A 144,179-nucleotide genomic window follows, 5' to 3' on the forward strand; every position below is an offset into this window, starting at 1 on the left:
GCAACTGATGCCCAAACCCTTGTCTAATGTGTCACAAACAAGGTTCCTCTAAGTGTCTCTCTCTCCAGTGCTTATTCTGATTCTAAAATTAGAGACATCCATACCCCTGCCACCTTCTCAACGCCTCTAGGGTCTCCCAGCCTTTTCACTCTCATTCTGTCCCATTCTGGTGGAAAAGGAGCTCTGCCCTGTGATCCATGACTTTTTTTCTGCATCACATGTAGGAAGCATTTCCTAATTCTGGCCCAGGCAGTTGAGTTCCACACCCAAAGGCAAAAATCCAGCATGGATACAATAAACTGGGCATCTATGTGCTTTAAAAGCTCAGTACTGGATATTTCTAAAGAGGGCATAGTGCACGTACAGGGGGACACACCTAAGTATCATTTTGATATGAAGCTTAAAATACACAGCCCTCCCTGACTTATGTCTGGATTTGCCTGGGAAATTGGTGATATTCTTCATAAAAAATGAGCCACTGAAAGAATTCTGGAAGTGTTTAAAAGGACAGTAACAGAGAAGACAAAACTGATTCAGACTATAGCACAGCACCGCAGTGAGACAAGGAATGAGGATGATTATATCTGAGGTGTTGTAATTGAAGACAAACTGTAGCAGAACTGCTACGGCAGCTTGCTAATTCTATTACTAATCCTTACATCACACTTTCCAGTCTCCTTATGGATTTCCCTCTTAACATCCTCTGCTTTATCAGCATTTTTTTGGCAAAGGGAATTACAGTAACTTCTGCTACGAGGGAATAATTGTGTAGGGGGCTGGTGAGGAATATTCCTTGCATTTCCAGACTGGAGCATCACTCTGCTTACTGTGCTCTTTACAACACCTAATTGGAACAACCCTCATCCTGCCCTCAGGGCCAAGGAAGTTGAATTAGGTTTCCATTTAAGGTGAGGATAATGTGTATCCTGTGTGGATGTGACAAGATAGGCTAAACCAGCTAAAATAACTGTAATAAAAATGCAAGCTGCACTGTACTGCACAGTAAAATACCATACAGGTCTATAAAACAATGCAGACTCAAAGCAAGAAGTCAGAAGTCTGACAGACCACAAGAATATAGGTGACAAAACTGTGAGAACTCATTTTAAGTTGTATAATTAAGTCTACACCACAAATACTTCTTTTTCTTCTCCTTAAATACAACAGCCCTCACTTCATGTGTCAATATTATTAATACATTGCTTTGTACCACTGCCCAGGGGTACAAACCTCTTTCTTTAAACACCCCAGTCCTAGATATCTTCAGATGCAAAGGAATGGAGGGCAAGGATTGGCTACAATGCCCCAGTCAAACTTGTATTTTTTTTTCTTCCGAAATCCGTAGTTCTGTATCCTAGAAGACAAATGCTGAGCATATCTGCTGCATCACTTCCCTGAATCCCTGCCAGCTCTATCTGCTCTCTGAAATCCCCTGCGGAGATTTCCAACACACCGTGAGCCCTGCAGAGCTCCGCCTCCGACCCTTCCTGTTGGGGACTCCTGAGCAATGGGTTTTATCTCATTAATTCAGTGTTTTTTAGGAAATTACTTTTCCCTGCCAGTTTTTAAACCCAGAGGAATTTTCTAGATGTGCAGTGACAGCGCATGAGTAATAGCTCCCTCATTAAACTACCAGGGAGTCATAAAACAAAACAAATTGTTCAGCTTCCCAGTGTTTTTCCGATTTGCTTTCCCTTTCCAAGTCCTGTAGTGCTCACAAACATCTGAACTATCTAAGTGACGTCATTTCTAGTCAGAATTCTTAAAGGAAACAACATGTCCTTTGCCTGTTGCTCAACCCTCTGGTATTCTTGCCATCATTTATTTGTGCCCGTGAGTAGTTTCAAGTAATTTTATTTTTTTAAAATCAAGAGTTAGTTGTGCCCATGTGAAACATGCACTTCCAAAACACACCATGAAATGCTTGTCTGGTATCGGAGAGGAGCTGTATTGTGTTTACTCCTGCTGGAAACAGGTTCTTTATCCCATTTTGAAACCTGGGAGTCACGACTATACAGAGCAGCGATTCAAGGAATATTTTGAAAGGCCACAATTTCTGCATTGTTTTGTGAGAATGAGACAAGATAAGATCTCTGTCTCCTGTGTTTCTGCTCAGGATGAAGAACAAGATACCAGAACATGATACCAAAACAATTCTGGGAGGTGAAAAAGCTTAAAAATATTTGCATTTAGTATTTATTTTGGCAGGCTTACAGAAGTGGTAACTACCATAGTTGTCAGAACAATCCTTTAAGGTGCTCTTTGCAATCCTCACCTTAAGACAGCAAAGGAAGGACTGAGTAGAGTCAGTCTGAGGTGACCTGAATTCAGTGTTCAGTGTTTTTACTGAGAAATGAGGTTTGCTTCAGGAACACTTCAGTTCCTTTCACCTGAACAAAATGTGAAAGCCACAGAAGGAAAATCATTTCTGACAGCCTGAACATCTCACACTACTGAGATTTTAATTCTTTTTAGATCTTCTAATGAACAGCAGAAAGCAAAGGAATGAGATAAACTGGGAGCTCCAGACCACAGTCCCTAACATGTTTGGCAGCCGTAAAGAGACCCATTACACTCGCCAGGCTCACTGACCTTGCAGATTTCTCCAGGATTAGAAAACAAACCAGCTGTAAGCTTATTCCCTTTTATAGGGAACTGTGCTCTCTATCTACAAATAAATGTTTTGATGCTGCTGAATAATTAGCAGCTTTAAATACACATCTGAGTCAGGCAATGAAATGATGAACGTCAGGGAAAGACTACTTGAATAAAAGGTGAGTGGAGACCTCAGCCCAAAGCCTCAGGGATGCTCAAGAGCCTCACTGCTGGTAACTTCACTACAAATTAGGTATTCAAACACCTCTAAGGACACAGGCTGTCAGAATTTGTGCCTTTACACTGCTTTATAATTGGCAACAAAGGTGGGAACAACTTGCCAGCTTCGCTTGTCACATCATCCTTAGGACAGCACAGGGAGGTACCGCTGAGGAAGGGGGATTTCGTCAGGACTGAAATACATCGCAGACACCGTGGCAGATGGCACTGGGTGAACTGAAATGGAATTGAAAAGTTCAGGGTATTTTAGAGAAGGTTCATTTAAGATGAAACAAGGTAACAGCTTAAGAAATACAGAACAGTGAAGGGAGACAAAAACATATCCTCTTCATCCTTCTTCTGACATACGGAGATGCTCAATGAACTAAACTGATTGTAAATATTTTGGCATTTACATCACGGCCACAACTGAATGCTGACTTGTCCTGATACCCTGGAACCTCCCCAGACGTACAGTCTCCACTGCCCTGCACATTTTGCAGTCCAAAGCGTGAGGAAATCTCTCTTGTCATCTGTTTAAATGCAAAGCACAAGTGAAGTGGGGACCTCACAAGAATATGCCAAGGCCAAGACTGGAGAAGGGTTAAGAAATTAAACCTTTGAGTAGATACTGGAAGCACCCAAGATTATTAGATTAGTATGAAAGAGCAGAAATAACCCTTTGAATCTTTAGTAACTGTCCTCTACAAGGACTCCCTCACCTCTCCCTGAAGTCTCTTTTACTGGCTGCTGGCAGAGATGTTAATGGAATGGGCACATCACAGGTCTGAGACTCTGCTGATGCACTAAGATACAACTCAGTTTAACACTTCAGGAACAAGCCTGCTACTGAGGCAGAGTTTGGACAGCATTCCCAAAGCCACAGAGCCCATCAGGCCTGTGGATAGCTCCTCATTAAAAGAAGCAACAAGGAACAAACCCCCAACCTCTTTTCCAGGCAGTGAATGACACCAGCATGAGACTGATAACTTTCAGGATGAGGTCACCTCCGTTTCCCTTCAGAAATGAAGCTGGCAAGTACAATTAACAATAATTAAAAACTCCTTTCACAAAGGGACACTACACTTTTATTATCTCTGCTGAAGCCTAATCAAAAGCATCACAATGGGCTTGTTGATTTTTTTTAAAAAAACCAAGACACGATAAAAGAACGAAAACTGGCAATTAAGAACAGAAACTCTATTTTCTTAGGTGCCATAGTATTTTGGCTCAAAATACATACTGTCCCCCTGCTTCCCTAAAAGAAACCCAGTACTTACTAGATAGCCATCGGAAAAAGTAACCAAAAATTTCAATTTGCCAAAAAAAGAAGCTTTATGGATAAATGAAAGTGCTTGTGACACTGAAAGTTATATGGGAAGTACAAGCAACAAGCTGTAATCAGTCATGAGAAGTTCCTGGCGCTGGATCCCATGATTTTCTTCAGCATAGAGTTCCAGCTGCAGTAAGTTCCTTTGTATCCCAATTTACTATGAAAAAAATACAATTACATGAGAGCCAAACCCCATGCATGCATTCTGCTGCACATCTACAGTGCAATAACAACTTTATAAACCCTTTAAAATGCTTTTATTTTTGCTGTAGACACTGAAGGTCTCACTCTTCTTTACCAGGGAAGGTATTTGCTATCGGTGTCTCCCCTCATACGCAACAGAACTGCCAGATCAGATTTACCAGCAGAGCTTTAGGGTGCAGATTAAACCCTAGCAACTGGCTTTCACCCAGAAACTTGAGTGCTTAAATCACTTATAGAAGTGTGATTACTTCTGAAAGATTTAGTGTTACAACCCCAAAATGACCCCGCTGCTGCGCAGAACATGCTGTGCTCCTGAGCGATCCAAGTGGCATCGGGAACACAGGTCCCCCTCTCCCAGAAGCGTGGGTGGATGATTTTCCCAAGATGGAGCCAATTTTAGGACAGAAGGGTAAGCCCAGGGAGTGAGGAATGCGAGGGTTAAGCTAGAAGCAGGCAGAATGGAGGGTGAGCCACACAGCAGGAAGCCCACCTGCCCCCAGAGCGATGCCCGCCAGACGACGAGCGGTGCCAGCCCACAGCCTGGAATAGCACCAGGGCTGGCGGAAGGGAAGGAAATGTACTGTCTTAGGCAAGAGGTCACCCCAGTCTGAACACATCAGCAGCACATCAACTATGGTTTTGCAAGGGCCTGACTCCACAAATCCCCGCTGGTGCCAAAGGTCATGACTCGGGAGGCCAAGGACCAAGGATGCTGTGACATGATCTGGTCACTCTGTCACTTCACAGACAAGGGCTGAGTGTAAACAAGGAAACCACGTGGCATCCGTAGTGTCATGCAGCGACTTCCTGAGTGCCACCCAGGCTCAGATCATCGCCTGCAACATCTTTTAGCCCACACAGAGTCTGCAAAAATGGGAACCTTTAAGCACCTCCTATTAGCGACACCCATGCCCGCCATCCTCCGTGACTCAGGAATCCGTTTCTGGATGCTCGCGTGCATTTCCCACTTCCTTTCCCTGCAGTGCACAGAACAGAACATGGAGCTGAGTGCTGACACAGTAAGTAGATTGATTGCAGTATTTTGCTTTTTGGACCGAGTCCCAATTTCATTCTGATCTGGTTCTCAGATAGGAGGCTGTACATTGTCACAGCGTTTGTAAGAGCGGTTGCTACACTGATTCCACAAGACAGGCGAGGCTGTGCATCTGCATATCAGAAAACCAGATCGTGCACGCTTGCAGATGCATCGAATTTTCTCAGAATAATAAAGTGGAGAAAGACACTGAAAAGAGCATGGAAATCATTTGATGGGCTTCTTCCAAACATGCTGGTATAAATAACAGGTCAAATCTGCAGGGAGTGATCAAATTTGCATCATTACGTTTTTAAAGCCTTTTGAAAATCAAGGATTTTTTAACAGCTGAGACAACAAGCCTGGGAGACAGTAGATTTGGACTGGTTTGTCCCATTACTACAACACTGACTGTGGATCATGCAACAGAAAAACTCAGCTTTCGACCAACTACTCAAAGAACAGGTGAAATTTTCTCTGTGCTCAGCATCCAGAAGATGTCACCAGACACTGGAATTAAGCACACAGGTGCTTCCTGCTGCCTGGCACACTAAAACTCACACCTCTCAAAGGATGGTTATACACTTAAAATGGAGATGTATTAACCACTCCATATCACTACATGTATCTGAAGTACACAAGCAGCTCAGAAGCTTCTTTCCTACATACTATAATCCCAACAGATCCCTGCACCTTCTCTTTGACACTATTTTATTAAGTTTACTCAAGAAAGAATGTAGCCTTGCTAATCCACATGGCATGACCGTTATCTTTTAACAGCTGTAGGATTTTTAAACAATTTCTGACAGGAATTCACCTGCTATGATACCACTAGGATTTGATCTACACATATTTTAGACCAAAACCTTAAACTTCCAGGCATCTCCTGAAGGACTGGAGGAAGAAGGTCTTCATATCCCTCACTTTGTGTTAGTTGCTCAGCATTTCTTCTGGTAAACGAACCATAACATTTTAAGCAGACGAACTGCATCTCACCAGTGTATTGGTTCTACCAGACTGAGTAAGACAGACAAATAGTGAAAACTTATTTCTGGCAATAAATAACAAGCTTCTTTGAACTATTTTTCAGCCCAGAAGTGCAAATTAACAAGTCCATGCAGAGTCTCCATCACAAAGCACTGTAATATGTTAAAAAGGTGCTATGAATTTTAATGCAAAGGTGTGTGATGTATCTTCCAGATGGGAAGCATTAAAAAAATGTTATTACGCACACATATTTTTAACGTTAGGCAAATGAGACATCTTGTATGCAGCCACATTCTTGGGGCAGCTATCACAACTGAAGTGTGTGGTTGATCGTAAGGAATTAAAAAAAAAATATTCAGACAAAACCACAAAATCACAAGGGATGGGTGATGTATTTTTTTACCACCCTCCTTGCCCTACCCCTCTGCAGCAATTTAAATGGTTTCAACATGTTAAAATTTTTTTTAAAAAAAATCTTACTTTTTGAAGATGTCTGGTTGTTTTCCTACAGACATTACGCAGCCACTACAGCCATGAACTGCTGTTTTCTGGTTTGCTGAGATCAAATGAGTGGTTCCCTTCACTTTCTCTTGCGCAACAAACAGAAAAGCTCTGGGTAATGAAAGCATTAAAAGACAGAACCTCCAGTAATAAAATCTATTTTACAACAGCAGGAAACAAATTTAAGATAATATGTAGGGATTTCAGGGAGACCTTGAAACAGCCTTCTCCCACCTAAAGGAGCTCTAAGAGAGCTGGAGAGTGACTTTAGACAAGGACATGGAGTGGCAGGACACAGGGAATCCCTTCCCACTGGCAGAAGGCAGGGTTAGATTTGGTATTAGGGAGAAATTCTTCACTGTAAGGGTAGTGAGGCACTGGAACAGGCCGCTCTGCCAGATAAGATGCCCCATCACTGAAGTGTTCAAGGACAGGCTGGATGGGGCTTGGAGCAAGCTGGGATAGTGGAAGGTGTCCTTGCCCATGGCAGGGGGCTGGAACAAGACAATCTTTGAGATCCCTTCCAATCCAAGCCATCCTGTGATCCTGTAACTTCATGTCAGTGTGATGGTTAAAATATGAGCTGAAAGGCTCAGAACTCTCTGGGAATAAAGTGAAACAAGCCAAGACAAAAGATTTTATTTCTCATCAATGCACACTTGATCACGTTGTTCACAACTTTCACTGCAGCACCTACAACATACTGACTCGTTACGTAACCCAAGCCTTGGAAAAGTCAGTAACCTCCACTCCTGTAGCAGCTTCCTGCACCTGCCCCTACAGGTAATAAAGGATTACAGGGATCAGAACTGAAGTGTTTATGAAGCTTTGTTTTTTTTCTGCTCAGCAAGCAGCTCGTTTTTTTCTTAAAATAGAAGGAGTGGCTGTGTTAGGGAAGGAAAAAAAAAAAAGAAAAAAAAGAAAAGAAAAACAACATAATGAAAAGGAAGACCACACCCATATGGAAAAAAATGGCCAAAGACAAAGCAGGCTTATTGCAAATGCTGTGCAACCCTGTCACTGACAGAAACAAACTATTAATCAGCCAGAGGGGAAACTTAAAGGTTCTCATTCCTGTGCGCACTCAGAATCTGTCCACACATCCACAGAGGTCTCACACTGCTCTTATGATCCTCATGGTAAGTTTTAATATCAAGAAGAACAATAAACAAACTTCTAGTTAGTCCCGCCGTTGTAAATATTTTAACTGTGTCCCTGCAGACCCACAGGTGGCAACTGGGAGCAGAGTTATCTGACAAAGCAGTTCTGTTCCTGCAGTTCCCAAAGCATGGGTAAACACCACCAGGATCTCTGCTTATGTAAGGAATGCAAATTTGAGGGTTTGACAGATCTACAACCCAACAGGCTTGTATTAAACATACCCTCAACGTTCCTCTGGATTTTATTCTGCACAGTTACTACACCACTTGAACATCAGCAAGAGATTTGGGCTGTTCTAATGGTAAGAAACATCTGCTTAAGTACAGCAAATTGTTTCTGGATTTGTCTAGGATTAAAAAAATGAGTAAACACTGACTACTGTACAAGCTGTCTTGGCTGCAGTTTCAAGCTTTATATGAAATTTACTTTGCAACAGGTGACCATGTTCAAGATGGGGAAGATTTCACTGAAATGGTCCAAAAAGTCTGGAGCACATCTGTCATAAGGAAAGGCCAGAGAACTGGGGGTGATCAGCCTGGAGAAGGCTCCAGGGAGACCCTAGAGCTCCTTCCAGTGCCTCAAGGGGCTTCAAGAACGCTGGAGACGGACTGGGGACAAGGGCCTGGAGTGACTGGACAAGAGGGAATGACTTCACACTGCCAGAGGGCAGGATTAGATTTGGTATTAGGGAGAAATTCTTTATTTTGAGGATGGTGAGGCATCTTATCTGGCTACCAATGAAAACCTGCAGGGACTGGTGTTTTCAGAACACTGCATATTAAGTTATTCCTTAGTAAATACCTTTTTGGCAGCTAAGAGAAGACCTGTCACTTCCTGCAGTCACTCACCTCTATTTGGGCTTCAAAAGGACTTGCTCTATTACAGTAAATATTGAGAATATACTGTGTACAACATAATACAACTTAACAGGGCAGCAGAGAGCTTACCTTGGACAACAGCCTGACTGCACCCGACTACAGAAAGGTCACAGCTGGGGCTGAAACTCTGACATAGTAACTAATAAATACAGGTACAGATTAGTCACAGCGAGCTACATCCAACCTTACAGCACTTAACAGCTAAATATCCTAATAAAAGCCTTGTCAGACAGGGTCTGGTAATGATTTAAAGTTACTTTACTTTCCCATCTCCTTCAGTAAAATTAAAGGAATTTAAAGTTTGGAAGCAGTCTTTATGTACTGCAGGTTTGTAATTCCAGCATATCCTTCACCTTCACACCTTTTATTAATCAGGTAATTCCTTCCCCCCTGCAGCTCTGGGGTCGTTTCAGCTCCTGGGAATGCCCACTACAAGCTGCAATAAATCACGTGGACTAAAAGTCTGTCTGTGACTTTGTTAGAGCAAAAAAACCCTGCAAATGCATCATTATGGTCAGACATCTTTCTGCAGGAACAGTAGCAGCATGCAACTAGCTGACCAGGGTGCGGACTACTGTTTACTTCATGCCCAGACACAGTGAAGCTCAGGCACAGTACATCACACGCCCTCCAAACCAGCTGGGAAGTGGCAGAGGCCAGCGGGGTCTGTGTGCTGGCCTACACACCTCACACCCCCTATGGCAGCTCTCCATGCCCTCTGACTGTCTCCAGGAGGGTGGCTGTTCCCAGTCTTTCAGGTATCCTCACAGAGCCAGCCCACAAAGCTACTCCAACTTTTTCTGCCTCCCTCCCCAAGCACTCACCCCCTCCCACCTCCTCTCCCACTTGCCAGTCTCGTTACCTGCCCACTCACACTTTCCCTTACTCACTCCGTAATCCACCCATTTTCACGTTCCTCATTCATCTCCCCATTCAGTTACACAACCTGAGCCTCAAAACACCTCCAGGACACTCAGGGAGAGGAACTTTTCCTCCCAAGACCCACCTGTAGGCACCTCTATCATCAGCATCCTCATGCCATGCATCCAATCCAGCTTCCCAGAGTTTGAGGGAAGGTAGCTTACTGTTCCCTGCTTCCCCCGTCCATGAGTCTCCAAAATCAATCTCCTCCCATATAACTGCTAATCTTTCCTGCCACCCCTTCTGTATGAGCCACATGCTCTCTTTGGACAGAGTGAGGATGGATGGAGTAAGGGCTGGGCAGGGCTGGGCAGTGCTGGCCGTGCCTCTGCCACACCCACACGTGCTGTGCCTCCAGCAGGCACGCAACATCCCTCCACCCTGCCAAAACCCCGTTTCTGGAGACTTCAACCCAACCCTCCCAACCTCTGGGATACTCTGGAAAGTAAAACAGAGGTAATGCTTCAGGAACGTGCAGAGGACTGGGGTAAAGGTGCTGGACCATGACCAGAGGGCAGCTCTGAAGGGACTAGCTCAGGCCAGTGTGGCCATGTGCCAGCTCACACCAACCAGCCCGTCTTTCTCTCATGGGGTGACTGCAAAAAAACCCAGTCCAGCTGTCCTTTTTATAGCCAATGAATGTTTTGGGTTGGGTTTTTTGTTTGTTTGTTTTTGTGGGTTTTTTTGTTTTGTTTTTGGGGGTTTTTTTTTGGTTTTTTTTTAGGAGAGGATACTGATCTAGCTCTAAGTGGTCAAGACAAAGGAAAACTTTTGAGACAACCCTCCCTGGGCATCCGAAGCTTCTGGTAGTGAAGAGCAAGCCCTGAGGAAGAAACAACAAACAGGCAAACCCCAAATCCCACAGAAACAAGTAAAACTATAAAAAGAACAATAGTTATGAAGAACTTGAATGGAAAGCTGGGATGGGGGTTTGAGGGAGACTCCAGTAACTAGACTGCAACTTCCACAATTCTGTCACTAACAGAAAACTAGTTTTTTCGGTTTCCCTGCTATGCCCTCTGCAGACTTGCCTGCACACATAGCTTCCTCACAGCTTAAATGCCACAGTGGAGTTTAAAATCACTTAAAATTTATCTCCTCCCTACAAAAACATTTTCATTTCCAATTCAAATTGGCCTTTTCAGGTAATTTTCAACAATTTCTCAAATGATACCAGAAGAGACCACTCTTCTATTACAATAAAATATGCGTCTGAGAAATTATACTATTAGCAGTTCAATTTAAAACCTATCTTCAACCAGTAGAATTTTCCCAAATCCTGAAAAACGAACATGCAGCACTTAAGGTAAGTGATACATTTAATATTCAAGAGCACATAATACTATTCCACTCATATTTACAGGCTGTTAACACCAGAGAGAATTACTGAAAGATGAGAACGTAGACTTGAAATAATATGAAATATTATGAAATAAAGAAATGGAAAAATTTAGGACACCTATTAGGCAAAGAAGTATCTTGCCATCAAACATTGTGGGAAAAATTCCAGAGGATCAAAGTGCAAGGCCCAGTTCTTAGAGTATCTCCAGCCATAAAATACAGGGGGAAAAAAAAAAACCCAAATCCTACAAACCCACAACCACCCAAAAACACGCAGCAGGAAACATGTACCGGCAAGACGATGGCCTGGATGATCTAATGCACTTTCCATCTCTAACATCTCTGATTCTGTAATTCCATGGAAGCTCCTAGCACAAGGCTGGCCAACTTCTGCAGCAACTCAATCATCTGATTGGTGCGTGATAATCACAGTGCTCAATTAAAAGGAGGAGGCCCTTGTAGCTGGGTGTTGTAGCTACTCCCTATCAAAGCCGTGCCAGTAGGGATGTGACTGGCGGGGGCTCAGTAATGACAGGGTTGTGGGGAACTCTCCTAAACAGGCACAACAGAATTTATGTCATTAAAGAAACAACCATCATCTTCCTTGCAAAACGCCCGGGGTCAGCTTTTGACAGTGGGATTTGATAAGGCAGAGCTCAACTGTGTCAACATTTATGTATGCAAATAACTTCGCTCCTACGTGTGAGAGAGCCTTAGAGCTGCTGGATCTGTACTGCACAGCTTTTAATATTTTTAACTATTTAATTCTTGACTTGTGCGCTGAGAAAATCTCCCCTTAGGGCAAAACACCAGCTTGTTTCTCAGATCATGTGCTTTGTTTGCTATTTTCAAGTTGTTAGGTAAGCACACATGCAGGAAGAAGACAGCGCAGAAGGACGCATGGCACAAGCACACCTCTGGTGTTTTAAAGAAGGTTGTATGAGAAAAATGGATTATAGCAACAGCAGTGAGAATCAATCACAAAAACTGAGTGAAAAACGCAAAAGAGAAAAAACTCCAAAGCAACAGAGTAGAAAGCAGAGGCATGTAGAAAGATAATCCTTCCCAACTGTGCTGTGCCTGCTGCAAACCAACTGCCTGAACCATTGCTGCCCTGAAACCTCCTGCAGAGAAAGATTTAGGGGTACTTTAGCCTTTTTTATTTTTTCCCCTGGCCAATGGAAAGTCTATCCTGACTCTGATTACGACAGGATGTGATTCGTGGAATAACAGATAAAGGGAAGTTCTGCGAAAAGTATGAACAGAAGAGCAATTTGAGACACTGAAGAAATGCCAGTTTGATAAATACCAGGAGACTATCAGGCTCTATAAAGTTTATTCCTATACATTTATATATAACAGTAAGATTTAAGGTTGAGGCTGGATATTGGTAAGAAATTCTTGGCTGTGAGGCTGGGGAGGCCCTGGCACAGGCTGCCCAGAGATATGGCTGTCCCATCCGTGTAAATGTCCAAAGCCAGGTTGGATGGGGCCTGGAGCAACCCAGGGTAGCAGAAGGTGTCCCTCCCCATGGCAGGGGGGTTGGAATTAGATATCTTTAAGGTTCGTCCTAATCCAACCAAATCCTTTGATTCTATGATCAATAACCAACAATTTTAGCAAGGGATGGACTCTTCTTTGGCACTACACAGCATTATCTTAGGTACTTTTCTTTTTTGTAGGCACTTCTGCACTGAACAGATGCTTAAGTTAAATACAGACACCTAAAATCCAGATGCTAAAGGAACACAGCAAAGAGTGTTCAACGAATTGCTTGTTTAGGAGAAAAAGGTTAACTTGGCTCTTCCTTGAGCTCCACTGTGATGAACAGACAGGGAAGGTGAGGTTTCCTGAACATGCTGATGAATTTCATCCAGCTGTCACTGTAAGTGACAGTGTCAGCTTCTCCTTTGCTTCTGGCCATGAATTCCTCCCACCTTTCCATCAGCACCAGCAGCCCCATAGTCATGAAATGGGATGGAGCACCTTTACTTTCCCAAGAGAAAAGAAATGAAGAAGAGAAATCACTTCTTCAAACCAGCTCAGCAAATTGAGCTGTTCAGTTTGGATCACCCCAAGGCCACTTGGTCATCAGGGATGCCAGGGAAGAAGCTGACCTTGAAACCACGTATGAAACCTGCAGAGCAGGTACCCTCTGCTCGCACTGCAACACCAACCACAAAACAACCTTCAACAACCACTGCAACCCAAAGCCATGTCCACAGAAGACAATATTGTCACCTTGAAACAATATCCTACTGTCACCTGAGAGGCCGGGCACTTCTCCCAGGGCTGGGGATTTTCCCTCCTGCAGACACCACCTCCTACAAGTCCGTGAACCAGCAGGCTTCAAGCAGAGCTTGGGCTGAGGCTGCTTTCTGCCCTGTCGCTGGAGCTGGGCCAGCTCACAGAGGAATTCAAAACTCACAAAGCCATAAAGAGAAAGCCCTGGAGGGCAAGTATGACTCCATGAGAAAGAGACTCCCAGGAGAAGGGGCAGAGCCCTATATTCTGATCTCTTCTCCAGGAACTGCCTACATGCCTACTGCACTGAAGATTACATAAAATGTATACATAGCTCCTTTTAGGCTAAAGCTTCAAAAATACATCCTATGAGCCATATAAACACACCTAAGAGCCAGTGAGAGCTCTGCCCTAACAGGAGAACAGCATATTCCTACCTGTACTCTTGGAAATATTTTTATACTTGCTGGATAAAAGTAAATCAAAGACCAAAGCTGAGATCTTCCCAGGTATGACTCACTTCTGCCAACCTCATGTTTTGGCAATAAAACTGCATGCAACACTCTCACCTGAGCCTGTAGTAACAGGTCATGTGGGGAATTTCTGTAGCCACTTGGGTTCTTAAAGGTACAATTCAGGTGCCCAAACTTGGGTGAGAAGTGAAAACTGCCTGTTAGTGTACATTTGCTGCACCAGGGAACACCTGCAGTCCCAGCAGGACATGGCAGCACACAGGTGTCCCAGTCTGGCAGCAAAAAGAAATCCAATTCTAGATGCTCAATCCCTGGAAATGTTCCAGGGCAGACTGGACAGGGCCTGCAGCAATCTGGTCCAGTGGGAAGCATCCCTGCCCATGGCATGGTGTTGGATGTTCTCTAAGATCCCTTTCCACCCAAACCATTCTGTGATTTTATGATGTGAAAAGGAAGCAAAAAGATGAGACATCAGAGACCATCACACACAACTTTACCCTCAAAATGCAGTGATAAAAGCGGCTTCCATTCATACCTCATGCTTTTTATTCGTCTCAATTACCTCTTCTTTTTTAGATGTTGGTGTTACCATTCCAGTAGAGTGACGGAAGAGGAAGACTCCTCTTTTTCCAGGTCCAATTTTGAGCTCACCACTTCCTATGCAAACTTTAGCTGCAAACTCTGGATAGCTATGGGCCATAAAAAAACCCTTGAAAATTTACAAAACAAACAACAGCCTGTGAACTTCCTCATGGGAATCCCTCAGATAACAGTATAAATCAACACTATCAGAACACTAAACCAAACCTAAAACATCAAGCTTGGCAAAAGACATCACACTTACACACTTTTTGCATCCAGTTTTGGACTGTTCAGTGTTTTCCTTACATGCATTTTATGGCTTGTGTTTCAAAAGCTGCTATTTATGATTAAGGCAGGGGTTTTTTTGTTAATTTTTGTTAGTTTGCCTGGTATTTTTTCTTTTTTTAATCCAGACTTTTATTAACTATTGCAATGAACAATACTTTGCTTCAGAGACAGAGTGCTGTTCCACTTGCCTCCATGTGCTACCTTTTTTTTGGCCTAAGGTAACAACCAAAGGCATGGGAAAACATGACCTTTGCAACATACAATTTAGATCCTTTCAGTCATATTAGGTGACATTGTCAAAGCCGCCACTAAAAAGAGATACTGCATGCATAACCAACTCAGCATATTCTATGATTCTATATTAAAAAAAAAATTTAGGTTTCAAAATATGTTTTATTGAGTTTTTTGGGTGTAAACCATCCCTGTGAACTGCATCAATGGTAAAAGCCTGTTTCCCAAAACAGGTGATTTTCAAGAGCAGCACTTTCCCTGTCCCGCAGGTGGATACACAGCAGTCAACTCAAGATCTAAGACTCTTTCTCCTCAAACAAGACCTGCTTGGGATTCTTCAGTAAATGGAACTGCTCCACTGTGATCCTGAGGAAATCTGATCTGCTACTTCAGTACAGGTTTAACAGTTAACAATTCAGAGGCAATAAAAATCTGCAACTTCCTTTCTTTTCATCTGAAGTGATAAGAAAACAATGATTTTTTTTTTCTTTTGGAAAAAAAAAATCCCTCCTGAGAACATTCTGATAAGGTTACAGTTAAATAAATGATTTTCAGGAGATATGCAGTTAATTCACAAAAATACTTGGCAAAAATCTATCTCTGAATATCTAATTCATATAACGTTCTCCTTTATTTGTTTAATTCAAGTAAAATATTTTCCTCCACCCTTTCCTTTTCATAGGCTTTTCACACCCACATAACAACCAAGTGACTCTTCCCTGACCCGGCCTCCCACGCCTTTTGGTACAACTGCTCCCTGCTCTTGAGCTCTTCTCCCAAGATCCAGAGGAAGCACTTAAGGAAGGGAAAGGAAACCCAGTACAATGCTGAACCTTCCTTTTTCTTTTTTTTTTCATTAAACCATTGGGTTTATTTGCTGTTCCGCAGGGATGTGTGGTGCATGGAGAGCCTCCTCCGCAGCTGTTTTGGAAAAAAGGGAAAAAATATCCCTGAGTGCTCTCTTTAAGTGCCAAGACAAGTGGGTTTGGGAAGGGAAGGTGTCCTGGTGTCACCATCCAGGGAAATAACAGCAGCAGTGGATCTCTCCCTGCGTGAAGAACCTGCAATTCCTACAGCTGCTGTTTGGAGAAGACACGTCAACAGAGCAAGATGAATTCAATAATCACTATCCTGTTTTTCCCATTTTCTAATAATCTCAGCAGTCCAAATGATGGTCTGGAAACGCAAGAGCTACAGTATCCCGTATCAGCATCCTCACTAAATGGAAAACACAGTCTTAATGCTGGTAAAGCACCAAAGGAAAAGTTAAATATCACTGCCCTCATTTCATCAACAGCTAAAAATAAACTACTTGCCCAAGAAGCTCCCCCCTCCAAAGAATTCCTCCCAGATACAGCGACAGAGTCGAGAGCAAATCCAGGGAGCACAACTTCCAGACCCAGCTCTGTCAGCCAACGTGATTCTTTCCAGCCAATAGTATGTTAATGATTTGGGGTTTTTTTGGGAAACCACTAATTGATATCTTTTTTCTTGGCATTGTACAGATCCACTTAAAAATAACATCGTTTCTATTCTAGGCATATTTTAGGGAAAGTATCATTAGATTTAATTCCAGGGATGAACATCTGATTTTCATGTGAAATTCCAGGAGACCAGAGCCTCGTTCATTCAGTGTAACAGGGAAATTACAGCTTAGCCATGACTGGGAGGATGCGATCCCAAAGCTGGAGCTCTGGCCCATCCCCTTTGCTCAGTACCAATGTCAGCAGAGGTTTGTAGGTGAAAGGTGGGAGGGAAAAGCAGTTTCAAACTCTTTCTGTTACCCTGATCAAGAAAGTTTCCCCCTCATTCACAGACTCCTAACCTGTGGCAGGGCAGCCAGTGCTTTCTGCAAAAGCTCCAGTGGGGAAAAAAAAAAAAATGAAAGCACCTCTTCCAAGAGCTGCTGAAGGGCTTTCTCTCAATCACATTTAGCAAGATACCATCTCAGCACTGAAAATAAGCACATAAACTTACCAGTGCACTATCGGGAGAAGCATCAGAAATAAAGTTCAGGTGTTACTCAGCCGTCAGCACCTCAGCTCCTCCCTGGCACCAAGTAAATCCCACAGCAGCAGGTACCAGAACTGCCTCTCCTCTGCTGCTCACGCCCGAATGCTCACAGCCGGGCTCTGAATCTGCCACCAACAAAAGAAACCACAGGAAGACTGCTTCCCTAATGCTTCAGAACTGAGTCAGTGGGTCAACAATTCCTTCGGTTTAGGAGCCAGACCAATTCCCTTAAACACCCCTTCATTTCTTTTTTTTTTTTTTTTTTCTTTTTTTCTGATGGAGAAGCCAACTGTCTCCTGCCAGTGGCAGCCCATCTGCTTCCAGAACAGAACCAAACCACTCCAAACCACCACCTCGTTTTGGCACAGGCATCCGTCCTGACGCAACTCCATTTTGTCTCCCACGTCTGGGAAAAGCCATGAGAAAATACTTACAATTGAAAAGGCAGCCAGGAAAACTGCTCCGTGTGCACCTTGCACAGGCTGTGCCGGCTCACAGCCCACGCTCCCTTCTCCCATGCCCGGGACGGAGTGGCACAAAGGAGAGCACTCCATGTGATGACCCCACACCTGTCCCCCAGCGTGCCTCGTTCCGTGCAGGCACAAGAATATCCCGGGTGTGCATTTCAGGAGCAGTGTCTGAACAAAGAGAGAGCTCCGGAGCTGCTATCCCTCTTCCCCATCCATGACTCAAAACGTCTGGTTGAAAATTGGTTTCGTAATAACCCTTTAGTTCCACCTACTCACATCACAGAGCGATTCTTGCAGCAAATGCACAGGAAATCACCAACGAGTGCCAATGGAGCTACTATTCCAAGAACCAGCTCTTTCGGTTATTCCTTCATCACTTGGAAACCGAGATGCTTTTACTTTCCCTATTGCACCGTGTGCAATTTTTTTTTAAGATGAGCCCTTAACTATGATCCTGTAAAATACTTTGTTGATAAATCACCAGCTGAAAACTTGCCCACTGTATTTAAAAAAAAAAAAAAAAAAAAGAGAGAGAGAGAGAGAGAAAGAGAAAGAATTTCACAACGCTCATTCCAGAAAATACAGTAACTCCTTTCTGGAAATAACTCACTGGACAAATCAAGCGGGGAGAATTAATTTTTGGAGACAGTCTGCATCCTGCAGAGCACACAAAGACGGTGTCGTCAGCCACGTGCCTTTGTGACCACCAACAGCAGACCCCTGACTCACCCAACCACGAGATGAGTCGCTATGAATGGTTTCCTCTTCTTTCACGCTCCCCTGGGGTGCTCTGTGCCACTGGCATATCCTGAGCCTAATCCCGACTTTGATGGGAATTCCAAAACTCATCTGGGAAGGCTGTGGCCACCAGCTAACGACGTGGCCATCTGCTCCCTCCTGCTTTGAGTCACCTGTCAGCAATACAAAAGGAAATTACTCAGCAGCGAGCACGTGGAAGCCTCTGCTACAGCCTCTGGCGTACCCCTTGCGGGAATGCAACATTCTGGAGCACTCAGATCACCCTGAAAGGAAAGTGTTATGCCTTGTAGCACTCCCATTCAAAAAAACAGTGAAATTTGGTTTAAAATAAAGATGAAAATGAATGCCAGGAGTGCGGGGAGAGCGTTTCAGCTGGGTTCTCAGTGCCAGCATCACTGAGGCTGCCATGGAAGGGGGGACAAAAATAAAAGAAGACATTTCACAAACACGAGACCTTCACTGTGCGTGACAAGAAAAATAATTAAAACAACTGAGAGAACTAATCTGTGGCTGCTTCGGAAGTTAACTCTTCGAAGGAAGTGATTAAGAGAACAAAAGCAAAGTGTTATGTTTATCAAACATGTGAACTTAACCCTCAGAGAGGGCTTACTCCTGTAAGTGAAGGTGGAATACTGTCACAGCCCTCCCTGCAGGCATCAGTTCACAGTGGGCTGAGATCTTAGTGAATATTAATGAATTATTATTTCAAAGAAATAAGTCTGATCAGAAATACGAAGCACAGCTTTGCCAAAACACCAAATACTAGCAGAAAGGCATCCACAATGTCCTGTGCCTCTTTACAAAATCCCCTTGATCTAACGCCTATCCAGGACAAAATTCACAAGTATTTTCCTGAGAAGACCTGATTAATGACTAAGAACATGCACAAATTCAGTCCCAGCAACAGACAGTTTTTGTTTCATCACGCATTACGCAGCACACAAATTCAGCCCTCTGAAACAAGGCTCCCAACTTCTCCCCCAAAAAACCACCGACAAATACAAGACAGCTACTACAAACCCTGCTTTGAATGTTCAGGATTTTCACAAAAATTAATTAATACTAAAGATCTAATTGTCTAACCTGCTTCTGCATGCAGAAAGAGCCAGACCTGGTGCCTCTATGGGGGGGGGGGGAGGGAAGCGTTTCTTGTTCCTGTTTCATACTTGACTTTTTTCCTGCGCAGGAGATGATCTAATTATCCAACATGTCAGTATATTGCTTCACCCTTCCTCATGTGTCTCCTTACATTAACATATTTTAACAATTCAGCTCATTAGGAAGGAGGCGAGGAACAAAACGGCAAATTATCCTTAAAAATCAATCACAAAGGCAGAAGTCTTTCCATGTTTTGTCCTGTACCTCTCCAAAACTCTAGCGGAGCACATTCAACGATGCTGAATGTAAACGGGTCACAAATCTCCCCAAATCTCACATCCTCACGCTGCTCAGATGGAAATGTACCTGTTGAAGACAGGAGCCTGATGGGTGAGCTGTGCAAGGGAGTAATTTTGGGTCCTGCCCAATTAGAAGAGAAAGAAAATCCCAAATGCCAGCCCCTTATTGTTCCCAACCGTGCTGATGCTCAGCTGCAGGCACTGTGGCTTCGAGGGGGCTGGTGGATCTCATGTATAATAATTGAGGATGGGTGATGAAAGCCAGCCATCAAACTACATAAGGCTGCTACCCATCGCCTTGAAATGGATCTGAAAAACCCTGAAATCCAAATATAACATGGACAGCACCTGCATTTGCATATGTAGGATGCCAGCCGAAGTTTCCGAGCCTTTTTAGCAAATGCCTTTTTTTACAGCAAAGAGCCATTCAACACCCAGCCCTGCCAGCAGACACAGATTTGAGAAATGATCTTGTGTTTTAAATCTTCCCCCAAATTCCTACAACAGGTTTAGCCTGAGCAGAGTCCCCACGGCACACAGTAAATCCACGGGATCTCAAGAAACGTTTCTTCAGCAAGTTTTGTGTATAATAGCAGTGCCTATATATAAATGTGTTTACGGCTATTCCCAAAGAAGAGCCTGTTCTGAAGCAGCTCCTTTATTGTGATCGAACACGCTGGATTCATTCCCAGTTTTAAGCCTTATATAAGGCCTTCAAGGAAACAGAAACTTATTTTGTACAAAATCATGCCAGTATAGTAGTAGGTGCAACGGAATTATTCTGTTACACATTAAAGTTTTACTAATAAAAGACCTGCACTGCCGTCATAAAGTCAAATGCTGCTTCCCACTAGTACAAACAAATATTTCCTGCCAGGTATGTCCACTCTGACTAATAAATAACACAGCTTTTTGAACCGTGGGCTGCAGTATAAACATGCTAGAATATTATTTAATCCCCATGGCCTGTTAGGAGGGAGCACAGTCCAGCGTGCTTGCAGAGATGGCTCAAAAACCCTCAAGGATGCAGCACAGGTCCAGCCATCTCAGGTCTGGTTCCCTCCCCACGCAGGCTTCTGCCACTGCTCCAGCAGAATCTACACTTCCCAGGACCACCAAGGAGTCAAATCACTCCAAATTCAAATTAACACCAGGACCAAAAAGCTGGGTATGTGACCAGGTCTCAAAACTCAAGCTCTTGTACTCATAATAAAACCACTAAATTGGTAATAAGCATCAGAAGCTTTAAAATGAAAGATACCACCAAAACCCAACAAACCACCAAAAATCCCCACTTGACAGAAATGACAGGTTGTGATTAACATCTTACGGTGGTCTTCACACTGTGTTTCTGCAGAGAATCTGCTTGGGCAGAACACATCTATGCCTGACGTAGGCTGGGAGAACAACGCAGCTCCCCGAGTGGTAGGTAGCACAGACACGGCCAGGGAGACAGGAACACCCACTCCAGTGCCATTTACGTGTCTACATCCAGATAAATAAATAAATCAGTCTCCACTGGATTAAGCACATGCACTTTGCACAGCACTTCACTGATAGCACCAAGGCTTTTTCCCTGCGGCCACGTCCCATTTTGCGTTACCATGCAGAAGCAGCTCAAGGACTAAACCAGATCAAAACTAAACCTCCTCTTGCTTAAGATTAAATTATTACAGGACTGACCTTGCAGATACCTTGGCCCAACTTTTCACAGGGGTTCACAACCCAGCACTGAGGTTCAGCACCAGCACAACACTAACATTTTCTTTGGGAAAGAGATCCTCCCATTGCAAAGTCCCCTCCCTGGGAAGTGGGAGACTTGTATTGTTTTCTCCTCCTATGCCCACAGCCTGGCACTGTGCTGTAATTTTGACACTACACATTTATGACCAGAGTAGTGACCTCTCACCCCTCCTTCTGAAACACACCACTGCTCCCAAGTCACGTAAAAGATTCAAAATGAGATGATACGTGAGCACAGCTTGACCCTTACCCTACAGAGAAAAGGACTTCTCAGGGCATTTGGAAGTCTACATTTTAATTTCTTCTCTTAATTCTCTTTCTGTGTTTTATCCAAGCTGCTTAAGCAGATCCCAAGAGTCAGGACACTATTTAATACTGACATACCTCTTTCTTCCCACTTCACTTGCTAGCAATTCAGAGATGCTTAACTCTTCTTATTCATCCTACAGGTGTCTGCTGTATAATTTTACGTCTTCAGTTCCAGGGTTGGCACTTTTTTAGATTTCATTTCATGGGCCTGCACACAAGCCATGTTCACAAATACATTCTGGAGCTGTAGAAGCTGAGAGGAATGGCTGAATTCTGACCCTGGCATGGAAAGGATGACGTGAGGGGCAGGCGAGGCAGGATGGAATTGCTCTCCTGACTTACTCTGGTAGCTACAACAGATGGATCACATAATCCAATGCAAACAGCGAGCAAGTTCCTTGGTAATGAGAGAAAAGGACACGATGACCTCTAGGTAAAAATCCTGGGAACAGCAAGCACACATAAACATCAACCTGAGCAACTTTAATTCTGTGCCAGAGCCTGAACTGCAGATAACAGCAAAGACAAACACCCAAGACAGATTTAATTCAAGCTGTAATTCACTGCATGAACATGCCAAAATTGTGGTACAAACCTCATGCCTTTTAACACTCCTCACTGTAAGCCTATTCTTATCTTGGTGATGAATGTAGGATTTTAGAGTGGTTTTTGTTTGTTTTTTTTTTTTCAAGCCTGTTGCAATTTTGGTGCTCTGTTCTTTAGCAGGGAGGAAGCTGGAAGTACTTCAGGTTATGAGCTGGGGTGGAATATGTCCTAGTACTGATCCACAAACACAGGGCATCTCATGACAGGGCACTGATAATGAATTGTTGCATGGATACAGACAAGCACATTACTGTAATCCTCCCCTCCTCCCTAATAAAGGGTATTTTAATTTAAGATTTATTTTGTTTGCGAAGTTGATTCAGCCCTTTCAGTGGGAAGCAACAGCACATGAACTGTGTTTTCTTGGTATGAAGGTACAGATCTTTTAGCATATGCTTTAAATAACAGGCTAAAAAACTCCCTGTTCCTTCTTCTGATTAAGAAATCCTTGAACAGCTCAGTTCCCCAGCGCTCAGAAACCCCGACAGGGTAGCAGGGCCCATAAACACTCATTTTCTGCCCCAAACACAGGAACACTTCAGAAATAATGAGCATTTGGAGGAGGGTGGATTTTTGGGGGGATTTCCTCTATTTTGAGTGCTCCGAGCTCATACCACTAGATGGCATGTTTGAAACTCTTGGCATCTCAGTGAAATCACAAGTCTGCTCGGCATCACATCATGCTTATCCTCTTCTGGGATGGAAAACTACAGGTAAAATGATATCTCAGGAGTCAAAGAACCAGGACAGGCAGACAATGGCATGGAAAAATGCGCCTGCATGGGAAGGCAATGTCTGCCAGCGAGCTGAGGGAGAGACTGCCACGGAGAGCTGAGCTCCAAAGCACTTCTAGCTCTCATCCTGGTGTGGCCTTGGTAAATCTCTTCATGCCTTGGGAGAGCATCTGCATGCCAGAGGGAGCTGAGACAGGAGGAAAGTGTCAAAGGAGGGTGAGAGTTGAGCCTTTGGATACACAACACCACACTGAACCACAAGCTGAGCAATGCCCTGCTCTCTGCACAGTCCCAAGAGCTCAACAGACCAAAAATCATCCACAGCCTCTCCAACACATCACTGGCTGAACTGATGGGAGGGAGGCATCCAGGGCATCACCAAACAACAGGGGAAAATGTAGCCAACCCACAGCATCCCATGCGAGATGTGACTTTTCCAGAAGTGTTGAGCACTTCCCACCCCACAGACCTCCACGACAGATAAGCAAACACACAGCAGCCCATGACACTGAGTCACAGCCTCAGAGCAAGTCACCTCTTGTGCAGGACATGTTCTGGAGTGCACCTAGATGTGCCCTGGTGCACTGGCCTTGGCAGGGATGCCAGAGCCTGGTAGAGCCACTTCCTTAAGGCTTCTGGCTTGCTCTTGCTGCCAGTTCCTTAATTTAATTCAACCCACTTAGAAAGTGCATTAGCACAAGCATGTACCAACATTCCAACCAAGCAAGTAACATTCCCTCAAAGAAGAACAAGTCGGTTCAGCGCCGCTGTAACGATTGCGGGCGCTCGGAGCTGGTACTTGTCATGGCATCGCACCCCACATTCCCTCCGTGGGCAGCTTCAATAGACAGGGATTAACAATTTACTATGAGCACTTCAGCATCTGACTCAGTCCTTGGAAGGGGTACTCGTGTCAATGGGAGGGGGGAAAAAAAAAAAACTCACCATAAAACCAAACAAAAAACTCTGTCAGTTTGAGCTGGAGGAGGAGAGGGATGCTGTTGATAGACCCCCAAGGGCAATGGTACAGAGTGCTTCTTGTCTGGGCGGAAGGAAAACATACCACTTTCCTTCTTTCAAACAAGAACAGCTCAGCCCCAGAAATGCAGCAAAAATACCCCCTCCATGTTCTCCTTCTGTAGGATTTAGTGCTGAAGTGACCAAAGTGCCCTCACCATTACCCTCAGTGAAGGACCAAAATACACTCCCGAGGCAGCACAAGAAAGCTTTGTTTGCCACAGCACCATCCATCCTACACTCTTCAGGAATTCTGCTCTTCCCTGGTCCATCAGTCTGGCACTATTTTGTGTATTTACATGCTCCTGTTTACACAGTATGGACCTGCTGGGAAAATACTCCCCAAAACATGCCAGAGTACATTTCTGTGTCGATGTCTGCAGGCTCTGCCAGCAGGTCTGTAGACATCAACACAGGGCTGTAACATTCTGCTGAAATATTCCAGCAAAGGCTTTAATTTCAATGGACAAACAACTCGAGAGAATTCAATTTCAAACATAAGGAAGCAATAATCTCATCTGAATCTTTCCCGCCCCCTTTAGATGCAGCTCACTCTAATCATCCTTCTCTCTAGTGGTGGATGATGCTGAACCTCTTGCAAACAGGAATACACCATGGTGTCTTGATTCCTTTTAAATGAAAGCCACAAGTACTCCAACAGACAGGTAAATTGCAATTTGTAGCGTAACTACAAACCCCATTGCAAAACTTTGTGAGGGGAAAAATGGTGGATCATCTATAAATGAAAATCCTTCAATTTCTGGTTCAGATTTTCCTCTTAATGAACCACTCAATACACAGCATCCCAACAGAAAGCACGGAAAATACTTAATGAACGGGATTATTCTCACTTCTATTTATATACCTGCAGCACAGATGTTGATATCTGGGTTAGTCACAGGGAACTCCTTTAAAGTCAGTGCAAAGAAACTGTCACTTGCATGACATGATTCATCTACTTATTCCAGGCAGTTATTTGGGATGTTTTCCCTCATAGAAGGGAAGCCAGGAACATCACAGCCCTGTCAGATGAGTTACAGTGATACCAAATTTTCAAATGCTGCTTTAAGCTACTGAAAAAAAAACCAAAAAGAAAAGAAAAAAAAAAAAAAAGAAACTTTCAGATAATGATTTGTGGCATAAAATTTTATATACTTATTTTCATGGAAAACCCTAAGTAAGAATGTTGCCCCTTACAGTTTTTGTTCCAAGAATTTTCATCCTCAATTTGTAAACTGAATTTTGCAGCACTGGCCCAGAACAGAGATGGACAAAGAACTCTGGCCAATGTGAAAGCAACTGATCCATTTCCCTCTTAAAAGAATTAATTTGAAAGCAAACATAGTAACCTGAAGAGTAGACTGTGGATTTCATCACGCAATACCCTTTTACATTAATAAAAGGATTTTTATGAGGAAGGAGGAATGATCTTGTGGTTAAGGGCAAGACGTTCAAAGTGCACTGCTAGCTCTGGACTGTGTTTTTCATGGCAAAGTCTCCACCTCAATGTCACACACATTATGCTTACTGCCTCAGATTAACATTTTTGGAGAGGACATAGACTGGGAAGGAAGTATTGGGAGGAAGATGAGGCTGTTTTTCTCTAGCACAGCATCAAGAGCTGAGGCCCCTTTCATGGAAAAGCTGACAGTGAAGAGGACAGATTTCATGGACAGTCACAAGGACATGGCTATTCATGAGTACAGCTGAAACTCATGACATTGCTCTGGCCTCTGCAGCCAGGGAAACTCCTGGGCCACTCAGCCTTGTTCTCAGGCTAAGGAGAATGAGCACCAGCGTTTCCTCAACCTCACTGCCTTTGCTGCTCTCCTCCTCAGCAGACAACCACAAGTATATAAACGGCTTTCTGAAGAAACTGGGGAGACAGAGATCACCTCCTGTGGAAGCGATGCAAGCCCTCAACAGTGGAGCAAATGTCCCAGGGCAGCAGCACCAGCCTGGCCGTGCCCTCTGCAGTCTGTCCATGCCCCCCATGCCAGGACTGGCCTCTGAGGCACCCCACTCACTGGGAACACAGCAGAGAATTCTGTCATTTCTGAGCTCTCTCCTGCTGGTCCAGAATCAGCAATGTAGAAGTAACTCAGATGATCACAGAATGGTTCGGGTTGGAAGGGACCTTAAAGATCACCTCATTCCAACCCCTTGCCATGGACAGGGACACCTTCCACTATCCCAGGAAGCTCCAAGCCCTGTCCAGACTTACTTGGAACACTTCAGGGATCCAGGGGCAGCCACAGCTTCTCTAGGCAACCTGTGGCAGGGCCTCACCAGCCTGAGAGTAAAGAATTTCTTCGCAATAGCTAATCTAACCCTGCCCTGTCAGTTTAAAGCCATCCCCCCCTTTCAATACATGCCCTTGTCAAAAGTCCCTCTCCAGCTTTTCAGTTCTCTTTTTATTTATCTCCCATCTACAAAAACAGACCCACTCCACTCTAACCAACGCTCGTAACTGAATTACTATATTATGGTAGATTAGGAGCGTCTTCTGAAAAACCTGCCTGGATGCCAGAGAGAGTCAACATCCTCGGTCAAAGAGCATCCAACAATTAATAAACTTCATTTAGCTGCCACCAAATGATGTCACCAAGAGCAAAGTACAACAACAGAAGTGACAGCCAGGCGGGACACGAGCCTTTCCCAAGTGTTGTTCAGGCGACAAGCGAACAAACCCCTCATTGTTGGTGTGCCCGTGGAAGCGGATGGCACACACACAGCTACCTACGTGTCTCCCAACACATCCTGGGAGATGCTCGGGCAAATTTATCACTGGGAGAGAACATCACCTCCAACAGACTGCAAGCTGAATCATGTAAATCTGGGAAAAGAGAATCCCATTAAAGAAGCAAAATTAACAGTAAGTATATCAGATGAAAGACTTCGCTTCTAAAGCCAGTGCCTGAGCGCAAATTCAAGCTACTTCGAAGATATTCAGGTCATTCAGACAATTATTTTAAAATGGCAGAGAAAGACAGCCTGATGATCCATGTATGGCAACAGGAGCCAGGAGCTCTGAATCATTCATAACAACACTCAGCAGCTCTATCATCTGCAGATCTCAAAGCCACTCCACAAAATGGATATGAATCGCTGGCACCCAGCTGTGGCTCCTCTGCAGTGGGTTGGCATTGCAGGGCTGCACTGGGAGGCCTGGAGAGCACCAGGGTGCTTTCCAAACAGCAGGCAGTAATTACAGCTTCTGTCCCTGTTTATCCACCTACCTACCTTCAATTCTCATTTAGCATTCCCACGGCTGACAGCTATGGCTGTACCAAATCTCCCTCCACAGGAACTCCTTCATTTAATTCTGTGAATTCTCTGGCAAATCTCACTTTTCAGAATAAAAATAAAATAAAATAAAATAAAAATAATAATAAAAAAAACAACCCTGTGTTTTTTTCCCACTACTCCAAACAGCCACATGAATTCAGTGGATTCCTCAGCACCTGCTGTATCTGAGAGTGACTGTTGATGCTATCCTTGTACTGATGAACAACAGAGGTGACCCAAACCCACCTTTCCCATCCGTACATCCTCGTGTTTTTCCTCACTCAAATTGATAGACTGAAACCTTTAGATTTACTTTGCAAAAATCAGGAGGCTAATGCACAGAGAAAGTAAGTGGTGTGCTGAAATAACAGGATGACTCTCCAAGATAAAAGCAGAGATAAAAGCAGGCTCCACATCGCCTGAGTCCCGGCCTCCCACCTGATCCAGTCAGGGCTGCTACACCCAGTTTGAACATTTACTTGAAGGTTGCATAAGATTCCTATAAACTGTCTGTGCCCCAACACCCCTCTGTTAATGCCAACAGCTGTTTCCCAGGGCAGAAGCAGAGGTATGAAGGGATATTTGCCTTTTAACTGAAGAACATTTTGTTAACAACGCTGCACTGCTATTACCCATCACTGGTTTTGGGGCTGTATTTGTTACAGGTTAGAAACAGGCTCCTGCTTCCACACTGCCTTTATCCACCCCATCCCTGCTGCGCCTGTGTGCCAAAGAACAGTGATATCAGCTGCTGCAATCTCCTGTTCATGGACGATCTGAAGTACAGCATGCTGGAAACCTTAAGCAGATGTAAAGCACATTGTCCTGCAGATAAAACTCCATGTTAGAATACATTTCCCAGAAAAAGAGATGCAACTAAATGGAAAAAGAAAAAAGCTGCTACTAAAACCCTGTCAATTTCTGCTGAGTATGAAAGACCCAAAGTCTCTTTTGCACTGTTCATCCCTCAGTTTTCCTACACAATAGAGGCCCAACTTAAACCAACACCTAAGAATATTATTTAACAAAGCCTTTACTCTGCAGCCCATTTTTACTCACTACCACTACAATTAGTGTAGGATTAAAACCTTACATTCTCTCAGATGCTCCCTTTTAACTCTGTCTGCCCTGAAAACTAATTTGTAATCCAGTTTCGATATTCTCTTTCTTTCCCTTCCCATGATGGGTTGATGGAAAGAGAAGCAAAATTCCTCTGCAGGGTGAGCCTGAATTAGGAGGGACAAAGGTTTTACTAACACTGGGAAATGACCGGTTGCACATGAAAACACAGACTAAATCCATTGGGATAAATGAGATTTTTAACTTGTAAATCCATTTTGGGGCTTAGGGTCCTCCCTTCTATAAAGGTTTTTCTCTCACCTTCAGGGAGTTTTCTATAACATGGAAGTTGCCTTGTAAATGTGTTTGAGATACTTCTCCCAGCACTGCAAACATCATATAATGGAACTACAGGCACTTCAAAGGAAGTGGCTGCTTAGGGCAAAGCTGAAAACATTTATTGTCATCTAGACACACTTTAATCAACTTGCTCAGGCAGAGTCATTTGTGATACACCTTCCCCAGACGTGCCTTCAAAGAGAAGCGAACCTGCTTCCCCTCAACACTAAGCTCCAGAAAAAAATTAATTCCTGGTCAAACCCAGATATTCCTTGGACGAGCTGTAGTGCCAAGCAGTGCCGAGACCTGCAGCTCGAAGCAAGGAGTGATTTTAACAAGCACAGCTTCCTGCTTTTCAAAGAGGCTTATCTGAACTCCTCTTCTTCCAAATGTGCTGGATATTTCTAAGATTTGTCATGTAATTTTTTTCCCTCAGTACATGTACCCATGTCTCTCCACTGGCCTAAGCTGGTACCCAGGAATTAACTCTCTCCTTAGCTCCTTTAGCTACACACACACACATACACACAAAAAAAATCAACCTTCCACTTCTTTCCACATCTAATATTTGTGTCACATTATTTTCACTTCAAGTATCATTTAAATTCAGCAATAATGGTTCCCGGTCTTCACTGAGAATACTGAGACTCTGAAATCAGTCCACTATGTCTAATTATGAAGTCAGGAAACCCCGTTTTTTAGAAGACAAATAATATTTTGATAATTATTTTACTGTTGTTCTTTCAACTCATAGAGGAATTTTAGAAGTAAGCGTTACTAAAAATTAAGGCCTCAGTGCACAAGATCTTAATTTCATGTGAATTACTGTCAGGCATAAAACACTTTGCTAGATAAGGACCTATCAGATCTCCAATTCTGCCAGCAATTCCAATGCAGTCCAGTTGAGTCCAGTACAAAACACAGCTCTGTTGAAACAGAGGAACTCAACATATCCTCTTGCCATTCTCAGTCTCCCAATTCTGCACCAACTCTGCCTCTGTTTGCAGCCATCCCACTGCACAAATCCTGCACCAGAGCAGGGTCCAAACCTGGATTAAGGATAAAGATGGGGCAAAAGGCCCCCATACTTAATGGGTTAGTTAAGCCTATTTCTGGTAATTGATGAAAATCAGTACGTCAGGGATGATCAATTAAAATAAGTTCATTATTTCTGTGTCTGATCTTCCCTTTATCATTGTTGCCCACATCTCCCAAAAACAACTGATTTTTGGAAATGATTTTCTTTCCACAGCATTTACCAGTGGCCTTTATTGTGCCAGGTATTTTTTCATTACAATGACTAAATAATCACAACTACTCCTAAAATTTCATCTGCAGCAACATTACCAGGTAAATGCCAGAGAAAGCTTATCCTGCTCTGAGTAGGAGGTTGGCCTGGAGACCTCATGAAGTCCCTTCCAACTTAAATTATTCTGTGATCCCATGATCATGTTATAAAAATCCAAGCAGGCTTGTTCATGTTTTTTGATTCTCATGGAGAAAAAACCAAAACAAAACAAAACCCTTGTCTGCTGCCTGCTGCCAAAGGGTAGGGAACTGGGTGGCAGAAAAAAAAAAAAAAAGAAAAAAGAAGAAAGGCCTACCAACTTTCACTTCTACTGGTAATGCTTCAAACTTGTCTATACTTCTCCGAAATTATTTTCATCTTGGGCTCCAAAAATTCCCTACACCCGACTTGTTCCATTTCATAACACCATTCATGCTCATGTGTCTATAAGCAAATTCACTCTGGCACAGTCAGTGACACCTTATTTATTTCCCTGTGAGTTCCTCTTTGGAAAGAGCAAGGATGTGGAGCAACCAGACAAGTTTGACTGAAGAAAGGTCACCAAAAGAGACAGTATGTTCTTATTTACTATCCATGGTTGAGGGTTTGAAGGAAAATTTAACCATGTACTTCCATCCAACTGTGCCTGCTCTCAGTACATCGTTCTATTCCCCAGAGCTTGAGTGCAGACTTTAGGTCAGCCCTAATTCTGTTTTCACCTCACTTCAGCTCAGCCTCTCCTTGAGCCTCCCCCAGCCCACGCACGTACATGTAACGTGTTAAAGATCACAGCACTGCACACGAAAACCAATCTGCTTTATGTCTTCTAAAACCTTGAGAACTTAATCCTTTGAGAACCAGTCCCCTTTTCATGTCCTCTTCCACAAGAAATGACATGGATGTGGAGCTCTTGGGTTAAATTCTTCCAGCCAAGCCCAGGGATTTCACTCCCAGTACAGTGAGCGCGCGTTGGCCATCGCATCCCGAACTCTCCACCAGTGCTGTGGTATGTGTTGGCTGCTCTCCATGGCAAGTAAAGGTTAAGGTTACAGAAGGTCTCTCCCAGGTTTCAACATGCAAGCATTCAAGAGCAAAGATTTAGGACTTGGTGTGCAAGTGAAAAGGTGAAGGATCATCAGCAGAATGCTGGAGACAAAAGTACAGCAAAAAGGATGAAATTTCATTCCGAAAAGACTGGCAAGAAAATACATTTTGTATAACGTCTTTCCTTTGCAGAGTCAGTGTAATCCAGATTATTCTGCAGCTGTAACAGGAGATTTGAGAAGTATTCCACACAAGAAACTCCCAACTAGACTCAGGTAGGAGCTTCAGAACTAAAAATTGTCAGTAGGTTTGTCTGCCAGACCATGGAAGTCAAATGTGTAAGTAACTGCAAGATTATACAAATTACCCATCCTAAAAGCCCCCTGAATGCTCTTTTCATTGTAAAAAAGGATTAGCAGCATATAAACAATTTATGTAAGGAGACTTCAATGATTTTATAGTGATGAGCTATTTAGCATTTTCAGAGGCTCCAATTATAAAACTTTTGCTTAATTTTCCACAAGCCACCCAGTGAAATAGCATGCTTTGATTTATTTAACAGCAAGAACCCTTGGTAGGAGACTGTTTTACTAAATGTGGTCATGCAGCCCTATCATCACATTGCTGCTGGATGCAAGTTCTGTACAGAAAAAGGGAATTTTGCTCACTGAACATTAACCAATTGTTCAACCTCAGCCAGCTTTGAAGAAGCTCATACAATGACCACAGTGATACTAAGATTTGTGTCTCAAAACAATGTGGCCATGTTTGGATCACAAGGGACACTGAATAAACAGCTTAATGCTATCTCAAAAGAAAAGCCGAACTTCTGGACCATGAAGCAGGAGAAAGGAACTCTGATACAATACAGCACAGTCAACTCTCAAATATGTCTGATAACAGGAAGCTGGAGTAACCTAGTTAATGAAAAACCATCAATAACAATACTATTCTTTACAAAGCCAGCTCCTGGCAACTTTGGGTGGTTTTACTGCCTTGGCTGTGGTATTTCCAAGAGGCACGGATCCAGCCTGGATCCCAGAGCAACATGGCCCTTGTTCCTCTAAGGCAGCACCTGAGCCTCGAGGGCTTGTACACAGCAGTTTGTGTCTTTGCACAGAGCCTCCACCAGCAGAGCCAACACCACGGCTGCTCTGGTGTTTGGCCACCAGAGTGTCACCACCCCAAGGTCTGCACAGGGATGTCACTGGCCTGAAGGCACACACCAGAGCGCTCCAGCTCCAACAGCAGAGTGTTCCTGGCATCCTGGTTGTTCTTGCAGTGTTAGATCCAGCTTTAGATCTTCTTTAGAGGGACAAACAAGAAGCCACTTTCATCCTCAGGAGAGTGACGCCCTCCTCTATGCGCTGGAGTGCAGGCCCCAGCACACAGAGGTCCACCAGGACAAAATATATAACCACACATGCCCCAGGCAAACTGCAGCCCCAAAACAACCAAAGCACTTGTGCCCACTCCCCCGAAGGCACAATACAGGTGAAATTTATACCTATTTCCATTTTTTCCATGACCAATAACACCAGCAGCAAATCCCAGGCTGCCGAGAAAGGTGGACTATACAACACCGCAGTGGTACTCTGGAGGGTGGAAAGTCGGTAAACAAAACAAAAATAAAATGCAGATGATATGTAGCTAAAGCAAACTCCATGGTTCACTGCATACCTAGCAGGCCAAGAAGGAAGGGAAATTCCTTCTCAGGGTTTATGTGAACAATGAGTTTCCCTGAAAACTCCAGGAGGCCGTTCCCAGCTTCTCCACTGGCACCATTACTAGGAAAAGCAAATGCTGGAAAGGTTGTTTCAGTTCATTACTGACCTCAGCTGAAGTCGGAGGACCAGTGAACTCCAGTGTAGATCAATGTGACCTCTCTTGCTTCAGAGTATTATTGTTGTTGTTACATCGTGTACAGCACAGAGTGCTGCTGTTAAAAGAAAATACAGCTGTGGCTGTGCCACCACACTGAAATCCATGTTCCAGCAGTCACATAGGTCTGATCAAACCCTGCTCCACGTGCTGCTGCTCAGTCCTATTCTTAGGGTACAGACAAATTCTCCTCCATTTTTAGTCAGAGTGTGAAAACAATGTAATGGGTGACTGTAGGTAACGGGTAAACCCTTGAAAACAGCAATCCAAATATTCTACATAAAAATCAGTAAGAGCTGCAGGCATCCTTATGAGAGCTGTGCATAAAATCCACATGGTGGGGTATATATGTCACTCTGTTAGCAAGCACTGGACAACTGAGCACGGAAATACAGATGAATGGGCCTCTAAAAGTCTTCATTAAAATATGCTCAAAAATCCATCAAGATAAATCTCTTTAAATCTTCTCAAAACAGTGAGATGGCATGAATGTATCTAATGGCTATTTTCAAAAGAACAGTGGCTCCTCTGCTGCATTGTTTCTATCGCATGAAAATGTCAGAAATGGTTGAAATGTGAAAAAATAGGAAAGTCTCACCAATTCAGACCAAACCGCAAACCACTTTGTAAGATCATGGAATTCTACAAGTGAAGAGACAAATGAACAAACATGCACACCAATAAAACTGCACAAGAAGAAACATGCCAGTTTCTATTTATTTTCCTTTGCTTCTTTCTGCAGATTAGGAAAAAGACGGCTATAACAGTAAAGCGTTGCTGGTGCTGGACGTAAATTTTGGAAGTTTTCGTTAGAGAATGCAAAATCATTTTCAACATGGCTTTAGTTCAAGGCAGGGATGTGAATGGAAAAAGTTACGAAAGCATTTCAGAACCTCAAAATAAGGAAGACTGGAATAAACATGAAGTCATCTATGGATAATGCTCTTCAAATATTAATTCCTACGCTCAGTTTTTTGGTAATACTTTGATGTGTGCTGTGGTTAAGCAGAGGGTTGAAAGAAAGGACAAGAAATAGGCAGGTTCTTCAGCTGCCATGGAGGTGAAAACTCATTGCAAAGTTTTGGTTCTAAAAGGTAACAGCACTGGCACAAATTATTACACAGGTTTCCATCTCTTGTTTCATAGGGGCTTAAAATCACTGAAGAATTTCTGAACCTGTGAACAACTCCATATATTACCCTAATTTTATGGACAACAGGAATGCCTCAAGTCTATCTCAGGCAGGACCCAGCAAGCCAGGGAGTGGAAAACTCTGCTCCTCTCATGTCCATTTTTCAGCAAAAATGAGGACAACCATTTCTCCTTTAACAACCTTGAAATGGGTGGCAAAACTACAAATACTTTAAAAACACTTCACTAATTTACCATTTTAAATCCCAGCTTAAATAGCGCAAGAAAAGACAGTATCACCTTGCTTACCTACTGTACAGTGCATTTCTATTTAGTCAGCTTCTTACACCCAGTAAATGTATGTTAGCACATTCACAACTTTTGAGGAAAGAGGTTGAAATCCAAATTTCAAAGAGCTGAGTTATTTTCTAAGTCTGGAGAAATACACATTAAAAATAATTTTTAAAAAAACACACACAGCTGATCACTGAACACAACTACCATGCCAGCAAATCTATTTGTGAGAATTCTGTCATCTTGGGTTGGTCAATGAAGGTGTCAGGTTGGCTAGGGACTTTAAGATCACCTAGTTCCAACCCCCACCCCCCCCACGTATTACTGCACAATTTTAATTTAAATAAAAACTTATTTAGCTGATGGTAATGACTACCCTTCATGTAAACTCTTCTTGCTCTTCAACAAACCTAATTTTAGGCTCTAATCAGCCTGCAACTCAACAGAAGCAATCAGAGTACTGGCATGAGCTGCTATAGGAAGAGTTTAACCATTAATTGTAACTTACCATGTCTTGTTTGTCAAGACTTTACGGTCACTTGCAAGAATTCCTGACTGTAACAGTTCTAAATTCTTCCAGATTATGTTGAGACAACAATAGTAATAAATTAATTCCGTTTCCTCCACATAAGGAAATAAATGTAGAATCATTAAGACTGGAAAAGCCCTCTAAGATCATTAAGTCAACCATTAACCCATCACTGTCAGGTCCACCACTATACCATGTCCCCAAGCACCACATCTACCAAGAAGTATTATTAATCCTAATTTTCCAGATTGGAAACTGCAACATGGAAGAATGCAATCACATGCCCAAGAGCACAAGCAGCGAACTCTGATTTTAACCTTTAACTTAAGGGTTCTGATGTACATTTTCCCTGCTCAATACAGTTGACTGCTGTTCTTCCAAGTCCTTGGACTGAAACACAGAGTTCACTGAGCACTTCAGAAAATCTGCATTTTCAGAGACAAACTGACCTATACCTCAACCATGAAAATTAATGCAAACATCAGAAGCCACACTTACATATATCATTAAGCACTTGGAAATATTCTTTTAAAACCAGGGCACGTAACCAGAGGGTCCTTCTTTCTTTAAACTTGTCATCTTGCCATTTCCCATACAGCCACCACTTCCCCTTACAGCACACACACACATTCACAGTCACCACGTTTGTTGGTGGTACACAAGCAATAAGAACCAAGACCTTCCAGGATTAACGCTCCAGGAAACGTTTCATGTGAAGAACACAAAAATGCACCCAGAAAGATTTCTGAAATAGCTCCAGAAGTGGCTATCTAAGGTAGAGTTAGCAAAATCTACAGGATTTCCGTTTGTCCTTCCTTTCCTTCCCCCACGCAAAAACCTTGCAAAGGCGTTAAGGAGAATGAAATTACCCAGCGATATTTAAGAGGCTTTTTTTTTTTGCCAGTGCTGCTTCAGCCACCAGCCAAACCAAACTTTTCTTTGGTTGTTAACATACCTCTGGTCTCAGAACTCTAACAACCTGCACTTGCAGCCAGGGACCAGGAACATTTCCCGTGCCTTGGGAGAGCGATCTTCTTGGAATTTAAATGCTGCCAGTCCCGCCTTTTCAGTTGGAAGCGAATTAACAAAAAAGTATCAGGAAGTTCTACGGCTTCTGAAACGACTTTCTAAAAATATCCTACCCCACCAGAGCAAACAGCAACAAGAACTTGCTCATCAGTTTAATGCAATGTACTTTCCCTAACATTAAAGTGCTGGCAACACCAACAGCACAGAGATGTTCATCACGGCAGACGTGGATGATTAAAACAAAAAACCATTACAGACTAAATTCTGGCTGCTGGTGTCTGATGGAGGCTGCTTTGCAACCTCCAGTGAAGAGAGCTGGGATTTCCACCTGTAAAACACAGATCTGAGTCTAAACTCACCCCCCTCTTTCTTTACTCAAAAAACCCATAAAAGTTACTGGAAAAGGAGCTCGCCCAGATCGACAGAGCATGCCCATCAGGCAGCTCTATGAACATATTTACAGTAGTTAAAATAACAGATAATCATAAAGATATAAATAGTTTTTCTGGCAAAATTAAAGCACGATTAAAAAGGAAAGAGACACACGAAGAATTACCTCTGCTCTTGCTGACAGACACGCAGTCAGAACAAGACAGGCTGCACGCTTCGAGCCATTAATAAAAAGAGGAGCAAGCGAATGAACAGCTTTCGGATGAATCCAAATAGTTTTTGTTTCTCTGCTGCAGTTTCACCACTCCCACAGGGTCTCTACATTTGCCTTGTAACGAAAGCAAAGTACAGGTCAGAATAAGAATGGGAGGAGACCAAAAAACTCCACTTTATTAGTCAAAGTTTGTCATTCTTGCTGTCTTCTTTTCAAATGAGAGGAAAACAGGGCTGATGTGGCCAAACGGGATTCAGAGGGAGTGCTCTGCTTATGCCTTATAAACCAGAAGCTGGGCTCATCTGCATTTTACATGATCTGATTGGCAAAAGCAGGAAGTAAGAAAACCTTCAAGTACATGATTTATGGAAAGATTATCACATGACTAAAAAGCACAGAACAAGAAGGACGAAATTCAGCTTTCACTTGCAGCAATGTGGGTCTGTTCTAACTCTGCTGCCTTTGGCAGATTCATGATGCTCAAAACAAGATAAAATACTTCGTCTTCCTGAGGACGTAAAGTCATTTTAAAGTCAGAATTTAGCCTCTGCTTTTCAAACACAATCATTGTTTCAGGTCTGCTCAGTGAAGAATTTCTGTACTGCACAAGAACCACATGAACTATGTGGAGAGTATTTTCAAATATATTTCTGTCATCTCTACCACTGTGCCTCCAAATAATCCAGCTACTCACTGCTGTGCTACGCACCTGTACACTTGCACACCCCTGTGAATGTTTTAAAATGTATTTCAAAATATTAAATGACAGCCCACAAGTGCACTGGAAATTCTCTCCTGCATTTCACAAAGTAAGTTAAAGTGTTCACTCACTTTATTATTTGGGGAACAAAATAGGAGGATGATTTTATGATGTAACATCCAGCAAGGTATGGAAATTTTTGTCCAAAAGACAGTAAGAAACAGTAATGGTCTGGTTTTTTGCTCTGTTGCCAGCAATTAAGACTACATTTTGATGAAAAGCTGGTAAATTATACGAGCTACAAACACTTTTTTCTCCTCTATCTCACACATGGATTTTGTACTAGAAGAGGAAAGTGTTAGAGGTGAAAGAATAAGAGGAATGTTTACCAGGATGCTACTTGAGTACTGAGGAAAAATAGAGAGTAACAAAGGACTAAGAACTGAAAGCAAACATTGTGAGACAGTGAAACAGAGCTCTCCCAGCAGAGGCATTTTTTTCAGTGATGGCCTCACAGTTCTGCTGTCCCCTGAGCAGCTCACTCAGATGGCAAAAGGTTAAAAGCACTGAGGAAAACCTGAATCATCTGACCCAAAAATGGAAAAGAGGAGAGAGGAAAAAGACACTGTGGTATGAGCTCAGTTTTAATGTGATGCCCTCTTTTTAATACTGAAGGACTCTGCTCCCTTTTGACAAACACTTGGTGAAACACAGACTTTAAATGTACAGACAACAAAATCACAACAGCAATTCATTTTCTTAGGGGTCAGAAACCTCAATTCTATTTCACACACTGTAGCAACAAAATATGAATCACCTGGGTGAATTTTTTACATAGGGTTTGTGATACTTTCCAGTGTTTCAGATCAATGTGATTTTATTCCTGTGTTTAAAAATGACACACATATTCAATGAAGATAGATTTCTCTGTACTGTCTGAGGAGAGATGGCACATGCCTCATGTGAAGAGCTAAGCAATAATATAATGTGGTTGAAAATACAACTGGTACTCCCTAAAGTGGTTTTTCACAGTCTTTAAACACCAGATCCTCAAGCATTTTCCTGTACATCAAAACAGCCAGATCTGTCTTTAGCATGTGGGGCAGCAACCCCAAGAAAGATTCCAAACAAGATAAAAAGATTTCTTTCTTTTCAAGTAACTGTTTATCATACGGTCCAGGAAGTGGTGCAAAATCCTGAATAAAAGTGACTGCTGATTATAAACCTGTCTTCTCTGGAATCACTCCAGCACCCCTAGCCATCTGCAGGGAACAGGGAATAGGATACAGCACTGATGTACACAAAACACCTTCTGGGGGACTCTGCACCCATACAACAGTGACTAGATTATTGGTATGGATCAGGACTGGGTTTATCTTACTCAGCTACAGGTGCCAAAAAATTACAGGCTTACTTTAAACTGTATCCTTTAACAGCTGTCAGAAAGAGGCAATTGACAATGATGAATCTTGTTAAATTCCTTAGAAATAAAAATTTACATGAACATCAGAAAGAGAAACAGCTTTGCAGGTCAGCGTGACAGGGAAGCAGACTTCTAAATTCCCTCAGGCAAAAGATACTTTCTCCACTTGGAACACAGAGTTTCCCAAAACGAAATCTCAGCACGAAAGAATCTAAAACCTGTTGCTGTCAGCTTCTTGCTAATTAACTCAGAAATTACTGGCAGATTGGAGATGAAGGAAGGTAAGGGAGTCACAAACTCACATAAATGGAACAAGTCAGGAATGAGACAGAAAAGGAGTAACAAAAGTACAGAACACCTTTTAAACACTGTGTGTTTCACAAGATTTTGCCAGAATTAAACTAGAGGGAAGAAGAAAAAACCAAAAAAACAACAAGTGACAGGATTGCTGCTGAATTCCACTGAATCCTGAATTCCACTCTTCTACAATCATCATCTTTTAAATCAAAACCATTAGAAAAGATAATGAAGATCCGAATGATCTAAACCAAATAAATTTCAAAAATGACCTTCTTCATTGCGAGTGAAGACAACTCAGTGCTGGTTTGAGTTACAGAAGAATTAAAACCATCCAGAGACCTACAAGGGATTGTGCACATCACATATCTGATGCTGCCAACCTATCTTCATACCACAAGTAAGTAATGGCAGGGATCTTTCAACTGCTACATTTGAATTCCATCACTCACTTCCCCTGGGTCCCCACCAAAAAAACTGTGGAAAAAAAGCAAATTTGAAAAATGCCTTCTAGGCTGATTACACACAGGAATAGGGAAAATAAATGCATGCCTGTCTACCAGTTCATTCAACACAGGAGGCATTAGTCACTTTTCTGAGCACAATATTAGGATGTTTGTTGACTGCGGCCCATCAAAGAGCGACACTTGAGAATGGAGTCATCAAATTCACTTCCCAGTCAAAAAGTCATAATCCAAATAGAGATTTCTCAGAGAAAGGGTTAAACATGGGAACAGAGGAGAAGCAACAGACTTGGAGGGTGCCTGTGGCTCAAGGTTTAATGGCTATGTAGTTCCTTCCGAGGAAAGGGAGTGTTCCTGCATGACACAGCCAGAAAACCATGCAGGAGTCACATCCTGGTGAAGGGTGGCAGCTCCAGACACTTGACCTGGGAGGACGGCTTTATGCACAGGAATGTTGGCATAAGGAATGGAAAGCATGGGGAAAGGCATTTATTTCCAGAAAGGCATTAGGAGAATATTGCTCTGGTTGTGAGAGTGGTGTCTGGAAGCCCAACACGTCTCCCAAGGGATGAGCTGAGTAGGGTTTTGCCAGTTCTTTTCAATGCCCATCCTTGTGTCTGTGGGGCTGTTACAGCTGAGCAGCATCCCCCAGGATGAGCACACTCACATTAACCACCTCTCAGACCCTGAGTGACTCCCACAGGAGCAATGAGCCAAAGGGAACCTGCGTCCACCCTCTGTGCTGCAGGACGATTCCCAGCCCTTTCTGGGCTCCCAGGCAAACCTGAATTGCTGCACTTCCTCATCATCTCTGTCCACCCTTTCCCCCCAGCACTCACAGGGACACTGCAAACTAAATCAGCTTCAGAAGTCATTTCTGTGCACAGTAATAATAATGGTCCTAATTTATACATCCATTAGAGTGTCTTAAACGAATCCGAGGACAGGTTTGACTCATTTAGCAAAATGTGACTCATGCTTCTTTAAGTATGGAAAAAACCATTTTGCAGACTTGACTCCTGCAGGCTCTGAATGCCTGAATCTCAGTGTAGCTTTATTTAACAACAGCCACATTATGAGACCTCAGTTTCCTTGTGCACCAGAGCAGAGTACAGGGAGAAAACAGAAAGCGCCAAGGGAGTTAAAAGAGTCACCTTTTGCTGAGGCTCATGGCACACACTTTTTTGCGGAAGAAGATAAATACATTTTTTGAAAAATGGGCATGTTTCATTTTGGTAGAGATACTTCTCACACCCAAAGCCAGACTAAGAAATAAAGTCAATATTAGATGTTTGCTTAACCAGCTTAGCCTCTGGATAAAAAGGCCACACTTTCCATTATAAAAGTTTTAGAAGATTAAGCTTCCTTTGATTTCTGAGGAACTACTTATCTGTTGTGTACCTGGATGGGATCCTGTGAAGTTACACTCCATGTACACAAGGACCACTAAACTTATTCAAACTAATTGCACAATAGGACAATTTTCCTATTTATTTTTTCACTGGTACTCTTGGTTATCATCCGAGTTCCCTTCCAATAGGATTTGTACACTCAGTTTTCACACAGCGACTGTGCAAATATTGGAACTCCAACAGCCAACAACAAAACCCAAATATATGAAGTCTTCTTGCACTCTCAAATATATCCTTCCCTACTGGATGGCACTGCATTTAACTGTGGCTCAGCAAAATCATTCAGATGATTATTTATGTCTGTGTAAACATCACATCCATTCTAAGGAATACTCAAAGGCCACAACAACATGAGCTGCTTCCAAGAATCCAGGTCACATTCACATTTACTCTAAAAGCAGCAACAATTTAGGCAAAGACTGAATTTTACTTAACATTATTTTTAAGGAACTGCTAATTTGTGATTCATTGTAAATGGAGAGCCTCAAAATGCTTCATAGTCTAAAGAACCTTTCAAGGAGGCAGATTCACATATTGAAGAGAACAAAGAGGGAAAATACACTCAAGATCAGCCTGATGTGTTTTAAGTGCTGGACGATGGTTCTGCTGTGCCAGTGGGTTTGACAGGTTTTACGTCAGATGCTGAAGAAGTCCAGAAAATGCCAACATCATTCAACCTTCAACCTTGGAATGGCTAGAAGGCCAGAGTCCCATGACTCCTGATGGAGCACCAGGCACAGCTGCAGATAGAGGACAGCTAAATACTGTCCTCCAGATCCAAAGGCTTCTGCTGCTTCTCCAGCTTGTGTTTCCCCCACTGGTCTTACTCTGCCCTCCCAAGATCCAGGGCCTACATGGTTTGGATATCCCCCAGGTAAGCCATTCAAAGACAAAACACCGTGCAGCAATTTGATCAGAAAGAGTTGTCATGCGAAAGTTGTGGATGGGGACAATGAGGTCGCTGCCAGCCAACTCACCTACTCCAAAGGCACCCATCAGGGAAACCCTCACACCAGCTGAGAAACATTATTCCAAGAGGATCTTCTTCCATAGAAACACCTCCTCTCTTTCTCACAAAATCATCTCTAGCAATTATCAAAATTATTCAACCATTTCCAAAAGTCACAAGCTGCAGACTAAAACCAGAGACACCCCAAACCCTCCCAAACACAACAATTTTGCACTGCAAAGCACCAACTGCGTGGAAATGTGCTGATTTCACGAAAAAGCTCTATAAAAGGCAACAAGATTGGCCAGCAGGCCAGTCTGTCCAGCTTCCTGCCAGGCTGCCTGCCAGCCTCAGGGTGGGTACTCCCAGCTCCCTAATTCAAAAAATAAAACTCAGCTATGAGGAGGCTTCCAAGGGATGGGAATTTTGCTTCCTGTAGCTCTCTGATTAAAATAAATGTTGCACAGGTGTGTATGTGTGTGCAAGGAAGGCAGGGCCACCTCTACTTTACGCAACAAGAATGGCTTCTCAACAATGGAAAATTTAAGAAAAATTGCACTTTGAAAGACAGATGACATTGCTAACAGCACAGGAGGGAGAGGATGAGACATCCCCTGCACAAATCTGTGAGTGGGAAGACAATGGCAAAGAAATCCAAACAGCAAGACGATAAATCAGAGGTGGGGAATCCCTGTCTTATCCCTTCTGCAGCGTGCATGCAGCTATTGTATTTAATTAAAATAAATTACAGCTCGCTTGTGTACAGCCTGCAGGGCTTTTAACACCCCTGAACGGAAGCACAGGGATGAGCAGCCATCCTTCAGGAGCTCATTCTCTGTGTCTCCAGACGTGGAATGCAGATGCTCTGTCACAGCACAGTCGCAGCAAGGCTGATGGATCGAGGCAGAACAAAAAGCCCAAAGAGTTCTGCTTTTACACCATCCACTTCCTCAGCTCCGTCCCTGGGATCCTTGCCAGGATGCTGGTAACATTTTAAATGGAGAACACAGAGCTGCCCAGCAGTGTGGCAGCAGCTTCTGAGCACGGACATTTCACTGGAGAGGGGTTTCTTCTAACAGCACTGATTTAGCACTCTATAAACTAAATTTCTGGAACACCTGTCTGAGCAGGATCAGTGCACTTTGCTGGTTAACCATTGCATCCACACCCTGTAATTCCTGCTTGAATTTTCTCCACGTATTTGCAGCAGCAGCAGCACCTGAGGACGAGAACATCTCCCTGCACTGAGGTTCACACTGTGCCCCAGTCTGACACAGGAACATCAGTCCTGTACTTCTGAGGACCGGGTGAGGCAGTGCACAGCTGCTGAAGCGCTGTGCCACACTCCTGAGGATGCTGCAGAGAATGCTGGCAGTGTTTTTGGGGCATGCAAACTGAGTTTCCAGCATCACCCAGGTCAGCCACCCACACACAGCGCTCCAGGCGCCGGCTGATTTCTCTGAAGATCAGCCTGTGAAGTTCTGTTGCACCAGGAGGTTTGGAAACTCCAGGCTGCTGATTACAATGAAGGGAACACCACTTGACAGACCGTGTCCCTAAAAGAATTACAGACACAATGTACCCAACAGGACTCTGGATTGGGGGCTCAGTGGATGCTCAGGCAGCAAAAGGGGTCAGTTAAAACTGCCTTAAACAGCTGCAGAGTATCAGTCAATCCACAGCATTTGAGAAAAAAGAAACTTCTATTTATTTTTGTCCTTAGGAAAGCGTAAGTGAGGAGGAAATGGATTTTAAGTAAGCTTAGAGAAGTCCATGATAATACTAATTCAAGATTTTGAAGCGCTTCACCAACAGCAAGTAAAACACACAGATCTCTGACAGGAGAAATGAAGTAGGAAAATGCAAAGCAGCTTGTCCAGGCTTATGCAACAGATGAGAAGCACAAACAACACACAGATCTCCAGGCTCCATCTCTGTGTCCTACCGCTCTTTCATTTTAAAAACCTAAATCCATTTTGCACTCCAACAAGGTTTTCCATGTAGATTTATTTCATAGTGTTAATTCTGGACTGCATACACTTTATTCCTGATGTACTACATCTCACCCATTATCTCCTATATTGTACATACAATATGAAAGAAATTAATATTTCAGAGCCAAGAAAACAGGAAGAAAGAAGGAAGTCCTCAATTTTTATCGAAAGGCAAATTCATTTTCATATGGGCACACTGAATACAGATTTGAAGCAGCACTCCTTCATCTTATGAAGAGAGAAAACATTGCTTGAAAAATATGAAAATTGAAATTGCTGAGATGCTACTAAAAATATATATATTTATGATGCTTCTATTTCCCGCACTAATATAATGTATAATGCATTTTATGTATTATCTGTTCAGATGCGGATACACTTCACTGCAGGCAGAGATGAGGCAATTATCCAAAACACTGACAAACCATCCTTTAGCCCCATGAAGTGCAGCAAGTAACACAAATCACTCCAGCTCACAGCTCATTTGGCACAAGGACTGCTCCTACAAAAGACACATAAAAGGTTCTCAGTGTCCACGGTGGTGCCAGAATTTTCTGTGTGGAGCCACCTCACCACAAAGACAAGGCACAAAAAGGAAATCCAAGAACTCATCTTAGCAAGCTCCTTTTTCTGCAGATCATACATTCAACTTACAGGTACTTTCACATCTGACATAAATTAAAAGCCCTCTTTTAAAACCAAGTTGTGTTTTTATGTTTCTAAGTCATCTAGAAGACAGCACTGTCAAATGGAGAGTTTCTCTTTGAATACCCACTGCCTGTGTGAATGGCTACTCTCCTCACTTCCAACCACACTGACCTCTTCAGGGTTTGTCTCCTTTTATGCCATCCAAGCCTGTAGACCTCCTCAGAAGAAAAAGGGACACCTGAAGAGGAAAATGGGTTTTCTTTACCCTTGCTGTCTGTGATTTTCTTTTCAAACCCTCCTTCTCATTTAGACTAATGGAAAATATGCTCCAAGATACCGACTTGCTCAGAGATGAGTCATTAGTGAGCTCCTCCTGAGGTCAGATATTGGGCTTCTACTGATGAAGAGTTAAAATATTAGTATTTATTGTTCTGTGTGAGATCTAAAGCAGCCCTGGTGCCCTCACTTCACAGGTACAAGTGACAAACATGACCGACAAAGCCACTTTGTGGAAGGTACATGAGTTAGCAGAATGTTTCCTCAGCCAGTGAAGAGCTTCTGATCATCTGGTCCTTTTTAAGACCAGCCTCACACAAACCAACCAACCATTTAAACAAGACCATGACAGAAAATGCTTCTACAACCCTAAATACATCTGTGTGCATGGTACAACTGTTTCTTCTGTAAAACACAAACTGGAATCAATGCAATGCCATGACACAGCATACTCTTGTCAAGATCCTACAGGGCAGATGGAATTTTGGAGTCCATTTTTTAAGTGCAGAGGTTTTTCTCTATCATGACTGTAACAAAAGTTATTTTGGATCATTTCAAAGGACATCATTGAAAAAATGAAGGTTTATGCCTTGCAGTAAAAGCACCTGATCAAAATGCACAGTTAAAATGGAATTATCTCCGTTTGGCACGTGAAGCCTGTAGGAATACAAGGCTCCCTTTTCCAAAACAAATGTAAGAGATTTAATCTAATTTTATACATTAATCTGCTCTAAACCTTGGGGAAGCTGCAAAGCTTTATTTCCTGTTCTGAGGCAGGAAAGAGAATCAAGAATCCCAGATCCTAAAGCCTGATTATTTTAAGGAAATGCTTATGTGAAGAACTAACATCAGAACTTACTGTGTGTCCTCAGAACTGTGTGTCCTCAGCACAAAACCTAAACAACGATTCAAGTATCATAAAAAGGTTTGGATTTGAAAGGACATTAAAGATCATCTTGTTCCAACCCCTGCCAAGGGACACCTTCCACTATCCCAGCTCCAAGCCCCATCCAACCTGGCCTTGGACACTTCCAGGGATGGAGCAGACATCTGGGAGCTTCTCTGGGCAACCATAGTGGTTTGCAACCATATCTGATATTCAACTTGGAAAACATCACAGCAAGAAACTAGCAGCAATTCACAGAGATACATACTTTATATCAAGGGATACCATCCCTCCTTGAATCCTTCTCTAACCTGTTGGTTATTTACCTGGAACTCCAGATGTCCAGAGTTTTGGCCAAAAACACATCTCCTTTTTCTCTGCACACGTGGTGTCCTAGATGAGCTACTTAATACACAGAACTCCTCATGGTCTCTTGGCTGAATTCCCTCCTTGCCTGCTCCCAGTAAGCAATGACCAATTTAAACAGCCTTTTCCAGGTGTCAGAAAGCCACAAGCAGTTACATATTGCACAACTTACCCTGCAGAGATTGACAAATCAGGTATCACAACTTCACCACCCTCACATACCTGACAATTTATTAGATCAACCTCTATGCCAAGGACTGCACCACTCCCACCCTCAGGTGTAAATGGAAGAGGAAATTAAGGAAGTCTTGGGTAATTTCATTGGTATTTTTACATGAATTCTGAGACAGACCTTTTTTAAAAATGGAAAGTTCCATTACACCATGACAAATCTTTGATTCTGAATCTGGCTCAGCATTCCTCAAGTGTGATTTAGTACCTCTACCAGAAAATTCACTGTAAATTAGCAAGAAAAGAGCAGGGAATACTGGAGAACTGCAGCTCACCAGAACAAATACTGGCAACTTGATTATCAGTTCCAGCACTGACCACATGTATTGCAGGGAAAAAGTTGACCTGGTTAAGGACTTTTCCATTTCTATGTATGATCTCTCAGGGAATGTGCTAAGGAAACGATTGTCCTACTGAATCATTTTAAGAATTTTACAGCCAAGATGATTTATTACCATAAAATAGGTCTTGGAAACAAAGGTATTTGAGGAGACTCAATAGCTATTAAATCATTGTGGAAAACATGATGCTGAAGGAATTGCAGATGCCTGACACATGTTCTACCAATTTTTTTTTTTTTTAATATTGAATGTCTATGAAAAGCAACTCTGCAGAATTACTTAAAACTTTTCCAACAGAAAAAATTTAAAAAGAGAGATAAATTAAAATGGCATCTATAAATGTAAAAAAATAATTGTAACTAAAACACCCAACGAAGGCTGTTGGAAAAACTGGAGACACCAATAATTTCAAAACCTATGCATTAAAAATACACTTCTCGCTTGAGATGTATTTTTCAGAGTTATAGATATTTTACAGTTGAGTCAACAATACATTGAAAACCTCACATCATCTTATAATGACACACTTATTAGTTGGTGTGAAACCAGATTCAGAATCACCTTGGGTTTTGTTATTACAACTGCAATGTAGATGTTGTTATCACATAGAACATGCTCTATTCAAGGCAGTTGGAAGCATCTCTCTTTAAAATGTGCCACTGAATACTACAAGTGAATCAGAAAAATGGCCTGTAAGGCTTGCTGTGCAAAATACCACAGAAGAACACGCTGCCCTCTTGACCAAAATGGAAAAACTCTTGTGCTAAACCTTCCATTAGACCAGGCTGCTCCAAGCCCCATCAAACCGTGAACACTTATAGCACCCCCAAGTATACGTTTTAAATGTACTCCAAAATACTCAGCCAAAATACAGCAGCTTCAAAGTAAGGTCCAAGCTTTTTTCACATCAGTCAATATTACAGACAATACTAACAACTTTTAGAGGTCAAAAATCCCTTTCCAGCCCTTCTTGCCTTCAAACCCCTCTTCACATCCCTGGATCACCACAGCTACAACACAAGTAATTAAGACACAACCCAGGCTTGAACTCCTTTGTGCCTTGACACAGTGATGACAAAGGGAAAGAAAGATCCACTTTGTGCCACTCACACTGAGTGGCTCGAGAACATGGAATCCAGACAGTTCCACAAACTACACCCACAAACCAGGAAATGAGGAAAACTAATGTCCTTTATAATTAAGTGGATGTCTTATAGAAAAGCTGACCAATACTCTTATAAAATAGGAAAATTAACATTCCTCTTTGGCTTACATTTTGCGTTGTCCTGGTTCACTTGTGCAGCTCAGCCACCATTTCTTTTTCTGCAACACAACAAAGAAAACAAATTCTGTTATAAAAAAAAGTATTTGCTTGAACTGACATTTCTCATTATACTGTTAAGTAATGCTTCAAGTTTACTGCTTGCTTTTAGTCAACACTGGAAAATATTTCCATCCTTCTTGTCTGGTTCTCTGATTTTGATTGCCAGAGTATTCCTGTTACATGAAACTGCTCTATCAAGATGAGCCTTGGAGACTGCTTAGTGATTTGAGTGTAACACAGACAAACTAGAAATAAATTCCAAAACCTACAGCAGAGTTGACCAAAGACATTCCTTGCAGCCACAGACAACGTGGATAAACATTTTGTTTAAAAGAATCTAATTGCTCAAACATATCTCTGTGGTATCTTGTTACATCTGTTAGTGTTCCTTGTTGGCCTCCAGCACCTAATTCAAAGAGGTAATGACTTGCACTTGGTTTGGGGTCATACCTGGTACCTCTGTGTGCCAGGCACCCTAACACACTTCAGTGGGAACTGAATATTGGAAAAGTTGTTCCTTCTCTGTGATTTGGATTCAAACCTATAGAAACAGAGAAATTATATCCATACCTTGGGGTATTGGATGGGACTGGGAATTGAAGCAAAAGAAGAGCAAGCAACCAGAAAAACAAACAGAAAAATCTAGTAAGTAGAATTATGAGAGTATTGTCCTGAAAAAGAATGCTCTGATGCTACATTCTCTATTTAACCACATAATTAGTAAACTTCCAGCAGAAGTAGAAAAAAATTTTTTTTCATTCCCTTACTAGGCTAAGAAGTGACCTGGAAGAACTACTCCAACCTCCATGAAGAAGAAATGGATTGTTCCAGATAACGGAATAAGTAAATAACTGGGGACAGAGTCGAAAATGAAGCACAGACCCTCTCATCCCTCAAGGTCAACGCAGTTCTTGTTCTGCTGAAAATGGTAATTTGCAAAGAAAAAAAAAAAAAAAAAAAAAAAAAAGAAAAAAAAAAAAAGAAAAAAAAGAAAAAAAAGAAAAAAAAAGAGAGAGAGAGAGAGATGGAAAGAAGAGGACACCAGCCAGAAAGAATCCTGACTCTGGCTACAGTTTGCTGCCAGGAAGGGATAACAAAGCAACAAGTAAATGCCGGTGTGGATTTGTCAAACTGCTTCCCTTCCTCTTCCAACAAGTTAGAAGGTCCCAGGATACAGAAATAGTTCAGTGATCACCAGGGTCACCTGAGCATGGCCGCTTTCATGTCATGTCCCTCTCCCAAAACAATAAAGGATCATGGATTTGGATAAAAATACACATCCAAAGAATAAAACTTAATTGTTCTCAATTAGTTCCTAGATCACCTAGGTTTTCGCACGTGGCATCCTACCTTCAGCACATTCAAAAAGAAGCTGAGTATCTCATTAATTCATCAGACAACTATGCACAGGAAGTGTTTCCCTAATCCTAAATTCTAAAATCTCAGTATGAAATAAATACATGTACCATTAGGGGGTATGAAATCATCAACTCGTTTCTAAGGGGCACAGTAAAACTTCAAGCTATTTAATTTATCAGAACAATAGAGCTTTACAAAGTGTGTTTTTCACTAATGACCTGGACACTGTTTTTGTTATTTCTGCCTCTAAAATGCACAGCCAATATTTGTGGTTTTTTAAATAAAGGCATTTATTTCTCAAAACGCTGTTGTGCAGGAAAAAAAAACAATCAAGAAAAAAACACAGAGTATAATCAAATATACAAAGAAAAACCACATAAGTACAGATTTCATCATACTCCTCCAGATTTTAAATAGATAAACATATTTTGGAGATAGGTGTGATTTTATGCGAGCTGTCCCCTTTAAAACTGGCAACTACATTTAATTCAGTGCCGCCTTATTCCAAGTTCCAAACTCCAGTTGAAAACAGATCTCACAATGGAATCCTACAGCTGAATATACTCTGGGAGAAAATTAATACTTTAATTTATTCCAAATTCATTTGCATGACAGTATATCATTAGTATATACAGAAAAAAAAGTATTATACCAACAGAGGAAAAATTCTGTGCAAACAGTGAAAGAAACTCACATCCCACCAGTGAGATGAGCTTGAAATTGAAGCAACAAAGCTGTTTTATTTCTCTGAAAAACAAACACATTAAAAAAATACCAAGAAGAGCTGTTAATAGTCTAGACTGTCACTTCAAAAAATACCATGTGACCTTAAAAACCCCACAAAGAAAATATGATTTCTTGCATGCCAGGTAGCTCCTAAATAGCTAAACAGAGCCACATGGACAATCAAGTGCAGACTAAAAATAACTGATGTAACACAGCTCACGTACAAAGCAAAGTTTTCCTACCTCACTGATTAACCAGTTGAAGAGGAAAGAAAACACACACTCACAAGGTAACTCCATCAACCTTGTTGTCCTGGAAACAATTCTTCTACAAGAGAAGTACTTCACTGCCAAAACATCTTCTGCTACTACTTTTCAGGTTTTTTCTTCCCCCACTTCCCTCTGCAGCGCACGCAACATTCGGTAAGAAGCCAGTACCAAACCTAACCCATCAAATGGCATAGAAATGGGATCTCCTGCTCTTAAGAGGAAATATATTATTCTATTTGTGTATGCAGCACTTAGGGAACACCAAGTTGGCACAAAGGCTATGGAACCAACTCTGTAATTTTGTTGTTGCTGCTGTTGTTAAATTGTCCTGAATTAACGGAACCTTTCATTTTAGAAAACGGCCTCAAGTTGTGCTAGGGGAGGTTTACATTAGCTATTAGACAGAATTTGTTCATGGGAAGAGTAGTCAAGCACTGGAACAAGCAGCCCAAGGCAGTGGTGGAGGCACTATCCCTGGAAGCCTTAAAAAAAAATGGATATAGTAATTGAGGACATGATTTGATGGTGAACATGATGGGGCTGGTAGCTGATAGTCATATTTAAACAACCTTTAAAGGTCTTTTCCAACTCAAAAAACTCCATAATTCCCTATAAACCAGCAAACCTACAGGGTGAACTCGGTCTTCCTTCTTCACGTGCCCAAGCACCTGGGGTGAGAGTCCTTTTTCGCCACTCAACAGCTCTGTGGGAGTGCAACAAGGTCATAAACCACAAAAAAAATTACCTTTTCTAGGTTTTATGGTTACTGTCTGTGTTTAGAAGGGAACAGAACTTTCAAACCCAGGTCTTGGCAATTTGTGCCACATTGCTGGCCACAAATTTAAAAAACGCTTCCATGTGCCAGTACTGGAAACATTTATGCCTTCCCTTTCTTGGTTTAGAATCCTTTTCTGAAACAGGTCTGTGCTTTTATTAGAAGATAAAACCGAATTTTAACCTTTGTATGAAATAAAAACTGGGTTTAGAAACCAGGTTTATCTAGGAAACAGCAGGTTTGTTTCAGACCACAACTTTACTCTCCACATCTCTCCATACCTCTTTTTGCTATGCAGCCTGTTTGGGTCAGATACAGTAATTTGGCCTTACCTAAATTGGTCCAATCCATTGCAGCAAATATACTTATTCTAAAAACTTGTAAATTCCTAATTTCTAAACTACCAGTGTTTTAAAAAATTTGGCATCCAAGTCTCTCAGTCAGCCTTCCCACACACACTGCCTAGACCTGTTTTCCAGTAAAATGCCAGAGTCTGCACTGGTCTCAAATGGGAAAAATCACAATTCACTGTTTTCAAATGAGACTTGTTAATTACCAAAATTATTCCCACAACGAGTCCAAAGGGATTTTGGTTCCTTCAGAAGATCCATGATTAAACTTAGTTACACTCAGCAGCTTTATTCAGTGTGGTATCTCTGATTTATTGTCTTCACTCTGCTAAGGAGACCTGCGCTTTCCCTTGACTTCCTCCAATTTCCAATGTATTCACGAGGGTTTTTTTCACATTCCTTAGGAATGCTGGTTATCCATCTTTCTGTATCTTAGTCTTTCATATAAACTCTATCTAATTGCTGTCCAGAGAAGCTGTGGCTGTCCCAGACCTGGAAGTGTTGTTCACAGCCAGGCTGGACAAGGCATGGAGGGAGCAAGCTGGGACAGTGGAAGGTGTCCCTGTCCATGGAAGGGGGATGGATCAGGATGTTCTTTAAGGTCTTTTCCGACCCTAATTTAAAACTGTATCCTTGTATCTACTTCTCAAATGACTTATCTTTAATGTATCAGCGTGACACATGGCTTTGTTTTCCCTTTTCTCCTGTGATTTTATTCTAGACATTGCAAACCTCCAAGTCTCTGTGTATCCTCTGTATTTCTTTTAAGCATCTTCTGGAGAGATCACAGATTCATAGAAGGACTGGGTTGTGAGGGACCTTCAAGGTCCTCTAGTTCTTATCCCTGCCATGGGCAGGGACACTTTCCACCAGGCTAGGTCATATGTTTAGCTGGCAAAATTAGCTGAAATCCCAATTAATCAGGATCTAGATTGGCTACCACTAAACAACCTACCACTAGAAGATCCAAAATCTCAACCTCACAGTCTCCAGCTGCCTCTGCAAAATGCCAGTTAGGGATTAAAATTTCTCATCTCTTCCACTGAAGATCCAGTTGCCTCGGCAGCGTTTTACTGCACAGGCTCAATAAACATTCCATGTGTCATCAAGCAGGCAGTGAACATCCATAGAAGTCTGTCTGAACACGCCAAAGATCCAGGGATTTTCAGCATCCCATCCCTCATACCATGCACGACAAAACTCAACAGCAGAGACAGAGAGGAGGAAGGTTATTTGGAAACTTGGTACATACGAGCAAATTTAAGATTATGAAAATTGTGGTGCCTTACAGTAGCAGTGCTGTTACACACGTTACAAACACTGAATTCTGTCAAACTATTTCCAGTAAATGTATTTTTTTTCTCCACCTCAGCACTAGAAATTCCCAATGCATAGTATAAATCGTTATATTCTGCACTTGCTAGCTCAAACGAGGACCAGATTTTATGAGCCAGCTTTTAGAAGGGTTTAGACCCTCCCTCTCTGGTACAGAAGCACACCAATCTCAGGCTGCAAAAAACATTTCTTACACTGCTTTTTTTCCTTCTTCTTTCAGGCAAAAATTCCAAACCATAGCAAAGCTTTTCCCTTCTGTTGCCGTTGAATACCAGTTGCTGCACAAGTAAAACAGAAAAAGGCTGAAGTTATTTTAAAACAGTTACTTTTCTCTACTTAAGTGTTTAGTTTTCTGTAATTGACTATGTTATGGGTGGGAAATTAATGCCCCAAGTGATGCAATCACCAATACTCCTGAGTAGGGCAGTGGGGCAAGAAGCAAAGGAAAAAAACTTGCAGGGTAACGTAAAACATAATATGGAGGAATAGAACAACATTATTAACTGAGGAGAAAAACCCATAAAACAAACACAACAAAACAACACTCTCTGATGATTCTTTTTAGTCTGAGGCAGTATTGCTACAAAATACCTAATAAAGGTGACACGAAGAACTTCTAAACCATGTATTAATTACCTGCGGCTATTTTTCATTTTAGTGCTTCACTGCAATTTCCATTAGCATGGGAAATTGTACCATTTTTTTTCCAAAGAGAGATTTCCAGCGAAGTCAGTGTGGATTCAACAAGACCAGGACCATCATATAAACAGAAATCAGAAAATAGCATTTCCATAAGAAACCACTCCGATTTATTTGATTAACAGGCACTTACTAGTGACTCACGCTGACATAGCCTATAGTAATCCAATCTATCTGAGATAAGAATAAATTCAAAGGAAACCTTAAATTTAGAAAATCACCTCTGTGACTGCACACACAGTTGGCTTTATTACATGAAATCACATTAAGTGTTCTCTCCAAACGGGAGGACAAATAAATTAAAAGCTAAATTCTAGCTTGTTTTTTTTTTTTTTTTTTTTTTCTGTGAGTGCACCATGTCCTTAACAGCAGTAGCTGCCACACTGAGAATAATTAGAGAGGGATAAGAGAGCCCTGTGTGGAAGTGCCTTGTGGAACACAGCAGTTTTCCTGCCCTACAATCCCACAGGAATATGCTGTGCTAAAACGAGTGGGAAGAAGAAAAGCCACCAAGCCACCTCACCTTGTCTCATGAGAATTAAGGCAGATTATTGAACCTACAGTGGCAACCACCATTTCTCCTGCATGTACACTGATTTTCGTTTCCATCCAGGATTTCTTGGGGAACTGACTTATGTCTAGAGGATGTTACTAATCCTAAGAAACACTGAGGTGTTCTGGCTCAGCACACTGAAACATTAATGCTTTCCTGAAACCCTGAAGGACGCATTCACAGCTCTCACATCTCCTTTAAAACATGGCAGCAAGCAGGGAGCTGGGATGGAGCTTATTTCTATAAATACTCCTCCATAGCAATAAAAGAATTTTTACCTCCTGATATTGCCATGAATAGCAACAGTCTGGAAAAAAAAAGTATTAATAAATATTACAGAGTCATAGAATGGCTTGGGTTGGAAAGGACTTTCAACAATATCTAGTTCAGACTCCCTGCCATGGACAAGGACACCTTCCCTTATCCCAGGCTGCTCCAAGCCCTGCCCAACCTGACCTTGGGTTCTTCCAGGGATGGGGCAGCCACAGCTTCTCTGGGCAACCGGTGTCAGGGCCTCACCACCCTCAGAGGGAAGAATTTCTTCCTAACATCCCATCTAAACCTGCCTTCTTTTCATATGAAAAGAAAAAAGCCAATATAAGGAAAGGTACCACTGACCAGAGCAAGGGGTCATGCACTGAAGACTGGACTGATATCTTTATTCTATAGCAATATAATAATTACTATAGTAATATAATATATATAATACTATATATAAAATAACATATAAAATAATATATTAATAGAATATATAATAATTTGTATTATAAAATAAAACATTAATAGAATATAATATGTATTATATAGTATATAATATGTGTGGTACATTTTACATAATATATAAAATATTATTATATAGCATTATTATACATTTTATATAGCTATTATTATCTTATATTATTATTGTATAATATTGCATTATATTTTGTATATATTATATACATATAATAATACTATATTACAATATATAATTAAATACCACCTGTGTGTAAGGATATTTGAAAGCCACGTATCTTCTGCCATCCATAAACAAAGACACTTCTCTGTGCACAAGGATGTAAATCACTGAGAACACAGAAGAAAACTCATTTGTAAGAACCAGCTGCACACTACTGAGGCAAACAAAATCTTATCAAATGTAGACTTCAAGGCTGAAATGACTTATTTAAAGAACTGCTGTGCTGCTCTCACCTGTAGCACCCAGTTAAGTTAGATCAAGGACAACGGCACACACCAACTACATTATAAGCAAGGAGGCTTTAATTTTTTATGCAGACTTTCCTTCAGGCAAACACACCCACTCTCAGCAAACTCCCATTAATGGCCATCCTACAATCCTGAAAAGCAGTATGTTATAGCCTTGGGCTAACTAAATTAGAGTGAGCTGTGCTGAAGCTGTAATCACAGTGAAAACCTGCTGTATGACTTTTACCACAATAAAGATACTCCCTCAGAGAGCCTGTTCACAGTACCATATTTTCAAAAAACCTCACCATAGCTTGTACCTCCTGTGAATTTGGTCATGAAAGCCTGGGGCCTTGCCCAAGGACACTCAGAATAAAGATAAAAAAAATTACCCAGTAGTCAAAAAACGTTGATTATATTCAAGATTTTTAATGTACTTCAAGTGAGGATGCGGCTCTTGGCTCGAAGGAGCGCAGAACAGATGAGAACTCAAATGTCAAAGTGGAACAGGACAAGGCACAATTTGCTCTGATTGAAAGACGAAGTTAAAAATCTCATTTTCTGTCACAATGAACTGGGTTTTCGAAGTGAGACCTCCCTGCCCTTGTGCTTTTTTCAGATTTGATTTTTGGAATAATTCTAGCCTTTACATTACAGTAAAACGCTGTAAAATTTTCAAATAGCTAGATTTTGTGCTAACCTTAATTCATAATCATTCTGGCCTTGCAACCATGGTGTGAAATTCACTGAGCTAGACAGCTGGGAAGGGGGGGGTGTGAAGAGTGGGGGTGGTGTTGTGTTTTTTTATTATTATTGCACTTCTGGTGTTCAACCCCTCTACTCTATACGAAATCCATATTCAGAAGTCTGTAAGCATGAAGATGCTTTTATGTACAAGGAATTGGTCAGACCTTCTTTCGCATCTGCACCTTCGTTTACAATGAATGAAACTCTCTTCCAATTTACCTTGGTGACCAAAGTATGTGTTTCTCGCCTGTAGTCCTGACTTATGTAAGATGTGATGCTGCTCAGAAAATTGTTTTGTCCATGTAATGCTCTCCAAAATAATTTTTATCCCTTCAAAACCCTCTAAAGGACACCTACTGAGAAATGCTTTCCAATGAAACCTAAAGAAAACAGCCTGAGCTCACGGTGCTGGTACAAAACTAAACCTTAAACAAAGTTCTAGGAAAGAACCACCAGCTTTTCACGTAAACTTGTGGTGAGATTTTACTGAAGCCCTCAACCCTGCCAACCCATGGCTAAATGTCATACCTCATTTCCTATCCTAAATCAGCCAGAACAGCAAGATGGTTTTGCTCTGTCATTTTCAGACCTCATTAAAACCCAATGCTAAGCATAATTCCAGACAATGGAACCTGGCAGTGGACTGAAAAAAAAAGTCCCCAACAGTTAGACAATCTAAGAAATTCAGCTTTTTTTTTTCTACCTAAGTGGGCCTTGGGCACAGCTTTTCACCAAAGACGTGCTTTCACTTTTTCACATGCTCTTGATACATGCTGGATCAACATCATGAGATGTGCAATTTTAAACAGAATTACTTAGGCTGGAAAACCCCTCTAAGATCACAGAGTCCAACCATTAACCCAGCACTGCCAAGGCCACTATTAATCCATGCCCCCAAGTGCCACATCTTTTAAATCCCTGCAGGGATGGCAACTCCACCACTGCCATGGGGCAGCCTGTGACAGGGCCTGACAACCTTCTGGGTGAAGAAATTTTTACTAAAACCCAAACTGAACCTCAGCTAGTGCAACTTGAGGCCATTTCCTCCTGTCCTATCACTGGGAAAAGACAAGCACAACCTACCTATAACTGCTTTGCAACACAAGCACATCAGAAAATCAGATTCTCACTCAATTTCTTACGCAAGTATCAGTCAACTTTTAATTATTTCCCCCAGCCAAAAATCTTCTATTCCTAGCAATTCTTTAAAGGCCACTTAAGGCACACTAGGAACTATGAAAAGCAACACTGGGCTGTTTCATGGATAACCTCCCAAGGTATCATGCTCCAAAGCACACAACATCATTGTATCTCTGCCTCTGCAATATTGTCTTTAGGCAGCTACAAGTTGTCTCAGCGAGAAAACATTATCTTGTGCATGTCCTATTAAAAGAGATTAATCTGTTCAACACCTGATGATTCACTCACCCACATGTTAGAAGTCCACACAAAAATGACTCATTCTGTCCGTAAGAATATTCACCTGGGATACCCAAGCCCTCTCATCTTTTCCAGAGCTGGTAACTGCTTTTTCTTGCAATGGTGGTGGATGGCAGCTTCCCTATGAGAGCAATGGGTGACATGAAAGAGAAACAGACATGGGACTGGGTGCTGGAAGTTTTTTAAACAATCTCCATAATAATAATAAAAATACTTAAGAGTAAAGTTTGTGGGAACTGAAGCATTGGCAGAGGAGAAAACAGTAACACCCCACAGTGAGATGGTGGTTGAAGGCAACGACAGATTTTAATCCTAACAAATCGATGTCACCCAGAATTGAAGGAGTTCAGGCTATTCCTCGGTGATTTGGGCACTTTCTCCCAGAGAAAGGCTCAGGAACAGCTGTACTGAATCACCCTGGCAGGGACAGCCAGTGCAGGGCAAACCCATATTAAGGGCTTGGCTGATGACATCAGATTTGTTGTGTTCGTGCAACAAATCAGGCTGAGTTCTAGGCTAGAACTTCATGTCCAGTTCTGATACCCACGCTGCGGAGACGCCAAAGGACTGGCAAGGGTTCAGGGAAGAGCTCAGAAAATAGTGGGTCTGGCTGGGATACAGACTCTGTGACGCCAGGCCAAACATCTCCTTCATTAGGGAGACAAGTCCCTGACCTTGTTTTCATAGGTGCTTTGTGGATATGACAAGTAACAAACAGCTCTTCCATCCTTGGAGAGAAAGGCACAGCAAGCTATTACAGCTGGAAGGGAAACAAGCTTGAATTTGAAGCAACTTTTCTCTTTTTAGCAACAGCCTTGCTAAATATTTACCATTACTTGGTGGTTTAGGACAGCAGAGCTTCTAACAGCACTCCAAGATGCACTTCTAGGGAAAAATTCTCATCTTCTTTCACAGAGAACCACACAGGCTTGATACAGAGACATGAATCTAAAAATTCCATGGAATCACAGAATAATTTGGGATGTAAGGGACTCCAAATGCCATCCAGCCCCAATCCCCTGCTATGGGCAGGGACACCTTCCACTACCCCAGGTTGCTCCAAGCCCCATTCAAAGTGGTCTTGAAAAATTCCAGGGCTGAGGCAGCCACAGCTTCTCTGGGCAACCTGTACCAGGGCCTCTCTACCCTCATAGCCAAGAATTTCTGCCTCATATCCAAACCAAATCTACTCTCGTTCAGCTTTAATCCATTCCCTTGTCCTAATATTGCCTGCCTTTTCTTAAAAACAAAAATCCTAAAGTTAGTATTGAAGTTAATTTTCACGTTTAGTTTTATTGTTACTGCTATGCAATGCCTACTGCTTTATGCTGTCTCATGATCAACCACGCTTCCTTCAAAGAAGCATTTTATAGATTGTTTTCCTCCTTGGCAAACGTATCTACAAAAAGACAGGCATGGAAAATACCTGATATGCTATTTTTCTTGCACCTCATTACCTTAAGAAGTAACACGGAAAATAGAGAAAAAAAAAAAAAAGAGTATGTAAGACCTTAATTTAGGGGAAAGTAAATGGTGACTCTGATTGTGTATTATTAGAATACAGTGAGAATTTATGCAAGAGGACACTAGTTTAGCCAGAAAAGCACTTAACAGAAGTGACTAAAGACATGCTTGCTGCTTGCATGACACAGCTCTCTCTTTCCAGCCCTTCTATCATCCAAACACATTTTACTGCCACCCCTTCTGCAACTCCTGATCCTGAATTTTTGACTGAAGTTTACACAGTACTTGGAGGCATCAAAGTGCACAGCACACCCAGTTCAGCAATCCAGGGCAAGATAAGACTTTGAGATGTACTTGTTCAACCAACACCTTGCACGCTTAGAGGAAAGGGAACAAAGAGAACAAACTGGCCAACACCCCAAAGAGCCGTGAGAAACACAAAAAACCCAACAAAAATAAATAATCAATTGAAGGAAGATAGTTTCCTGACACATAAAAAAAGGTATATACATTCTGAACTCCTGCTGATTTCTAATTCTGTATGTAAAAAAAAAACAATAAAATTAAACCGAGTAAGGAATAACTGACTCATTTTTAGTTCTGAGTCATCCCAAATCAGTGGATTCTTGTGTCAGACTACCTGTGCCCTCAGGAAGGTAATGGAATATGGCAATTTACAATCCACTTAAGAATCAGGAAATTCACACAGCAGGTGTGAACACTAACAAGCCACCATTTTCACTTTATATTGAAAAAAGTTTCAATCAAGTCCTCTCTATGGAATATAATAAGAGTTCTGAAGAGAGTGGACAAGATAAGTCACACTGTATTACATTAAAAAAGCAGGGCAAGTCCTTGCCTGGCTTATCCCACTAGAATTACAGACCTTGAACTTGAAGAAAACAAATTAAAACAAAACAAAACAAAACAAACCCACACACAAAAAAACCTCTGGATAGCAGTAAGATCACGGTAACCTCCTTCACATGGTCTGTGCTGGGGGCTGCACACAAAAACCACATCCTGAACAGCATCAGCACTGCTCCTGATGGCACGAGGCAGCAACTCCTCACCTTCCTCTCACATTTTTATTGTATCCCAATTAAATGTTCTGCAAAAGCAAACACACTGGGTTTATGTAATAACTGCCAGTGTGTCATTCACGCCATGGGATTTGGAGTTTTAACTCCTTAAGGACACAATCCTAGAAAAATTAATGTATTCCAGGAGCTTGGAATACTTGTATTTCTGGGGAATCTATCACAGAAGTATTTAGCACAGTGGGTTTAAATCTTCTAATTTTATGAGGAGATTTAAACTGCTCAGCATTTTTCTGAAAATTCTTGTTCCCAGAATTGCCAAGTTACATAAGAATCTCATATGCCAATAATGAAACATTTTCTAGTCTCCAAGGTAGCACAGAAACGCCAGAAATTTGTCTGACATTCCTCCCCCTTCCAAAAAAAACCCCAGCAGGCACGTAAAAAGAACTCAGAGTGTTATTTATAAATTCTCATTATTTATCAGTTATTGAAATACTAGTAGCCCCATTGTTCCTGAATACTTGGTGAAGAATGCTGTCAATAATTTCTGTGCATTCCTGTCAGGTCTTCTTTATCCAGGGAAAGAAAGAGAAGAAAAAAAAAAAAAAACAAAATTAGAAAGAAGAAGAATAGCAAAAAGAAGAAGAAGAGGAAAAAGAAGAAGAAGAGGAAAAAGAAGAAGAAGAGGAAAAATAAGAAGAAGAGGAAAAAGAAGAAGAAGAGGAAAAAGAAGAAGAAGAGGAAAAAGAAGAAGAAGAGGAAAAAGAAGAAGAGGAAAAAGAAGAAGAAGAGGAAAAAGAAGAAGAAGAGGAAAAAGAAGAAGAAGAGGAAAAAGAAGAAGAAGAGGAAAAAGAAGAAGAAGAGGAAAAAGAAAAGAGAAAAAGAAAAGAGAAAAAGAAGAAGAAAAGAGGAAAAAGAAAAAGAAGAAGAGAAGAGGAAAAAGAAAAAGAAGAAGAGAAGAGGAAAAAGAAAAAGAAGAAGAGAAGAGAAAAAGAAAAAGAAGAAGAGAAGAGAAAAAGAAAAAGAAGAAAAGAGAAAAGAGAAAAAGAAGAAGAAAAGAGAAAAAGAAGAATAAAATAGAAAAAACAAGAACAAAAGAGAAAAAGAAGAAGAAAAGAGAAAAAGAAGAAGAAAAGAGAAAAAGAAGAAGAAAAGAGAAAAAGAAAAAGAAGAAGAAAAGAGAAAAAGAAAAAGAAGAAGAAAAGAGAAAAAGAAGAAGAAAAGAGAAAAAGAAGAAGAAAAGAGAAAAAGAAGAAGAAAAGAGAAAAAGAAAAAGAAAAGAGAAAAAGAAAAAGAAAGAGAAAAAGAAGAAGAAAAGAGAAAAAGAAGAAGAAAAGAGAAAAAGAAGAAGAAAAGAGAAAAAGAAGAAGAAAAGAGAAAAAGAAGAAGAAAAGAGAAAAAGAAGAAGAAAAGAGAAAAAGAAGAAGAAAAGAGAAAAAGAAGAAGAAAAGAGAAAAAGAAGAAGAAAAGAGAAAAAGAAGAAGAAAAGAGAAAAAGAAGAAGAAAAGAGAAAAAGAAGAAGAAAAGAGAAAAGAAGAAGAAAGAGAAAAGAAGAAGAAAAGAGAAAAAGAAGAAGAAAAGAGAAAAAGAAGAAGAAAAGAGAAAAAGAAGAAGAAAAGAGAAAAAGAAGAAGAAAAGAGAAAAAGAACTGGTTTGCATCACAGTTTTCCAGCCTTTTTAAGATTACAAGTACCTGACGTTTTTATTAAAATAAATATCTATGGCTTTAATAAAACACATGAATTAAACTAAGATGTTTCCTCCCAATATCACAGCATCAACACTATGGGATCAGCACTTGGAATAAAATCAGCAGGAGCACTTCCCCATCAATGATAGTAATATACAACTCTGTTAATTTATTGCTCATTATCATTCATCAACAACTTTCAGGAGAGGAGTAGCCAGGAAACTTTGCTTTTTTCCTTAGCAAGTATCTATGTAAAACATAAAAATGAGGCATCTAAACTATCTGCTCCCAATTACAAAGGCTGTTTATATGGTCCACATATTCTCCTAAAATACGAAAGTAGATTTTAAAAGATTAGGACAAGAAAATTGGGAAAATACCTTTTCTCTCCCTCTCAACCTCTTCATCATTGTTTCAGACCCAAGGTCTCCAAAATATTTTGCATGGGCATGTTGTAAAACTAACTTTAGGTGCTAGCAGAGTGAAAAAAAGAACCATTTTGGATCCCTCTGCAGAACTAAAGCCTCAATTGCAGCTCTGTTCATTTGTATTTTAATCCAGTTCGTGTGCTGGTAGTCCAGCAGCATATGGCAGTGTGTATTTCAGTTGGAAGAGCTTCAAGAAGGAGCAGCAGCATCATTCTAAAAAACTGCTTATATACCAAATCAAGTTGGTTATTTTTCAAGCAAGTTTCACTTAAGTCTTTAAGATGCTCATCCTCTTCCACTAGCACAAAAATCCCTCCACATCCAGGACAGCCTCCTCTGCCCAGTTATCTTTACACTGTTCTCTGCTTTTTATGGCAGAGCACCAAGAAGTAACAAATACGAAGGAAGCTTAAGTTCCTTCTTTAGCATCATGATGATAAAAAGATAAGATCTTACTACTTACTGTTTGGAATTATTCCAGTAATTAGGAGACTCTGGATAAATCTCCTCTCACTTTAAAAATCAGATACCCAGGTGAGATTAATCTTCATCCAGTGGATTACACGAATATCACCTTTCACAATGCTAGTTAGGTGAAACCCTCAGTGGCAGGGGAACCACAGCTCTGAAAACCTGCAGAAGAGATGGTATTTGAACTACAAATCTGAACAGGAGTTACCCTAAACCAGCCACATGTTGTACCACTGCCAACATCTCAGCAGAGTCTGAAATCCCACGTCAAGTGTCTAAAATAGACAACAACAGAAACATATTCCTGAAATAACCTTAGGACCTTAAAGAAGGTGAAAATAGACAACTCGAAGGAAACAAACTCTCTGACTAAACACCAAGCTGATTAGTCACAGATTGCTGAGGAGTCCTGTCTCACACTTAAGGCACTGCACAGGCTTTTTCAGGCCTTGATACGAACAAAATCTTAACAATGATTTCAGTAAGATCTCTGCCTGAGCAATAGCTGTGGGGTCTTTCCCTTGACAAGTGTTTAACAACTAGCTACTAATTACTATAGCTATTATATATACTTCTATATACTTCTATATTTACTTCTATATATACTATACTACTATATACTTCTATAATTACTATAGAAGGTGAAGCATCCCCTTGCAAATTGTACACGAATCCTTGCTTTGAAACAGTTATCACAAGTACTCTGTACAGCCCCCATCTGTGGAGCAGACAACTGCTCCAGTGGGTATTCTCCCAAACCACAAGAATTTTGTGTTAATTTTCCTTAATTCTTGGCAGACATTAACTGAAAACACCCCTCATCCTTTCTGTCCCGACACCATCCCTGAACATTTGCATTCAATCCATGCTTATTTGATGGGAACAAATAAACACCGAGCTCTCAGGCATCCTTCAGACCTCCAGAAAATATTGTCTTTCCCCAAATTAACATAACAATGAGATCAGCAAATGCCACTGCTGAAGCAAACACCTGCTCTAAGGTTTGGTGGGTGGAAGAACTTTTCAAACCTGCTAGAAACTGAGATCAGCTACCACCCAGCTGGAAGAAACTCCAGCCCTACATTATGTAATAATCTACATAGTTTTTAGACCAGTCTGCATTCTTGCAGAGGAAGAAACTGAGGAAGCTACAGACAGTACAAAAGAGAACAGGAAGGGTTCATTAATCTCAGCCCAGTAGAGTCTGTATTTGCACACTAAGGCAGGACTGCCCACTCACCCACACAAACCTGAGCACTGCAATCTTGCAATATTGAGGGTAAAGCACCACAAAATTTCCAGCGAGTCAGATCAGTCCTTTATTTGGATGAACAATCACTAACAACTTGTAAATTACAAGACCCATTTCAGGGCTGGGTTTGGGTTTTCCTTTTCTTGGTAGTGTGTGAATAAGTCCAGACACAAACTCATCTTAAAAACTCAGAAACAGCTCAACCGATGCTGCCACTGACCATATGGAACGAACAGAAAGTGGTAACGCCCAAATTCAGTCTGACCTTTAAAGACAGATTCATCTCACCCACTTTCTTCTGTTGAGTATGCTGGGGTTTTTCCTCGTTTCACAGAATCACAGAATGGTTTTGGTAAGAGACCTTAAAGCCCATGCAGTCCCACCCCCTGTCCTGGGCAGGGACACCTTCCATGATCCCACAATGGACATTTCCAGGGATGGGGTAGCCACAGCTTCTCTGGGTAACTTGTGCTAGGGCCTCCTCATCCTCACAGTAAAGAATTTATTCCCAATACATCAGCTAAAACTGCTCTCTTTCAGTTTGAATCCATTCCCCCTGTCCTGTGACCACACGCTTTTGTGGTCTCTGAAATAGTATACTACTAGAAATCCAGTCTTTGAGTACATCAATTTGCAGACATTTCACTTATAAATAAGAATGAAGAAAACCAGGTGAAACTATCAAGCATCCAAGTCAAAACTGTTCCTTGCAATCAACATTATTTTATAACATCTTTATATGCAATTTAAAATTCCCCTCTCATTTTATCCTTTTAGGTGACAGAAGTGTAACTTCACCCAAAGAGACTTTGCAAGCCTTGTCCTTGCTTTTAATCAAGCATCAAATTCCTCTTTAACCATCATGACTGAAAAAACTCTCTAAAAGTGAAAACATTTGCCAGTTCAAAACACTGAAATACCAGGGTGGGATTTAATTCACTCCATTTCCAATACCTGCACTGGGTCTATGAGGATTTGGGGTGTCTAAATCCTTCACTACAGCCCATGGAACACAGACAGCAGCTCATCTGACCACATGGAGGTGGTGATGGAAGGATGAACCAAACCGCCCATTCCACTTCACTGGCTGAGGCAGCATCCTCCAATTATTCCAGCAGGATGAGAGCCAAACGAAGGAGAAATTTTCTGGTAAAAACTTTCTCGTGTAGTTTTGTCTGGACAAGACTATCTCAAAGTGCACAGAAGCCTGCAAAGCTCAAAACTTCTTCCTTCCAACAAAAGCACATTAAGGAAGAAAAGACACAAAACCAAATTCAGCAGCACAGAGAGACAATGTTCCCCTGCCTTGAAGTATCCAAAACCAGATTTAACAGGGATTAGAGCAACCTGGTCTAGTGGAAAGTATACCTGCCTATGGCAGGGAGTAGAAATGGATGGTCTTTAATGTCTCTTCCAACTCAAAACATTCTACGGTTCTGAAACTTTCCCAGCCCCATGAAGAAACTTTACAGTTTTATCAGCATCAAACATCACCACCTGAAATTAAAGTGGCCAAACTGCAGGAGTTTGGAGATGGATAAATCCTAACTGTAGTCACTGTAATGTAAACACTGCATTTTTAAGACATCATTAATTAGCACTCCTTCAAACAATTCCGAAAACCTGCAGAGAGGCAGAACTTGACCCAGTCCTGACCTGTGTACAGGATCCTCACTGCTGAAGAGTGGCTGTATTACTGATTACAAAGCACTCAAGTTCAGTACTTGAAACAGTAGTTTTCTCTATTTTTAACTGTGCAGCTAAAAAAAAATCCCCGCTTGAGCTTAAGGGTTGGACAAGATGACCTTAGTCAGGTCCTTAATAAGCTCAAGCATTCTGCAATGAAGAAACATGGAAACCCCTTTAAAAAAACATAAAACGAACAAGCAAAAAAGGTGAAGGTATTAAGGGGGTGACAGATTGCTAAAGACCCCATACTGCATATGGAAGAAAAGAGTAAGTGCAACTTAAAACAAAACAAAATAAAGATCAATATTAAGAAAGCGTTTGAAAGCATGCCCTTCAAAAAGAGAAGTCATGCTGTGATTCCAGGAAAAAAAATAAAGACTTTAACAAACTAGATGCAAAATTTTAAGCTGAAAAAAAAATACTGAGAACTGATGTGCTCAGAGGAAATTTTTTTCAAATACACCAGAAGGGTGAAGCATATGAGAAAGCCCTCTGGGCCAATAGGTGACAAAAGATAAAAGGCTTGACAGGACAAAGGTGTGGGGAGGGGTAAAAGCCTCAGAAATGCTTCTTTACCACATGAAAACCCAAATGAACTCACAGTTCAGGACGTAACAGTTCAGGGAACTTCCAGCTCTGGCTCCTGCCTGCAGAGAGAACCAGGAAAGAGGATCCTCTCCGGGAAGTTGAGTACTGCTCACTGCCAAAGCCTACCAGGAATTACACAGCCAGGAGCACGTGGGCGCAGCCAGATTTCTAAGGAAACCAAATTATTAAAAATACCAACTGATGGACTGCAATCTGCAGGTCACACACAGGAGGGCTCTGAAAAGGCTCCATGGATATCTAGGGAGTCCCTAAAAATTACCAATTTCTCCCCAAGATCTTGAAGAAAACTCAGCTGTAGAGAAGAAAGGAGCAAAGTCTTATTAATCAACAGTCGATTTACATGCAGAGAACATAAACCCTTATATACACACATCAAATCAGACTCCTGTTCAGGTCTGGAGTTAGACCTTTCTCATTTGACTGAACAATAAATTATGCTGAAAAGGACACACTGTGAGGTCACAGGTCTATTACAGATAAACCAGTAAATGCATCAAAGCAGTTATCCTCAGTCTTTTTTTCCAGCTAGTTATTATACAGCATGACTGGGTGAGAAAACAGAACATAAAATTCACGTAGATTAATTCCAAGGCCCTGTATATAGAAAAATGCAGCCAGCTACACACTGAAAATGAGGGGTTCTAAATTAGTTTTTTTCCTGATTAGGAGAGACCTTGAAGTCACTGCTGATAGCTTTGTTAAAATACAGTTTTCACAGTGGTTGATAACAGGAGCAGTGAAAAAGTAAACAGAATTTCAGGAGTAATTAGGAAGGAACAGAGGTGGCAAGAGAAAGCAGCAATGGACACTGGGACGCTGCACTCACGTGCAGCACATTCATGTCCTCAACTCTCCACTTCCCTAAGCTGCAGCTGCAGGACACACACCACTGGAAAAATGGTTTTATGCTACAGGTCTTCTAGATCTGGCCCAGTTTTACATTAGATGTTTGCTACGTTAATGTTGGCAAACAAGAGTAAGTAATGTTTCTGCTGCTCAGGCAATTTCCTACACTTCATCACCTAAACCAAGTGTCTATTTATGATTGTGGAGATTGATTCCATTGCCTAATTTCCCTTATCCAGTACAATTTTGTGTTTACTGGCAACGCAGAAAGTGACAGACCAGTAGGTTCCAATCAAGTTGGTTTTGAGATTAAAAACTCAGAAGATGAAAAATGCTGTAAACAAAGCAGGTGTGGACATTTGAACATTAAACATCATCCTCGGTTATCCAAAAATGTGAATTTCTTGCCCATCCTATCTTTCAAAGGTGAAATTACAAATAGGCAGCATTGGAAAACACTGCCCAGGGAAGCGTGAAGTCAAAATATGCATGGATCTGGCCCTTGAGGATATGGTTTAGTGGTGAATATGGTGATGGTTGAGGGTACAATTTGGTGACCTTAGAGGTCTTCTCCAACTTGAATGATTCTGTGATAAAGAATGATGTTAGATCTTATTATCCATTTCCACAAAGTATGTTACAGTGACTCCATACAAGTGTACCAAAACAGCACATCAGCTCTGCCACGTGCAGAAGTGGGCAAACCCACTCTGCTTTTGGCAGGACTTGGTGCCATTTCAGCTCTTCTTTCCACAGGGATCTGTTCCCAGCACTGTTCAATGAATTCATAAATGACATGAAAAGGGCTCAATAGTGAGATGACAACATCTGCTGATGATAGTAAAGTTATTCACAGTAGCAAAGGCAGTAAATAAGTAGGAAAAAACCAAAAAGAAATGCATGCAGATTACTCACTGGACATGAAAATACATAAATGAAATTCAGGAGTGTAATTAATGAGGAATCTCAAGGAAATTAAGTGTGACGAGGAATGGAGGTGGGGCAAGTGGCTTTATTTCATGTATATAGGTCAGCAGGCTTTGAAGTGACTCAACATCTGCACCAGACTGAGTTCTAAAAAACTGTGGTTGTAAATGGAGAAAGTTACGTATTAATTACTTAAGCATTTTTCAGTGCAAGAAGTGGATTTTAAATGGAGTTCATGCTCAAAAGCAAACAAAAGAATATGGTTCCTCACTAAACAGGCTCATGTGTTTAGTTAAGGTGGGGAATCACAGAACTTTAGACTTCCCAGTACTACTCAGTAAGAATTCCAAAAGACAAGTCCGGTAAACACTGCAAAAAAAGCCAACAAACAAAAATCCAAACTCCACCAAAACAAAACATTAAAAAAAAAAACCACCCAAAAAACCCCCACAATCCAGCTCAATCAATCCATGTACTACAGATGTCTGGGCAGTGAAGGGTGTGCAGAAGGAGGATCCTATTGCCATTCTGTTGCTGTGCTCCTCAATAACTCCCCCGTGGCCACTGCTGGACACAAATCATTGCTCTAGGTCAGTAAATGACAAGAGATGCTTTTCTCCTCTTACCTTCACTACCTCTCTGCAAGTTGTCAGATCTTTTTACTCTATTTTGGATTTTCTAACAGAGAAAATCTGTTAGTGTTGTCTAACAGAGAAAATCATCTGAACTATGCTGGAAAAGCATATCCAAAATGCCCAGCAGCAGTAGCTGGAGGGGTGAGAGGGATCTAAGCATAAGGTGCTTAAGCATAAAGTCTGTCACCTTGTAGAGAATTCTGTCTGCATTAAAGTTTTAAGGCAGCTTTGCTCCCCATAAAAGATCCATCCACCAAAGTGCAGCAGAACAGTGCCCTCCTCAAAGGAAAACCAAGTCTAGGCAAAAGGGTCCATTCATTATTTGAGTTCCCTTTTCCACAAAGGCAACTTGAGCTTATTGCTCTTTCCCTGAATTTCCCCTACATTTCCACTCTTGCTAGAAGGGAAAACTCCCTTTGAAAAAACCCAACCTGAAAAATTACCTGGATTTCCAAGCAACAAGATTAAAGTCCTACCTATTCCAGGAAACAGTCCTAATTCATTAAACAAAATTAATCGAAATTTAATGACTCTCTTAGACTACAACACTGTAACTGTGTAACTGACTCTTGATACAGTTGATCTGATGGTATAAAAATAGGAAAATATTAACCACTTTGAAAATCTTTGAAAGAATTATCGGATCACTATTTCCCTTTTTTTTTTTTTTTTTTTTTTCCTTTCAAAAAGACACCACTCCAACATGGAGTAAAACAAATCTTCTGCCACAGAAAAAGAATCAGAAAGAAAATTTTACTTTTCTGGGTGCACATAGCACTAATTCTTAATAGGGAATCCTACAGAAACAACTTCTATGTCAACAAGTACTGAATCATTTAAAGAGATTAAAGTTATTGAACAAATCACTACCTCTAACCATCTACTCCCTTCAGTCCTGTAAAGCTTCTCAAGGATAAAGATTATTAAAACACAATCTATATTAAAAAAAAATCAGAAATCAATCTTGCCTGGTCACTGTATTTTCTTTCACACAGCACAGCTGCCTAAATTTAGCATGGATGTTTTTATTTCTCTTACAAACTATGTTAACAAACTCCATGGGGTTCTTCACTACCCTTAATACTGAACCACAGGCCTGCAGATGAAGGCTGGGAAAATTGACAGGGTCCAATGCCTGGGTTGGGAAGAAGATGAGTAAGGGGGTTGAACCAGTAATCAAGTGCAACTCCACTTAGCTCTGGAAGCTCTGGAATAGGAATGGAATATGGAGAAACAAGCATAGATGAATTAATTTTATATACAAATAGATCTAATTGCACACTTGAAGTTCCTGAGGTTTTGCCACCTGGACTATATCAGCTGTCTAGGCTGAACTACCCATGGAAAAGATGGATTCCTTTCTACAGGCAACTTTTTAAAGACAGGTCATCCCCTTCAAGGGGGTGTGGAATGGGAAATGTCAGGAAGCTGTTCATCCTACCTGCTGTTCACCTCTGGCTTCAGCAGAACCTGAACATTTAAGCTTCATAAGAAAAATTTCACCTGCAGCATGTGAGGTAAAACAGGAAAATGGAGGCATTTATATGTGTTTGGGATGTTTTCTAGGAAGCATCCAAGCTGAAACTCCTCTGTCGACACTCCTGTGAATCCTGCACTACTGCACCTGATTGCTACTACATTAGGCTTCCACAAATACACTCGTGCTCTTTCCCAATTCCACCTTTGAGAGTTATTTATGCTTCTTGGAAAGATCAAGGATCCGGATCCACAACACCAACTACCTTCACTCTACTTTGCAGAGTGTCTCAATTCTGGATCCCACTCCCTGTGCTTGGTACAGACACTTTGCCAGAACACTCCCCTTCCACATGTGAAAACAGCATTTGCCTGAAAAATCCACTTTCCTCAGTTCCATACTGAAAGGAATTAACAGGCTGAAAAATTACTTCAGAAAGAAAACCATTTTGGCACTTAAGATGTGGTGACAACCAACCAATGAACAGGAAATCAAGTATTAGGGTGGAGTGGAAAACTGCAGCTGTACTCAGTTGGTACCTGCAAATATTTGCTGTTGAAATTAGGTAACATCTGTAAAAGGTGAGAGTCCTTACTGGATTGATTTATCTGTATTTCCTCAGATCACAGAGGTGCCAATACACAATTCTTATTTCTTCTTGGACTCGCCATATCTAAGAAACAATGATCTTCTTGTGCTGTGCAAGGGATGGAATGTGAAATCCCACCACATCCCAACAGAATCCCACAAACATTTTGGCAGGAAAAATTTATTATGTAAAGCCCAGATGGCATCCCAAATATTTCTGCTTCAAAATTTAGGACTCTTTTTTTTTTTCCCTTTAAATAAATTACACAAAAGCATCAGGCCTAAAATTAACTGTACAAGAGCATCAGGCAAGGTAACCAGACTTAACTGAGCAGTTATTTGGACTATGGGAAGAATGGAAATGTGGTTTTTCTCCATTTAACTCCATTGTCAGAAATGAATAACATTTTTCTATTCAACTATATTTGAATGACTGGCAGAGAAGGAAGATATAATGAGCAAATACATCCAGTAACATATAATACTTGGAGAAGAACTTTTCCAGTTATCTGAAGTCCAACACCTTTGCCATCAACTTCTGAAGCAACATTTCAAACTTCTAGAACCAAATTTGCCAGTTTTTTGTTATTCTAACAGGCTTCTTTTGCTTAATATTTGCTTTTTCCCACCGCACAATTTCAGCTCTGAATCTGGGAATATGTGACTTCAACATGGTTTTAGTTGCTGCTTCACTGAAGCAGCTAAACCTGATTATCAGTTTGGTTCAGCATGAACTTAAGTCACTGCCCACCCTTTAAGCTCTGGGATAAAGATCAACCCTGGATTCCGACTGTCATTTTGCAGTGAGCCCACTCCTAGATTCCTTTTATATCTATCACTTCACTGAATGCCAAAGAAATCTCAGCGTGCTTGGCATGAAGGCTGCACTTCCTATATTTATGCTCCAAACTAATGTATGCTCCATTTTAGTCCTTCCCAGCTTAAAATCATCTGAGGGAAGACTGAATAAAGTGCAAAACAGTCCATGCAACTGTTTTACTAATACAAAATACTGATCACCCACACCGCTTTTCCATCACCACCTTTCTTGTGCATTTTCTGTTTAAATCTACCCAAAATATAACCCAAAAGGAACCAGAGTGGTCATCTCTGTATAGCATACAGTCATACCAGACTTGTTGCTCCACCTCAAACTTCCAGAAAATAAACCATTGCTTTTTAATTGTACTACCTTAACTTTGCTGGCAGAAGCACGTTTGATTCTTCAAGACGGAAGAAAGTGAAACACTCTCTCCAGGCAAAAATTCCTTATATCTGGCACGCCAACACTTCATCCTTTTTAATTATTCCACAGGTGGTTGCCTTGGAAACTGCCAAGTAGCTCTTGGATTTGAGGGACCCAGCATGAGACAGTAACAAGCCTTTGTAGCCACGGCATTCGGATCCACGGTGGCTGCAGCAGCAGCAGGAGGATACGGAACAGTCACAGAAAACCTGGAAGATACAGTAAAAATTACCAGGCATTAATTACATTGCACAGCTCTTCAGATAAAAAATACAAGAAATGCTGACAGCCTCTGAACAGTGGATAAAAAACGCATTTTAGAGCCATCTCTCTGGCAGCTCCCCAGCACAGCCCCAGATTTCACCTTCGGAGGACGGCACTGAAATGGAGATGCTGGCGGAGGCTCACGAGCTCAGCCCTCAAGATCCAGCAAGATGAGATTATTTTTTTTTTTTCCCCCTCAGCTTTCAGAGAGACCTTCCTGAGTGTCTGGTCCAACTGCCTGAAATTCAGTGCTATTGTTTTGCTTTGAATAAAAATAGAGTAACTATAAATAGCTGCCATTGCGAATGCTGATTCACTGTATTCCGTATCATACAGCAAACTGCTCCCAACTTCACTCACCCAGAGAAACTAGGAAAATTCTCTTTACTTAAAACATAGCTATAAGCCCAGCAAAGCATCCAATTCTGCATTTGTGTTGCTGGTCTAAAAGTACAAAAGGTTTTGCTCTGCCCTCTCTGATTTCTCATAATTTCAAAAGCTGGTAATTTATATTATATGTAATAATAATATAAATAAAACCACCAAAAACCAAAGCAAAACCTTATCATACTTTCTGTTACTGGCCAAAACTATAAATTCCCATTTTTCATAAATCTTTTTTGCCTCCCCATTTTCACTTTTTAAACAAAGAACAGGTTAACGGAAGCCTTAAGAAAACCATTTTCATTAAAACTATCCAAGTGATTTCTCGGGACTTCAGTCATGTAAGTGCTTGAATTTGTGGTATCACAAATTGCCTGGCAGCACCTTAAGAGTGAAGAGGTGGATTTGCTTCCACCCTTCCATAATGAGACACCCAAAAGACACAAGAGCATGTTTGTTAATTCCAGAGTTGAGTTTTACTAGAACCAACTAGATTAAATATACATTTATTGCACAGAAAAAAATTATGATGAAGTAAGAAATTAAACTGTTTCTGGACAATCTCCTGCGTGCTCAGTTTGCCCTTCCCAGGCAGGTCCTTCTCTCTTTCTTGCCCTCTTCAATCACTTGCTTGATGAAAAATTAGAATCTGAAACCATTTTCTTTCTCTCTGTCACTGAATCTCACCAAGTACAAAGAAAATCCTGGTGGGTTCCACAGCTTTTCCTTTCTTGCTTCCCTCTCCACATCCCTTTCAGTCACCTCATTTCCCCATTTATGAACAGCATTTCTGCAAAATGACATGACAAAAACAGGCATTATATTTCCCTCATTCTCAGCAGTTCCAGAAGGGAGACTTGTTTAATCCTCTCTGGATTCAATTTAGGATGAACACGAGTTTCACCAATTCCCAGGGCACATTTGCCATCCAGCTATCCACCTCCATACTCCAGGATGGGAAATATGCCTCCTTTTCAGCCCATCAGGTTTGGTTTGTTAAACATCTTCTGGGGATTCTTCTCTGCAGAACTGGCATTCTAAAACACTGTGGAAAATCCAGAGCATTTTCTCTGTTCTTCTCTTCCTAATTACAGCTGTAACCTCCTGCATGTCCTGCTAATGCAGGAGAAAACCTCTCCTCTGCCCCAGTTCCCTCAAGTGTCTCTGACAAACCAAGTCTCCAAAGCCTCAAAATGACCCTTTTATCACAGATGGTTCTTTCCTCTGAGAAAAGGTGGATTTTTCAGCTCTGCCTCAGGCATCTTAACACTACTCTCAAGCACATCCTCACTCTGCACTCATGATCCCATTTTGTTTTTTCTCACAGGGCAGACAGGTGAACTTTATCTACAGTGTTCACTCAGACCAAATCTGGTGCTTGACCGATTTCCCAGCATTAGTCCTTGCAATCCACTGAGAAATGTTTTGAAACCCAGGGCATCCAGCTCTCAATAGGAACCAGTGCCTGACATTTGCATTTGCCTTATTCTCAGAGCAGTATCACCCTGAGATTAAGTCAAAAGTTGTGTTGCAAGTCTTCTTCTAATTTGACTTAAATCCTACACCTTTCTAAAGGAATGCCTCAATAAGCTGATTCCTGAATCAGCTATACTAGGTGACAAAACCACTGCAGCTCTTCCCTCTCCTCATCATCATGGCCTAGTAAATAACTTTAAAGACAGCAAGAGAGTTTTTGCAATCTTTCATTCCTTTTTTTAGTATGCATTTTGGAAACCTCTATACAATGTATTTATGTTAAATATGTTCATTTTAACACATATTCTTCAGATTTTCCGTTTCTGTGAGTGGCCCCACCTGTGCAGTGGCTTATCTCTGCCATGTTCCTCCTGCTCAAACTTCTTAATCCCAATTTAATTTCTGCCTGGATTCTTGGGCTCTTAGACTTTCTCTCTTCTCCATATAAACGTTATGCATGAGAGCCATGGGATGAACTCAATGAAAGACTCAGACTTTTTCTGTTTTCTTTAACACTCATCCATGCCAGGTGCTACAAACACACCTGGATCAACAAGGAGCTCCGCTAGCTGAGTCTCTGACCACCCCCTTGAAAAAAGGGATGTCACACTCTGCAATTCTTTTCCAGACTTGTGTGGAAGAGTGCTACTGACTCTTCAAAATAATAACAAGATCTTCTGTCTCAGCCTTCAGAAGACACAGGTTTTTGTTCATTTCCAGCCTTCTGGTCTAGGGCTGCCTCAAGGTTCACATTCTGCCTCACCACCCCTGCTCTGGGACCCTGAGTCACTGAGTGATGGAGGAGCTCTGCTCCCTCCTTCAGAGCAAGCATGGTTAAACACTAAAAGCACTGTAAACTCCAGAGCTCCATGTTATTAGTAAAATACATAAAACATGGGACTCAGGAACAGTAAAACTAAAAGCAAGATGAAGAAAAGACTTCTAAGTAACTCCCCTGGTCCACTGTGGTTTCCCCTCCCCCCCCCCCTTTTTTTTTTCAAACTTGTTCTCAATCCATTAACAACCTAATTTCACAAATCCCTATGCATCCCTGAAATAAGTCTTTCTTTCCCTGCTTGAACATTTCCAGAGACTGCTGATTTTCCCCTGCTCAGTCTTCCATTCCTGTCAAAGGCTCCTTTCTGACCAGTCTCTATCCCATCCTCCAAAAAGCTGTTTCCCAAAAATACCCTCAGATTCTCTCAGGGAATGCTCCATCTCCCTCCTGCCAGAGACTTCCACCTGATGGCAAACAGCACAATAAAGAACTTTTCCCCCCACTGTGTTGAGAAGAGACATGAGAAATTCAAACACCAGTCGTGACGCAGCCCACACTGGAGTTTTCAAAAAGGCCCAAAAGGCCAGCTTGCCACATCTTTTAATTGACAAGATCCATGTTCTTATTTCCCCTTCTTCTCTGCAGAATTTCCTGCTTGGTTCATCAGGTACATTTTAGCCATGACTTCCTAGTGCAAAGTTCTTTGCTCTGTTCTTGGTTTCAACCACAGCCCAATGAATAGATGACCATTAGTTTAAGTCTTTGGTTTCCCTAGTAAATTTTCTGTAGTTTTTTTTTTTTTTTAATTCTTCAGAACTTGCTATGCACAGAAGTGATACACAACCACAAACACCTTTTTTAGCCAACTAGAAAACTGCTGTTTCCTTGATAACTGTACTTTTCTATCTGCAGAAGGCACCCAGACAGCTTGAACCAAGTACAAAACTTCATTTTTATTCAATGCTTCAAGTACTATGTACATATACATATATATTATATATATACGTATGTATACAGGTAGTAAGTCACAGATACAACAGCATATTGGAACTACATTGAGAGTGAGTCCCACTGCTCTCTTCGGAAAACTCCAAAGCCACAGCATTAAGTTTCCAGATGCAATTAATAATTTAAAATTATTTCTTAAAAAAAAACGAAAACAAACAAAAAACCCCAAACAAACTTCTGTTTCAGCATTTTGACTGATATTCTCTTATAATAGCCATTATTTTCCACCTGAAAAGAAGTTAAATGGTATTTTAGCAAAAGGTGTCAATCCAGGGTATCTTTTTTCTTAAATAAAAAGCTTGTCAACAATATTTTATGTTTTAGTATTTGACACATAATAATGAGAAAATAGGAGCAATCTTCTGAAAACTTTGATGCCTGGCGAGAAACCCATCTCTTCACAAAGAAAAGGCTCTGTGTTGTAAAGAAAATTATTTACTATTTGCTGTGATGGGTTTTTAAGGTTTACTTGCAAATGCTTGGTAAATAAAAAGGCACCTCTCTTAAATTATTTTTAAGTCTAAACAATGAAAGCAAACCACAAAGCATTCTTTAAACTATTCTACCTCCAGTGAAGATCAGCATAGCCTGGCTATTTTACAGCTTTACCAGGGTAATGCATATCTGCACAAAGAATACTGGAACAAATATTTAAAAAACAAAACAAAACAAAACCAAAAACAAACAAAAACAAGCAAACAAACAACCCACACAACCCCCCCCAAAAAACCCCAAAACCAAAAAAAACCCACCCCAAAAATAAACCAAAAACAAAACCAAAAAACCAACCAAAAAAAAACAAAACAAAAAAACAAAACAAAACAAAAAAAACAAACAAACAAAAAAAACCCTAAACAACCAAACAAGAAAAGGCACCCTTTGCTGTCTTCAATAAAAACCTGAAGTAAGAATTTTAAATGAGAAATATGGGAATTTCCCCTATAAAAACCACAGGTTGCCAAAAAAATGTCAGCCAAGCAAGCTTTTCCACAGATTCAACCAAAAGATTTTACAAAATAGAGGTAAAAAGAATAATCAGGACACAAGGCAGTGCCTGGAACAGGACTACTCAGGATGAGATGCCAACCAGAAATTAGGTACAGAGGGAAGTAAAACAGGTAAGAAAAGTACCAAAGTTTAGAGGCTCAGTCACTAGCAACAAAGACACCTGAAGAAGGGAATTACAGAATTATTTAGGTTGGAAAAAACTCCAGTTCCAACCATGAACCCAGCACTGCCAAGGTACAGCAGTAAAACATCCCTGGGATAAGTGTGGCCAGGCAACTTTGAGAAGCTTCAATTAAGGCAGCCCAAAATCTGATGGTAACTACAAGTTGTTTTTGAGTTGAATGTACACTTGGTCAGATCTCAAGGGAAACAGTTTCCACCCCAAGTGGTGGCAACAGCTTTGATGACCTGGGCTGTCAGGAGCTCCTAAACAAAAATAGAACGGAAAACAAGATTCTTCGGCAGAACAAGACTGTACAGCTGAGTTCATCAGCTCCCATGGTTCAAATGAGATCTGTACCAGTTAAAACTGGTGAAGGTGAGCTCTTGCTGAAATAACTCACAATCAGATTATCCAAAACCAAATCCATCTCAAAAGAAAATGGAAGAATTTTCAATCTTAAATACAAGGAAATTTTGCTCTACGCTGCCAGAGGAGACACGGAATCAGGGTGCTGAATAGAGACTTTGTGCTTCAACCATTCAGCACCGTTGCTTAAACAATACTGGAGTCTTTTGGCAAGAAAACACAGGCCAATTTTATGTAACAACTTTCACTACAGTAGGAGTTACTGGTAAACTGAAATGAAAACAACAAAAATTATTTTGACAGTACTACAAAAACGATCAGTCAACACTTTCAGCAGTATCTGGAAAAAAAAAATCATTTTCCATCTACGGAGAACAACATCAGTACGTGATGCTCCAGGAGATGGGTATATTCTGAATTTCTAGTTCTAACTCCACAGTGTTTTGTGGTGATAAGAGACATTCCCTCGCCCGGACTGCACAATCCTCTGCTGCTGGGGTTGACTTGTCCTCGGATCTTGCTCTTTACAGCTTCAGCTCCTCCTCCTCTATCTCAGAAAACCTCACCTTTCCTCAAACTGCAGAGGAAGCACAATAAACTAATACAGTGTTAGCATGATGCAAATCTCAGATTTTTACAGACTAGAGATGGTCTCCTCTTACTACAAAGCACGATAAAGTATTAACAGCATGAGAGCTGGCACAGAGATTTCTTAGCAAATGCTCTCCTAAGAGAAATAATCATTCAGCTGAGAGAACAAAATAATTTAGTGTGAATGTCACCTGGTTTAGCATTACTGTTCAACATCTGGTCTTGAGATAAATATCAATTTGTGTCTCTAAAGCAGAGTTTATTTTTTGAAAAAATCTTTACTAAGAACAGTCATCACATACTGAGAATTTCCACATTCAACCTGCTAACACTCAAACTAATTTGTCTCATATAAGCCCTCCAGTAAATCCAAAGCCCTTTTCCCCTGTGTATTAGCTACCAATTACTACAACACAGACACCAAAAACTCAACAACAAAATAAATGTTAAAACTCAGATAACACATAAACTACTTTTGCTATACGAAATGACTATATTTTTTTTTCATTCCAGCATTTTGACACATACCTGGTTGTGAAGTTTTGGTGTTTAACACCAGGAGGATGAACCCACAGACACTGCTGGCTGCAGAGCAACACAAACCACCACTATTCCCATCAGAAAAGGGCCAAGAACCAACATCATTCCCACCAGGAAGAGGCCAAGAACAAACAGCTGAAAGCAACTCTGTGGCTTCACCACCTGCTGCTGAAGCCACCTTTACCCATTTCTCATCCCTGGCAATTCACTCCCCTTCATGCAGCTGTGTCATGCATTAGATCTCAGTACTGACCCTGGAGGAATCTGATTTTGCAGCTTCTGTGGCCGGTTCCGCAGTGGGATCACCCAAGGCTGTAGGACCAGGGACCAGCTGGCATCCAGGCAGGAACTGGGGGATGCTGACTGCTTCTTTCAGCAGTTCTGCCAGTTCATGCCAGCATAAAATTCCCAGGAAACTATGCAGAATTAGGCATGTCCAAGTTACAAATCGGGGGGTGGGGGAGAAAAGAAAAAGAAAAAAAAAAAAAAAAAAGAAAAAAAAGAAAAAGAGAAGGAGGCACAGACTGCTTACCCCATAGAACAAATTACTACAGAGAGATGTTGAAATCCTCATTTCTAACTCCCAAATATGCCAGCCTGCTCTTCTACAAAGCATTTTCAGCAGATGCCTGTTAATTTTTCAATTTTTCAGTCAAACATAAGCTACTGAGCTCAAAACAGGGAGTAACAGTTACACATTATGACCTGCAACACCCCAAATGTCAGACTAAATTACCCCACAGTTCCTTCTGCCTCCCATCTTTGAAACACAGATATATTTTAGTTCCATCCCTAGCCGTGTCAGATCAGCAGGCTTTAACAGTTTGAAACACAAGAGTCAAATGTAATGATATCCCTGCTTGGAACAAATCCAGGGGTTGAATCTGATTTCTTCACGTAGAAAGAAGCAGCTCTTAGCATTTGATCTGGAATTCGTACCTCGTTAGGAGGGAAGCAACAGAAGTCTCACCCGTTCCTGGTTCCAAGCTGGCGATGACAGAGAAGGAAAAGAAGGAAAAAAGAGAAGGAAAAGGAGAAGGAGCTGTGCTGTGCTAGAGCTGGTCACCAACCCTGTCAAAACCCTCAGCTGTGAGTGCAGGGAATGATAATTTTTGCCTGCCACGAGCAGACAGCTTCTGTGAGTCGGGAATCTTCACGTTCAGAAGCTCTGAGGAGGAGGGTCAAATCAGAAACCTTGGCTTTCAGCATCGCTCTCCGTGCTTCAGTATGTTACGGGTGGAGGAAGATGCCTTCTCTCTGCCTCAGTAACTGTGTAGTATTTCATCCTTTGCAAATTAAAGGGGAAAAAAAACCTCTCTAAATTTACAAGACGTGTAGCACTTGGCAAGATTTCATAACTGCTGAGTGACTGAGATGAGCTCACTTAGCACAATTCTGAAATAAATGTATTATTTTATACAGCTGAGCCTATACATTCTACAAGGCAATGGGAAAAAGGAAGGATGATACAGAGCATGGCCTGAAGAGTGTGGCCTGTTGCCAGTGCCCACACACATTCATCCCTCTCTTTTCTAGCCTCTGTCACATACACACACCCCCTGGAAAGAAACAATCCACTCAGGGCAAGTAGGAGCATTTTTCCAGTGCTGCCAACTTCTTCTAACATCCTATTTTTCACTTTAAAATAAAGACTGTGTTCATTTAACTACAAGATCTTTGACTTACATAGCAACACCTATCAGAGAAGTAAAAATAAAACAAACAAGGGGGAAAATCAGGAGTTTTTTCCAATTCTCTGTTTTCAGTGTGACCAGGAAAGTGGAATTTGTCACCACCACGGGAAAACAGCACTTTTAAATCCATCATGCAAAGACAGACTGTGGATTAAGAGTGGTCAGGAACCATCATGGATACACAGAATGGGAAACAAGTGCAGAAAGCCAAGCCCATCACTTCTTACACCTGATTGCTTCTGGCTTTAAACACCTTCAAAATCAACTGTAAAGTGAGACACTGCACAGAAATATCTTCAGCAACACGAGGCTTTGAAGTCCTTTTACACTTTCTGCAAATTCACAGCCTCTGTTTAGATCAGCTCCTTTAAGTAGCTCAGGTGTGGGATTTAAGACGAGCTCCTCAGCTGAATGAGCTGCATGTCACAGTCACCATAAAAATCCATTGCTAGAGATTCCTCACCCTATAATTTATATTAGTCAATAGTATTAACTAGGTTTCACCAAAAAAAGAAAGTGTTGTTTCTAATTACCCAAAACAAAACAAAATAAAAAAGGCAAAAAAAGCATTTCAGTCTTTCAGAAAAGTAATACCTGAAATTATCAGCCTCCAGTACATGTACAAAACCACCCAGCTAAGAGATACCAGCAATCTAAGGATGACTGAGAAATAATTTTTTTCTGCAGTGCAATTCCAACACTGACTGCCAGACTGTCTGAAAATGAGACTGAGCAAGCCAGGGGGACAAGTGGCAGCCTACTCATGTACCAGGCAATTCAGCAAGGGCTGAGAAACAGGACAAATTAACCCATTTTCAGCTTGGACTGATCTGGTTATATCACCACCCGAGCTAAAACCAGCTTGGGAATCAGAGCAGACGCAGACACTGCTGTAGCTGAGTAAGCACATAAAGGAGGCCAGAGACATCAATCAAATTCAGGAGGGAACTGTGTAGGTAATAATCACATAAATATGTAAGTTTAGGGATAAACTAAGCAAGGTTTGGGGTTTTGTTGGGATTTTATTTTTGTTGTTTGTTTAGGGATTTTTTTTGGGGGGGGGGGGGGGGTGTTGTGGTTTTTTGGTTTTTTGTTTGTTTGTTTTTTTTGTAAATGAGAATGTTTTAAAAAATGCAATAAAAAGCCTCTTTTTTTAAAAGCCAGGCCTGAGCTGTTCACTGTGGAAGGATCCCTGCTTGATCAATGCTGACGACGCACGGACAGCACTGGAATTCCGTCCCTGCAGTACTGTGTTCATGGTCCAAGTAATGCAAAGGTCAAGAATGAACACACCCAGAACACAAAAAACACCCACTCTTGTGCATTAGAGAAATACTCACGTAATTAGTCACGAAGAAGTTAATTTATCCCTTGAATGACTGAAAATACCTTAAAGTTGCATCAGTTTTCCCTTTGCTATAAAATAATTGAAGGCCTAAATCAGTTCCACAAGAGAAACTCATTCCCAACCACAACTAAGGCATGAGCGCTGCAAGACCTTCTCATGGAAAAATAATTATATTGATTTAAATAAAACAATGAAATTATTTTTAGTAATAGCAGCTGTAAGCTTGCAGGAAGTTACTAGCTCGAGCAAAAATTGCCAGCATTTTAAAAAATTTCTAGAAAAATGCTATATAAACCCACTTGATTTGAAACAAATTCATACCCTTTTGTGAGCACCACAGTAAGTTATACTCAACTATTACATGATTATTAAACTAACCCAGTTTTCCTTTATGTAAGTTGCCAAGAGAATGCTCTTTCTCTTCACCCTTTTCTGATTTCCAGAAAAAAGGTCTTCAAAAACTGCTTCTGCTAGAATTACTGGAGTCTTAAGTATGACCAGTAATTAACAATCAGCAAAGGACATTACTTATCCCTAAAAATTTAGAGATAAAAATATTTTTAAATCGAAGTACAAAATTTTTTTTAAAAAAATCACAGTAGTCATGACAACCCCATTCCCCTTCCTTCTGCTCACCCATGTCATCAATATGATACCTAAAATAATCCACGGTAATTAAACTAACTGCAAGATACATCGACTTGTGCAGAAAAAAAAAATCTAGAAGAACTTAAAACAACCAAAAAGTGTTGTGGTTTAATGCCAGCCAGGAATTAAGTTTCACACAGCCCCTCACTCCCAGCACAGGGGGATGGAGAGAACTGGGAAAAGTTAAAACCCATGGGTTGAGATAAAAGCAGTTTAATAATTTAAATGAAGTCAAATATCATTATAATAACGGTATGTCATATAATAAAAAGGGAGATAATAAAGAAGAGAGAAAACAGGTGATGCACAAGTCACCCGTCACTGACTTGATGTCCAGCACATCCTAAAATACCACTGACTCCTCCTGGATAATATCCCTCAGTTTATATACTGGGCATGATGTCCCATGGGATGAAATACGCCTCTGGCCAGTTCAGGGCCATTGTCCCAGTCACACCTTCATCACCAGAGCCTGGGAAACTGAAAGTCCTTGACTTGGAATAATCACTCCTTAGCAGCAACCAAAAACGCCAGTGTGTTATCAGTGCTATTCTCACACCAAATCCAAAACATAGCACTGCACCAGCTACCAGGGAAAATTAACTCTATCTCAGCCACAATCAGGACAGACTTGTTAGTCTGACCTCAGTTCCTGGCAAAAATATGGAGAGGATTATACTGGGTGCTGCTGAGAGTCTTTCGAAATACATCTGCCAGGCACCATCAGCACAAGGTTAATTAATTTGATACCCATCTATGATAAGGTCAGCTGCCCAGGGAATGAAAGGGAGGAAGGAGATTTAGTTTTTCTGGATTTTAGTAAAGCTTCTGGCACTCCCAGCATCCTTCTGGACAAGATGTCCCACTGTGGGATGAACAAGTTCATGGAGCTCTGGGTGACAAACTGGCTGAAGGGGAGGGCTCAAAGAGGTTCCAGCTGCCTGGAGACTGTCACCAGCAGTGTTCCTCAGGGATCTGCCCTAGGGCCAGTCCTGTTCAATGTATTTATCAATGACCTGGATATCAACCCTTTAGCAAGCCCTGAATTGCTCAGGCAATTGGACTAGATGATCACTGTAGACTCCTTCCAACCAAAATATTCTATTCCATGCTAACATTTACACCTGGGTGTAAACAAGTGGGAAATACCCCACTTAATCCTTCCAGCAGGGCACTTAGTGCCCTAAACCTTCCAATAAAATCTCTAATTTCACCAATGTGACTTAACTGTTATTTTTCCTCCCATTCTTTGAACAGCAGGTGACACGTCCAGAGATGGTGAAATCATCTGGGAACATCACATAGCACAGCCCTGTAATTCTGCACCTCTTTAATCAATCCATACAAGTATTTTAAGACTAGTCAACTGCACAACAGAGTCTTATTACAAGAACAGAATAGAACTCATCAGGACAATTTCTGAGATTTTAATGACAGAGTGGCCAAGGTAGCACCATGGTGTCTACTATGTATCTACACTTGACTGACTAATTTTATTCTAATGCAGTACATTCCCCTCCAAGTGCTTGACTGAGTTCTTGAAACTCAAGATTGATTCTTCGTCAACACATACATTAAAAAAAGGACAAATCTAATGTTAACCATTTTCAACTGTGTATTCAAAAGCACATTTTGACATACATTGTCTTCACTTTGGAAGACAAGATCTGGATTCTACAGATTTCCACAGAAAAACAGCACACCTACAATAAAGTTGTGTTTCTTATAAAGCAATCAAATCATCAAATACTGGAATTTATCTCAATTGTCCACACCCAGTACCAGCTGTCCAGGTATCTCTGTAGGTAAAGGAGGTCTACTTAAACTAGCAGAGCTTTTAGTATGGTTCACTTCACTAAATACAATCTCTCCATGAAAAAATGAGGAATCACATCCTAAACTTCTTAAGGCAGCCCTCCACTGACTGTAAAGTCCAGAGCGACCTGCTCAGATCAGTCATTCCCTGACACTGCTGTTCCTGGAGTCTGTAGAGATTAATCTTGTTGGCAACTTGAAGTTCCTCCTAGGTGGTTTCAAGGCAATACTTCTGTCCAAAAAATTAAACACTTGGCAAGAGGAAGATTTGTACTCCTGGTATCAAAAATTATACACATAAGCCCAGAATATTAATTTAAGACACAGTGACCCTGTGGTCATCAGCCAAGGAAATGACGCTGACGACAAAGACATTCTGCCCTCCTGGTCTGACCACAACATCCCTCTGTTGAAAAGATATTTCATCCTTCTAGGAGAGAAATGAATCATCACATCTGATTTTATTTCCTGAAACTGCTGAGTCTTTTGTACCTAGAGAGGATACAACAGACAGACAAGAACCTTAGAGTGAAGGAAACAGAAATTAAATGGAGGTAGCAAAGCACAATTTCTCTCCATCACAATACAGAGCAGATTCCCTCACCTGATCTTTGTATCAGTCAGTGACCTATGTCTTATAATTAGACTATATTGCTACCCACACAACACAATGTGCAAGGCTGAAGCACATAATACTACTTTACTCTTCATTTGGTTAGAAAACCAAACCAGAAAACTGAAAAAACCCCCAAAAATCTAGCAAACTCGAGGCTTTCTCTTAAAAAAAAAAAAAAAACAAAAAAAAAAACAAAAAAAAAAAAAAAAAAAAAAAAACTCGAAACTCCAACTCCTAAGTTTTCTAACCTAACAAGAAAATTAGCCACACTGAGATCCAGAAAAGCTCCTGGGCTGTTTCAACATGCACTTCACTGACAAAGACCTGGTGTCAGCAAGGGGTTTGATTCCTTAAGCAAGCACTAGCAGGTCTGATCACTGCACTCCCTTCCAAGCTTCCTAATTTGTCATTCCTGTTACTGATTTAAGTGTATTCCATAGAAGAGAAAAACACCCTGAACAATACCAAGAATAACATCCTTCCTTTCCTGTTCAGATACATTTATGTCAGTCATCTTCCTCTCCCAAGGAATTTCAAATCTTCTGAAGCACGGAGCCGTAATTCCATCGGAACTTATCAGTCCTGTGGCTAAAGCAAACTGAGCAAGCTTCACCCTTAGTGGCCAGCAGCTCTGAGATAACTGAGAATAAATGGAGTTGGGAAACTCTCTCTGGATATCAATTAGCACTGTTTCTGTTGGAAAAAACCCCACTTGACCAGCCCTCATGCACTGAGCAGATTTCAGCCCCCATTTCTACATGATGTTTTTTTTTTTATTATTTCTATTCTAGTCATATATGGGGTGAATATTCTGGGTCTTTCCTTCATTCTTCTCTGTTCTGCCACTCTCTGTTTTGATTCAAACTTGAAGAATGCGTTATCAAATAACATCAAATAACATTATCAAATTCAACAAACTGACTAAAGCAAATGAAGGGAACAACCGAAGGCCCTGGAAGATTGTGTCTGGAGAAACTGACTGCCAAATGGCCACAGACTCACTCTGTACTTTTCCACTGTTTGGTTAAAAGCTGTTAAGACAGGTCACATGGAGAGATGGAAAAGCCTTATTTAATCCCATGTTGGTTCAATTACCTTTCATCTTCAATAAGCCAACTCCACTGGGCCGCAGCATCTATTTCCCGTAAGACAGTTAAAAAAACAAGTGTAAAAACACTCCTCTGCCACCCAAGGCATTCTGTGTGACTGCTGCACCCTGGATCTTCCCTCCTGCACCCTGCATCTCCAGCCAAACTGCACAACAGATGGATTTGGGTAAAGCCCCTGAACATGAACCTCTCTGCTCCAGCTTCCAGGACTATTTACATGACAATACATTCACAAAAGACACAGAAATTGCTCGCCTGTTAAACCAAATCCTTCAGGTCAAAACAAAAGGTTATATTCTAACACTGACAACTACACAATGTACAGTTCTTTGTCATTCCCAAACTCACACAGTATCCCAATACTGCTGCCACTTGTAGCACTTAAAATCAGAAAATCCACTTAGCAACTAAAACCACTTTCAGTTAAAAAAAAAAAAAAAGGTCTAAAGGATGGAAAGAAAAAAGGACAAAGATTTTAATGTAAAGCAGAAGGGAAAAATTATCAAATACTGAGTACAGCAAAATGGAGACACATTTACTACTGGAAAATAATTGATATAACAGTTTTGATTGTTTGTTATGACAGTAAAATCAATTCTAGAATTTCTGCTTTATCCTTAGAATTTTCAAAAAGCCAAATGCAGATGATTTCTTGAAAATTCTGTTAGTTACACAAAACTAGTTTCTTACTTTTAAGCTTATAGTAGCAGAAATTGGCAATACTTAAGAGAGAAACTGCAAAAAAAATCATGCTACAATAACAGGATCTGGTTCTGTCCACCTATACCATGTAAAAAATGCCAATCTTGGCAATACAATGTTTCAAACAGAGTTTTTCACCAGCACTAATGCACTTATACACCAACGCAAACAAGTACCAAATCTGATTATTCACTGAAACAACAGCATAAAAATCCTGAAGAGTTGTAGAGACAAGGAAAGCCCTCCCCTTTAGCTAGGCGTGTTTTTTTGGTCTTCTGATCAGAGCAAAACAGATGCTTCACGTTTGGTATATTCTGGAAATATACAGTAACTTGAGAGAAGCACTGCAGTTCTGGCAACCAGCTGAGAAAAGCTTATCTATAGCAACCCTCTATTTCAGCACATCTGAACTTCCCCAGCTCCTGCCTCTGGTCAGCGATTCCTTTTCCTCATCTCCCATTATCTACTGGGGAAGCTGAAGGCAGAAAGCAGCTTCATCCCTGATCTGCTCCTTGCAGCACCTCACAGGGCTGCAAAACACAAGTCGGGCAAATCTGTCATAACGGAGCCTAAGGCTGCAGAAATTAGGATTTCACGTGTGAGTACACTCCGAGTGGTAAATGCACACAGGATCCTCATGTGCTACGCTACAAATACCAATACTCACTGCAGTGGTGCCATCTGCACTGCTCCTTTTGAAGTGTCTGCCCCTCAGATGGTCTCCTGCTGTAACCTCCTGCCTCCCTTCATCCTGCCCTGCCCCTGCTTCCAAGTGTGCCCCAGATGTCCATGCCTCAGCCTCAGAGCTGAGTTTGTGAGGATTTAATTTGATATTACTCACAGAACAAGAACTCAGTATTGATCTGTTTTCTTTGCTCTCAAAATCTGAATGATTATCTTAATGTGCCACCTTGAATGACTTCCACAGGACTCGCTTTTAGTCAAGGGTTAGAAATCTCTGCTGTAAAATAAAAACCCAGTCAAACTGATTTGTGTAATTGAATACAACTTACAAAGCAATTTTTAATTTAAAAGGTCTGAATAATCAAAAGTCTGCTTCACTACAACACTGCAAATATTCCACGGTACTATAATTACTCTGTGTTAACACCCTGACAGTACCATCAACTACTCCCTAGTACGAACAAGAAATGTACTTTAATATTTATTCATCCTGAGATCAGCTTATCTTATTCCAGTAATCTAGTGCAACTCCTCGGGACACAGCATTTCACTCAGCTTTGGGGGAAAAAACCCCAAAACAATCCAGAAACACACCCCCACCCCCCCCCCCAAAAAAACCCAACCCATGTTTTTAACATTCTACAATTCAGTGTTGCAACCTCATCCTCACTCTCCTCATTAAATTAAAAAGGATCCTCATCTTTCCCCTTCCCCTTCCATGCTCAGAATTCTCCAAAATTCAAATTGGATCATTCACAAAAGCAGTGCAGACCTCTAATGGCATTATACAGTGTTTCTGCTCACACATCAATCACTGTTTAGACTAGTCCAGGCTATTTTTAGGATGAGTAATTAAAAGATCTTTTTAAAAATCATAAAGACAGACTGAGAAGCCTCAGTCATTAAAACTTCTGTAGTAAATAAAAAGAATTACTTTGCTGAGTCAGGTCCTACACTCCAGACTTGTAGAAATTTCTGCAAAACACAGAAAATCTCTGCAGGGTCAGAAAATAAAACGGTGCTCAGACAACCCTTGACTATTTAGCCCAAATTTTGAAGAATTAATTGACCCAAGAGGCTGAAGCTCGAGATCTGCAGAGTGTTCAGCCTTGTCCACAAAGTCAGAACAGATACTTGATTCAAGAGTTTGGAACCAAGCTGGACCCTTGTTTTCCAACAACTGAGGGTCTCCTATAGAACACCAAGTTTTTGTTCAAAGGCAGAGACTGATTCCACGAAAAATAATGATAAAGTCAACTGAACTGATGGGAATACAAACGAATGGACAGAACTGCAGCCTGCAGGAAAAGTAAAATGCAGGATTTGCTGCAAAAATGAAAGAAATGTATGAAAAATTAAACTGAGGGGAAGGTGAACCAGTGTGTTCCCACACAGGAATTTTGACAAAGCCAACTGTGCAAACAGTTCCAGACCACGTCTTTTATCAAAAGGAGATTCAGTGGTTTGCTTTTTAGTCTGATGAAATGGAACTACAGAAACAAGTCTCAATACTGATGAAAATGTCTCCCAGTGATAGTTTATGAAGCCAGAGATATAAAATCACATTAATTCCATATGTATTATTTTTCAGGAAGATACACTTCAATCTTGACCATCTACCATGGCAAAACAATTAGTACATTTTCAAAAGTGACTTAGAACTGGCTTGTGCCAGTTCTTGTAGCCTCAGGGATTATTACTTTGGAGGAGTGAAATGATGCATTTTCACTTTTACACAGCAAAGAGACTATAACCAAACTAACAAGACTTACACACTGAAAGCCTGTAGGATTCTATTCTATACAACAGCAACACACCACACTTATTAATAATCTCTGTCTTAGTTTCTCTTTTTCTCTCCATCTGGTGTTATTTCTGTGCATCCTTCAGTAACTTCAGATTTGAAACCATTTTTCATTTTCTCGTGTCATTTTATTTGAAGCATATGCTTCAGTTATCATCTTTGTCTGCATGTGTGATATCAATAATGATTCTATACTGAAAGAGTCAGATTCCAAAGTCTTTATTAGGTAACAGCTTGCCTCAGCAACATGGGCAGTCTACAAACTATTTAAATCAATTAAGACTAATTTCCATATTACTCAACCTGACACAGACACTGTACATCAGAATCTAAGTAAACACATATAGACAAGTAGAAGAAAAGCCATTTGCAAACACTGTGAAAGACCACAAACAGATTAAATGAAGATTACAGCCAACACTGTATCAAATCCCAGCCACTGATCCACCTCATGCAGTGTCCTGACCAGCAGGAAACACCACAAACGCATCACAGAAAGGTGCGTAAGGAATTCTTGCACCACAAAGCTGGAAAGTAAATGGTAAAAAAAAGGGATCACTTCTACCTAAATGTCACCTATTTCTGGTGGACGAACGCCCTCGAGAATCCGTGTCTGCTTCACCGACAAATAATCCCCGGGAGATTTCCTCGTGTCATTACACTCCAGTTTTGTGCATTATACAACCTTCTCTTTCTAATTACAAGTAAAATAAAGTATCATAATTAACACATTAATATATGGCTCCCGTTCAAGATAAAATATTGCAGCACCAAACCTGTTAATAGGAAAAGGTAAACAATTAGCTTCTTAATATCACGGTCTGTGTGTCCTCCTAGTGATAAGTATCTGAAACTGCACTGATCTGCTGCTGCTGCGAGCTCCTGTCCTTGCTTTAACTCTTCATTTCCCTCATTTTGCCTTGATTTTGGGAAATTCCAGCTGTCAAGCCACATACTGCTCACTGTTACTCACCCAAATTAAAGCTCCCACAAGCTCAGCACTAGATATTCACTGGGGATAAAATCAAGATGCAAAGATAACTACTAAGTACCGCACAGCAAACGTAGAACCAATAAAACAATTTAATGTTTCAGAAGAACACATGAAGTGCAAAGTACTTCAAGGTTTAGCTTTTTAAGCAACATAGAAAACTAAGTGGCTCCAACACAATTTTAAGCTAAGTCTATGTGCCAGCTCCACCCAAAGACAAAACTTCTAAAATGTGAATAAACACAAACACAAAGTAATGTGATCATTACTGAAGATTCATTAACTTCAGTTTCATTTCTACAACGCAGCTAGACTGCAGCTCTGCAGGCCAAAGGCTTTAGGTCACTTTATCTGAACCCTTTTCTATCACAGGTTATTGCATTTCATCCAAAACAGAACAAAGAAGAACTTTATTTGAGTTTTTTTTCCACCTGTCAGGTGACCGTGCACTTACTCAAGAAGTGACAAAAAACAATTAAAGAGATATTCCCATATTCTTTCAGATGAATGACAACACCAACCTACAGAGAAATGTAAAAATCATCAAGGGCTCTACCAGACTGAACTGAAAAGTTCAACTGGACCTCAAGCCAGTACAACTTTTTGGGATAACCTGCAATTCTTATGACCACACTGCATCCTCCCCAAGACCCAGAATAAAAAAATAAACACACCAGAAGATGAGGATATTGGTGCCACAGCTACAAGTTTATTGGTGCCACACAATGAGAGGGAAAAAAATGCAATGTCAACAGAACAGTGAACACGGGCACACTGAGGGACTTTAAACCTCTGGTTCTTTCTACAGGGGTGGCAAAAGTCACAAAGCTGAATTTTAGGAATCTCACTGCCATACAGGCAGAAGAAGTTTGAGACATGTAAGGGTTATGACAGACAAGCTATTGACAAATGTTAATTACCGATAAAATTACCATGGAAATTCACAGGAATGTTGCCAACTTTAGGTTGACAGGCAGCGTGTCTTTCTGGAAATAGAGTTTATAGCTGTTATAAAACAGCAGGATGACTGGCTAAAACCACAGTATTGTTAAAAGTGCTTGTAAATTTAAGAACTATTTGTATTTAAGAATTTCCCATTGTTACGACTTCTGTGATGACTGGCAGGTTTCAGTATACTATGCATGGCCATCAAAACAATCTGATTCGAAATAAATGAGTGTATTACTAACCCCAGAAATTCACATTTATCTTCAACCTTCAAACTGACACACCATTTTCAAACACTCATTTTCACAGCAGAATGTCTGTTTTTTCATATACTGCAACACCTAGATAATTTATAAATCAAAGCACTCCTTTAAAGGTGTTCTAGCTAGTCTTTATTCTGCCAGGTCAGGTATTAGCCTTAAGTAGTATTTTAGCTAATTAAGAAAAAAATCCCTACAAAATAGAAAAAAATATTCTACTCAAATATGTCATCCAGGCATTATAGGATTTTACTTTTATTTTTAAAAAATACATGTATTTTTGAATTATTTCAGTTCATCTGGTTTTAAAAAATAAAATAAAAAAACCCCAGATATAACTCTATTAAACCAAGTTCAGAATTCCCATTTTTCCTTCAGACACACCTTTTATCTTTCCTGGTTCCCACACATGCTGACCTGCTACAGTTTAGTTAATTTATATTGCTCTAAGAGGACCATATTTCACTTCAAAGAACGCATTTTGGTTGGAATCATCTCTTTTACATTATAAATGTCATACAATCCAAAACTCTGTTCTATGTGATGAGTAATAAAGCTTGGCTGCCTGTTTCCTTTATCTCACACACACACACACATATATGCTTGGGGTTTTTTTTATTATTGCCAAATCCTTCATGTCTTAAAGAGATATTTGATGGCTACTTCCATCTCCTGAGCAACAAGAGACAGGACAAGAAGGAACTGCTGCAAGTTCCACCAGGGGAGATTTAGGTTGGATATTATGGAAAAAAAAAATCACCAAAAGGGTTGTTAAGGAATAGAACAGGCTGCCCAGGCTAGTGTCAGAGTCCTCATCCGTGCAGGGATTTAAAGGACATGAGGATGTGTCATTTGAGAACGTGGGGTTCTTTTGCCAGTGCTGAGAGAATGGTTGAGCTCCACGGTCTTAGAGGTCTCTTCCAAGCCTAACAATTCCATGATTCTCAAACATAAAAGTCTAGAAGCCACCAACAGCATGAAAACTTTGCATCAAAAAAAAAATATTTCATTTCAACTGGTTTTGCAAGTAACTAATTGCTTTTCACATACTTGAAAATCAACAGGAAAAGAGGAACACAGAGCGATTTTGTTGATGTCGGTTTTACCTCATTATTTCAAACCTGACGACATCACTTGTGAACGTATGACTCACAGTTTGCTAAAGCCTGAGACTATCAATACTTTCTATGTGTCAGACTATGTGTTTAAGTTGTTTCCATGCTCCCACTGCCTGGTTTGGGTTTTGTGAACCCAATTTCTCCATGGTACCTTCTCCAGTACAACCTATGCCCTCTGCAGCATCACCCTCCGTCCCAAGGGATCACCATCCTGCACTGCTATACAAGCTCTGGAGTAAAAACAAGAGTCAGGTGGTCGAGCAGCAGCACGAGAAGGAAAAACAAAAACCAGCTGAGTTTTTCTAAGAAGTACATTTTTAGATGTACCATGTAGAAGAAGGTTTTCAGGAAGCAGCTTGTACCGGAAGCCAGTGATATCACAGCTTCACGTAAACGCCACACAATTACAACATGAAAAAGAGCAGTATTTTCTCCCTGCCACTTTCTTTTAGCATGTTCACTCAATGCTTCCCAATTATGAAAACTGCAGATCAAAGGAATAGGGTCTTTAAAGGTCTAAAAATACAAATCAATGCAATATTTGTGCCATCTCCAAGCAGTGAAACACCATTAAATCTTTGTAATATCACAACCTTTCAACGATTTTCTTACATTCTGAATATTAACTCCATTGTGCCAAGCCCCAATATGCAGATGATGTGACCCCTCATAGCCACGCCAAGCACCAAAAATCCATATATTCACTACCAACCCACCCTTTTCCTTCCCTTCCGAAACTACCTGTCTCTACTTCTTACCTACCTTCTAAACCATCATATCCATTAATTATCCTGCCTTTCCTCCTCCTTACAAAGGACAGAACCAACTGTTAAATGCTATCACCTGCAATGAGAGCTGTGCTTCCCCATTCTATTTCTGATTTGAATTGACCAAAGACTATTTGATATTTATTTATCATTGTTTGACAAGTGTTACAGTGGCTTTCAGGTTCTATTTATCTTCCCATCTTTTAAAGCAGGTTTAATCCTTTCTCCATTCTGTGCTGTTTCTCCTTTAAAGAACTTAGCCAAGTATTTGGATTTCAAGCCTACCTTATTTCTACCCAAGTAACACAAAAATGTAACCACTCTCTTATAAGCTCTTTTATCACTGATTGGAAGATCACTGCACATTTCTCCATCCTCAAATCTGCAGGATGTGTCTGGTTTACCTCACTGAGCAGAGTATTTCCAAGTGAGCTGCAACACCTTCAAGAAGAATTGGACCTCATCATCCACTTTTCAAAACGTATCTTGGGACATGTTTTAAATCTTGCTAAAAGAGAACACACAAAAATCCAAGTTTTTTCAACACATGGGTTGCACTAAGTTCTTCACATGTAATTAGTCATGACCTTGGTTGGTGGATACATGTAGATGCTCAGAATTACAAATCTATCAGCTTGGAGTAAATTTTGGGGGGTTTTCCTCCCCACTAGTAATCTTCACTTTTCTTTATGGCTTTTGATAAAACTAGGTTAGGAAAGGAGAACCATGACATTGTACAAAAAGAACTTAAAAAATAGACTTAAATATTAGAAGTAGGATGAATTTCAACAGCAGCAGATGTACAATCAGATACCTGGGTAAAATACATATTCCCATCAGGTGAACAGCTCCTTAATTTGGAAACGATGAAGGAGGAAAAATCCTAGCCCATTACTGCATGGCCGTGGGTCATCAGAGTGACACACCTGCTAAATAAAGCAACCCTGACCCCAATTTATGGCTGCCTGGAAAATTCACCTAATTTTTGTGCGTGCCCTGCTTAAGGGAACTGGATTCACACTGTGGCATGGAAAGAAAGGTGGTTTTAGGTAGCAGGAATGGTAGCAGACGGTTAAGCTCTACCTTGCAACTGCAAGTTCTGTGCTTGGCAGATTGACCTGGCCTGTTTCACTGCGAATTTAAGAGGAAAAAAAAAAACAACCAACAAACCCCAAAGCAAAAAGGACATTGCCTGACCACTAGCCATAGCCTTAGACCTGGAACTCTCATTTCTCAGCCAAGATCAGTGTCAGCAGCCATAGGACAACAGGTGCCAGTTCTTGCTGCCTCTCAGAACCGAAGAACCCCTGGCTGGACAAGCTCCTGCTCTGCCGTCCTCTGCTCCATCCGTGGTTTGTGTTCAAGCATTCAATGCAGGAATCAGCTGAGTGCAGAGAGGAGAAGCAGCACCTGCAGCCTCCACACTGGGAAACAACACAGGAGCCCCAGCTCCAAAATGAAAGGCAGGACCATGAGGTTTCTGAGACAGGAAATGGAGGGCGAGCCGAGCACTCATTTCGTGCAGCCTCAGCTGCAGCAAACAACAGCAAGACGATTAAGAATAATTCCTTAAATCATGTTTGTGCTTTGATGAACGATTCCAACTGCACGTCAGAGCACAGCACAGCAGGCTGAACTCACCACAGACGTTCTAGAGGAATACAGCGATCCTCAGGGACACTGTGTCCCATGCTGGTTTAACTGTGCTAGCTGCAGGCAAACCAAGGTGCAACGCCAGCTCTGAGCTGAGCCAAGAATGCAGAGCAGGCAGAGTTTGGGGCAGTCAGGGGAATGGAAAATTCAATACTGAACACAGACTAGAGGCTTTGTTTGCTTACCTGACTGGAAAGGTAGTAACTGATGTAATTCCTGGTCATAAAAGCAATGGAGTAATAAATACTAGCAAAGAGGCATAAGGCAAACTCTGCAATTATCGTTAAAAAGTGAGCATGAAATGGCTCATCAAAATGTTAGGCTGGCAATTAGAAGACTTTCAAGATCCTGGATGCTCTGAAAATTGGTATCTTTCTTTTAATTCCAATAATGGAAGTAAAAAACCCTGTCCTTAAGATGGAGTTTGATTATTTTAAAGTACAAATTATATAGCAATTATGCAACATCAGGCTTCCTATATCAAATGACAAGACTCAGAATCCTAGGAAACCATTTCCAGTTCAATATTCTTACTAGCAGTTAGCATTAATTCTGCAGGAATATCACAAACACCATCAGCAATAAGTATCTTAGACAAGAAACCAAGGTAAGGAAAGAGAATTATCCAATACTGAAGAAATAATGAACAAAACTGACCCAATCAGAAGTTCTGCTATCTAAAATATCCTCTTCAGCAATAAAAAAATGAACAGGAACTGCAAGATCATCCTTCAGAAAGCAAACAAAACCAGACAGTCTAATTCTCTGACCAAAAAAAAAAACAAAAAAAAAAAACAAAAAACTTAGAGAAACCACAAGAAGATACGTAATAATGCAAGAAGAAAGGGAAATGGTCACTAGCTATTAATGGAATACCTTAGTGAGAACAGGAATACATGGACAATGTTTCCTCATTTTTTTTCAAGTCCAAATGATCAGTAATAACATCTGCCACTATTGTTCACTTGTTATTTCATCAGTACAAACACACACCACTGCTACTGAGCAAGTGAGAGATCTCCAGCAGCTGAACTCTCCCCAAAACACATCAAAAGCAACACTTTTTACACCTTAAATAAGTTGTAAGATTCACACGTGCACTAGGGCAACATAACCTCACTGAAGCTCCAGACTAACAGAGAAGTAGTAAGAGGACTAATTTTATGGGCAAGCAGCCTAAAACATTTCTTTGGAAGCTAGCTGTCCCTGGAGGAATTTCCACGTTGGTAATAAGTCAAACCTGAATGCCCCAAAACATGATAATTAAAGGGCAGAACAAATCCTTTAAGAGAAAATAACCATAGTTACAAATGCATGGTAATGAGTCATGTTAAAAGAAAAACAAAATATTTCCAGTACGTGAGCCAGATGACTGCTGGACCACATCAGTTTATGGTAAAACACAAGAACAGATTTTTAAACATCTGAAGATAAGCTCTTCAAAAGCCAGCATTATCCTTGGCCAACACATTAATCTACTGTAACACAAAGATGTATCTTTCCATGAAATCTAAATTTAAGATCCATGCAATATTCCTAAACTAACTTCTGTGCCACAGCTCCAAGCACTTGACATCCCTGAAGTTAATTCCTCCATCAATTCCAAGTTTCTTTCAATAAAAGGCATCAAACCCTTCTGTGTTTATACAACCACCAGCACTCATTAGGAAGAGCAATAAGCAAATCAACAGGAAGCACAGCCAGCTGGAAGGATTACGGAAGATCCCAGTGGAAATCCAACATGCAGGAAGATGAGACAGCAAAGGTGGGAGCCTCAGAACTGCTGCCTTAACTTGGAGCTGAGCACGGGATGACATCTTCCCAGATGGATACAAAGCCATCTTCCCCACCAAGACATAGGTAATACCACAATTATATAATAATGAAACACAGAGTTTATAAAAGTCAATTGATAGGCCCCTTAAGTTAGCAAAAATGCCTAATAGTATGTATTAGGACCATGAATTAGTAATAAGCAGATGCAATATAGAGAAGTCCAATGAACTCTTCAGATTTGATTTTTGTGTACAGAGGAAACAGTTTTGTTTGACTTTTTATATTAAGCTGTGGACTTGGCAGTGCTGGGTTAATGGCTGGACTCAATCTTAAAGGTCTTTTCCAATCTGAATGATTTTATGAGTTTACTCTGATCTCCCTATATTAGCCACCTGTCTCTTCTTCACAGCCTCTGATTTTTAAATCTTACCCAGCCAGGGGTTCTGTGCTTCCATACTTTCAGAACTGATGCTCACAGTCATCACAGATTCTCACAGAGAATTCCCTCCCTACCTCCTCTGCCATGCCCTCAGTGCTGGGGACACTGGCCAACACACACCAAATTCCTCAGGAGCAAAGGTGGTTGTGGATGCATCTCTGGACATCCCCTTTCCCTGCAGTGCTGGGGAATCCCAGCCCCTGCTGCCCAGGCCTCCTTCTCTACAGGTCTAAATCCTATTTACAACATTCACAGGGGATGAGTGACTTAGCAGCAGAACTGCAAATTCAAACAGCTTGAATTCCAAGCTACCAGTGAAGCTGGTTAACATAATGTAATACTTAAATATGCTCTTATAAACCACAGGAGGAATTCGGCAGTAGATGGTACTATTAATATAAATACTATTTAACAGAACCCTTGAGAGACACAGAATGCAGACGTAGAGGGGTCAGCTGAGTAAGATTAGCTGAAAAAACAAGTATTTATAATCTTCATCCATTTTAAACTAAATGCTAGCAGGGAAATTCATTCTGAAGTCAGTTCTGCAAAGAAAGGCTGCTACAAAATCATTCTTAAAAGGAAGTATCCTGGAAACTTTCACCCATCTAGCACACACAGCGAAGATGCCAGGAAAACATACCTTACAACCACAGGATGGGAAGTCTTCACTGACGGGCCCTGGTCTAGAGAAAAAAACTGGAATTATTATCTTATAGGAAGAAATTCTTCCCTGTGAGGGTGCTGAGGCCCCTGGCACAGACTGCCCAGAGAAGCTGTGGCTGCCCCTGGATCCCTGAAATGTCCAAGGCCAGGCTGGATGGGCTTTGGAACAACCTGGGATAATGGAGGGTGTCCCTGCCCATGGCAGGGGTGGCACTGGATGAATCTTTAAGGTCCTTGCCGACCAAAACCATTCTATGACTCCACAATCCCAGTCGTCACTCCAGAAACCTCTAAGTCATGAACCACACTGCTGCAATCCACAGAAACATTGCCTTAAGCAGTGCTGGGAGCCCAGGATGAATTTTGCCCATCCCTATGCTTTGGATACCTGGTGACAATGATGGGCAGAATGGAACAAAACACAGGGTCAGGGTGGAAAGCTGATCTTAGGAGTCTGACTGCTACTAGACGAAGAGAACCTCCCTACTGCTGTCCTTCCCTGCTGGAATTTCTGCTCTTGCAGATTCTTTCTTTGCATATCCAGAATCAACAAACCGCAAAGATAACCCGTCACTCAGGAATGAGGCAAAGTCTCCTCTTGTTGCAGGAAAAGCAGAAAAACAACTGAAGAAAACAGACGAATCATGAATGCCACTGGGAGGGAAAGGACAGACTTAGTCACCTCATTTTTGCTTCCTGCAAGGCAGCAGCAGCCTGAAAACAAGACCTAGCATGGACACTAACTGCAGGCACAACCATGGAGGAACATTTCAAGGGAAAAATCGTTAACTAGGAAGCAATCACTGGAATCTCTTTCAAAAAACACGATGCCTATCTGTCCGCATTACCAGAAAGAAAAATGAACAGCTCAACAGTGTTGTTCAAGATCTTTGCTAAGATTTATGTATCAAATAGAAAAACTAAATAAGCCAAGCATAGTTTGCCCAGGAGAAATGTTGCAGGCCAGAAGAGGTGTCACTTTATAGGTACCATCAGAGCCATACAGTAATTAATATTGACACAGCTACCAAAGAGACTGCATCTGAAAGTCTCAGAGCTGACTTAGAGTTTTTATCTACTCAGGGAGATTTTTCTGAAGTAGTAGAAGTAGAAAGACATAAATTATAATCCTTGTCTACCAGGAATTGTACATGCATCACAAACCTGTGCTCCAAAGCAGGCTTGACTTGGGGTAAATACAATTTTTTCATGGAAACTGATCTCACAAGAAACTGCCAGAAGACGCATTAGCACTTTATCAGCCCATAGCATCTGGAACAGAATTAAACCTGCTCATGATATAGTAGTACTTTGTAATTGCAAAAGAGAACATCAACAAAAGGGATAAATACAACCAGATATATCCTACGGAGGACTTAACCAGGAGAACATTAGACATGACAAATTATGTTTCTAGTATTTACCTGATCCAGGCAACCAGGAGAATAATCTTCCGTAAACCATCTTAGAGTAGTAACTTTACCCACAGGAACACAACATTTGCTTCACAGGAAAAGGCTACAAGGGTTTGTTTTTGAAACCACTGGTCTTTAAACAACCAGGGATTGCAATATATCCTGGAAAGGGGGAAGGGCACAAAAAAGCTGAAAAACAGAGCAATGAGAGTTCCAATTTGGAGCCTGAAATCTGCTGCAGGAATCATCCTGCACATCTGCGTAGTAGTGAAGGGCTGGATCCTGCCATCCAGGCTGCACCATGAGGATCTATTTTCATGCTTCTGTAATTGAAAGAGTGCTCTGACAGATGCTGCTCTCCCATCACAATGCTGGAGGCCTGGGTTAACCTATCAAACGTCCCTACCAGCATTTTCCCCCCACTGTATTACACAATTTTGGTCTCCAGTACAAATTATTGCTGCTTATAGACATGACTCATTCACTGCTGAAGTAATACCGCTTTTGAGGAATTCTGTTTTATTCAATAAATAGCATTTCAGCTCACAATTCCCAGTTACTTCTCCACAGTCACCATCTCTGCCTTTTTTCCTCTCCAATACTCAACAAGGACTTCCCCGTGAATGTCAGCACTTCCGTTAACAAGGACTGGGAGAACAGAGGTCCCCACTCAACTCCCACTGAAACAGTATAGCTGAGCTCTGCCCTGCTTAACTCCTTTAAACATCAATACCAGCAATACATGAAACCTGCAGTTTCTTGGAAACCAAAAAGACGGCCTCTTCCTAAACCACAAAAACACAAAGGAAAAAAAAATTCTCCCCCCCCCCAAGGATAATGATTATTATTAATAAAATAATAACAAAACACAAAAACAACCCCCCAAGGACAAAAAAAAAAAAAATACAAACCACAAAAAAAGTGGACAAATGACAAAAACTAAACCAAGAAAAAAACCACCCCAAAACAAAGAAAACCCACAACATATAGCTGTGCTATAGTACAGGCTGATCGGAGCAGCAGATAAAGTCAATGTTAGTGAAATTTTGTACATTTAATTGCTCCAGCCTTATTATTGTTCCATATTGTGTCAACACCAAACAATTTTAAACCAAATTGAAGTGTATTTACATTCAAAATACTGATTTTTACATCAATATTGTCTTAAAAGCGTCTGGATCTGCAAAGCCAGACAGGACTAATGATCCAAAGATTCAAATTGTTTTATGGGAAATGTGCACAACCAGAATTAGTCGCGGTTCCTGGACAATAACCTTTGGAAAAACAGCTGATCCCATAATGCTGGACCCACTGTTTGGCTTTCAGTTTATCCAAACAACCACCAGCTTCCCTGAACAGATGCCCACGGAGAGGGATGAGGAGGGAAGAACAGGAATCAGCAGCTCTGGCTGCAACAGGGGCCCCTGCTGCAGCTCCAGGAGGAAGGTGGGCTCTTGGAACCCGAGCTGCTAAGAAGTGCCAAGTGCCAAGGACTCTATCCAGGGAGCCCACACAGCAATCCCTGGCGCTGCGGGTCTCCTCCGGCAGAGGGCAACGCTGGAAAAATCGCCTGGGAAGAAGCGGAGTATTCCATGGAGCCGAGGCACCGCCGACATCTGCCTCGGAGCACACGCAGCACCGCACGCTGCGGGCTCTGAACGCTGCCGCTCCGCCGAGGCTTCTCCTCCAGACGTATTTCCTGTCCTCGCGTTTTTACAGAGCGAAAAATATACCTGCTGCTTCCCAGATTTGGGATCCTGCTCTCCTATCAATGCCATAAATGTAATCCCGATTGCTCCAGGGTCCTTGAGCACTGCCACGAAGCCAGAGAAATTAGGATGTTAAGGATCTCCCAAGAGCTACAGACGATCCATCAATACCCAGCAGATGTTGAAAGATGAACACTGAAGTTATGCTAAAATTTAAAATAAATAAATAAAAAGGGGTGGAGAACGACACTGCAGAATGATACAGCAACTACACCCTGCTCCGAGAGCATTAACAGTGCTTTCAGTTTACAAAACACACGCAGATAATAGCCAGAAATGTCCTTTTCCTCCTCCTGCTGGAAGTAAACACGGTGGCTGGAGGCTTCATCTCCCTCCCAGGAGACCTGACAGCTGCTCACATGAGCTGCTGCGTAGCAAGAAATCTCCCAAGTTCCAAAAATCCAAACACAAGGATCCCTCCTGCTTCTGACACGTCTCACCAGCACCTGATCACCGGTAAACACCTTCCTGTGCTGATGTAAATAATCATCAGCGTAAAACCCAGGCAAATGCTTGTTTTCTTTCTGAATCCCAGTTTGATTTTCCCTTGTTTCCTCAGCACACTGGAATTTATTCAAGGCCAGCACCTGCCTTCATTTTACAACTCAATTTTTGCACAAGCGCCTCGAGAAGCTACTACAGATGTGTTAAAATTCAGCAACCTGTGCATAATGCAGGTATTACTCAAAACAGCACATTTTAGGGTATTCCATACACGATGCTATTAAATGAACACAAAAATCATCTTGCTTTTCTGAAAATCTGAAAGCTACCAAAAAAATATACCCAATGACAACACAGATGAAAAATAATTAGCCCAAATTCAAGGGATATTTTGCAGAGAGATCCAAACTTGCTCGACCTGTACCAGGAGAAGTTCTGTGGATGATGTTCAGCCCAAGCTGATAATCATTACAAAAAAAGCTGACAATCATTACATTCAGGCTCCACACTGAAATTGGTACATCTCGGCGCAGCTCACAGGTAAATTGGGGCAGAAATAGCTAAATTTTCCTAGCTAGGTTTCCTAGGTTTCCCTCTCCCCATCCTGTTCATCTCACCTTCCCCCCTGCCCCTGACAACTAATTGCTGCTTCTGATAATTGGCAAGATGACACAAATGAAAAATAAAATAAATGAAAATAAATAATAACGTCACGTCACTATTACTGGCAGGCTGAAATCACAAGTTTTTTGTTTAGATGAGGCTACTGTTCAGCACTCTGCACATGTAAGCACAACATGGGCTTGGCTGAATAAGAGCAAGGATTTGAAATATAGGACAGAAAAAACAGGATGATGGCTTCAGAATTTACCAACTCTGCTGATTTTCTACACAATTGCCCAATTTACGTTCCCTAATAGGACCTGCTCCTTACACAAGACACATTCAGAGGAGTGTTTGTAAAATCAAGGCTTACAAGTGATGTTATAAATGCCCTCTAAACCATTTGTTTCTCAGTTTCCTTTGCTTATATTTTAGTAAGAGACGTCTGTCATAGTAAGAATTGGGGAAAAAAAAAAACAAAAAACAAACCCAAAACATTTACCATGGGCTCACTAATACTTCTTAATTATGAAAGACTAATTCTGAAGTAACAGTACACTGAAATTCAGCCCACTATGAGACAGAGTAGGACCATTTCTCCTCATCCAAATTACTTCCCACAAATCATAAACCACTGTCAGAAGAGAACTTCACTGCCCATATTGGCCAAAATTATTTTAAACAGGAATATTATTACAATTACCACCTTTTTTTTTTGTCCTGCCAATTAAATCAGTTTCATGTAAGAAACCTGGATTTTCAGCTTGACTGCTTTATTGCCCTGATTAATATTTCTGCCCCACAGACGTCACTACTTCAGGCATTTCCAAACTTACGTTTGGGAAGAAGCACAACATGGGGATGTTTAAATTCCTGCCAGGGCTCAAAGAAGTTCATGAAAATTCCAAAACCAGGACTCACTGCAAGTGTTAAATTCCCAGATCAGGAATCTACGGAAGGATGAAATCTCTGACCTTGGTAAGGGTAAAACTCAGCACAAACAACTCCCATTTCCAGCCTCGCTGTTAGACAACAACACTTCGTCTGCTGGCTGAGGTGCAGCATCCTGAAGGACTGGAAAAGGACAGGGGATTTTTCACTGTATTTGCATGAAATCCAAAGCAGAAAGAAAAATATTGTTTATGCTGAAATTCATGACAAAGAGTTGCAGTCCCATTAATTCCATCTCCAGCCATTTAGAAAACCACGAGTCGGGATCCAAAATTATCATCAAACTCACTTGAAAGAACTGCTGGGGAGAGGTTGCTTTTTTTTTTTTTTTTTTTTTAAGCCTTGAATTTCAGCATTCCTGTTTGTAAGTGCTCTAACCCTTTATGTGACAGTATTTTCAAGCTTATATTCTTGTGCTACCAATAATTCCAGGAGCAAGATGTTTACGGGAAAACACCGTGCAAACACGGCATGAACTACAGCTGGTCATGTTATACATGAGGTCAGAAAACCATGACTCTGTGTTTTCATCGATAAATATAAAAGAAATATAGTAAACACGTGATTACAGCAATTAAAATCTAGCCTGGATGAAAGAAATCCTCTTATTTTAACAATATAACAGACTAATACAGCATAAATGAACATATTTTTAAAGTAAGTTGACAATTTCCCTTCTTAATAAAACTGAAGAAAGATTTTACTTCCTACTGCAAAACCAATACAAACACTAATTGAAATATTTTCTTTTCAGTTGCATTTTGAATACTTGTGACAACTAAAACAGTGACCTTTTTGCCACCGAAACTGACAAGGCATAAGACCCTAATATGACACTTTCTCAGTACTTCAGAGAAAAATGGGGATTGTTTGCATAAAAAGTAGAAAGAACCAGCATAACACCTATTTTTCATAGCTCTTTTTCTCATATACGTTGTTTTCGTCACCAAAACAGCTCAGTGGAACAGAGTGTGCAGCACACGTTGTGCCTTGTCATGAGCTGACAACAAATGAAGTGAAGGTGAACTAAGTTACAAAACAAAACTGGGTTTTTTTCCCCCCTTCTCGCCGCCTGAGAAGATAAATGATCATAGTTATATTAAAGAGAAATGGGATACTGGATCCAAAGGGCTTGTTTTATGTTAACTGCATCTCACCAACAAAAACAGAGAAAGCAATTTCCTGGTGCATTAATTCCATGCCAGCACTTCCACATACACTCCGAATTCTGAGGCGCTGGCACGCTGCGCATCTCCAGGTATCCTCACATCTCCAGCACGTCAACTGCTCCCCAGCAATTTCCTCTGTTAAGGCAGGGCTCTTTCCCCACTCTCAAAATACAAAAGATAACATGGATATGCCGGCACGAACCACCCCGGCTGAGTAAACATCTTTCTGTAGGTAACACCGTGTCAAATTACTCCTGTAAGCAACACAGCGCACCAGCTCTCTCTCAGGACATGTGTCACCACCCCAGTTCTTTCACCACTACAGTGCCCCTCACTCCTTTCTGTAATTTCTTGGGACTTTAAGGTCAGATTTCCTCCCTCACCCACAGTGGTCAATATCTGGAAGTTCTCACCATTTCAGATTGTAAAAAATTGTCCAGATGGAAGAGAAGCCGAAGAACGTGAAGTATCATAAACTATTACTGATCCATTTACCGGACTAGACTAGCATAAAACTGCAAACCTCATCTTTCCATCCTCCTTCTCATGCTCTGTATTTATAGGGTATTAAAATCCTTCTCCTTCTAATCAGACTCGTTTCTAGTGCAACACTAAAGCAGTTCTAAATATCGTGTGTACAGTCCTCACCATTATAAAATCCTCCTTCCTCCTCTCGACCCAGTCTCGTTGATCTGCTGTTATTTAACTCTTGAAGGCTACTTGAGACTCACCACGTTACCGAAGGTTATGTAACTCTTAAAAATACACTGAATTTTACATTTTTAAGCTGTACAATAGAAATGTACACAACAGAACACACAGCTGAGGGGTTTTTTTCCCACCCCCTCCTCCACTTATTCTAAACCAAAACATCTCAGGGATCTAGAATAGTGGATTTCCATTTTTTTTAAGCTTGTCAGCCACAAAATCTTCAGCAGTACAGAAAACAGTATAATGAGCACAAGCCTACAGAAAACACTATGTCCTTCCCTCTGTGGCTTCCCACTGACCCTGAGTTGTCCACTGCCTGCAAAGCCGAAAGCTGCTGATCTAGAACCGAGTATCCTCTTACTGTTTGCTCTGCCACCCGAGAAGTTGCCATTAAAATGGCATCACGTTCCTTAACTCCAAACTGACTCACCTTTCTCCACATAACCTACTAACAACCCAGAGTGCCCCAGACGGTTTCATAAAACCCTGTTCCCACGAACAACCACCCCAAACAAAACACCATCGTTTTAAGACGCCTCGTTTGCCAAGGATTCGAACGCGGAACAAGTCCTTCAACACGGAACGCTGCCCAACCCACCTATAAATAGGCTCAAAGCTCCAGGCTCAGGAGACTGAGAGCTCCACATGATCCTTACAGCGTTCCCCAGCTTCACCTACATAAGAGCCATGCCGTAACACTGCCGGGCTGGGCAGACACCGAGCTGCTGCTGTGGCTTACGCAGGAGAGCACAGAGGGAGGGGAAAGAAATGGGAAGAAAAAAAAAAAAAATCACTGGGCATAAACAGCTCTTCTCGGGAGAGAAACACCTCCCTCTCTGGAGGCCAGAGCCAGCCACGGACAGGCTGTCACGGCTCGGCCATGACAGGAACAACAGCCAGGGACAGGCCCTTCAGAGAAGGTTTAATGGGGCCAGGGCCGAATGCCGAATGCACACTGGTGCTGAGCAAGGGCCTGAGGGCAATGGCAAGAGGGTCCAGGCCACATTCCCTGGACAGGGGATATTCAGGCTCCCTGCGTGAGTAGCCAGAGCCAGGCCCAGTCAGACTCCTTTGGGCAGGGGGGCTTCAGACTCCTCCCAGGCTGGCAGCCAGTCCCCATCAGACCCCACAGATGGCAGCTCCAGACACTCCTGCCCCATCAGACCCCACAGACAAGGCAACTCCAGACACTCCTGCCCCATCAGAACCCCACAGACAGGGCAGCTCCAGACACTCCTGTTCCCAGTCAGACTCCTCCCTGGACATGAGGACTCCAGGCCCCCCAATGTCACCCTATCAGATCCCAGAGGCAGGACGTCTCCAGGTCCCTATCAGACCCCTCCAACGACAGGAAAGCTGCAGACCCCATGGTCCCCGTCAGATCCCCACGGTCCCCGTCAGACCCACCGGCCCCGTGGCCACGTGACCGGCCCGAGGCGCCGGCACGTGGCCCCGACCGTAACAAACAGGCGGGTGGGCGAAGAGGGGCGATGGAGGGGGGGCCGAGCTGCGCTGCGATTGGTCGGGAGAGCGCAGCGCGCGCCAGGGGGGCGTGTCCCCGCCGCGCCGCCCCCGGCGATTGGCCGGCGGGGGGGCGCGGTGGGCGTGGCCGCCACCTCCCTCCCCTGCGCCCCCCCATCCCGGCCCGCCGCCTTGGTGCAGTGCCGAGGAGGCGCCAGGCGGGGGCCGCGCGCGCTTTTCCCGCCCTCGGCGGGGCCGCCGGGACCCCCCTGAGGGCGCCGCTCCCTCACACCCGCCATGGCGGCACCGCCGTCACCCCCGCACCGCTCGCGGCGCCCGGAGCTGCGCCACTCAGCAACCCGCGGCTGCTACGTCTTGTCCCCGCACCCCACTTCGCTCCCAGCCCCGGCAGCGCCTCCCGCCGCGAGTCCGCGGAGTGCGGGACCGCTCTGGTGCTCCCCACACGACCAGCGCTTCGGCCCCTCTCCCTACACGCACCCACCTGTGGGGCACCCTCGGCCGCCTCCATCATCGCCCTGCGAGGAAACGCTTAAATATCCCCGCGGCGGCACCGCCTGTGTCACGGACCGGGGCTGCGAACGGCAGTGCGGCCCTCCCCGCCTCCCCCCCCCCGCCCGCCCCGCTCCGCATCTTGTTTTCTCCATACGCACTTGGAAATGCGTATGGAGAAAAGCGGGATCGGGGGGCGAGGGGGGGCACCGCTGTTATTCCCGCTCTATTTGGGATACCCACGCAGTACCGAGGAAAACAACGCGGCGCTGCCCCGTCCTTTTTCCCCCCCGCCACTCGCGCTGTCACTTGGCTGCTTCCCCCATGTCGCGACGCACATGCACCCCCCCCCGCCATGTCGCGACAGCACCCCGCGCACCTGCCGCGCCGCGCTTCCCCCCCCGTCCCCGACCCGCCGTGTCTTACCGGGGGTGCGGGGAAAGGGACGCTCGGCTCTTTCTCCCCAGGGAAAGCAGCGCGGTGCCGGCGCTCCCCCAGGTGCGCGGGGGCTCCGCGGGTGCGGAGCGGGGGGAGCGGCGGGGAGGGGGCGGCAGGAGCCGGGATGGAACCGGGATGAAGCCGGGATGGAGCGAGCCTCCCTCCCCCCCAGTTCCCCGTCCGCCCCCCCCACGCCGCTTGTGTTTACCTCAAGTTTGAATTTTATCTGCGCAACATGAGCTGGAATGCGGACATGGAGGGCGGGAGGGCGCGCACACGCCCGGAGCTCCGCGGGGACACCGCAGACACCCCGCGCACACACACCCCGCATCCTCTCCGCGCACACACCGCGCCCGCGCCCCGCGCCCCCCGCCCCGGTCCCGCCGGTAACTTACCTCCGCCACGGGCTCGCCTCCTTCTCCTCCTCCTCCTCCTTCTCCTCCTCCCCGGGGGAAGGTGCCGCCCGCAGCCCCATCAGCGGGGCGGACACCGCGCTCCCGGCGCGCCGAGACAGGTGCAGCCGGGGCGGGCGGGTCGGGGGGCACCGCCGCCTCTCTGGGCTCCCCCACTGCTTCCCTCCGTCCCTCCCCACGATGTTGTTTCGTTATATCATGTCCATCATGTGACACCCGGAGGCCTCTCTATGGAAACTTAAAGGGGACTTTCACGTCCGCCGCCGCCGGACCCGCCGGTACCCCCGGGGAGCTGCGAGACCTGCCGGTGCCCGCCTGCCCTCCCTCCGCTACCTTCCTTCCCGGGGGGCTACGCTCCCTGGTCCTACCGCCCTCCGCTTAAAGCAAGTTGCTGCGCTTGCTTCTTCTATTATTATTTACTAGGGGTTGGTTTGGTGTTTGGGTTTTTTTGGAGTGGGTTGTTGTTTTGGTTTTTTTTTCTTTTTCCCCTTCGCTTTTCGCAGAAAAGCATAACCGAGGAATAACCGGCCGGGCAGGCACCATGCGGAAGGATGGACCCCGCTCTTGGAGGCTGCGGGATCCGGTGCTCCTCTGCGGCCGCCCTGGGTCTCGGGTGCTGGAAGCGGCAGAAAAAAAACCAAAACAAAACAAAAGTAAAAAATAAACAAAAGGAAAAAATAAATAAGGCGCAAAACCCCCTTGTTTGTGTCGGACTGAGGAGGAGCAGATGTGAGCTGTTCCGCCCTTGCGGGGTCGATGGGGTGGTCGCTACCCCCGCGTTTAACTCCGCCAGTCGGTAGCGAAGCGATTTCACCGTCGCGACCCGTCGCACCGCCGGCTCCCGACAGCCGGCTCTGCGCCGAGCTGCTGGAAGGAGCCGCTCCTAAGGATGTGCGCTGGCCACTGCAACACTACCAGCAAGCAGCCAGCCCTCACAGAAAGGAAGAGGGAAGGTGCCAACGATTCCCCGTGGTTCGGGCAGCCCCCGGTTCCCCGCGCATCCCGCTGCCCGGCCGCAGCCGCCGGGGCTGCGGGGCCGGCCGGCGGCAGCGCCGTGCTCCTCCGGCTGCTGTTCCGCCTGCGGTGCTGAAGTGGGTTTTATTCCCTGCTTTCCACCAGCCCCTAGGATTTGGGATCAGAGAGCTGAAGCCCACTCACTCCACGGTCCCACTGCCGGGCTAACAACGTGCAGGGGGTTCTCGGGGTTTTTCCCCTGAAAAGTTCCTGCGGGAGGCCCCCAAATTCTGCTCCCGAACTGGTGGCATCCCGTTGGTGATCAAGTGCAAGGCTTTAGGGGCTAGATTGAAAAGGGGGAGGTAGATTTGTTTTTAAAAACTGAAGGAAGAAAAGCAATCCCACATTCACGCCTTTACAGATTCCAGCAGCCCCTCAGCAGATTAAAAAACATGAGCCACAGATGCAGTAAATTTTAGGTTGGGGATTGAATTTCTTCAGTGTCCCACCACGTTTTCTTGAAAGGAGTGATATAAACGACTTTTTCCTAACTGCTGGGTTGGTGCTGGTGGCTGTCAGCCACGGGGAGGGGACCTGAGCCACTCAGTCACCCCGCACAGGCCCAATCCTGCAGTGACAGTGGATTGTCTTCCTCAGCTCTCCCATTTCTGCTTTGGATTTGAAATACCTGTTCTCTGCCTCAGTCATTTCCAGGTGCCCATGCAATGAGCTGTATATCCAGCCGATCGGTGTTTCCGATATCTCTACTATTATTTTTTATTTCTTAATTTTTTTGAGTTTTCTAAAAATTACTAATGATATTAGCTGTAAAGATTTAACTGAGTGAGGAGAGTTCATGCTCCTTTCCTTACTTCTTCTCAGTCTTCCCTCCATCCAGCCTACACACTTTATCCACATTTCCCATCCAATTCTGGGGGAATTTCCTCTCTGGGCTCCTTTCTCCCATTTATCCAGGCTGTCCCACTGCTGTGGAGCCTAACTACAGTTTTCTTTGCTTCCCATATCTCCGGGCCTCATTTCCTTGCCTCACTAAGCCTCTTTTTATTCCACATTCCCTTCTTCAGATCATCCTTAAAGGAGGAAGAGGCTGGAGCTTAAATTTAAAGTAGTCTTTTAGGAGTACTGCCAGAACCGATCTGTTTTACTCTGCTGCTGCTGCTGTTGCTGTTCTGCTGTGTCATGGGAAGAGTTTCCACACCAACCCTTAGAAGCGGCACCTCGGGCAGAGCCGCTCGCTGCAAACCCCGGCCGTGTGTTACAAAGCCTGGGGTAAGTTTGTCTGGTGTAGGATTGAGCCTGGAAGGAGAAGGCACTGCTGCCTTCCCAGGCTCTGACCTGGGAAGAGCTGTGCACGATTTTGGGAGATTTGCAGGAGGCAAAGTGGCAGCAGCAGCAGTGACAGCGCATCATCGCTCAGCTTTATTTAATTTTCTCGAGCTGAGACGCTTTAGGTTACAGCCCGGCAGAAAAGGAAAATGAAGCATTTCTGTCAAAAGGGAGCTATTTCCCAAATTTGCTTTAAATTATTGCAAGATCTTGCACTAAAAAAGAGCAGAGATTGTCTCCTCTTAAAAAATGTTGTTAGTTATAAAATCTTTACGATCTTGGCTCTCTCCCCCTTAGTCTTTCTCCTTCAAAAACTTGCTTTCAAAAATGTGAAGTTTAAAGATGACTCCTCTCTCTCTCTCTCTCTGCCCCCCCTCCCAGATTTATGTTCCTTGGAAAGGCCTGAAGAAGACTGTGTCTGCCTGTGAATAAACACCAGTGTGCACATACACGTGCGTATCCATGTGCACACACAGGATTTAAAGCATCCTGTTGAAGTCCACATATAGGAAAATCCTTGATCATGTGATAGGCTTTAATATCTGCCTTAAAATTAATCCCTAACTGATGGTCTCTGTCTTCATGTGGTGGCAGATCACAGGAAACTCAGTAGCTGGGGCTCCCATGCAGGTTTTTAAAAACTGCCAGATAAAATCCCTGTTTGTTGTTGGATTAATTTGTTTTTTCACAGCAGCTACTTGGGAAATGCTCGTTTAATGAAACCAAGCAAGAAAACTTTACAGGGCTCTGATCTTGTTTTTCCATAGTTAAAAGGAAAGACCTTGTCATGAGGTCAGGACAAGATCTGATGTTATTACACAAGGAAATGGCTAAAGGGCCCTGCAGAGTTCTTCAGGTGCTCTGTTGGTTATAACACCCCTAGGTTTTATTGGAGCTTGAGTTTTGGAGATGGTTCTGCTTAATTGTCAGTTATCTTTGCTTCTTTTTGATCCATTTTTGTTGTAAACACTGAATTTTCTTGTTTCACTTCTCTTTTGAATTAATTTCACTCTTTAGTTCCCATATGTTAGAAAGTGCAGTTTCATTTAGACTCCCAAGAGAAGAAAGTCTGATTCCAGAGAGCAATTTGCAGCAATATATTTTCTTTGCCACTCACACAAAAACATCACTACTCCAACAGATCTGGGTATAAACAGTGCTGACAGGCCCTCAAAACCAAAATCAAATTGTGAAATTGAGGCAAATAGCCCAGAGAACCCGAGATGTTCTGGTTTCTAAAATGCTAGCTGCTGTCAAAAATAGAGTAAAATAAAGCTTTGTTTACGTATGGAGCAGAGTGTTTGTTGATCGAGTTTCTAAGGTGATGTAGCAGGAAATACTGTTCTTGGGGAAAATGACATGAACAAAGCATGAAACTATAATTCAGGAGCTATTTGTCAACTGATAGCAGAAGAAAAAAAGCGTATTTATAATGCAGTGAGAGGTTTTCATTGAACTTTTTCTCTCCTTTGTTGGCATATATGAAGGCAGCTTCTCACCTGCTCTGCTCCTGGATTTAACTACTTGCAAGAGCAGAGCTAAGTCATTTATCAGAAGGAATGTTTCCATCAAATCCAAATATCTACACTGGCTGCTGTTTCTACATCACGTCACAGATGAGATTGATGCTCAAGCAAGGTTTTAATGTACCTGCATTTTCTCCAGATTGGTGCCAAGCTTGCTGAGTCATTTTCCCTGTTCCCATTCTGCAGCCGGCTGCTTGCTCGCTATTCCTTGTTATTTGTGTGGGTCGTAAGCTCAGCAACAGATGAGAATAAATGCTAATATTTCTTTAGGCTGCCTCCCCAAGGAAATAAAGGTTCTGCTGCGCTGCTTTTCTGTGCAGGTACATGTCCATCCCTCTCTCCCAAAAGCTTCTGAACCCATTAATGAATTCCAGATGAATTTGGGAAGAAGCACATACTTCAAGCTCAGTTATATTCCTGCAAGGTGCACACAGGCATGAGGGAGAGACTCGGATCAGGAATTGAAGCAGAACTCAGCCCTAATGCCTCCAGGTTGGCATCCACCTTCAAGCCACCAACCCACCCATGGCAGGCAATTTACCTCTGTGTAGTGACCCTGAGCCACAGTGCTGCCTTATCCTGCCTAGTACAGTTTTCTCTGACTGGCAAGGGATATCCTGGAGAAGCAGAGGAACTGGGCTAACTCAGGGAATGAGCTGTTTTCAAGGCAAAATAATAGAGGAATTTAAGGAGTATAAACAATGGAAAAATTAATACCTGGCAATGGCTGTACATTGTTTGGGGGAATGATTTGGCTTTTGTGTGAGTCCCTAAACAAACCATGGCAGAAGAGCAGGTCAGGCTGTTCCTAGAGCCAGCACAGCTGTCAGTCTGCTGCCTTGCTAAAGCTAAAGGCCAAGATCCCCCACCTGCACCTCTTCCAGACGTGGATGCATTTCCACCACAATGCCAACATCAGGCGAAGAGTAGCCTCAACCACAGGCTTCAGGCTACTGCATCTGACAGCCCCACTCTCCCATCCTCCTTTCTGGTATAGCCTGGCTGTAGCTGAGGCTCAGAATTGGTTTACGTTTGAGAAGAGCCAAGCCTGGGGTGTCTCCTCATGGATGCTGCTGGGTCTGTACCTTGGCTGGAGCCCTCCCGGCCACCTAAAGGAGATGGGAGAGCTCCAGCCCTGCATCTCCACCTCAGGGAACACTGATCAGGTCAGGACTGCAGACAGGATCAGATCCATTCTCACCTGAGAGCAAAGGTTTAATTTATGTGTCCTTTCTCCACCAGCTGCACCTCTCTGGGACGTGCAGCCACCGGAGTGGGGACACCCTGATGATGTGCATACCATACGCGCTCATCTCAATTGCAATTAGTTTGATGCAGCAAACAGCTCCAGCATGACAAACTCCAGGCTAAAAAAAGCCAGAACTTCATCTGCATAAACTGGATGCACAAAGTATGTATTGTGTGTCACCTCCCTTATGTCCCACATTTGTTCCTGCAGCAAATGGCATATGCTCCAGCAGTACCACGTGGTCCAAACGGACTCCTGGAAATACAGCAAGGATCTGATGCTGGTAATCTTTGAAATTAAGACATTAGTTGTGATCTTGCTTATGGACCTCTTCTGGAAGGAAGGGTTTTGCGTATAAATTAGGATTCATTATCCTCTGATGAATAATCTATAAAATTGGTGCCGGCGTCTCCATAGATGAGTGAGTTATTATTTCTGATTTATCTGTTAGACACCAACTGAGACCAGGGGCCTCATTCTCCTGGCCACCATGTAGTCATACGCAAGGAGATAACCTCTGCCTTGAAGAGCTTACAAAGCAGAACAACAAAAGAGTGAGCAATATAACACTCAGGCAGAGCAAACACTGTGACCTTTTGCAAATGTCAAGTTAATACCATGATTTGGAAGTGGAAGGGACTTATCAGAAGGTGGGTGGGTCAATGAGGATGGGACACGCTTCAGGGTGGGGGGATGAGATGAAGGAAAAGCCACAGCAGAAGCTGTGTGGTGTGAGATGAAGAAAGCGCATGCAGAGCTGTGGTCAATTGGCAGATCCAGGGTAAAAAAAGGGGGAAAGAGTCTGATGACCTCGGCCACAGCTCACAGAATAACCACCTCCCCAGAGTCCCACAGCCTGGAGAGGGGAGGTGGAGAGGGCAGGGGTGGACAGAGCAGTTCCTCCTACGCACTGGTTCCGCACAGGCGGCTGGAGGTGTGATAACCCTGTTTTGGGGCTGTTTCTCTCCGTGGCTCAGCCTCCTGCAGCTGTGTTTGCTGCAGCTGAGCCTCGGGGCTGGAGTGAGATGTAGTTCAGCTCTAAGCTGCTCTAAGTCCAGGGCAGCACATAATTGAATATTAACAGGAACAGCTCTAGGAGCTGCTGGGACTCAGGAAGTCACAATTCCTTCTCTACTGCTCCTTTGCCTTCGTGGGAGGTGATTGCTGGAGGCCTTAATGGATATGAGACATAATATGCTTCCCTCACATTAGCCCCAGTTAGCAAACTGAGGCTTTAACCACATCCTACCCTTTTTGATCATTTCCTCATCCACCTCTTCAGCAACATGAGAAGTGCAGTAGCTGCAGCCACCCCAGCGACCAAGCAGAGAGGTGCGGAGACCATATGAACATTGATTTCACACCTCATCTCCCCAGTGAACAAAGGAGTCCCACCTTTAAGGAGCACCAAAATTTGCCAAATATACATTATTGAATTCTTGGTCTCCGTATCATCCTCCTGGAAACAGGAATTATTTAGTTGATGGATGGGGATGCCATGAGCATCATACAAGATCCACAAAGTAATATTTAAGTTGAAAACCTTTGGTACCATGCCTTTGTTAAACATTCAAGGTAAAGTACAGCAGCAAATTCATGGGCATTAGGGTCTTCCCATGCTGCCTGACCAGCTAAACTGACTAGTTGCCCTCTTTAAAAATACGGATGGATATCTTTCCCTCCTCAAGTTCATGCTGCACATCTACACTGAGAAGTTCCATCTTCAGTCATGCTACTTTTATGGAGGAAGCAAAGTGCTGTATGAGAAAAAAGATGCCCACAGAAACCCATCCCTGCCATCTGATCATTTAGAACTTGGTGTTAGTATAAGAAGGAAGAATGCAACACGTTCAGAATACCAGAAAATTCCCAAAAACCCTGAGGGCTTTGCTGAACAGCAGTCAAAATCTAAAATTCCTCCTCTTATCTTTTTAGTCTCTTTTCCTTTTTCGTTTCTCTTTTTTTTTTTTTCTCACTTTAAAATTCACAATATCCTTGACGTATCATTTTCCTTCAGGTCCACCAGCACTTGTTCATTACATAATTGCTTTCTTTTTCAAAAAACACGGTCCTCTATCTTCCTTTTTTTTTCATTAGTTGAAGTACAATGGACTCTACCATGAGACTGTTCCTGGTTTTGTTTGATTTCTCTTTTCCTTTATCACTACCCAGAGACATCCAGCAGATTGTTTCATAATCTTCTAGAGTTCAGAGAAAGTATATTTCTTCCAGATAGGAATATAGCCTGCAAACGTCCTCCTCCTTTTTCCTCACCACCTGCTCCTCTTGAACAACACTTCTGGCAAACTTTATCCATGTATTATTCCTTTATTCACAAATTAGATGTACCTTTTTAAGGAAAAGTGAGGAGGACACTGTTTCCTTGGCATTGAATGTGTGTTTTTGCACGGCTGCTTTGCCCTCCAGCATGCTCCCGAATTTTTGGAGCCCTCAGGAGCGAGGACCTCAGCACCACATTCAGCCCCAGCATCCACATGCTGTCTGTGGGAGGTCTGCAGAAAAGGAGGCTCTTCATTCTGCTTGTGGCGCATTAGGGAAGAGAATTGGTGGAGCTCTGCAATGCACAGGAGGAAGGATTGCTTTTGTTATTGGTCAGGGAAGCTCTGTGCTGCGTTTGGTATCACTGGCTTCCTGCTGTTGTTGGATAATTAATTAACACCAACAGAGTGTTTGAAGCTCTGCTAAAGTGCAAACACAGGATTTGCATCGATATTTCACAGTCTGACCAGGCATGGGGAAGATGGAAGCACTGTCACACCTTGAGGAGACAGTCATGGAAGAGGGAAGAGGGATAAAGACCACAAATTCTCCTCGGTGCCCTGAGCAGGATCCAAAAATCCCTGAGAGAAGCTAATCAACTTCCAGAGCGGAATACTTACAAATTGATTTAGAAAATTTAATTCAAAGAAATTTGCTTTGAATTAGAAAGCTTTTGGGTTTAATTTGTGGGGTTTTCTTCTTTCTAGATATCCAGTAACAATAATCTTTGCCAATTTATTTCTATGGGACACAGAACAATTGTCAATAACGTTTTTATAAGTCTCCTCTGCCTTAGAAGGCAGTTTTCATCTTCTCACATGCTTTTTCCCTTCTGGAAAAAGCAAAGAAAATCCTCCAAATTTTTGAACCACTCATAATTCTCATTGCTTTCCTCCATCCCCTGTACGATTTGTCTACAACATTATTCTACCTTCTCCCAGCACAGCATCCAAACACACACTTGGTATTTCCTCATTAGAGTGGAATCATTGCTTCTGATGTTTCACTCTTGTTCATATGCCCCAAAATAAGATTTGCCTTATTTTGCAACAGCTGTGTCCTCTCCAGTGCCTCTTTCACTGCTCTTTTTCTGTTGAATGCATTCTTGACCAGCGTTTTGCCACTTTGCATTGATATGTTTTGTTGCTTTTTACCTTACTGAAGCAAATCTGGTTGATTTTATTCCGTTACTGCGATTTCCCAGCCACATTTTAGAACATATCCTGTGGAGTATTTATATAGTCTTTATTTCATCATCCAAATAACTAATGAAAATATTAGAATCAGGTCCAGGAGCAAACCCTGAGGGAGCCCTTTTGGAAAACCTCTAAATCCAAAGGAAGGGAATTAGTAATTCTTGTGTGAATACATTTATTTTCTGTCAAGTATGTCTTAAGATGATTTCACAGAGATCATAGTTCCCGGTCAGCTTATGGAAATGTCATGTGAAATGGTGTTAAAAACCCTGCTTCTTTCAAAATACATGACATATGCTCCCTCTTACTTATTCTACAGCACAGTTGTTGGGTTCAAAGATGGAAACTGGATGGTTTTAACATCACTCCTCTATGACAAATGCAGTCTGACTGGCTGTATGTTTTTCCATTGTCAGTCAAATGCTCAACAAAGAGATTGTTGCACAGTTTATTGTATTCCAGTTTTTGCGTGACATGCTGAACTGGCTGCTGTGTAATTCCCCAAGTCTTGCTTCCCCTTCTTTAAAGACAGGCACTGTGTTTGCCCTTCTCCCCTCCTCTGGGATCTCGTCTCTTCTCCATGAGCTCTCCTGGATAATTACTCATAGTCAGATTGCTCTGGCCAGTGCCTGAAGTGCTCTAGGGGGAACTTCATCCAGTCCTGCTGACTTGAATTTGCCTAACTTCTCCGAGTGATTTTAGTGGTGTTTATTTGCTAAAAGTTTGGTTTGTCTTACCCTCTGCAGTAAAAGCAGTCCTGATAAATACAAGTTCATAATATTTTTTTAAAATATTTTATTTCCCTCCATAGCTAAAGCACAAAAACTAATGAATGCTCCAGTCTTTTCTCTGTTGTTATTTCTGTTCCCTCATTTTCTATTAATTCAGTTATGTATAATTTCCATTGCCTTCCTCCTATTTCAATACCTTTGCAGAGCATCCTTTTATCACTCTCTATATCCCTTCCTAATTGAAACTCATTTTGCCCCTGGTCTTTCTCATTTTAGTCCTCCATAGTCACGCTATTCTTTTACAGACATAATTTTCCTAGTCTTGTTTCCCACCTTTGTACAGCTTGATGTTCATCCTCCTTTCTCTGCTTCCCTCTCTCCTTCCTTTCCTTGGAGGAAGATGTTTCATCATTTTGTTATCTCTTTCAACTTAATTAACCCCCACCTTCCTCAGCAATCTCCTCCCCGTTAGTCCAATCCCACAGAGCTCTAATATCCTTGTCCCACAGGAACTTGGCTCCATCATTTGTACTTCTGTTCCCTCCAAACACAGTTTCACACCCTCCTGCTGGGCTTGCAAGGCAGTTTTTGTACAGTCCCTCTTTGCAGAGCACCCTTGGCTCGTTTGCCATGTAGGAAACAATTATTCATTTTACTCCATTATTGCAGATCTAATTAATAATGAGTTTGTCTCTTAGACCCATGCTCACCTGTGCAATATACCAGTCCTTGCCCTCTTTTTTTCTCCATCCAGAAGGATTGGAAGAGGACATTTCCCATCCCCTCATCTCTTTCTTTCTTCTTCCCAGGATCTGCACTTAGAGCTAAGAGGTTTCATTAAGACCTTTTTTGGGGTGGTAGATGAGGATGATGTTCCTACAAGCACTACAGAGACCACCTGCCTGCTGAGGGTCCCCTCTCCAGTTGGCAACCAAGCAGGCTTTTCTTTTTTAGGAAAGGCAATTAAGGGGTCTGAGTGTACCATGCACTGAAGCATCCCTTTACCCTTTCAGATTTATAGTGTCCAGCACACAGATTTTTTTTTCCCCACCAAAAATTGTGCTGCTATCTTTTAATAAATCAGACAACAAACCCAGGCCTATATGAGATGTATTAAATTAAGTCCCCAGCTCTCTGGGTCACTGTTCCTCATAAAACGATTACATCTCTAAACAAGGAAGAGCACAAACCTGCAAGGTCACAGAGACCTGCAGTTCCATGTAGATCCACCTGCCTCTCCTTTCTCATTAACTGCACACAGCTGACTCTTGCTCAAGGCTTTCCTTAGGCTCTCCAGGCTCATGGGCACTCTCCACTGAGCAGCTCCAAGGCTTGAGGTAGCATTTAAGCCAGGTGAATATATCTGCCCCTTTCTATTTTGGCAGATAGCATTAAACAAGCAGCTCTCAGTATCTGAGCAGTCTGTCCCCCATCAGAGGGCCTACTGGTGAAGTTGGGCATTTCTCCACACTGGGGGCAGCCCTGGGCCCACAGAGAACACTTGGTGGGACCCAGAAGAGTAGAGGTTATTAAGATAATAAGGCTTATTGCTATCATTAGCTGCCTATAGGAGATTCTTGCAAAGACAACACCAGATTTTTCTTGAAAGTACACAGTGCTGGTGCAAGAGAAAATCAACCCAAGGGGCAGAAAAGGGTGTTAAAACTAGATATTAGGAGCGGGGAAATACAACTAAAGTAGTTAGCTACTGGAGCCGGGGTCCAGAGAGCTTTAGGGATCTCTATCCTTGCAGAACTCCCCTGGGAAGGGCTCTGGGAAATCTGATGGAAAGGTGTGAGAGAGGAGCCTGGAGATCCCTGAAGGTCTTTCCCTCCCCAAATCTCTGTGATGCTGAAATCCTGTATGGGTGGATCTGGGGTAGTCCTATTGCTGTCCTGCTCATTCCAGCTGATTGCCAGCAAAATTACAGAGCTGCCCAAGTGTGTTGGTTCTATTTTGCATAAATTTGTAAGGATAGTCTATGCAGAATCCAAAGACTGTATAATAGGAAAATCCCAGGTAATTACAAATTCATTGGTTTAAACCTGATCCCAAACAGCATCAAAGAAAATCTGATATAGGCTGTGATTAGTAATGAATTAGAGGATGCTAACCTGATTGATATGCCTGAGCAGTTTTATGGAAAGTCTGTCATGTCAAACAAATGAATGTTTTTTTAATGAGAATGTAAGTTTGGTTAATAAAGATAAGCCTGTTATAAATTACTTAGATTTCTGCAAGTTATTGAACAGTTCCTGAACACAGTCCCAATTAAAGGAAAACGGTACAAAACCTAATCTGGGATACTAAATGGATTAAAAACTATTTCAGCAAGAGATCTTATAATGCAATTTGAAATTCAATTAGACTAGAGATATTGAAGTCTTCCATTTATTTATTTTGGACCCTGGCTTGTTCAGTGTCTTTGGGATTGACCCAAAGGAAATGATAATAATCATCACTGATAAACTTGAAGATGACGTGGAAGTTCCAGAGTCGTGGCAGGAGAGAGCCAAGGAAATAAGGTGAATTTAAATACAACAAAGTGCAGTGTCACTGTTGTTAAATGTATGGATTGTGTTGGCAAGAAGAAAGACAACAGCCCAGAGTGTGGCAACAATGAAACTGGCCAAATAATCCACTAAATGAGAACATGCTGAGAAAATTTTTCAGTACCCCAACTCAACAAACAGCAACTAAAGTTGTTTTTTTTTCTCCCAAGAAAAAGACTTCAGGATGTTCTTGAAGATGAAGAAGAGATTGATTTGCCACCCAGGGTGGCATTCAAAGAGCTGTTGCCAGGAGGTGCATTCACCACCATGCAGGGATTTATATCAAGACGGGAGGAGGATATTGCTGCTACCCACCTACTCTGCACCTTGCAGGCTCTTGGGACACCACAGCCAGGATCCAGGGTGCCAGCCAGCAGATCCAGAAGGGACCAAACCTCCACAGCATGTTCCAGATTTCTCTTTATTCTCCCCCTTCCTGGCTTACCAGCACTGGGCACCAACTGGTTTGCTGGTACAAGAGAGGCTGTAGCCTCCTTCAGCTGTCACATCCTGAATCCCTGCCAAGTTTGTGTTGCAAGAACTGATGCCAGTGTTTTTAACCCAGGAGTGTATTTGGCCCCTAGTGTTCTCCATGACATAGAATAAACATTAGGGAGGAGATTCAGGCTTCAATGAGAAATGCTTTCCCATGATACGTTTTCATTTTGGCATGCACACTGTTTATGATGAAAGGATCCTAAAATAATTGTATTAGATGAACCGTCTGTTCTTCTTGCTTTGAGGCCAGTACAGCATGACATTTCAGAGATAAAATGTTGTGGAACAGCCTCTGACTTACAGCCCAATGGAACTTTTCTGAAGCCATCCTTCTCTCTCTTTTTATTTGCTTGAGGTTTATAACCTGAAAACGTCAAACTTACATCACACTGTTGCCAAAAGATCGTCCTGTGCATTAGCTAAATCTTAAATTATCACCAAATTAAATTTTTCTTCAGAAGTCTGATTCACAAACAGTCGGCTCCCCTGTGGAAAAAACTCCACCTTTCCAATTCAAAGGAATTCCAGGATTCACAAGAAGTACGAGGTTTCCAAGAGGATACTATCTGTCCTTAGAAGAACCCTGTGAGTTCAAATGAGTCTACGGGACCTTAAACCAAAGGAGCCCAATGCCAGGTCAGTTGCTGAGTAACTGATCCTGATCGTCACATTTTGACCAGCTGGATGAATGACAGCAACAATTTCTTGGGATTGCATCTGGAGTCTTCTGCATTTTCTTTCCTGCAAGTAACTCATGACTGCGACCTTAACGAGGGGAAATTATTTTGAGTTGCAGGTAGGCGGGTTTGTGCCACGTCCTTTGCACAAAGGTATGTAATGATAAAACCTCTGAATCACCGTGTGCATTGCTGAGATTATTGCAATTACTGGAAAGTGAGGGGAGCCCCTTGCCAAATGCTCTGAGAGCCACAGGTGAAAAGCCCTAGCCAAAAGCCACATTATTCATGCTGGGCCAGATCCTGCCTGGCTCCTTTGGGAAGTGCTCTGTAGCTGGAAGCCAAAGGGGGAAAGGTTTAGCACGTCGATGCTGCTCTTGTACAGAATAGTTTGGATTGGAAGGAACTATAAAGATCACCCAGTTCCAACTCCCTGCTATGGGCAGAGACATCTCTGTCTATCCCAGGTTGCTCCAGGCCCTATCCAACCTGACCTTGAACATTTCCAGGGGTGGGGCAGCCCCAAACCTGTTACAAACTCTACTTTGTGGAGAGAGGTGGGATCCCATCATGCTGTTCTTGATGGATGTACATGGCCACCTCTCTACCCTGTCCAGGCCGCTCAACAGCAGCCCTGGGGGACACAAGCTGTCCCCAACATATGCTGTGGCCTTTGATGCACCTGGGAGAAGTCTCCCCTGCATGTCTGCAGCTCTTTAACTGTATTCAGTGCCCACGCGGGGCTCAAGCTGAGCCTGTACCAGCACAACTGTTTCTGTTGCGTTCACTTGGGATAGTTGCTTCACAGCTGAGATTTTTGAAAACTACTTTGAGGACAGTGATAAATGGAGGATGCTGGAAGTCTCAGCCTAAAACATGACAACTCCTGGCTCTAGGAGCTTGGGACTGGCACTCCTGCCTGCACCTTAGCAAGGAAACGGGACAAGCCGAGCAAGGCTTTTTTGTTGGATCATTTATTTATTGTTCTGTGCAAAGCACAGGGTGTAACTATCGCCAGTCATTTTTGGCTATTGAACTAGCACCAGACATCACTATGTTACTATTAGAGCAAAACACATTAGCTCATCATGAATTTACTTTTAGCCACAGTGACTGCACGGCTTTCCTGTTTTTGCGCAATGCTGCAGGACGTGAGACAGATCCCACAGTCACAAATTCCTCCTGGGTGGAGACTTGCTTACTGCAAACAGCCCAAAGGGTGTGGGGGCATCGCAGGAGGTTGTCTGTTGGATTGCTTGGAGCTTGGTCTGACCCAACAGTGACATCTACACCAGGATCAGGGCACAGGAACAAGCGTTGCCCACTTCGGTAAATTTTTAGTGTGGCCCCTGGTCTAGTTTTGGCCAAGGCTAATGAATGCTCTCCCAGATCATGCTGGGGTCCAAGTCTGAGCTCTTCTGCTGGGTGGTTGGACTGTGAGGTCCCTGTTCTGGAGGGTGAAAGGATTTTATCCTGGTAGCCAGGTGCTGCCAGTTGGACTCAGAGCCAGAGAAGAGAGCCAGTATTGCTGATATTCCTCTGCTCTTTAATAGCAGACTACACCATTACCCAGGTGTGCTCCAGGCCTTTGGTTTGTCACAGGCTTTTAATCCAATTAATATGTATTTCCCAATGGCTTAATACTTCATATTATAATACTGATTTCCCCCAAAAAGACTGGGGAAGTGTATGAAATAGTCCTAAAACTATCTTCCTCTTCAGTTCATCTTTTTTTTCCAGCATCACTTTTTCTGCCCTCATGTGACTTCTCTGCATAAACACCTCAGAGAGAGGTGCTAGGAAATACTCAGTAGGTGGGGTTGTCCCAAAGCAGAGCACTTGGCAGTGCAGCTGGCAGGTACAAACTATGGCTGGGACACAGCCCTGGGCACTTGCCTGCTCTTTCCTGGGGATTAATGTGGTTTGCACGAGAACATCCAAAAATGTCCTCTAAGGACCAGGAATAGGCAGTACAGGTGTGTGTTCTGAACTGATCCCTGTCTCTCTCAATCCACTGTATGGGATGAAGCTCAGTCTGGGATGTTCTAAAAGGGACTTTAGCAGTGCCCATACTGAGAAAACAGCTCCCTGGTTCCTCAGCCTTCTTTGTGTGTCCAGAGCTGGGAAACAGAGCTGGCGAGGGGTCTGGAGCACCAGGAGTGACTGGGGGAGCTGAGAAAGGGGCTCAGCCTGGAGAAAAGGAGGCTCAGGAGAGACCTTGTGGCTCTGCAGAGCTCCCTGACAAGAGGGGACAGCCAGAGGGGAGTTGGGCTCTGCTCCCAGGGAACAGGGACAGGACAAGAGGAAATGGCATCAAATTGCACAAGGGCAGTATGAGGTTGAATTTTAGGGAAAAAATTGTTCATGGAAAAGGTGGTCCAGCATTGGAACAACCTTCTCAGTGAAGTAGTGAAGTCACCATCCCTGAAGGGATTTAAAAGAGGTGTGGATGTGGCAGTTGGGGACATGGATTAGTGATGGATTTGGCAGTGTTGGGTTAATGGTTGGACTGGATGACCTTAAAGGTGTTTTCCAACCTTTATGATCCTGTGATTCTATGGCCATGTCCTAAATCTGTATCTAAGAAAGACCAGCATGCACCAGCCTGTCCTCTGTGCCAAGGACATCCAAGCCCCCAGGAGAGCACCAGGCCCATACCACAGGAAGCGCCCATGGGACTCTGCCCATCCTCTCCTGCCCAGCTCTTCCTGTGACTCCCAGGCTGGTTCCTTGCTCTTTAAGCCATCAGTCACAGAATCTCAGAATGGTTTGAGTGGGAAGGGACCTTCAAGATCATCGAGTTCCTCTCCCTGCAATGGGCAGGGACACCTTCCACTATCCCAGGGTGCTCCAAACCCAGTCCAACCTGGCCTTGGACACTTCCATGGGGAAGGAGCTACTCAACCCTGCAGGTCTTTCCTTTCGTCGTGGAAGTCATCGGGCTGTGCAGCCTCAGTGGGGATATTACACACATTTATCTTCTGTTGACACTTCAGTTTTTGTTAATTTTGGGTAAACAGGCTCCTTCCAGCAGAATAAGCTGTCTTTTGCTTATGCTTATGCTGACTTCTTGCTGCTATAATATAAAAAGCACATGGGCTTCTGCTGATGCAGTTATTCCAGCAAAATGTTTAAGTACGGGTTTAGCCTAATTCTTTGACAATATTCCCAGATTTATTACATGCAATGAGCAAGCACAGAACAAGTATTTCACTGACAACCTCTAGAATGGAAACAGACACAAAGAAATCATTTCTCTTCTTTGCAACATCCTAATTGCCCCTTTTACTCTCTGATGGACTGAAAGATTGCCAGTTTCCTTCCAGGTTTCCTTACTCTGTCTCATGCATTAAAAAAATCCGATTTTTTCTAATGCCCTTTCTTGTTTGCAGTTTGATTTTCCCTTAGTCTTGTAAATATCCAGATGATACCAGACCTTCCAAGGTTTAAAACCCACAATTTCAATATATTTTTAATTGATTTCAACATCACCTTTTTTTTCCATATGTATCTGTGGATATTTAATGCGATTTTTCTGCCGTGCTACCAATTTTTACTACTATCAAGTTGTACATTTTAATAAATACTAAAATAGCTGAAAGCTGGTCCACTTGCAAATGAAAATCAACTTCAATTTTAATGTTACATAATATAGATTTACGGGGAAAAAATCTTGTAGAACTGGGTAAGGAAAGAAAGCAGTGGGAGTCAATAGAAGTGTAACTCAGTTTTATGGAAGTTATTTTAAAAATCTGCAGAGTTAAACAGAGAATAATTTAATTTTTACGGAGTTTTTAATAACCTCTAAAATTCTATTGCACTGATTTAATATCAGCTAAGAGCTCCACAGAAAGGTATAATTTCCTGCTAAATTCTATAGGATTGTAACGTAGGTTTGTAACCTAAAAATAATTTTATGCCCAAGAGAGCATCGTCTCTAGCAGGAGACTGCCTCCCCCCAGCTGCATCTCTCTGTAGGATGTTTTAGCTCCAGAAGCCTTTGCTTGCATTTTGTTTCTAATATTTCATCTCTACGCTGCTGGGAGGAAAAGAAGAAAGAGACTGCCTATTTCTTGTCTGCTTAATAAACTCAACGTCTTCCCCCATTTGCCCAAATCTCTGCTTTTGGAAGCTCCATATCATGTCATAAATGCTACTTGTTTGAACAAACAGGGATTTATTTACGGCGCTGAAAGAACTTCTTGTGCTCCCTGCCTCATTTGCAACATTATTCCCAATTGATTTCTGCCATACCTATTATTGACTTGCCAGCAATATTCCAAAGTAAGGTTGGGTCTGTGTCAGAAAAATTTGTTGCCTCACACTGAGCCTTTTTCAGCAGCGTTTACTCAATATTGTTCCTCTACCCAGCTACTGCTCCAATAAACCAAAACAGCTCACTGTTGTCTGAAATGAAGAATAATTGGAAACACCATGCCTGCTTCTTTCAGCACAAGTAACAATTCGGCCATTTAGAGCTCCTCTAACACTCCTGAGCTCTGAACAACTCAAACCTTGGCTTCCTGCTAGTCAGGAATATTCAAACTCACAAACTCCTGGCAGCGTTTTGCCTCCGCGCTGCACAAGGACGGGATCAAGCCACACAAGGGATCTGAATCACCACACGGAAAAGCTGATGGGCAGGGCTGCAGCAACTTACCTGAGCACTTCCCAGCCCAAGGCATGTGAGATGTAAGGAAGCCTTGAAAATGTTCCCCAGGAAAAAGCTGCAGTGGGTCTGCTGGCAAGGTCTCCAGGGTTCCTTTTGGTTCCCTGGGTTCATGCAGATTCCTCATGAGTCTTCTGGGCTCGTAGTGTAAGAATGGAGAAAACCACCCATGTTTCACCTGGGATGTTGAAGCTCAGAGGATTGGATGTGGGACTACCCTGGAGGACACACAGGATACCAGAGGTGAGGCTGGGACAGATCCCACCAGGGCTGGATGGCAGCCTCCTGCTCCAGGTACTCAAGTCCATCCCCCAGAGGGAATACTCCAGGACCTCACTGGATGATTATACTGAGCTGTAAACCCAAGCAAGGCAATCTCTGCCTGAGACAGCAAAGGGGATGTAGACCCAGCACAAAGCACACCAGTGTTGTCTCCTTCCCAGCAGCTGGCTCTGACTCATCCCTTGGTTCCCCATCCTACCCATGACTTGTATCTGCAGGGTGATGCACCTGTGATGTCACCTTCTTCTTGGCTTTGACCCCCTCATGACACATCCAGTGGCAGAAGTGTCTCCCCTACTCCTGCCTCTTTGAACTTCAAGCCCTCTCCCATTGTCTCGGGATCACAGGGATGCTGTGTCAGGAATCCTCTTTTGCTTAGGAAAAGAAATTTCAGTCTTTAAAGACAAATATCTCCTGCCTTTCCAGGAAGACGTGGGCATGACACACTGACCAGGAACTGTCTCACCCTTGCTCATCCAATGGAGAAGATGTAGGACACCCCACCACCCTTTGATCCTTTCAGTCAAAGGTTGGACTTGAGGTGTTTTCCAGCCATAATGATTCTGTGGTTCAGTGATTTGAAGGGATTTTCAGCCACCACAAGTTTCACTGGAGAGCCAAACCATCTGGGAATGGTTCTTCTCAATGGAGTTCATCTCATCCCATTGGCAATGAAGATCTCTGAAGCTTTACCAGAGAAATACCCCCAGCATAGTCTGAGCTCTGATTTTGTTGCTTTTTTTGAAGGATATAAACCCAAGGTCCAGGATGAACATGGAGCAATTGGGACTTGCATGATGAAAGTATCTAAAAAAAGTACGTGGATTTGTACTTTAATTTTGGACCAGAAAATGTAGAGCAGAAGAATCCATGAGTTGTCCAGAGGAACAGATGGACGGATGGATCCCTATGTGACAATGGCATAATGTTGGTCCAGCTTCCAGCCCAAACATCTCACTGGGCTGGATTTCACCTGTGCCCCAGGCAGGAAGGAGGAAACACCAGGAAATCTCACATTTGATCCCATTATTCATATTAATTTGGCACAGTTTAAAGCCTGTAATGGGAGAGGATGAGGAGAGAGATCAGAACTCCATCATATCTGAAGGCAAAGCACAGCCTGGGAGCATGAATCTGCTCCTACCTTTCAGCACAGACAGAAATTCAGGCATCAAAGAGAATAATTGAATTCATTTTGACCCTTCCAAAAGGTAATTCCCACCCGCCATGCAAAAATGGGTGAGTTGAATTGCCCAACACCCCTATGAGTAAAACGGGCTCCTGTGTCCTTTGTATTGGTAAGAGGAGAAAAAAAAAAAAAAAAAAAAAAAAATTTGGAGATGGACACACAGCCCAGCAGAGCCAGCAGGAATTCTCAGGGGGGATGTCCTGGCTCTACTGAAATGGATGGAAATCCTGCCACCAGATTTTCTGGGATTTCAGCCCAGGACTTTTGGATACTTTCTGCACACTTTTCTTACTGTCTCTGCATGATATAGTGAAGCTGCAAGAAGCATCAGATTGCATCATTGCTTGGGCATCCCATGAAAAAAGCCTTGGCAATGCATTTTTTGGGCTACTGGAGTAATTTTTGCCATCTCATGTGGCACATCTCTGACTCTGTTTTAGAAGTATAACTGGCTGGCACAAAGGCATCCTATATTATATAATAATTATTTATTAGTCCCTGGAAGTCCAGAGTGGTATGAAGAGAGCAGTGGGACCCATCTGGAAAATGTGTTACAGTCACTAAAACACTATTCTTTGGGTGTGAAAGGTTAGACTGAATTATTCATCAATCTTTTCATTATTTACAGGGGTTAATGATGGGATTAAATTGGTGCATCCTCCATAGTGCTGGGTGGTGCCTCCAATGAGACAACACACAACCTGTCTGAATGGGACAGGGGGAAAATCCCCTTTACTTCACTGTGGAGGATGAGGAGAAATTCCACCTGGGTGGCCAAGTACCCAAAAGGTCCCTGAAAAAAATCTCAGAATGGTTTGGGCTGGAAAGAACTTTAGAGATCATCCAGTTCCACCCCCCTGCCATGGGCAGGGACACCTTCCACTATCCCAGGTTGCTCCAAGCCCTGTCCAGCCTGGCATTGGACACTTCCAGGGATACAGGGGCAGCCACAGCTTCTCTGGGCACCCTGTGCCAGGGCCTCACCACCCTCACAGGGAAGAATATTTAAGAAAATGAGCAGGTTCAGCCAAGAAGAAGATTTGGAAGAGCAAGACCTTCTGTGGTCCACAGCCAGGGCATTTCTTTCCCACCTCAAATGTAGGATGTAGCGAGGGATCATTGTATTGCTCAGGTTATGGAATTGGGTTTTATAAACAGGGAAACTGAGGCATGTGCAGGAGAATGAGTGCACAGATTTGCTATCACCCAACAAGCTGGACACAGAATGGAGGGTGTTTCCTCCAGGTGGCCAAGGTACCTCACTCCATCTCCATCCTCTGCTCCCTAAGATCCCCCTCACACAGGCAAGGAGCATCACCTGCTAGTTCACACACAGCATTTCCAGAAGCACCTGCCTTTTCCTTGCAAGCCTCCTTCCCAAGCTGTGAGGAGGCTAAATTCCACTTTGCAAGATGCACCTGGTGAAGCCACCATCTTCTAGTTGTCTGGTTCTCCACGTGCTGGGAGACTCCTGGGAGAGAAGGTGTTTTTTGAAGCAGATCCCTGTGCAGAACATTTCCCTCCCCAGCGTGTGCTCAGGCCGTGGGTGGCTCGGCTCATCCCTGCTGAGCTGAGCAGTCACGGGGAACCGCCTGGCTGGCAACGAGACCAGTGCCAGCAGCACCACTGGGGTGTCACCACCCCGGCCACAGGATCTGCACACCCCAAAATTCACTGCTGGTGCAGTCCTTGTCCTCCATCCCAACTGCAGCAGCACAAAAACCTGCCAAACAGCTGCCAGTGCTGAAGTGTCTGCGGCAAAAGCAGCCGTCGGCATTCGGGGAAATATTGCGGCTGAAGTCATCCAAGCTGGTGCAGGGAAAACGTCCAGCCCCTGAAATCACCCAGCAGTGATTAGGTACACAAGCAGTGGGTCAGGGAAGCAGATGGAGTCACTCACACACACACGGCACATCCCGTCGTGAGTCAGGGCCCCGTCACCACCGTGTGACCAGCAGCAGGGACGTGATCGAAAGCCCAGAGTGCTGGAGCAAATCCCAGCAGTGAGTGGTGCACAGTTGGCTCAGAGGAGGCACTGCTGGCTCTGCGTGGCTCCTTCTCCTGACTCAGAGTCCCCTTCCAGGAGAGATGGGCTTGGCCAGTGCCCCGGCCTGGGGAGACGTGGGGAGCTCAAACCAGAGTCGTGAGTGGTGTGTGAGATCATCTGGTTGGGCCTTTCTGAGAGGACGAGCTGATGCATCTCCCTGGTTTGCCCAGCACGAGGGTCCCTGCACATGCCCATGTGCTCCAGCCCAGAAAAGCTGAAATCATGCAGGGAAGGAGCCACCACACACTTCCCCACTCATTCCAGTGCCAGATCAGGTTTCCTGCTGTGGTCTTGAAGCTCTTCTCTTCTTTGAGCTTGTCTGGCTTCCACATGGAGTCATTAGGTCTTGCTGTGACTGTTTCATGTTTAAAAAGCCCATGAGAGCTCACTCTCTCACATCCTGTGGAAGGGCAAACTTCTGCCCAGCTTATCAGCAGCTAAAAGCCAGAACTTCCTGACCACTCCCTCTAAAATTTTGCCTCCAGCCCCCAAGGCACTGATCACAGAATCATGGAATCATGACAGTTGGAAAAGCCCTCTAAGACCATCAAATGCAATCATTAACCCAGCACTGCCAAATTCCCCACTAAACCATATCCCCAGCTGATACATCCAAATGCCTTTTGAGCACTTCCAGGGATGGGGACTCCACCACTCCCCTGGGAAGCCTGTGACAGTGCTTGACAATATTCTCAGTGAAGAAATTTTCCCTAAAATCCAATCTAAACATCCTCTGGTGCAACTTGAGGTTGTTTCCTTTCATCCTATTGCTGGTTCTTGGAGAGCAGAGCCCAAACCACCCCCGGCTGTCCCCTCCTGTCAGGGACTTGTGCAGAGCCACAAGGTCCCCCCTGAGCCTCCTCTACTCCAGGCTGAGTCCCTTTCCCAGCTCCCTCAGCCTCTCCTGGTGCTCCAGACCCTTCCCCAGCTCTGTTCCTTACTCTGGATGTGATATTTCTCTCCTGATCCTTTTACCCCTTTTCCAACATCCTCTCATGACCACGAGCAGGACAGAGCTCCCCACCATGCACAGAAAGGAGAAATTGCTTCTTGCAGAGAGTTTGCATTAACCATTTTAACCAGTCTCACACTGGAAGACCATATTGAGTTCTCTCTCCTGAATAATCCCACCTTTCAGACAGAAATCAACATAATCCTTCAGCAGACTGGGATGACTAGCCATCCTTCTCCCTTTGGTGAAGAATTTGCCATTAGCAAGTATTTAAACAAGCAGGGTTTGCTTGGGGAGCCCAAGGCAGTCTATCCATCCCACCACGTGTTATCAGAAAGAGGCATATCAGCAGCAGTGACTCTGTGTTTACCACCAGACCCCTCATCCCTGTGACACCTCACCTTCCAAATTGCATTTGGTGCTAATTCCCAGCCAAAGCTGGAATTCGAGGTCTGCCAGGAAGACACTTTTTAATCCATTTTGCAAATAATAATTTGTGATAATTTTCAGTGCCAATTTTTTAATGGAAATATATCCCCGACGAGTGAGTATGGAGTGTGGGGTGCAAGGACAAAGGTCTGAGCATTTTGTACTCTCATCATTGCCTCTATCAAACAAGCCTGTAATTTCACTCAAGAATGCTAAGCCAAACTCAGTTAAAAATGCTGGTTTTCATCAAAACCAACTTGATTGATGCTGATTATATTCTTGTCATTTTATACCATATGGACTGAACTGCATGTCCTCTGTTTTGCATGGGACTGTTATCATGCCTATAATTACTTGAGCTGTCCTGCTTGCCTTGTCATCAATCAGCACTGGATGGGGCTTGGAGCAGCCTGGTCCAGTGGGAAGTGTCCCTGCCCATGGCAGAGAGGTTGGAATAGATGATCTTTAAGGTCCCTTCCAACCCAAACCATTCCAGGATATGATGATTCTATGATTATCCTTCTCCTGGCCTTCAGGAACTCCTCCATATGCCAAGGCTTGCAGAAATATTAACACAAGCAATCCAGAGGCCTATGGAGGCAGCTCCTGAGGACCACTTGATGCGAATTTCCTCAATGGCTAATCTAAAAATATTTGTCTGTAGTAGATATCCAATATCCTCCTTGGTTCTACCAACAGATGAGACTCGTCTCACCTAATTTTAGCTGCCAAAACGTCAGGTGTTCGGTGTGAGCCAAGTCTGGCCTCCCCCTCTCTAGTCAATGGAGGGAAGCAGTTTTAGAAAGCAACTCATCCCACCCATCTCTGGAGTGACTGAATCACTCTCCAGGAGAGGTGTCTCTCTCCATCAGCTGCTTAGAAAGGCAAAGCAGGCGGCTGCATCAAGCACTGAGGCTTGGTGGCCCTCTTCCCTTTTGGCAGTGGTTTAACATCGCCACTGCAAACACTCCCTTTGCTCCTCATTTACCTTAAGTACTTCTCCTTATCTTCCTTGTGGCCCTCAGCCCAACCATTCCTGTGTTGCCTCTCCAAGTTGCAGTTCCTCTAATTAATTGGTGCATGACACTTCCTATCCAGTGTCTATGTCCCCTTCTTCCCCTGCTTTTTGCTGATTATATTCTGCTTTTTATTCCTTCTTGCTGCTTTCATCTTGCTATTCATCCCAAGGTGAGCACCACGCCAAATACTTTTCGAACATCCTAAAAAAACCTCTTCCTCTCAACCTTGCCTTTTCCACTCAGGGGCCTGTATCTCAATGCTTTATCCCATTTCTCTCCACAGCTTTGGGAAACCTACTGTGCCACCAGCTGCTGTGTCTCTCTTTGGGTCTGTTCTCTCTTAGTTCATACCAAATGCTGTTGCAGGTGATGTTCACGAGGCTGTGAACAGCCACCAGCTTCCAGCCCAGTGATAAATATAATTTTATCTGTCATAATGAGGCTTCAACCAGTTGGCTCACATTTGGTGCAAGACCATTTGTGTCAGAAATGATCTCCTTTAATTTTGAGAAGGCTTGGTGATGTTTTTTTTCTGCTGGCTGCAGGAAACTCGTCTTATACCTGACTCATGCTGACGTTCCTCTTAACAACAGTTCCATTTTCTGTAATATATTATGAACATGAACTCATAGAAAAGTTCATTTGTCTTTGTTCTTCAACTCTGTGACCCATGTTGATTCCCAGATGCTACAAATACCTGCTCTTGAGCTTGACTACAACCAGCCTGACTTGATTTTAAAACTGAGAGGGTGGAGAAGGTGTATGAGCCAACAAGACCAAGCTTCTAATCATGTTTTACCAATAAATCAGAAAGAAACATTGAGATGAGCCCCTTTTTCTCTCCATTTCTCTTTCACTGCAATGGAAACAACATCCACTGTGCTTTATTAAGGGTCCTGAATTTCTTGGATGTGAGAGGCTGCAGAAGTGCAGGCAGTTACTGCTGCAGACTCATGCTCGTAAGAGGTGTTCTGGGTTTGGAGAACGCTCAGATCTAGCTTCCTTTTTAAATAAACTGGCTCACATGATTACTTCTGTAATGAGCTGGGACCTACAAAAAACACGCTGTAACTACCAGAGTTCAGAAGAAGCATTAGTACAAAAGAGCTCCTTTAAATGCCCCGGAGCCAGATTTACAAAGACAGATAAGACACGGCCTGTGAAAAATCAAGACACCGAGTTCAAATCTCAATTCTCCTAGGACTCATATGTATTCATTTCTCCTCCCTCCCTTTCCTCCTTCCCCGCTGCTTTTGCCAAAGGAGATGAGCTGGTTACTGTTAATGGCATCATCCCGAGCGTTTCTCGTGTTGCAGCACAGAGACTTGTTAAGGAAAATCCCCGTGTAATGGCATTACTTGGCACTTTTGTACAGGACCTGCAGCTGGGAGCTCCGACACCATCCACAGGCACAGATTGATTAAACCCCACAGTGCATCACCCCCCTTTGCCAAACACCACGCCAGGGCTTGGTGGGCTTTGCTGGCCCCATGGTGGAGTGGGAGAAGAAAGCAGGAGCTGGTTCTCCTGTCTTTCTGACTCCGTCCTTCCACACCCTGGCGGGCGGGGGGTGGCCAGTGAAGCTTTTTTGCAGCCTGTGCTGGTGGGTCACAGCTGCAAAATGTGGGGTTTGTATGATCCCTTCTTGATTTGGCATATTGCCTCCTCCCCCCTCCTCCCAGTCCAGTGCTCTGAGAGGGGAAAAAAAAAAAAAAAAAAAAAAAGCGATGATCCATTGGTAGAGAGTTTTCTGCCTGTGCATCCCAGTGGTGAGAATTCAACTCTGCAATAGGTTAAAGGCTGGACAGCTCCAGTCGAGGCAAAGATGACCAGACTCCCCTGGTCCCATCTCTGCATGCCAGGTCTGCCAGCGTGATGGAGAATTTCCCAAAATCCTGACTCTGAGGTCCTTCTCAGCTACCAAGATCCTTCCACCAAGCAGCAGAGGAAATGCTCATGCCTCGTGCAGGAAATGGTGCAGCTGAGCAAATCCTCCCTGTCCCTCCCTTAAATTATTTAATGTCCTACAGGAGGAGATGACCCCTGCTAAGCAGACTGTCAGGAGAGCAGCAGCCTTTGATGCAGTAATTGGAAATTTCCATTCTTTGCTTGCAGCCCTGAAAAACAGAAGTCTAATATACTGGGGAATCTCCATGCTGAGCTAGGAAATTTCCATTACGGAAATTTTTAATATATTCTCCATCTTTAAACTACACAGGTTGATGAGGCTTGGGGTGTTTGTTTTGTGTTTTGTATTGTATTTGCGGGTTGTGGTTTAGTTTGTTTCTCTTTCTTTGTTTGCTTTGCAATTTGCTTGAAAGAATCAATGAGTGGCTGTGGGAAGGGTTGGAAAAATCAGCCTGACCAAAGAAAAGTGATGCATTTGCAGGGGAAACACGTGCAGGACTAGCAAGGCACCTGTAACACTCCTGGTCGAGTCAGAGATAATGGGAACCTGTATTTTAACGAGACAGTCACTGCCAGAGGACAGAGATGACTCCGCAAGAAACTCTGCAGCACAGCTTGGAAAGGTTGGAGCTTTTGATGCTCTTTCCACAAAAAGCCCAGGAGCCCAGAGGGTGAATATGTCTTTGTCCCCTCGAACACTTTGCAGGCTGCACAAGGAAAAAGCAGGTAAATAGTGGAGAAACAGCTCTTAAGGGGGAACCTGTGTGAGCCCTCGGTCTAAATACCTGGCATTTCCTGCCGGTGCTTTGAACAGACAGTTCTCAGGGACAGAAAATATGGGAGGGAATTGTCAGCTATGCTGTAAAAACGATGATGAGGAGCTCGTAGGAGCGAGGGTGGGAGGACAGCAGAGGAAACACATTGGAGGCAGAGCAGCCGCCTTTCCTGACTGTAGCGCGGGGACTCTGCACAGGCTCCGTGGTGGCTCCTGCAAATCTCTCCCAGGCTGAGGCTCTGCCAGGGCTGGACCCAGCTCCCTGTTCCCTGTCCTGTCCCATATGGGTGGTGGGGTGGCTCCTGCTGATGTCAAGCAGCAAAATGCAAACTCAAACCACCACACCCTGACATTTCAAGATAACGACGTGAAAAAAAAATCCTACCAAGCCCTAAGATCCCTTGGCATGCGAAGCCCCCTCCATCCACTGGGACAAACCAGCAGAAGTCGTTGGTTTTATTACCCACTGGACTATTTATCAAGCAGAAATTAGGGATTCATGGAGGTGGAGTCATTGCAGCTTCATTTTTTCAGGCAGGTCCTTGTGAGCAGCATGGGTGGGGAGGAAGGGAGGGAGCCAGCTCCTCACCAGGGGCTCTGGGTTTGGTACACAGGGGCCTTGTGGGGCCAAATGCAGACACAAAAACCTGCACAAAGCCAGCCTAATCCAAAGATAATGGGAGTTCTTGGCTGGCTTCTTTCTAATGCCCAAAAGGTGTTTACTCCCTTCAGCCCTGTGCTCCCAACCGCATTCAAGGTGTTCCTGCCAGTTCCTAGCGTGCAGGATCTCAAAGGAAACACTGAACTGGGATGAATGGCTGGGTGAGCAGTCAGTTCTTCATGTCCAAGCACACAAAACCAAAAAGCAAACTTGTGGCACAGCAGGGAACTTCACCTCTCTTCCAGCTGGAACCGATCATTGCACCAAAATATCAAAGGCTTTATTTAACTTTGCTCCTTCAGGGCCCTTTGAGTACAGAATCACAGAATCATTAAGTTTGGAAAAGAATTCTAAGGCCATCAAGTCCAACCATTAACCCAGCGGCTGCCAAGGCCAACACTAAGCCATTTCTCCAAGTGCCATATTTACATGTCATTTAAATTCCTTTAGGGATTATGACTCCACTACTGCCCTCAGCAGCTTTTTCCAGTGCTTGACAGCCCTTTTGGTGAAGGAATTTTTCCTAGCCTGGGAGAAGCTGTGTTGAGGTGTCAGTGGGTGAGAACAGGTAGGACTGGTCCTTCTGAGCACAAGTCCATTTGGTCAAGTCATGAGAGTATCCTGAAGTTCCTCTTTGCTTGTCCATCACTTGAGCCCTAAAATACCAAGACACTAAAACAAGTTATCTCTAATGGGGCAAGAGCTGAACTGTTGAGTGTCTGCCTGGGATGTGTTGACTAGAGATGACAAAACAACAACTAAATCCTCTCTGAGTTTGCAGTAAATGCAGAGAAGTACAAACCCTTAGGGTACGATCCATCTCCCCGTAAAAGACACACTACACTCCACCATCAGCAGAATGACTGAGCTCAGAGTCTGGCTCCACAACACAAGTGGGTGGATCCATGCCTCACAGACTACAAAAGTGGGTGACTCTGGCTAGACAGATGGCTTTGTCACTGAAATCTCATATTCATTTATGTGTCCTTCAATCTGAGTTGCTCTGCTGTCTCCTGTGCCAAACGCAGGAGGTGGATGCCATCACTGGGATGTAGTGAGTCCTTTGCTCTGGGTTTGTACTCCTTGCACAGCCCATCCTGGTCCATACACAGTCCCAGGTACAGGAACAATCTGAACCATGTGCTGCTTCAATCTGAGTTTGGCTGTTTACCTGGGGGAAAAAAACCCACAAAAACTCAGATGGGTTTTCAGTGTCCTTTGCTAATGATGGTATATTTTTATTTTCAAGGATTTCTTTATTATTTCCTCTTTACTGCTGCTGCCAAAGAGTCACTTGAGTCATTTCCTCCATCCTGGAGCTGAGCCAAGCTCAGGATCAGGTCTCCAAAATCAGGACCACGTCTTTGAGTGGGAGATGAGCCAGGACCCAGGACCTGGTGTCCTGAGCCTGGCACACAGCTGGGGCACGGCTCTGGGATTGAGGCACTCGGAGTGTGATTTCAGGCAGCTGCTCGCTGGGTTTTTCCACTTTATGAACTCAGCTTGACCTTAGAGCTCAATTCACCGCTGGCTGCATGAACCCAAGCCAGGTTTGCCACCAAACAGGGTCACACCTGAACTTTTTGGGCTCAAGGAGTCATTCAGCCCAAGCAGGGAACACACCCCCAGGCTGGCTAATTGCTGCTTCTCACTCCCTGCAGATGGAGAGGGCAGGAGGAGGGCAGATCACTGCTCTCCATGATGGCATAGCAAGAATCTGACTTTCGGACCTCTCCCTCAGGGGCTTTATTCCTGAAAAGGATTTATTAGGATGGTCTGTTTGATTTAATACAATATGAATGTGCTTTAGGGGTCACAAAACTGAAATCTGATGAAGAATTTTCAGCAAATGCTATCAATAGTATTTTGCCTCTGTTCCCTTCCATATTCCAAGAGATTTCCTAGATTTGTGTTTGAATGAGCAGGGTCTTTTACCGCAATAACAGTTTCGCCAGTCTAGGTGAAGTTTCACCAGCTTATAGAAACTGTACATCAAAATTACAGCTGAATATTCACCGCTGAGAGATTTACATCGAGGCTGAAGCTGTTGAAGTGATCAGTCAGTCAGGAACAGCCATGCTCTCTGGCCAGCCAGGATGCTCCCATCCAAATGGAATCAGCTCGAGTGGCGCCGGCGCCTGGTCCGTGCAGAGTCACACAGTTGAACCCAGCGACTGCAGAACACCGTCAGGAATTGTGATTCCTCCATGTATAATTCATGAGCATAATAAGGAGCCACATTTGTTAAAGGAGCTGGTGCTTATGAATGATGCACTTACCGCTCTGCTCTGGTTCTCTTAGCACTTCTCCCAGACGCTGGAACATTATCCACATTATACATTCAACAGGATTTGTTCCAGCCGTTTTCCAAAGAGAATTTTTACCGTTCCCTGTTAGCTTGGGCTCCCAAGGAAGTGTGGCTGACGTGTTTGAGCACCGTTTATTTGGAGCCACACTTCCATACCTGCCTCTCCATCACCTCTCAGAGCTGTTGAACTTGGTGGGCATCTTCATCTGGATTTAATAGATGGAGAAGTAAAAATTGCCCAGAGAAGCTGTGGATGCCCCATCCCTGGAAGTGTCCAAGGTCAGGCTGGATAAAGCTCTGAGCAACCTGATCTAGTGGGAGGTGTCCCTGCCCATGGCGGAGGGCTGAAACTGGAAGATCTTTAAGGGCCCTTCCAACCCAAACCATTCTGTGATTTTGAAATTTTTGGAAGTTTAATGGAAGCAAGAAAAGGGAAGCATCAAGGAGAAGGACGATTACAGGCTGACTGCAACTCCCCTGGGAATCCAGAGAGAAATAAACACTTGTAAGACCTTTGCCTGCAAGCAAGGTGAGCCTCAACCCCATGAGGCACAAGAGAATTCACACTCAAAATGCATCCTTATCAGGAACTTTATCTGTTACAACCACACCTACTTTAGGAAGTTCTAAAATTTATTTAGAAGTTGTTATTTTAAAGGAATAAGTACCTTGTGGTGCAGCACCAGAAGAAAAACACAGTGAGAGGCACCATTAGCAGGTGGAGCTGAGCAGAAAGCGCTGCCTCCCGTTGTGATGCTGTGTGGGGCTGAGCAATGGAGAAAGAAAATATTAAACAGGAGCAGGCTGTGATATTGGCTGACAGCCTCAGCACAGGCCCGGGGGTTTGGAAATCCAGGATCAAATCATGTCTGCAATAACAACTCCTTTTATTGCCCACATGGACTTGGGGGTTTGGCTACCTTAGTTAAAAGGAGTGGGGAGGATCGAAGCTGTCTCACAGGATCGTTCCTGTCCAGCAATATGAAATCACTTGATGTGCTCAGAGGTTGAAAGCACCCTGCAGTGAAATAAAAGGCACCAGCCATCACTCCTGTAGGCATTCAATGCTTCTCCCTACCTTTGACAGCTGCCACGCTACAGCAGAGATTGTTCTGCTCAGCCCCAGCTTCAGAATCCAAATTTAGAATGTGTCCTATGACAGGAATAATTTACATGACAAAATCTGCCTTTCTCCAGATTCCTCTAATTAAGTCCTGCCTCCCTCGCAGCTCTCACGCTGGTGGAGCATTGCAGGGAAGCCGCCGTGGGAAAAGCAGCGTGTCTGTCTGCAGGATGCTCTCCTGAGCCCACCAGGGTGTAGCTGGTGCTGCACATCCATCTGTGGGATGCTCTCCTGAGCCCAACAGGATCTAGTTCAGTGCTGAGTATATCTCAGGGTCACCCCACACAGCCAGAAAAGGAGTGAGGGTTCCTCATCCCCCTGCACTGGCTGCAATCCCGCCATCAAGATGCAGATGTGACAGGAGACTTCCCTTGGAACAATTTTTAGGGCAGATTTGGATGTTTTTGTAAAGCCTGCTGTGGGTCCCTTATTAAGAATGGATGTTGGCAAATTTTTGGCATCACCTGGGTCTCCGCTGAGTACTTGTGGTGGAAAGATCCACCATGGTCAACAGCAGTTTCTGTCTTCCAAAGGATGTGCTGAGTGGCTACAGTGCCTGGCAGCTTGGAATCAAAGCTACATGGCCACACAAATGGGAGGATTTTAGGAAATCCCACATATCCTTCAACCTATTCTAGAAAAAAAAGGTCCTTTCTTACTCATCCTGGGGTCACTGAGGATGTTTGAGCTACTTGCAGCAGAATACAGTTTCAAAGACTTCCTCCTTGAATAACTGCTGTCTTCCCTGCTGGGAAGATCTTACGTGTACCTGGCAGACGAGCTTCTTCCTCCCACAGGAGGGATGTGCGTGGAGCCTTCGTGGCACTCCCCACCTCTGCAGCCCCCAGGAGGGTCAAACCTCCCTTCAGATCTGCCAAAGCTCCCTCAGCTGAGGTACCCAGTGCTCTCCCAGAGCTGACTGGGCACTGCCCGAGTTCGTGGCACAGATAAGAGGGTTCAAGGTGCCACCCAGGCTCAGGGCACAGGGACAGGGTGGCCACAGTCAGTGAAACACAAAGGAAGGAAGGGTGGCCCTGGCGGCTTCAAAAGCTGCAGCTCATCTGGCTCCAAAAAGCCTCCCTGGGATGGGTCAGTGATTGTTCTCCACTGGTGGCACTCGGCCATCCCTGCGAGGTCTGGGCGGGATTTGGGGCTGCCGATATTTCTCCAGACAGGGGCACATGAAGCAGCTGGAGCAAGAGCAGCAGGAAGCTCCAGGAACCACAAGACCATTTACCAGTGATGTCAATGGAGAAGCTCTTCCCATGGAGCAGCTCTTCCTCCTGCCTCCACATGTCAGGATGGGTCATTTCAGAGGTCTCACAGGCTCTGTGCCCTCAAACCTAGCACCAGGTCCAGGAGTGATTCTCTCGTGCTCCTCATGAGGACAGTGTGTTCTTCCTGTCACCCATCCAGGGAGTGACCTGAGTCCTTTGCCCATCCCTTCATCCATCCCTCCACCAAATTCTTGCTGACAGCCATGTAGTGTTGCCATGGGAGAGAAGACACAGGATGTGCTGACCACCAGCAACACCTTGGGCTCAGCCATTATTGGGAAAAGCCCTTGAACTTCCTTTCCATGAATCTGCAAACCCCCCAGCAGCACCTTTTAATGCTGCCAGCAGGTCCTCCCTGCCTTTCCTTCACAGCTCAGCACTTGGGGCAGGTGCCTGAGCTTCCATGGGCACAGAATTCCTGCCACAGGCAACCTGTTATCCCAAACAGGAGCACACCAGATCCACACTCTCACCCTCTGTGCAGTAGAAGGGATCATCTCAGTCATTTATTCTGGCCAGATTCCACCAAAGTGATCACAGTTCAGGGTCTGTTTCTGTGCTCAATGCCAGACACATAATGCTCTTAATTTTGGAGATTGTATTTATTAAGGATCTTGGAAACTGGGAAAATGGCTTTCAGAGAAATAATGATAATAATAATTTAAAAAAAAAATCCCAAATTCCAAATCAGGGAGGAAATTCCCTCAGAGGATCATGGCTGAAAACAAACATGTTTTTGTGCTTCCAGAAAATCAGCAAGACTAAGAGTGCCATTGTTTGTGTAAGGGGGATTTCCACATTTCAGGGAACAGCTTGGAAGCCAGCACAGCAGCTGCTCTCAGGAGAGCAGGAATTGTGAACCAGCACCAGGAAAAAACACAGCAGGTTAAAAATCATGGGATTTTGAAAAATGATCCTCCAACTTTAGGCTGTGTTTTGGTTTTTCTTTCATTTCTGTGCCTGCTTTCCAAACCTTTAGGGGGCATATTTTCCTGCTTTGCTCATAGCATGAGGAGCACAAATACACCAGACTATTTCTGCCCCTCATAAAAGCTCCTTGTCACAGAACCATGTGACTCTGGCCACCCTTGCGCCACCCATGGCATGAAATATCACAAGATTTATAATGAAATTACATGAGTCAGCAATGCTGAAACCTACCATGAGAAACAAGAATGCCATCCAGAGGGGGAAAAAAGTGGATTTCTAAAATCCATGCTGGGCTGAGCATTAGGACAACCCACACTTGGTACATGGGATTCCTTTCCAGATGAAGAATCCCATGGAGACCGCCTCTGTATCACCTTGGAAGGGCCAGGAAACAGCACCAGGATGATTCCATTTGCAGTGGTGAGACCAAAAAGGGACAGGGCCTGGTGGGAAAGGAGAGAACCATGAGAAGAGCAGGAAGGGAATGACAGGAGGTGAGAGAAAGAGCCTGAGTGAGCCAGAAATCTGTGTCTTGTCTTGATGGCCCCAAGATGAGAAAGACACTGGGGCTGGAACATGTCCAGAGGAAGGAGAAGGGGCTGGAGCCCCAGGAGTGACTGGGGGAGCTGGGAAAGGGGCTCAGCCTGGAGAAAAGGAGGCTCAGGAGAGACCTTGTGGTTCTGCACAAGTCCCTGACAGCAGGGAGCAGCCAGGAGGGTTTTTACTCCCAGGGAACAAAGTGACAGGGTGTGAGGAAACAGCCTCAAATTGCACCAGAAGAGGTGTAGCTTGGACATTACGAAAAATTTCTTCACTGAAACAGCTGTTCAGCGCTGGAGCAGGGATGTGGTGGAACCACCATTTCTGGAAGCGTTCAAAAGACCGTTGCACTTGAGGACATGGTTGAGTGGTAAACACAGCAATGCTGGGTTCATGGTTGGGTTTCTTTATCTGAGAGGTCTTTTCCAACCTAGATGATGGCGTGATTCAATGATGTTAAGGACATTTTCCAGCCCGAAAGACTCTTTGATTCCATGTGCTTGGATGCTATCACCACAAACACTGCAGGGAGATATCCCAGCCTCAGCTGATTGCCCTGTCTGATAGCGTTTGGAGATTACCATATCCCTTGGCTGGGCTGCCTGCCAGGAAAACATGACTGAGAAGGCGATAAGAAGGGTGCTTTACTGGGAAGACGATGGCGTCGCTGCTGACAGGGGTGTTACCTCATTCCCTCTGAGTAAGCACCGTGTGACCACCCTGAAACTGGAGCAGGGGAGGTGACACGGGGGCCCTGCAGAGCAAGGGCAGGGTCACCTTACTCTTGCCACCACGGATGGACCTGTGACAAATATTTTGTGGGACGGGGAGGGCACTTGGGATGTGCTTCTGGAACGTCTGTTCTGCCTTGGTGCCCACTGGGAGTGAGGAGAGTGGTTGCTCCTGTGGGTAAAGGAGTGTGGCTATTCTCGGGGCTGCCCTACTAGGGGATGCAAGGTCCTTTTGGGGCATGGGAAAGAAGAAATCCTTGCTCGATTTTAGGACTTTTTGTCACAAACTGGATGAAAATCTCAGCAGAAATGACTCCAGGCATGTTCGTGGTGGGACACCCTCACCAAGCAAAGATGAGAAAATACAGGTTGGGAAGACCCTGGCTTAAAAATATCCCTGCAGCCTGCAATGATCCCCCTTGTGTGGGTGAGTCTTGATGGCCCTTAATTGAGCTATTTTTTGCACTGAGCTGCTGCTTCATTTAGTGCTCAGGATGTGCTGTGCTCAGTTAATGAGCAGCTAATCAGTGTTGTTCTTCGGCTGCTCGAGGCTGAACCCCGCAGAGCCGATGGACCTGGCAGCCCTGATGGAACAGGGACACTCCTGCTCTTTCTCCAGGTGCAGGGAAGGCACCTGGTGGGCTTTGAGTGCCCTGGGATTTCAGTCGCTGTCTCTGAAGATGTCTCATCTGAACGCTGACCAATGGCCATTTTTGAAGATGATGGCATCCACGGGAATCCAAAGAACAATCAATTGCACTCCACAGCTGAAATCCACAAATATTTTCTTAAAATGGAGAAACATCTTACTCTTCCCTACCACTGTTCTTAGAAATGGCTGCCTGGTTTTTGGCTGAAGGCTGAGCGTTAGTACAAAACACTCAGCACAGAAAACTTCTGCCCAAATGTTCCAGAGTTCACAGTGTTAAAAGCAAGGTAATACATCTTCTAGTGGGAAGCTCTGGGTGATTTACTAACCCATCCTGGAGTGCTACCTAGAAGTTAAAAATCATATGTCTCCATCACTCAGTGGAATTAACTGCTCTAGAGAGCAGCTTAGCTCAGCTGAGTTCCAGGCAGGAAGGGGAACACTTTTAAAGATCCAATTTCCAGATTAGACTCAGCCATGTTTTGCTTGTTCTTCTCAAAAAAAAAAAAAAATCTTTTAAACAAACAAGCCATCAAAGATACCAGAAAATCATGGCATTTAGGTTCCTTAGAGTTTCTGAAGAGTTCAGGAGACAAAAAAAAATTAATTATGGAACTAACAATAAATTTTAATCTCAGCCTGATGAGATGAAGGACAATGAGGAAATACTGAAATTAGAAACACCCATGATAAGCACACAAACAAACACCTTGTGTCTTTCCACACCCCTTGCAATCCCACCTGTGCAGGGCTTCTGTTTGGAGGGAGAAACTTTCATAAATGTTTTAACTAAGGAAAACAAACCTGAACAAAAAGGGCACCTGATGTCTTACAGATTGCCTGAATAAAGCCATTTTAGAGGCTTTAAAAATAGCTCTAAAACTTGATAATAAAAACCATCATCTTTGTGTACTTCCCAGAACATTGGATGTGGTCCCTGAGAGTCCTGCAAGGTCCACAATCTCCTTCCTCCCCTTGTGATGTGGAAATGCAGGAGCAACATCACTGCAACAGAGAAGACAACCTTGGCCAAATTGAGAGGTGGCAGCAGAACATCTGCCAACAAAGCCGTCTTCTTGGTGGCTCACCACTACCCACGGTTCCACTGTGCCAGAGGCAAAAAACAAAGCCCTGAAGGATATTCAAGATCTGTAAGAATTATTTGGAGCAAAATACTGAGAATGAGACCTTGAGATGTGGCTTGCACAGAGCTCTCTGGTGAGCCAGGGCAGGACTGGCTCATGGACTTCCTGATTTTTGCTCCATATTCACAGATTTTGAGCTGACCATTGTCATAATAAATGAGAAAAGGTACTTCCCCTAGGAATGAAAAGCTTTTGTAGGGATTAACTTTGTACTATCCTGTGAACTCAACAGGCATGTGGTACCCCTTAAATTTGTGCCAGGCTTTTGACATGTTAAAAGACCTGGACATGTTTATAGGACAAAGAGAACCATTTATTTGAAAGGTCAAGTATTGTGGGTAGGCTGTGGAGTGTTGTAGTGATGTGTTTTTGGGTTTACCAGTTTTCTGTATGCAAGTGTTCTTTGTTTTATACTGTTTTATATAAGTTATGATGGTCTGTCCCATGTACCCCCATGTTGACCCCTTCTTGGTTTCCCCCGAGTGATTGTCAGGTGTCAATCATCATTACAGGTCCTGTCCATCACTTCACAGCCTTGCCCTGATGTCTAGAAGGTTCTAGTGAGGACGTCGAGTGATTGGCAGGGTCCCCAGCTCCCTCCTCCTTTGATTTATTTGACTTTGATTTATTGACTGTCATTTATGCTCAGGGTCACTCCCTTCACCTTTTGGATTGGTTCCAAGCTGTCCCCTTCCCATTTCTCCACCCCCATACTTAAGATGCTGTACAGAGAGGGAACCTGCTTTTGTGGGCTAACTCTCTGAGCATTAAGAAGTCCTGCATGGGCTAATAAACCTCAGTTGAATTTCCCATGAGAGCCCTTCCTTATTCCTCACCACAGTTCACGCTTCTATAAAGGCAAGAACCCACAGGATTGGGGACGTATCCCAGGATATCCCATACCTGTTCTGCTGCATCAGTGCCAGAGCTAGCCAGGAAGTGGGACACGGGTCACCGAGAGACACACCACAACATCGCAGAGTGTCTCACTGAAGCACCTTTATGATTAACAAGAAACAAAGAACATAACATTACAAATGCCAATTGCAGCAGCAAGGGCTGATTTGCTTCATTTTAAGGTTGGCATCAAAATTGACAGACCAATCTCCAGGTGCAGCTGTGTTTCTCCCTTAGCAGGTGACTGAAGGGAGTTGAGGGTGATGAGGGCAACAGAAGGCTCCTGTTTACCCTCAAAGTCAGGGAAGATGAGCGTTATCCCTTTCCCTGGAGTCTGGCACAGCCCTGCTGGGATGAGGAAGGACAATCCTTCCTCACTGCGCAAAGGAAAAGGTCCAACCCTTGGGCTGCAGCAGATGCCACCCAACCATGTCACTGCCGGCTCCTGCGCCAGGCTCGGTCCCCGCTGCCTCTGCCAAAACCCAGCCACTGCTGACTT

At 43.0% G+C, this 144,179-nt stretch overlaps 1 long non-coding RNA gene across 5 annotated transcripts; it reads right to left on the reverse strand.

Annotated features, from left to right (window-relative positions):
• Positions 1–15,829: 15,829 nt before the first annotated feature.
• On the reverse strand, positions 15,830–107,878 carry LOC136361148 (uncharacterized). 5 transcript variants are annotated; one of them, XR_010743582.1, is made up of 7 exons: positions 106,715–107,878; positions 71,586–71,848; positions 57,263–57,395; positions 54,885–54,967; positions 47,786–47,835; positions 36,478–36,639; positions 15,830–18,385 (listed from the first exon to the last, which is right to left on the reverse strand). It is a non-coding gene; the product is annotated as an uncharacterized lncRNA (long non-coding RNA). The 5 variants fall into 5 exon arrangements; XR_010743584.1 differs by lacking the exon at positions 36,478–36,639 and having other exon boundaries at positions 106,715–107,848; XR_010743586.1 differs by lacking the exons at positions 54,885–54,967; positions 57,263–57,395 and having other exon boundaries at positions 107,122–107,847.
• Positions 107,879–144,179: the final 36,301 nt, after the last annotated feature.

The sequence above is a fragment of the Sylvia atricapilla genome, chromosome 5 (genome assembly GCF_009819655.1).
Source record: "Sylvia atricapilla isolate bSylAtr1 chromosome 5, bSylAtr1.pri, whole genome shotgun sequence".
Taxonomy (NCBI): Eukaryota; Metazoa; Chordata; class Aves; order Passeriformes; family Sylviidae; genus Sylvia; species Sylvia atricapilla.